The sequence below is a fragment of the Passer domesticus genome, chromosome Z (assembly GCF_036417665.1).
Source record: "Passer domesticus isolate bPasDom1 chromosome Z, bPasDom1.hap1, whole genome shotgun sequence".
Lineage (NCBI taxonomy): Eukaryota > Metazoa > Chordata > Aves > Passeriformes > Passeridae > Passer > Passer domesticus.
The window spans coordinates 56,266,607-56,388,914 of record NC_087512.1 but is presented as its reverse complement, the minus strand read 5'-3'; the positions used below and the strand labels follow the sequence as shown (position 1 = coordinate 56,388,914).

The 122,308-nt window shown below is 37.3% G+C and overlaps 4 protein-coding genes across 29 annotated transcripts in view; 2 read left to right on the top strand and 2 right to left on the bottom strand.

Moving 5' to 3' along the window:
* Positions 1-5,449: 5,449 nt before the first annotated feature.
* Positions 5,450-15,878, bottom strand: GIN1 (gypsy retrotransposon integrase 1). Of its 9 annotated transcripts, none has more exons than XM_064404360.1 (10): positions 15,740-15,878; positions 13,623-13,667; positions 13,327-13,401; positions 12,129-12,274; positions 11,042-11,235; positions 9,880-10,185; positions 8,999-9,187; positions 8,736-8,903; positions 8,023-8,311; positions 5,450-6,274 (listed from the first exon to the last, which is right to left on the bottom strand). In XM_064404360.1, the coding sequence occupies exons 4-10, from the start codon at positions 12,265-12,267 to the stop codon at positions 6,021-6,023; spliced, it is 1,539 nt and encodes a 512-aa protein (XP_064260430.1). In that variant the 5' UTR covers positions 12,268-12,274; positions 13,327-13,401; positions 13,623-13,667; positions 15,740-15,878; the 3' UTR covers positions 5,450-6,020. The 9 variants fall into 9 exon arrangements, with proteins under 9 accessions (XP_064260430.1, XP_064260428.1, XP_064260432.1 ...); XM_064404358.1 differs by having other exon boundaries at positions 13,327-13,396; XM_064404362.1 differs by lacking the exon at positions 15,740-15,878 and adding an exon at positions 15,364-15,517.
* On the top strand, positions 15,616-65,723 carry PPIP5K2 (diphosphoinositol pentakisphosphate kinase 2). Of its 15 annotated transcripts, none has more exons than XM_064404345.1 (32): positions 15,616-15,753; positions 27,312-27,714; positions 29,814-30,009; positions 30,370-30,460; positions 31,347-31,432; positions 32,713-32,867; positions 33,223-33,324; positions 35,102-35,263; positions 36,366-36,487; positions 37,869-37,970; positions 38,530-38,616; positions 39,556-39,631; positions 39,715-39,824; positions 40,899-40,984; positions 41,614-41,739; positions 41,854-41,975; positions 43,422-43,604; positions 45,504-45,645; positions 46,208-46,431; positions 47,929-48,056; positions 48,248-48,362; positions 49,606-49,713; positions 49,795-49,911; positions 50,560-50,733; positions 53,084-53,257; positions 54,149-54,172; positions 54,469-54,538; positions 56,579-56,698; positions 57,556-57,618; positions 61,321-61,452; positions 63,001-63,129; positions 63,736-65,723. In XM_064404345.1, the coding sequence occupies exons 2-32, from the start codon at positions 27,571-27,573 to the stop codon at positions 63,837-63,839; spliced, it is 3,774 nt and encodes a 1,257-aa protein (XP_064260415.1). In that variant the 5' UTR covers positions 15,616-15,753; positions 27,312-27,570; the 3' UTR covers positions 63,840-65,723. The 15 variants fall into 15 exon arrangements, 14 of the variants coding, with proteins under 14 accessions (XP_064260415.1, XP_064260413.1, XP_064260417.1 ...); XM_064404343.1 differs by lacking the exon at positions 15,616-15,753 and adding an exon at positions 15,865-15,982; XM_064404347.1 differs by lacking the exon at positions 15,616-15,753 and adding an exon at positions 15,865-15,982 and having other exon boundaries at positions 39,556-39,635; positions 39,719-39,824.
* Positions 65,724-65,865: 142 nt separating this feature from the next.
* Positions 65,866-85,622, top strand: MACIR (macrophage immunometabolism regulator). 4 transcript variants are annotated; one of them, XM_064404368.1, is made up of 2 exons: positions 65,866-67,399; positions 83,311-85,622. In XM_064404368.1, the coding sequence occupies exon 2, from the start codon at positions 83,332-83,334 to the stop codon at positions 83,953-83,955; it is 624 nt and encodes a 207-aa protein (XP_064260438.1). In that variant the 5' UTR covers positions 65,866-67,399; positions 83,311-83,331; the 3' UTR covers positions 83,956-85,622. The 4 variants fall into 4 exon arrangements, with proteins under 4 accessions (XP_064260438.1, XP_064260436.1, XP_064260439.1 ...); XM_064404366.1 differs by lacking the exon at positions 65,866-67,399 and adding an exon at positions 73,669-74,215; XM_064404369.1 differs by lacking the exon at positions 65,866-67,399 and adding an exon at positions 74,303-75,164.
* Positions 85,623-118,208: 32,586 nt separating this feature from the next.
* Positions 118,209-122,308, bottom strand: part of LOC135291150 (uncharacterized) — a 19,606-nt gene continuing 15,506 nt past the window's right edge. The window contains exons 5-7 of the mRNA XM_064405162.1: positions 121,625-121,811; positions 119,693-119,828; positions 118,209-118,946 (exon numbers count right to left, since the gene is read on the bottom strand). Coding sequence (XP_064261232.1) covers positions 118,847-118,946; positions 119,693-119,828; positions 121,625-121,811 — 423 coding nt within the window. The 3' untranslated portion in view covers positions 118,209-118,846. The remainder of the gene's footprint in view (positions 118,947-119,692; positions 119,829-121,624; positions 121,812-122,308) is intronic.

Here is a 122,308-nt window from a genome sequence, read left to right as displayed (position 1 = left end):
GGTGAGGAACTGGCACAGGCTGCCCAGAGAAACTGTAGATGCCTCATCCCTGGAACTGTTCAAGACCAGGTTGGATGGAGCTCTGAGCAACCAGGTCCAGCGGGAAGTGTCCATGGCCATGGCAGAGGGGTTGGATTAGATGATCTTTAAGGTCAATTTCAACACAAGCTATTTTGTCATTTTTAATAACTGCACCGAAAGGCCACCAACTACTTTCCAGCACCGATCAAATTTCAGCACCTCATGTTTCATGCTCCTAATTTTGTACAGGTGCAATGGCAGAATTGGAACATCTGAACCTGCTTGAAGGCACTGAATGTTCTTTGTCTCTTATTAAAGCTGCATCTTATGAAAACAATGTACCATAAACTCCATACTGCAATAGAAAAATTAATGTAAAAAGGAAGATACAAGCTTTCTGAATCAGTTCTCATTTTAATAAGCCAGCAGACCATCCTCCATCCTTACAGGTTCTGTATGCTAATATTATTTATTGTATTAAAAGTTCAAATCTGGTTGTTCAGGCTAAACTTTAGAGAGCAGGTTTAAATTAGTTTTCAGTAGTTGCTCCAGATAAAATTATGCTTTAATGAACAACATATAATGGCACATTTTAAGATTTACAAGATATGGTACCACCTTCCATGTGTTGTTGATTGATCATTTCTTAAGCCTTTTTAAGAAGGAAGAATCTTGGCTATTGTAGGGGCTGAATATTTTCATTAAAATTAGGCTGACCAAGTAGCTAAGCACCTTTCTGTAGTATTAAGCATCTCCCTGTTTTAAATAGTGTGACCCATGGAAATTCTTACAGGGTTATGGGAAGGTGGTTGTGATCCACTGGCAAGTGGCATTGGGTAATTTTGGGTACCTTCTGTGAACCTGTGGTAAGTGAGGGCAAACTGGGGCAACTGCAAGGTGCCATGAGGAGGATGCACTGACCTGTAACACACAGGTTGCCACCCACATCAGCTGAAGGTGCCCCAATTAACTGAAATGACAATCCCAATTAAGCATCTGTCCTTGCCACCAAGTATCATTAGGTGTAAATTGATTCCTTGGGAAGCATCTTGATTAAGTAGATTTCTAGTCAAGCAGTACACTGTAGAATTAATGAGGATTTATAGATCATTGTGGTGAATTATAAAAGCTTCTTCCTTACCAAAACTAGATTTATTTAAGTTTTACAGAGTCTTTAGGTCAGTAATGGCTGTCACACTACAGTGGATTAGGATTAAGCATGTGTCATGCTACAGAGAAGGGGCTTGGTGATTTTTAGGTTGCCATTCAAATACACATGTGAAAAATTATTTGAAAGACATTGTATGTATTAGCAGTAAAAGTTGTGGGGACCATCACTGCTGAGCAATTCAAGATCAACCTTATTATTTAATTACTTAATTGCACATTAGGAAATCCTTTAAAATTTTAAAGACTATGTCATATAATTCACAGTTTGTGTGGAATCCTGTATTATCCAGTCAAAAAATGCAAAAACAGAATCAAATACTCAAGTAAATTAAAAATATTTCTATGTAAAACAGATGCTAGTGAACCCTACAGTTTTAGCACCCTGATTTGCCTTTACCTGTTGGGGTTTTTTAATTCTTAAATGTGAAAATATTTTTATTTTTTATTTGAATTATCAAAATTTGTTAGTAGAATTTGCATTGTAACTGCTCCTTAGACTCTTCTCCAGTAATGGGGAAAAAAAATTAGATTTGTCGGTATAGCTAAGTATTACTGGCAGAAGAAAAGAGGGGAGCTGACAGTGTAGAGGAAAATTTAAGATCTATAGTGATAGCTACTTATCCAAGCAAAACCTGCAAACTTCTTGCTGTTTCTAGACATGGTGGCTAAAAAACCTAAAAGAAATTCAGCTGGCATTGTTAGACACGTATTTTGGAGAGATACTGCGTCGTAGTCAATCTGGAGGCTGCGCTAGATTTTTTCTAAATATTACAGGTCATGAAAGCAGTTTATTTTACTGTTTCTTCATCTCCATTCCACTTGTATTTCTTATTAATGGGTTGCATGTGAAGCATGACATCCTGTGAGTAAAGCTCTGTCTGATTTCATTGTATAGCTTTTAGAAAATATACAGATAATGTATGGGCAGTATTCTTGTAGGGCACTGTGCCAAAGTACTGGTTTGAAGATGCAGTAATTTTTTTCTTTTTTCCTAGAAAATAGTCAGTGGTAACAGTTCAGCAAACTAGGGAAATTATTACAGACTATACTTCTTATTCTTCTACGACATATGAGAAACCTAAATTTTCTACACTTTTTAATTAGAATTGAAGAATTTTTTCAGAATGTATTTTTGGCAACCGCCAAAGTGGCTGAAGTTGGTACTAATTCAGGGTTTCAGGGGCAGAACCGTGCCCTGGCCACTGCAATCCTCAGTGCTCTGAGTACCCTCTCCCCTCTGTTATTGCTTCCTTCAGCCATGACACATCCTAAAACAGCTGCTCAAGAGAAAATGGCTTTCAGGAAAAAGGACTGAATTTCACAATTCTGCCATGTTTCCTCGGGTCGGCTCTCGGGTCACACACACTGCCACACATAAGGAAGTGGAGGAATGGTGTTATTCAAGGCACTTGCATGGGAGATCCTGCTCACAGCAACCAAGGTGTAACGAGTACTGAAAGGTGCTTGGAAGGTGTAAAGCTGTACTGAAAATTTACCACAGTTGGTAGCTGTGGTATAAAACCACCTAAAGCACAAGTAAAATATTTTTGTACTCTGGCTCACATGACAGGTCAGTCACGCAGCCTTCACACAATGCGGGTCATGTTGCTCTCAAAAATGTACTCGTGTTCCCGTCATTATTGACAATTCAATGTAAAAATTACAGAAAATTCTGCTGCGAACGTCGTTTCAGAAAGAAGCCCGAGGAAAGGCAGGGCGGGCAGCAGTTCCTGCGAGCCCTAGGCACCCCGTGGGCGGTGGCTCCCGCGGATCCAGGCTGCCACCTTCCGACATACCCTGAACGTCTCCCGCTGGAGACGAACACACGAAAGCTCATACACTAAAAAAATTGCTTGCCGGTATGACACCGTAACTATGCGCTCTACTTTCCTTCCTGGTCTTTATTCTATGGGAGTGGTGGATGATGTTTCTGATTAGGTTAAGACTCAGAATCAATCTGGTGGGGTAGCACAGGTATTATATACTGCATATCACTGAAACGCTGCATAAAACAGAAATAATTTTCTTAAGGGCTTTTCTGTTGGGGCTTTTATACTATGTCTGCCAGCTTTGTGAAGAGTAATGAGTATTTTTTGCAGTTTGTCTGGAATCTGATATGGTGTTATTCTGTACAGAAGGATGAAGTGAGGCATAAGGAAATTAAAGGCATCAATTGCCAAGAATAATCAACTAATTTTAGGTACTGAATTCATAAAATCTGATTTATTCCCTTTTAACCCACTTAACTGGGATATCACTTTACATATTCAAGGCACCAATTCTTGCAACCAGCTACAGCTCTGAATGCTCCAGTTCTGCTTATGAGTTTTGAGATGCCTCTCCAGGACCCAAAAAAGGGCTCACCAATGTGAGTAATAAGTAGTACGTGGTAATACAGAATTATAGAAACTTGTATCCAAGTGATCTGCTCATCATTGCACTAGTAGCCTGTAACAGGGCAGCACTGCACCTAGCAGTGGGAACATGCTATATCCCCTACAATAGTTATTGTTTACTGGCACACCTGCTTCTGTTACCAGTGCAGCAAGGATGCTGCAGGTCCCTTCATCTACACACAAGCTGGAAGGAGAAATGACCAGGGAATGCATCTCTCAGGATTAACTGCTCCAGAATCAAATGCTTTAAAATTCAGTTTACTGTCTGGTTACTTCTGTCTGGAAGAGCCTTCTTCTTCAAAATGAAGCTTCTGGTGTGCCGCTTCTCATTCAAAATTTCTACATAGTTTTGTTACCAAGATATAAACAGCAAGCCAATAGGTCTTCTAATAGGTGCAAAAGAGTATAGTACCCATTTCTTGAAGACACTGCTAAATCTTGCTTCCTTGTGTCAGTTTTGGTCAAACAGTGCTTCTTTTCCATTTTCCAGTATGTCCTTCGTGTCAATAGTTTGAAAATCCTGTATTTTATTTCAATGAATCTCTCCCCTCCACAGAAGGCCACATTTCAGTGCACTGGTAAGTCACTACTTGGTAATACAATAGATCAAAATTACCAGGAAGCCTGAGCAATCAGCAATATCTTAAATGTACACAGTATGTTAAATGCTTCTGTGTTTTCCCCATTACTCTCTCACTGCAGCATTTTCTTTCTTTTCAGTGTAGCTCTAACTCTATAGCACTTGCATTATTCCAGAGCTACCACAGAAAACAGCTCTGCTGTACTGTGCACAATTCAGGAACTGATCATTTGGAGTAAGAAAAAAAATAAGAGAGGCTGGTTCTCTTTTGCAGCTACTAAAGCAGAAATTAGTCTTACAAACAATGCCTTACTCTCCAGTTTTATCCCCAACAGTAATATTTTCTTCAAAAGGATGATATATAAAAATAAATATTTATTCCATGTGTGCATACACACAATGTACTCAGAATAACTCAATGAAGTCTTGGGAGAGAAAAACTGTATCTGTAGACTGCATTTTCAGAAGACACAAAATAGTTTGAGTATTAATTATTTTTCATTTGAAGTTTAAGATAGGATTCTGTCATGGTGCTGAGCTCTTTTCTCACACAGATGCATCCCATGATATTAAAGTCATACTGTACTGTACATGTCTATTTCTGTAGGAGGTAGGAACCTAACCAGCCTTGATAACCACATCTAATTGCCTATAATTAACTGAAAACTTCTAATAAATTGTACTTTCCTCACCTGTGTTATAAGTCACATGACATTCAGGAGCAGAAATGAGAGGGAATACACAAATTCAGAGAGCAAGATAAGCAAATCTTACACAGCATCACCCATAAGTTGCTGAATTCCTCATTTAGTTTTCTTCTAGTTTTCTTCATGTCAATCCCCTACAAAAAAAAACCAACCAACCAAACAAACAAAAAACCCCAAAAAACAAAAAACACCAAAACCAAAACAACAACAAAAATTAACTTCCACTCTCAAGTTTTCTACATGAAAAACTTCCTGTGCTGCTGACTTTGAGAAAGTCTTCTCAGCAGGAAGTCCAGACCAGTAACAGCTACTCAAGGAAATCAGAGAATAAGTTCATACCACTGCTTCACCTTTCATAGCCCACTGTCCATGGAAAATCTCCCAACAGGCACAGGCTCAATGAAAAGGTAACTGTAATGGAGAAAACTGTAATGTTTGTGGAAAAAGCACATATAATATTAAATGCTTCTAAGATTTTTTCACATGCCTGAAATATTAAAACTGCCTACACTAGCAGACTTTTGATGAGCGGGGAACAGCTGAAGCCCTCATTGTTCCATGAACAGAACACTACATGTATTTGATTTTGGCAGTTTTATTGTTTTGTGAGATCTTAAATGGATTAAACTAGAAATTAAAAGTTGTACAAGTCAGATGCTGCAGCTTCCCAGAATGAACAGAGAACTGTTATATAACAGGAAAAGGAAGACATGAGCTTCTCTGTAGTGGAGAGAAAATTTACACCAACTTGCTTAGGTTTAATTCATCTCACAGTGCACATTAGGAATAAGTCATCCAAGGATTAAATGGAAAAGGTTGTTACAGTGAAATGATGCATTGCGTCCTGAGAGGATAACAGTAAGGCATGGCCACATTGCAATTCTACAAAAAAAAATTTGTAATTTAAATGCATGATGAGAATATTTGCTTTCACTCATGCTTTTCCTTAACACCGAGACAAATTAGATACCTGAAGCACTATTAGATTCATAAAGGAGTAAAATGGAATGAGCTAAGGAAGTTGGAGCTATTAATTTTTTTTTTCAGTTTGCCACAGTAGTTCCAAACTGCTTAGCAATGAAATGTGATAGAAGACTATGCTTAAGTATCCTCTGTCTTTGTCTGAAGGGTCCAACAAGGTGAAGGTCATTGCTCTGGCTTTGCAGTATTTGGTTCAATGCAACGATCTTCTCTCAGCTCAGACCCATGTTTATCATCTGCTGATTCTTGGTCTTTGCAGGCTGCAGGTGGAATCTGTACAGCAGATATGATATCTTTTTTGTAGGCATTTATTTCTTTTTCAGCAACCGAGTCTGCTTGGCTTGAATTATTAGATCTTTCAGATAAGCCAATATAGTCATGGTCAAAAACTACTGCACCTTGTAGAATGTAATGGTTGCCTGTAAAAGGAAAGTAGCCATTAGTTCAGATCTCTGAAGCCATACTTGAAATGTTAGTGAGGTGCTAACTTACTTTTCAAAACAGTTTCCAAAAGAGGACAAGAATGTTTGAGTGACAGTAAACTGATTATGTGAATTTCCCAATTTCACTGAGGAACAAATGTTTGTTATCTTGTTACATCCACAAAATAATCTCTGTGATTATCCACATTTAGAGCTTTTCTTAGCTAAGTCAATGATTATCTTGATGTCTATCTTAGTCACCTACTGAACTAATGCTTGAATACAACTACTAGCTTGAATAAATGGACATGTATATTCTTTCATTTTGTACATGCACATGGATAAATGTGGTTTATTCATGCTCTCGCTGGAAAATCTTAGTTCAACACACAACAAGCTTCCTTAAACCATAAAAAGTTTAAAAAGTAAGTAAAGTAGGTAAGTTAAAGAAAAAAAACAACACACCAAAATCTATCCCAGCCAAGACCAAGACTGTCACTTCCTGAAAAAGGGAATTCTATGTTTACACACTGCTTCTGCAGTACTCAGCAGTAAACATATTAGGCTCTAATACTACAAAAACCACTACTTTCAGCTTTTTATACAGTGACACAATTTACTAGAAGTTTGTAATAGCTGTTCATTATCTATATGCTTGATATGCATGTCACTTCCTCCTCATGCATCAGCAATATAATGAGGAACCAGAAGGCACAGACTGATCGTCTAAAAAAAGTAGAGCCCTCGTGACATGCCATAAAATCAGTATCTTAGTTACAAAATCCATAACTGATGACTGATGTAAATATTTCAGCTTGTTACATGAAATTCCAGAATTAGTTTCAGCTTTGCAAATCTCTTAGCTTTAAGAGGTGATGGAAGAAATTACCATCTCAATGTAGTTTATCTATTTACAAGAACCAAAGTTTGACCACATGTGCCACTAGTGTGGGAATTGTTCTCCTCTTCAAGAACTCTGAAGTATAAAACAGCTTGTTCTGTGAAAGAAATCTTCTGTATACCAAGTATTTAATTTTTTATTGAAAAGGCCTCTGGTGACTCAAAGACAGCATGAGCAGAAAAGAAACACTGTTTGATTTGCGAAAGGGCATGCTGACTATGTAAGATGAAGAGCGGAAGTTGGTTATCCAAATCTTTGGAAATTTCTAGCAATCCTACCACAGAGCATGACAATTCTCTTTACTCCTGTAAGAGAAACGCTGACTTTAATAGGACAATTTAAAATAAACTATTCCAAAATAAGTTCCCTGATGTAGTCTTTCTATTTAAGGTTTTAGAAGACACTCCAATGTTGTAAAGAAAAAAAAAGTTTCTGTTGCACTAGCAAAATTAATGTGAATCCTGCCTACACCAAAAGAGTCAGAAAATGCTCCTTGAATATACGTCAACCTGCTTATATTTCTAGCATGTTCTTATACCAGCACAAATCGATCCAAGCCAGTGATTAGAAGCAACTTTAATAGTGGCTATTTTTAAAAAGGCTTTGAGCGTTATTCATGATCTCTGTTCCATGCTCTGCATAGTCTGATATCGCTCACACTCACTATTCTCCTTACTTAGCTATTACACTATTGTACGTGCTAATATAATTCCCACTGGTTAGTGAATGACACTTTTTCATTCTAATAACCTAACACCAAAACAGAGAAGTTAAAAAACCAAAACAAAAAACCCAAGTCTTTTTACATACACAAAAATATAAACTTAAAAACAATTATATACACCTTTTTCACTGGACCCTCTTACATATGGCTTGAGGTGCGACATCTTGATGGGTCTTTTCAGCCTGGATCCTGTGGAATCTCTTAATATTGCACAGCCATTTTCTGTGATGTAATCTATGATACAAGGACCAATCCATTCCGACTGGAAACGACCATCTTTCCACCAGTTTTTTCTTTGCCTGAGGACTTCATGACCAACTTTAAGTTGAAGGGTATTTAGTTGTTTTGACTTCCTTTTAACTGTGATTTTGGTTATGATTTTTTGTTCATCTGAAGTTTTTTTATCTGCCTATGGAAAGATAAACGTGAATTACTTTTTTTTTTTTATCCCAAAAGTAACAATGCAATTTTGTAGCATTGAGCAACAGCATGACATTGAGTGGTTTTAGATGTGTGTGGTTCGTAATTATGTGGGACTGAAGTGTTGAAGAAATTGCTTTTATCTTCATAAATCACTACTCCATAGGCAACAGTTTTCAACTTCTCTATTCTGCCCTCTAAGTCAAACATAGTAAACTTCTGACAACAGGTCTCTTTTAAGGTTACTCCCTCCAAATACATGTGTTACACTGAAATTAAGGGATCACAGGGGAAGAAAAACAAACTAAAAACCACTACATTATTTTAAAAGTTTAGTTTTACTTTATGCCTCAGACTTTTTCATCTTTATCTTCAGCCTTCTTACTAGTAAAATTTAAATACATAACATTTACCTGGCAATCTGAGGTTTTGTCTTCTTCCAGTGCTTGACTGAGTTTTTTAGTTGCTTCAAATATTTTGGCAAAACTACTGTATTCTCCTTCCACACATATATTCATGGTCTCAACAACACGTGGGTTACGGTTGAACATTTGGAAATATGGGGTGTTTTGATCTGGCTCCTATTTATATGGGGACCAAAAGCAAGTAAATTTAGCACACAGCTTTGCCAACATTTTGGAGGACTTCAGTCAAAAGAAGAAGAATCTTCACATACCAAATTTGTCAAATTGAAAGCATAGGCTATAGCAGACAAATGTTCATCCCAATCATTTGGATGGTCTATGCAATACTTGTTAAGGAAAGTTTTGATTGTCTTGGACATTCTTTCATTTACATCATGTGTCTGAGGATAAGACAATACAATTTGCTTCATTCCAAACAATGCAAACAGTTCTTCATTTATCTTCAAAATAAGAAGAACACAATCAGTGAACATTTCTCCTATTCTGTATCCCATTTCAAGTAAAAAACCTCAGATTTTTACCCCTTTGGTTGATATGATGGTGACTGGGAGAAATCTTGCATACATATTGGCACATAACACACCAGGACTGTGAATGAGCACTAAACCATTAAGTAGGGCTTAGTGATTGATGGTTCCTAACCACATTTTTGCTACTTAACTCGATCTATCATTATGTCCATGTCACAATCTGATGCCTTCATTGTTTCTTAGAGGAACAGAGTATGGTTAAGTCCTTCATAATCACTAGAAGGCAACTTCCAAAATTCCCTTAGCTATTGCTATACTGGGCAATATGGATGAATGACATACATCAGAATGCAGTGTACAAATTTATGCCAATTCAAATGAGTGACAAAACCTGCATTATGATTGCCAGGAAATAATTTTACTTTGCTCTTTTTACAAAGAATAAAGTCCTAGGAAACATTGCATAGCATTACAATTGCAAATAATTGGTTTGACATTTTTTTGAATTGTACAAATGTCTTTACTTTTTCAATTAAAGAAAAAAAATACTGAAGTCTTTCTGAAAAAAAATTTCTAAAATTCAAATCTAAGGGAAAATGTATTTTTCTTGAGGGGAAAAATCAACAACAAAAAAGCAATTAACCAGCCATGTAAATAATTACCTGATAAACAAGCTCCTTCCCCTGATCAATAGGCATCTTTTGAGGTGGCCCATATATGAAAAACACATTTATGATTGCTTTAGCAATTTCAGCTGCTGAAGTGTCATGCAGTGGTAAGATAACAGTCCATCTTGTAAACAAATCTGTCATAATTATGATGTACTTGTGACTTCTGTTGGTAACATTGAAAGGTCCCATTAGCTGTATAGTGACTGATGTCCATGGGTCCTCTGCTTTGATAGGGTGTATTTTGGGCACTCTGGTGGTTATGTTCTTTGCCACCTGGCAATGCTGGCAAGCATGCACCTAGAGAGGGAAGGTGTTACCAATGAAAAGTGACAGTGAGGTGATGACAACATCAGAATCACACATCTCAACTATTTCTCTGTAAATCAGCAAACCAGGCAATGCAAAATAAATTTATCACTTTTCTTACCATTTTTTATCCTTAGATTTTTCAGAAATAGCATAAAACCAAAATAAAACCAAACAATACTGAAGGCCAGAAGAGGGACATATAAAAGAACTCAAAGCTGAATTCTCTCCATTCTGAAAGCACTGTGCTCTTTCGAGTCCACAGTGCAAAGTTTAAAATCCATTACTATCTGTAAATAATAAAGGAAGTAGGAAGCAACTGGGAGTGAAAGGAAGCCCTAATCATTCCCCTTTTGGCTCATCTCTATATGCTGTGGCTGAAAAACACTGGAAGTATACATTATCTTCCATGCAAAACAACATAATCTATGGGACAGAGCATCTCTGTCCAATCTAAATTGAAAGGAATGACTCTTTTTCATTTAATGTAACAGTTGCCCATGAACTCAAAGTATTCACATGATGCAGTAAGCCGACAGGAACAGTAATTTGGCCTTAAACTATTTACATAGTTTCTTGAACTATCAAATTCTGCTAGGGGTTCCTACCTCTGTATCTTTGAGTGGAGGAGAAGGTGGTGTGCAAGCCAGTAGTAAAAGAGTAAAAAGTAGTATAAAAGTAAAACGAAACACTGTGCCAAGATGACAAGTGTGATTGCAAGTTTACGTTCCCTCCTTGTGAAACAGCCTGGGTATTTGCTGTACCAAAGTTCATAGGATTACCAAACATTTGTAACAGACTACATAAAGTATCCTGTAGCTGAAAGTATCCTGTAGAGAAGCCATACCCACTGCTTGACATCATTTGTTACAGAGGTCCAGTAGTAATTAGACTCCACTAAAGTCAGTGTCCTTGATATACCATGATGAGTGCCAGCAGCATTTTTGTGGCATTTCTCAAGGACCTTTTTCTTCTCTTCATCTGCAACAATTACCAGGCGCATTTGTTTTCTGTCTTTTCCAACATAGAACAACTTGTTTTCTGAAAAAAGTACCAGCAAATTATAAGCAAGTGCTTTGTCTTCTGTTTAGTTTACTAAACTACTGATCATGACTCAGAATAGATTTTATTGCAATAAGTTCACTTTTGTAATCATAGCTTTTTGTTTACAAACATTTCAATTATGTCCTCCAAAGACCCATTAGTTCAGCCATGCTTATTATTTGGACACAATGAATACAAGTGCAAGTCAGAATGCAAACAGCATTCCCACAAGAAATCTGACTGAAACCCAGACTAACACTGGGGTTGGAAAGGGGAGATAGTGTTGAAACTGTTGTTTGTGAAGCTGTTGGGTGCCTGCCAGCAACCCTGACACTGATAGTCAAAGACTTAACTCCTCCCTGCCTTCTCTCTACACAACACTAGCAGTTTTAGAGGGATCGAGACAGTACAGCAGACTACAATGGCTCATAAAGGCTCATGTATCTCCCAGGGCTGCAATAAAGTCGGGAAGAGCCTGCAGGCTCTCAGGTGACTGATGGCAAAATTGATGTCCTTGTACTTCCGCCAGCTATCCCCCAGACTGGATGGAACATTCCTTGTCTTTTGCTGCAGATCTATTTCCTTTTCTGTAATCCTTTCAATTATGGACTGCAGTGACTACAGATTTCTACAGTATAAAAAAAAATATAAAATGAGGTTTGGCTTTTATATAGATAAATAAAACTGTCCTGTACTGGACTAAAGCAGACTGAGCTTCTATTTCTACAAACATCCTGTTATATATTAACCAGAGATTTGCAGAGCATTTTTCTCATGGAGAATGCTTATTAAAATCACAGAATGCTGCAAAGCGAGATCTCATTTTTTTCATATTAGCAAATCTTTACCTTAATATCTATTTTTAGCATAACTTGAGAGAAAAGTTTTACCCTTGAAAACAAATTTTTTGGCAGCTCTCCTGATTCCACTTCTTTCACTTGATAATGTTGTGGGATGATATTCCCCTGTTCGCTTGTAGTATGCAATCTGCTTCAGGTGAAGCCCACCATTTTTTCCATTACGAACCATTGCCAATCTGAACAAAATGGACAGAATTTATTAGATAAATTGTCAGAGAAGCACATTGTCAAGTTTTTACTGATTTCTTTGTAGCTCAGAAGCATCCTGGTCACGTAGCCCCTAAGAAGAGGTTACACCATCCACTATATACGTTAGCATTTAGCAACAAGGAGCGCTGCTTGAAACACTAATTTTGTCCTAAGCAGAGCTGGTTTTCTCAAACTATATTTTAAAATTTCCACACAATGGAAGCTTCTACTAAACTCATTGAACAGGGAAAGGAAATAGTATCAGAGAGAAAGAAATTGTTCTTCTCATTCTTGGATACCTCTTAAATTCAGTTGTGCTTGAGACAGTCCAAAGATCCAACCTAGCTGAGAAAAATCTACACAGGCAAATAGGAAAAAAAAAAAAACTTCCCAGAGAGAAACTAATGGAAATGTATTTTTTCACTAATTAATCAATTAGATTTTGAAATTGCAAACCAGACTCTGCATAAGAGGTAACAATTCATTCCTTGACACAAGCTGACTTCCCTGATAACATTAATAAGCAATGTCATTAGTAAAATGGGCCACTGATACTGAACCTGTTTGGGTTTAGAAAATAGCACCAAAATAATTATGTAATAATGAAAATTTAAATATTCACAGACAGGATTATTGATGCAGCCTCTAAATCATTTGAGTGGTTTGCTTTTTTTCCAAATCTTTTCCAGCAGCATAGACGAAGCAGCAATTTAATCATGCTCTCACTAATGTCTGCAGGAGCAGGATCTGCCTGGGGTCTGCCATATCATAATTTTATAGTGAATACTGGTTATCCACAGCATTAAGTAAATTTATTTCTTATCCTGCCACTGTTCCAGTGCCAGACTGTGACATTATGTACCTGCTAAAAAGAGTAATTAGTTTGTCTGCCATATGTGCTCAGTGGCTTATAATTATGAGGAAGTGACAGTATCCAGTCACTCTGGAATGCACATCATCTCATTATGTGATGATGTTATTTGAAAACAAAATGTGTAGGACAAGACATCTATTTTTCAATTTATAGATTCTGACTTACCTTTACTATGCTGGTGGTGGGAAGGAGGTAAAGACCTCTTAAGGGTGATTATGTCTGCTTTCATTTCATCCTTTCCTCCAAGAAAATAAAATGCTGTATGTTATTTTTGGAACCTGCACCCTGAGCTAAGCACTGCTGTTAGCAATGGCAAATGCATGACAGGAACTTCCCATTCAAAATGTGACAAGACTTTTGCCTCACTGAATACTTCATTTTATGCACCCTAGAGCTGGTTTTCAAAACAAGCCATGTCTCTTGTCATACAGCATTAATGTTTTAAAGCAAAATTTTCATACCTGGAAGAACTAACACAGATGTACTTCCCAACACCACGATCTCACCTGTGAAGAAAGATGGAAGTTTCAGAACAGGGAAGGAGAGGAGCCAGAACACAGGACTGTTCTGACACAGCAGTTTCCTGTAAGTTTATATCCCACACATGCTAACCAACCACTGAGCTGGTAAATTGGATAACTAACAGCAGAAAAGGAGGTGAGGTTGCCATGAAATAAATTCATGCTTCTCTGTTGTTGAAAAGAAGTCAATTAACCAGTATTTCTGTCAGTAAAAGAACATTGGTAAAGGGCAATTAAAATATCCCATCTGCCAGGGGCACACATTCAAGTTTTACTCAGGGGCTTTCTCAAGGCCAGTCCTGCACTTTCAAAACTGGCCCAGTATGACCTGTCACTTAACCACAGGGATGATGGATTCTTTTGGCTTGACACAGACTTTTACACATGGGAAGAAAAGATCTTACAGAACAATCTTTATTCTTCCAGTACTTTTGAAACTTGCCTGAAACAGCAAATACTCTCTATGGTGACCAAAATTGTCCATTTCAATAAAATGAGGTTTTAATTCATTTTAATTCACAGCAACAAAATACTTCTAAGCAGGACCATAGCATACACTTCTGCTAAGCGGACATGCTATCCACATTTCAGCAATGGCAGTTTCTGTTATAAGCATTTTGAAGAGCTTAGGTAAACCAATGAAGAAAGAATGTGCTATGTAGCACCCACATATATTAATTTAGAAGGATCCTGATCCAGAAAACTGCTAAATACTTAAGTCTGCTGGATTGCTGCCTAATATGAGCTTCCTTCCTGGATATTTAATTTCTTGTGCCCCTACTAATCTTTTCCCCCATTACCTAATTTACTTTGTTTGGCCTACTCCTAAAAAATGCCAAATAAAAGAGTCCTGAAAAGAACAATTCATAAAATCTTCTGTTTTTCTTATTTATTCAGATAATTCATATGCCATGTCTCAATACTCATAATGCATCTGGTAGTCTAAAAATCGAAGACATAAAATCAGCTATGCATTTTTAGTACCTTAGAAGCTCAAAAAGTATACACTAGAAAGTTTTTTAGCAAGGAGAATGAAACTTCCATATAACCAGTGGTCTTTTAGCTTTAATGGTTTAGCCAAAACAGTCACACCTGCTAAAACAAAGCGATTTCATCCTTTAATGCACATTTTCTCCTACAGACAAACACAATCCTCACTGCAAAACTATTCTTTTGGTCCAGCTTTTGGCCAATTCCTCTACTTCTGACTCCTGCTCATACAAGAAACAGGAATTGCCTGTGGAGCCCTGAAACACGGTCACTGCATGCTTTGGGATGGACTTTAAAGATTATCAACTTCCAAACTGCTGCCAGGTTCAGGCAGCACTTCCTAGGCAGCACAACCTTCCACTAGATGAGATTCCTCAGAGCCCCAAACCCACTTGGGTTCGAACACTTCCAGGAATAGGACTGACACAGATTTTCTGGACAACCTGTTCTAGTGCCTCACCATCCTCTCAGTAAAGATTTTTTTTTTCCTAATATCCGGTCTAAACTTGCTCTCTTTCTTTGAATGCATCCCCCCCCTTGTCATATCATGTATGTTATGTTCAAGTATATGTTCATGTAAGAAGTCCCCCTCCTGTTCCTGGTACAGGCTGTCTCCCGTACACAGCTTCAAAACACCGCTTTTCTAACCCAGGTGCTTTCAAAAATGTGTAAATCAGACTGACAGACTTGCCTACACTCCTTCCTGGTTTTGCAAGTGGACAGAGGGCTGGGGAGGGCGCCTATGAGGCTGAGTGGGTAGGCACGCGAAGTCGCGTCTCGCCGTCCGCGGTAGCGTCAGCCACCATCCAGAATTCCACTAATTTCTCTCGGGAAGGTGCCTCCGCATCCTCCCTCCCGCCTACAGCACTACACATCCCAGCGTGCAGCGCGCCCGCGCAGGGTATGCCGGGAACGGCGGTGGTGAGTGACTGTCCGCTGGGCCTCGCACCCCGCGCATGCACGAGGCGACGCCAACGCGAACTTTTTGCTTCCCGCCACCGCCCCCGCGCCGCTCTCTCGGCCCGGTGGGCACACCCATGAACATCCGGCGTGTCCCGGGCACACACCTGCTCCGGCAGAGGTACCGGCAAGGCCCGTCGCGGGGGGCCACAGTTTTCTGGTCAGACCAACCACAGCCACGGCCCCAGCGGCGCCCCGAGACTTTTGTGGCGCCCCCGGAAGTGGCGGGAGGGAGGGGAGGGGCCAGGACAGCGGCGGCGCCGCCTCCTAGGGGGATTGCGGGCCCGCCGCGGGCAGGTGTGGTGGCCGTTCCTTCCTTTCTTCCCGTTCCCGGCCCGGCCGGAAGGCAGGTGGGCAGCGCGGTGGCTGAGGCGAGCGGGAGTTCCCGTGAGAAGCGGTGTCGCAGTGGGCGGGCAGCGCAGGAGGTGCGGCCGGCGCCGGCCTCGCACTGGAGCGCGCGGTGGGCAGAGCCCCGCGCGTTCCGCCGCCTATTCCTCGGGCACGCCCGAGGCTGCTGCGTCGGGCACGGCCCATGTGCACGGTCAGCGCTTTGTCTCTGGGTTGTTCTCTCGGACAGAAGCAGCGGCGGTGCGGGTGTGTGAGGTTGCAGTGTTCGGTGCTGTCAGTGTCAGGTGAAGCGTTTTGGTACAGATGAACACGGGTTGAAAGGTGTTGTGTGCCTAAACGGGGATGGAGCTCTGTGTTTGGAGCACTCTATTAGCATCCCAAAAACTTACGATAAATTCAGTATAAAAAAAGCTGGAGCAAGGGAGAAGGCTGTCTGTAATCAAAATGGGGGGTGAGGGGGCGGGGCGGGAAGCATCAGAAGAAGCCGCAAAGTTGAGAATTAAGTGTCAGGAGCAGAGATGAGAGAGGCGTAAAGACTGCATGTCGTCTGTTACCTTTATTTTTGTTTTCGTGGTGTTTTCCAGAACGTGGGAACTTTATAGAATATTGGTTAGTTTGAAAATGCTGGGGGTTTGTCACTTCTGTTGTTTTCCTGTAGTTAGTCGCAAGCAGGAAGACTGGGGGATAGCTGTATCATAAGCACAGGGAAATAAGTAGTTTTCTTTCTCATACTAGCTACTTCTGCTACTGGTGTACCTTTACAGCTGTTTGTAACAGTGTTTCTGCATTGTGGTATCACTCTTTTAGGTGCTGTTTCCCTCTGTCTGTTTAGCCTGTATCTTTCCAACTTTTCTGCAACCCTTATGTATTATCTTTGTGCTCAAAGTAACAAGCCAAGGCGGTTGTTTTTTTCCTTGGAGTATCAAAGTTCTTATTGAATCAATCTTTGTCTTGGTGAACAAGGTTTGATTCAATCAGTAACAAAACTATTCTTGCAATGTAAAACTTTTTGTGGTATATGGTCATGTAATATGTCTCTTGTAGTTCAATATGTGAGAAATTCAAATTTCTATACTTACTGGCTTGTTTTGGTTGTCTTATTCTTTCTTTTGAAGAAAGTTTCACCCTTCTAGCAGTTGTGATTAGAACAGATCAAGCCTCCAGAGGCTGAGCCAAATGAACTTGGGTACAGGATTTTTTTTATTGATTTTTTTTTTTTTTGCAAATCCTCTCATCTCTACAAAGTTGAATTCAAGTTCTTTGTGAGAATCTGGAGAAGCTGTTTTGACATCTCTGAGTGGGATTTTTAAAATTTTGGAAGCCAGCCTTCCTGAAACATTCAAACTTGTCTCAAATATAAATTACTTTATGTGATATGTTTGACAGAATTTAATTTAGAAAGGAACTTGAAGGTTAATGAATGTGAAGGTTGTCTATTCTGTGGCTATGCAGGAGATAGTTAAAACACATGCCAGATACCAGTTTGTGTAGTTTGCCAGTTTTAAAATAACACTGCCTTTCTGTGTGGAAGATAAGAGAATGATATTTACTAGATGCGTTTTTCTAGACTTCTAAGGCTTTTTTAACACTTCTGTGTTAAAAATGTATTGATTTCTTTTGCGGTTTCAACTGGAGAGTTGAAATATGCCTGTGATACTGCAATATTTGAAGATAAAACTCAGAGTTTACTTGTGCTGAAAAATTACTCTTCTGCTGGTGAGCTGTTAGGGAAAAATAAGTTCTGCAAGCAAAGAACTTAGTCAGGAAAAGACCCATTGAAGTTATTTCACTTTAGGTTTGGTAATTAAAAATTGCTGAAAATACTTTGCCTAACTAACTACATAATTACTGGGAGAAAAGGCAGACATGGGGAAATCAGCCAGGTAGTTACGGTTTTTACTGTTTGAAAACTGGAATAGTTGTGCTTTGAGACTAGAAATCTTATTTTTGAACAAACGAGAAGGCTTGTATTTCCTTGCTGCAAAGCCTCTTAACAGGCTCCTGGCTTACATGGCTGTTCTCAGTTTTCTGTCACTAAGATACTGTTATACAGAGGATCAGACTGAATATTACTTTTGGTACAAACATCCAGTACTCTTGGAAAATAATAAGGGTCCCTGGAAAAAGACTTAGGCAACTGAAGCTTGTTAGCCAGCCTACCTATACAGAGTTTTGAGCAATGTTAGATATTCTTGAGCAGAGTTGTTTCCAGTAGGAAATGCCAATAATGTGGGTATTTCTAGATTCCTGATGCATAAGAACGGGTGCTTGAAAGTTTCTCATTGGTAGGATTTGGCAGACTAAGGACATGTCTTCTGCTTGGAATACTCAATCTGCAATGCTGATTCCCTGTCCTGTAAAAAGCAATCCAGAGGCCACCTTAACAACACCAAAAAAAAAACCCAACAGCACAACAAACAAACAAAACATAGAAACCCACTTAATGGTGAAGAGAGAAAGTGAAAGGTTTATAGTAGCCTAGTGGTTAGAACAGTTGAATGGAACAGGACAAATATTATCTCTGTGCTCTCCTGTATCAGAGGTTTCAACTCCCTGTTTTCTGTTAATCAGAAGTGTGTCCTAACCACCAAGCTGAAAAGTGTGTAGGTAAAAACATCTGCATGTGGACATTACTGCTGAAGATGGAGTATGAGTAACAGTGCATAGTTTTTTCCCCCAGAAAACACCTTCATTGGCCACCAGGTATTTACTAAGCAGAATCATGAAGCAGATCCTCCTGGGGCACTTGGAAGATAAGAAGGTGATGGATGACAGCCAATGTGATTTCACTAAAGCAAATTTGACAAATTTAGTGGCCTTCTATGAGCACCTTCCAGTAAGTAAAAGGAGGCTGACTACAAGAAGACTGGAGAGGGACTATTTAAAAAGGTCTGTAGTGATAGGACCAGGGGGAATTACTTTCAGGATGAGGAATGAGATTTAGATTAAATATTTTGAAATTCTTTGCTGAGTGGGTGGTGAGGTACTGGCACAGGTTATTCAGAGAAGTGGATGCCCCATCCCTGGATTTCTTCAAGGCCAGGTTGGATCAAGCTTGGAGCAGTTTGGTCTAGTGGAAAGCTCCCTGCCCGTAGGGAGCTTTGGGGTTTGGAACCAAGTGATCTTTGGGGATCCTTCGAACCAAAACCATTCTATGATGCTTTAATATACAATGACACATTTTTTACATAACTTCTCTAATATATTCATTTATTCATCCATAAAAAACACTTGAGCGCTTAATATGATCCCCAAAGTAAAAGAGGGCTCCATCCTGGAACAGCAGTCCTGTCCATGTGTCTGCTCCATGGGCCACAGCTCCTGCAAGGTGCTCCAGCACAGACTGTCTGTGGGCTACATCTACCACCTCCAATGTGGGGTTTGCTATGGCCTGCAGGTAGATCTCTCCTGCACTGTGGACCTCCACAGGCCAACAGGGGCACAGCCTGCTTTACAGTGGTCTGTGGGGGAATTTCAAGTGCCTGGAGCACTTCCTACGTGTCCTTTCTGAATGACTTTGGGGTCTGCAGTGTTGTTTCTCTCAGTTATTGTCACCCCTCTCAGCTGTTGTGCAGTGTTCTTCACCCTTTCCTAATTACATTATAGCAGAGGCATCACCAGCATGGCCAAGTGGCTCAACTTTTGGCAGCAGCAGGTCCATCTTGGGGCTGACTGGAACTGGCTCTGTCTGACATGGGGACAGCTTCTGGTGTCTTTCGCAGAAACCACCCCTGCAGGCCACTCACCACCAGAACTTTACCAGGGAATCCCAGTGCAGGCACTCACCTGGCGAGGAAGACTCCTTTTATTCTTAAGAAGGTTTTTTTCAGGTTTTGGTACAGTGAAACTGGAAGGTGGATAGTCTCTTTTGACATGGCAGTTGCTGTAATTTTTCTGGTTGAGTAGCGTATAAACTGGTATATAGTAATGTTTCTCGAGCATTGCAAAAAGTATCTGCAGTGCTCCCACAGACAGAAAGAATTTAACATGTTTACAGTTGTCATTTGCATAGATTTTTTTTCATGTGGCAGTCTGACAGCTGTGATTGGCTTGTAGGCAGTATCAGTGTCTGGCTAAAAGCAACAAATAAAGGCTACTTTTCATCTTTTCTTGAGATTCTTGTAATGATTAGGGAATATATTAGCATATTGTGAAATCTAGAGCTCAGTGTTTGTTTGATGCAAGATTGGAGCAGGTGACTTAGTTCTTTAAAGCTGTGTGATGTAGTCTTTATAATTCTCTTTTTTTCTTTGTTACCTTTTTTTAGCCTATTTCTTGTCTATTATTTTGCATATCAGTGAAGTTTCCTGCAGTAATGTTACTGAGAAGAGCTGAGTTACTGAAGGTGATGATAAACTTCGCAAGGCTATTGAAGTTAGTATTTGCTCGAGAGAGACAGAGGTTTTTCTCAGCTTCATATACTGTACTTGGACCTTATAAATTCCAGTACTTATTTGAATCCCTTATATCCCCTTGAATTTTCGTGATTATTGTTTGATTATTTATTGTTTGATTTGTTTCTTTGTGGGTTTTTCTTTGTTGGGGTTTGGTTTTTTGGTCTGTTTAGGTTTTGTTATGTGTAAAAATTATCAGGCAGTAACTATAACATTCTTTGTGTTTAAGAGATACTGGGATAGCGCTGTTCAATAAATATTTTTCAGATTTAGTCCATCTCAGTAATGTGCTGACAGGTACTACTCAGCAGCTCACAGGATGCATGCGGGGAACAGAACAACATCTGTATGTAAATGTTAATTTTTTTATAATTTCATGACACAGGAGAAATTTTGTGTTTGAATTCTGTTGAGTTTTAATTTGGAGAATATGTATCTTTTGCTGTGTAAGTTACAGCAATAAACAAGTCACATATTTACTGTCAGCATTGTCTTCAGCAGCTTTTGTGTTTGCCATCCTTTTCCTCCTTTTCTGCTTTTTGACTGTCCTTTCTCTTCTCTCTTCCTGGTTGTTTGTCAGACTTGAAAATATGCTGTTGTTGAGTATGGGTTAGTAGTTCTAAAAAAGTCTCACATTTAAGTTTGAAGTATTATCAACTTTTTTTGAATCATCTGTAGAAAGGTGTCACACATGCAGAGAGAGCTCTTGGGATTGCAGTGCTCAGTGCCCTCAGCTGTCAGACTCCAGTGGTCCTGTTTTCTTTCTGTCTGTCCTCAGCTTCCATCTTGTTTCCTCCTTATGCTTTCTTTCTTGCATCACCAGCAACCCAACAAACTGTCTGTCTTTGGTGGTTTCTTACACCATAAATCATATTGCAGACTTTCGAGTTTTGAAACTGGTAAAAAGCCTCAGCAGGAGTCAGGCAAACATTTTTGCTGCTAAATGTACTGTTAATGAAAATATTAGCTATAGTGGTTCTAGCAGGAAGATATTGAAAAACTTTTGTCAACTTGAGACTATTTGAAAAATTGCTATTAACATTATTTGTGGTTTAATGATGTAAGTTAAATTGCTGGAAGCTGATAAGGGATGCAGTTGGAATATGCCTACAACGTGAAAAAAGTAAAACTTTAAAAGTGTCCTGGGATGACTTTATGATGCTCATTTTCCCATTTGTCTGTTTAGCCCAGAAAAAAGTTTTGCACCTTTAAGACTGGTTCTGAGAGCGAAAGGGGAAAAAGAAGTGTGCAGTTTGTTTTTAGACACTGAACTCATTCCTCCACATTCCTGCTCCTGGACTGTGTTGTCTGTGGATGGACAGACAGTGGGACAGAGCACTCCTTTGCTTTTTAGTTAGTTTTTGCTAGCTGAGGCAGAGAAGTTCCCTGGAATGTGGTTTTTCTTTTTCTTTGGAGCTGTTTAAACCTGCTCTGGACTGAAAGCCCAGAAGAGCACCAGGAACTCCCACCTGTGGCCCACTGAGCTGGGTCTGGGCTGCACCATTTCCAGTGGAGAACTGATAAGGGACTCAGTAAGCCGAGCTACAGCCTATCAAGGAACTTTCTAAGTTTGTCATCTCTTCAGAGTGGCAAGAGGTTTTATTGTTTAATATTCTATTTTTTGTGTGTGTGTGATGGTGAATGCTTTGCCTATTAAATAAACAGTTTTTTCTACTTTTCTCCAAAGAAAGCTTTTCCTGAACCAGTTTGGGGAAGGGCCACTTGAATTTGCTTTCTAGAGGAGCCCCTTTGGAGGTTTTCTCCCAAATTTGTCCTAAACCAGGACAAAAAGGAGCAGTATGGAGGTAGAGCACAGGGCAGTGGTCTGTTTTGTTACTGTTATGAATATATATGTGCATATAAAATCATGTAACAGATGAACACTACTTTTGATTCTTTGTTACTTGTTTGTAAATTCCACAATGTAAACTGTTTTGATATAATGGCATTTTAAAAAGTTGTTTTCCTCGGTGGTTAGTAATTTTAAAATATTTTGTAACTATTTAATGTACGACGTGTTGTCTTTTTTCCTTGAGATAACAGATAAGAAGCACTTTTACTATAGTTTTGTTCCATTAGTGTGCAGTATAGAAATTGTATATTTATTCTTCTGATGGCTGCAGAGACACAGAAGACAATCTGGTGAAATCCTTCTGTTTGTACAGGAGTTGTATATGTTCTTATTAGTATTCAAAATGTGAGTGTCAAAACTTTGATCCCCTTTTTCATGACTGCTCAGACCACTCTTGCTGCATTGAGCTGATTTGTTGCTGAAAGTTACTGGAATGATAATATTTATTGTGGTCTAAGTAAATATAAGAAACACCAGAGCTGGATTCCTGAGCTCCTGTAGAATGGGGTAGAATGGGGTCAGGAAAACTGGATATATCTGTTAACACAGTGAGGACTAGGTTTTGGCTTATTCTTTCAGAACATTCTGTGGAATTCCGTTGACAAGAATATTCTTAGGGAAATTGAGAGATGTGCCATTAGAAGAAAAATTGTAGAGCACCACTGGAGTTAACACAGAACTTGGAATACAGGGCACAGGCTATCAAAGTCTCTGATTTTATATATTTAGAATTGTTTCTTATCCCTTTTGGGATTTTATTTTTTGGTTGGTTTTTTTTGTGGTTTTGGCCATAGACATATCATGTTGCAGACAGGCCACACATTTGGTTGAAAGTCTTTTTAAGAACATCAGTACATTTGTCAAAAAAATGAACATTTTTCAATTTATAAGCTGTGAAAGAGAAGCCTCGTGTAACAGGTGAGGTTTAAACAGAACATAGTGCAGTTAATTTGACCTGGAGATGTCATAGCATAGTGGGAGATGGTTGTCTGGATGTTACTGATGTTACTCTTTGGGAATAGGTCAGTGTATATTCCAACACAAAGCTTTGGGTTTTGTCTTGCTTACAGTGCAGTTGTTCATGGCTGAGATGAGTACATAATTGTCTAACATTCACTGTTTAATGAGGCTAATGAAGATATAACATAAAGTATCTTTGCCCTTATATTGCTGCTGCTGCTCACTTCTTAATATAGAAGAATGGTGCTGGGAAGACTCTTACATGCTCAAGGGGCGGTAAAATGGAATTCTGCATAGGGTACCAGGTACTTGAAGCTTCTTCGGTCAGCACTAATAGTATTTCTGAAGCAGGAAGACAGTTCCACCTTCTTGCTCTGCCATTTATTATTTCTCCTTGGCATACAGCTAGAGAACCATGAGTTAACTCAAGCTTGGTGTTACTGCATTTTTTATGTCAGGTCTACAACACTGTAGATGGTGTTTGGGAGACTTGTGTAAGTTGTTCACTGTAGTTGCAGTCACTTAGTAGTTCTCTTTGCTTGTTCCTTTTCTTTATTTATTTTTATTTCAAATACCACAAGAAAGAAGGGGATACCTCAATTTTTATTGTAGGATATGGGGGGAAAGAATTTTAATTCCCATCTCTGAAAGCATTAATTTTAAAAAATAGATAATTTATTAAATATATCCTGGCACAAATTTATGGTAATGACAGTAGCTTACAGTATCTGTTGTCAGGGAGCTAAACTGGCAACCATCAGCAGTTGGAATGCCAGTTTATATGCGATTCAGTGAGTTCATAAGCCTGAAAAATGTCAGTATCCTTTTCTGATCTGTAGCCTTCAATGTTACTTTTACAAACGGTGTGAAAACTCTGGGGCCTAGTGACAGTAGCATGGAGTGACAATCTAGTTCTTCATTTGTGTTCAATGGGTGAGCAATGTTAATCTTGGAGAAAATAATCTGTTAAATCCAAGAGAACCGTGTGGCTGTTCAAAGTCTGTTTTTTGCACATGAAACCCTACTGCAATGTACTTGCCACCCATAACACCAACATTCTTTAATGAGGAAGGTAGCAGAACAGTGAGTTTTGAGATGGGATTGTTGGGAAAGTAAGTGTTTCAGATAGTATCTTTGTAGACAAATATGTTGCTCTTTCCCTTCAGTCTATTTGTGTCAGTTTTACTTGCTTTGAGAAGTAATCCTTCTGGGCTAGAGAGATTTGGTTAGTGTCAGATATTCCCATGTAATAACCAGTCATCAATTGTACACAAACTTCATAAGTTCTGCTGCTCTCACAAGGTGTGCTACAGGAATAGGTAGGGGAAAAAAGGCCTAAAAATCTTAAGACCTTTGACTTAGTTTTTTCAAGTCATTGTTCTTCCCTCATTTTCCTGAATTTTAGAAATCCGTTAGGAAACGGTAACCAATATACAGATTTTGGGTAGTAGGATGGAAGATGATACAGGAGGAACTTCATTTTTTGGCTTCATCAGTGGTTTTTTGGGGGCATCTTTTTTGGTTTAATACTTTTGTAAAATTCTGTGTTAGTTGCCAGTACATGTTGGCAATAACCTCTGCCTTTCTGATGCTTGCTAGAAATAGGATTTGGAAAGGTCTCTTTCTTTACCATGTCATAAATAGGATTAATTTACATGAACGCCCAATTTCTAATTCCTGTGACAGTCAGATGAATTAGGGATTTGAAATTCTTCTTGTTCTTATTGCTTGAAAGGCAAACAGCTACAGTTCCACATTCTAAGGGAAAGTAATTTTGGTAGCAGAATTGAAGAAAAACAGATACATAGCAAATGCATTTAAGAACTAAATCTTTTTAATCCTCTTCTGTGAGCCCAGGTTCCTTATGCTCAGAGCTCAGTTTCCATTCTGGGTCTGAAGTTTTTGTATTTGTCTTCGGGTGATTTTATGATGATACTTTATTCCTTGATCATCTGTATTATGCCCAGAAATGTCTGCAGTATCTTTAAGATGAATGAGGGGACAGGGCTAGAGCCTGGGAACACTAAGCATGGACTCTGTTCAGTCTCTCTCTCTTTCTCTCTCTCTCTCTCTCTCTCTCTCTCTCTCTCTCTCCAGTGTATTCTGGACAGTTGGGTGGACCGGGGACATTGCATTGTTCTTTTGTTGGATTAGGTTTTTAGGGTTTTTTGCTGGTTTGAAGCAAGAAGGCCCTCCCCTTCCCGGAACTTCCCTCCCCTTCCCGGAACTTCCCTCCCCTTCCCGGAACTTCCCTCCCCTTCCCGGAACTTCCCTTCCCGGAACTTCCCTTCCCGGAACTTCCCTTCCCGGAACTTCCCTTCCCGGAACTTCCCTTCCCATAGCCTGGAGGCTGTACTGTGAATCCTCTCAGCTGCCTTTTTGGCTTTTTTTCCCTTGAACTGTTTTTAGCTTGACATGTTTTTCCTTTTGGCCTGTCTGGGGAGCCAGCAGGACCACCCTGAACCTGAGAGCTCAGAAGAGCGGAACCAAAATGAGAAAGGACATTAAAATCCACCAACTTTGGCTGCTGCAAGGAAGAGACCCATGCCAGAAATTCAACAGTTTTCCCATCTGCTCTGCTCCAGGCTGCCATGTGATCTTCTCTTCCCCTTCACAGAGGAAAAAGGGATCAACTGCCATTTTATTCTGGGGCACACAATCAGCCTCTGTATTTTTTTTCCCTGGGTATTTTTCTGAGCTTTTTTGTTCTGCTCTTGGTTGGTGCCTGGGTGTGTGGAGGATAGGTTTCTGGGAATTAGTTTTTAGCATTTATTCAATACTTTTCTATGCCTTAGGGCACCCCAATGCCTTTTTTATTTGTTTGCTTGTTTTTAATTTGGTTCTTTTGTTGTTGTTAGTAAGTGGGTCTTTTAAGGTTTTTTCACTGGTATCAATTTCTCTCCTTGGCAGAAGAAAAGGGAGTTCTTGAAGGACTTTCTCTCTTTAGAGGAAATGCTCATTCCAGGACATTTTCTCCTGAAACTTGTCTGCAAAACTGAGACAGCATTGTTCACCCACACCTAGCCTGTGAATTAGGACAGATTCTTTCTGGCCAACTTTTGCTTTGCTTGCCATCCCCCTTCATGTTTGACCACTAGTGGGAATTTACTATTGCTTCACTTAGTTCATAGGACAGCCAAAGTAATTTTCACAATTTAAAAACAAATTCAGTTCTGCTGAGACATCACTATGGAATGGCACTTATGCAATGCTGTACAGGTGAACAACCTAACCCATTGGATCAAATGAGCTTCTAAACTGCTTGTAAAGTAACTGCTTGTTAATTTTGCAAGTAGTAGTGATGCATTATAAATAATCTTATAAAGCCATATGCATCTCACAGCATCACTTACCTTGTTAAAATAACAGATGCCTAATCTGTGGGTCTGTTTCTTTATACAAGTTATTTTGCCAATATTTTATTTTCACATGACGGGTTAAAAGGGTATAATGTGTATTCACTGCTACATTAGTGGTTAGAAGTCCTTTTGTCAGAAGGCAGTGCTAGTGTCCATCTCGGTAATTTTTAATTTTTCACAGTGAAAATAAGGCAGTATTTTGCTGCAAGCTGTCACATTCTGTTTGCACAGAAAAGGTTCACTTGAGTTTTAAGACTAGGCTTTTTTTAAAATAGTCCTAATGTCAGGTTTATGTTTTTCACTAGCACAGCAGTAGCAGACAGAGAGTAGTCTGTTTGCCATTGTCATTTGATCACAAAATTTCTGTGGAAAAAACAGCTAATGCCATGGATAGTGAGTTAAATATTGTAAATATTGGAGAATAGTTTTGTTGTGTGTTTCATGTAACATATATACTTTCCATTTAAGCCTTCTGAAGTTAGGAAAAAAAATGCATTTGCCAGCTTTTACTTCTGTGAGTTATATTTTCTGTTTCTAAAATTTATGCATCAGCAGTTTGATAGTGATGTTGAAACTGTATGCTCTAAACATACATCTAAAAGTGTAGACTGTGTGTGGTGCACACTGTTTTTTTTCTGATGCTTTGCTCAGAGGTACATAATTGTCCAAACACTTTTTCTAAGTAGAAAGAATTTATTTTATCTGCCCTTATCAAGTGTGTCTTTTTTGTTTTGTTTTGTTTTGTTTTTTTGTCTATTTCTTGTAGGTTAAAAATCTACAATACCATCTCAGGGAAGCAGCCGTGCACTGTGGGTTTCTTGGAGCTGCAACTTTGATTAGTAATGACCAGATGATAACGAGTTAAACAGTGCCTGGTAAATATCGCAATCACAGTGGCAACTCTGCACAAGCAACATCAAAGAGCAGGGGACTTTGGTGTTCCCGTGTCAGTAGAAAACATGCCCAGGATCTCAGCTGCCAGCGTGCCTGCAATTTTTACATAGATTTCTATAGGTCTTGCAACCATGTCTGTTAATGCAACAGAAAATGATCCTCCCAGATTCTTTGTGGGTGGAGAAGATGGAGAAGGATTATTGGATTCAGCCCGATCTACAGATTATGAACACTTCTATGATCATGGGGAAGAAGAGGAGGAAGAGTATGATTCTGTAAGTAGTGTAGGGGCATTTGTTTACTATTCTTTGTTCTCAAGCATTATTTTTGATTTCAAAATTTTTTTTCAAAAATTGTTTATAAAAAAATACTTTTTCAAAATATTTTTCAGTATTTAATTATTTTTCAAAAATGGCATTAGCTCACATAAGTCTAGTACTGAAATGGTGTTCTAAATTGAGAAATTGTTCATAGTCAGATAATGATGTGTCAGTAATGTTTGGAAAAGAAGAATACTGAAAAATTAAGTATACCTTGAACTGTGAAGTAGATGTGCTTTATTTTACAGAGTTTCAGGGCAACTGAGGTTGATGTGCATGATTTGGAGCCTTGATCTGGATTCTGGAAATAAACCTCATGGTGGCATAAGCCTCTGTTTCATTTATTTGGATAGTTGGAAGCAAAATAAATTATTGAGAATTTTTCCTTGGCTGCTGTCAACTGCTTCAGAGTTAACTTTTGATTTTTTTTTTCCTTCCTTGTCTTGGTGTATTGAAAGAGCATACAAAGTTCATCTTAATTATACTTTAGTTTATTGTATCTGTAAAGTGTTCTGAATTGTATTTTGAGCACCGAGCTCACCAATTTTTAGCTTGCTTAAGACAAACTCTTAATGGTATTATGCATGAGTGTTTGTGTCTTTTTTTTAACTCTTTGTTGTTTGTTCTTTTTGCAACATTCATTTTCTGGAATAGATTAAATTTTCACTAATTGTGAATTAGTCTACAAAGTTTAAATGCAAGACAGCATTGCTAAAGCACTTCCCATGATTAAAAGTAACTGGAAATGCAGAGTAGCAGTGCAAAATTAGCAGCTCAGGTAGCTCAATTCAGTGAGTCTGTTTTGGCAAGGGAAGTTAGCTGGCTAGGTTTTCAAACAGCAGTAAGTTGAATTGAAGGATTGCTCTGTGGGTTTTTTGTTTGTTTCCTTTATAAAGCAGAGTAGGTTGGCCGTTACCTTTAGAAATATCACTGATGGAAAAAAAATATTGAAAGTTTAACATGAAAGTAAACATAGAGTATGCAAAAAAAGTGAAACTGTTTATGCACTAAATAGTTGAGAAATTCAGAAAAGTAGTTTCTTGTTTTCTGATTTTCCTTTTCATAATTCACTTGTAATATTAGGTGATGAGAGGCCTTTTGACTGTTAATTATGTGGGAATCCAAAAAATCAGAGGGTTTTGGGAAAGCTGCAAAAGGCAGGCCTCAGAGACAGCAGAACTGTGATTAAGCAGTACCCATAAGATTTGTCAGCAGAAAAATTATGTAAGAAGTAGAAAAATAAGGACAAATAGAGCAATGGTGTGTGTATTAATGCTTGTCTAGAATAACTCCCTAAGCTGAAGAAAAGTATATCTAGTGATATATTAAGAAGTTCTAAGTTTAATAATGGAGCTCTGTGCATTGTGTTTTAAGGCTTACAAATGAGTATTGTATTTGAAATAAGCAAACATTGTTTTAACCAAATGTATGTGTGCTTAGAGTTGTTAGATAAAACTACTGTCAATATGCTTTTGCTTTGTGTAATTAGTCAAAAAACTTATAAGTTGTAACATTAAGTTCTTAGTCTGCTACCTAAGATGTGAGCTGCTGGCATCTTCCCATTGTCATAACCATGTAATGAGACTAATGCTGGAAAATAAAACAGCTCAAGATGCCTTGCTCAGCAGTCCCGTCCTGTTCGTGATTTGTACATAGCTCCTGGACAGCAATAAATTAGGCATAAAAAAATGACATAATTGAAAAGTCGATTACTAGTTAATTCCAGAGTAAGCCATAAATATGATTTTGTAGATTTGAAACTCCTGACTTACCCTTTGATCGTGTCTGTTTGTTCCTGGTAACAATACCTGAAAAAATAATATAGAGCTGTTAAACAGTTTCATTCTTGAGGCATTTTTTGTGAGGATGCAGTGTGATATGCTGCTATGCTGCATTTTGTTATCTGGTAACAATTTACCTGACTAAAAACTAAATTAATTGTAGCATGTGAATTTCAAGAGAAAATACCTGCTCTACTATTGTGCTGCTAAAACCCTGTTGTGTTTTGAGAACACATAAAAATTACTTTTCCCTTCCCCCTACCTCCTTTCCAGCCACCAGAAAGACAAATTGCAGTTGGAATATGTTCAATGGCTAAGAAATCAAAGTCCAAACCAATGAAAGAAATTCTTGAACGCCTCTCCATGTTTAAGTATATAACTGTGGTGATATTTGAAGAGGATGTTATTTTGAACGAGCCAGTAGAAAATTGGCCTTTATGTGACTGTCTCATTTCTTTTCACTCTAAAGGTAAATCTTGTAATAATACCATAAATACTTGTGATCTAAAATTATTTTATCTAAAATCTAAATTATTTAAGCTCTTTGAAAGTCCTCTTAGTTTTTTTGTCAAAGTTTTATTGGATTTTCCTAGGAAGTGAATCTTTTTTCTTCTTTAATATAATACAACTGACTTCTAAAGTGCAAGATTTTTAAAAGATACTGTTTACATTGCTTGCGAAAGTCTTGTCTGACACAATATAAGAATAGCTGTCCCACTGGTTAATACGTTTAAAGCCAGTGGAAATAGTGATGTAATGCAAGGTTCCAACCTATTTACTGGTAATGTGTCTTGTAATTTTAATTTGTTTTTCTTAATAAACCTTTTAGGGTTTCCACTGGACAAAGCAGTAGCTTATGCAAAACTCAGGAATCCTTTCATAATCAATGACCTGAATATGCAGTATCACATACAAGACAGGTAAATAACACTAATCATCTTCTAAAGCAAGCCATTTTTTTGAGACTATAAAAATTTGTTGTCATTGCATAGCAACAGTTCCAGTGTATTGTCCCTGCCCATGGTGGAGGGTTTGTACTTTAAATAAAATTACTGTGAATTTTACACTTTATTAATGTATGCATACTTTTCTGGAATGTGTCTTCAGGTGTGTTTTTTCTTTAGTTGTTTTTACATTGATGTATCTGAAGATTTACCAAGTTAGAAATTTGCTGATACATTTTTCCAAAGCTTAGCAAATAAAAAAAGTTTAAACTCTTAAAATACATATAGGAGAGGTATGTATAGCAGCTGTACAAGTTTAGATAATTGTAGAATTAATGTGATTTACAGTATTTTTTTCTGTAAGGATGATACTTAACAGAAGTTGTTGGTACTCAAAGGCTGTGTGGTTATTGAAAGCAAATTTTCTTTTGGAGCTGAGATCATGCATAGCAAACATTAATAAAACAACAGTAAGCAACATAGATGAACACTGAAACCTTCTCAACAGTGAGCAGACTTGCTATTTCGGATGCCTTCAGTTCAGTTCTGTATAAAGTTGAACAGTTGAAAATCCCCTTTAACAAGACAATTGTTGTGTGCATATGTCTGATGCACTGCCAGATAGGAAAGGACTGGCATTGCAAAATGCTTTTTTATTGATGTTGAAGAGATCACTGCAAAGGTACAGCTGTGTCGGTGACCTTTAAAGCATTATATTAGTAAATAGGGTATATATGTAACCTTACCCTGTGTGATTTGAAAAAAAAATTGTTTTTATTTTTCTCCTCCTTTACTTATAGATTGTAAAATGCAAATATTTGCAGGATTTGCTGGCTCATTTCTTCATGTTATTTTCTTCTAGAAGAGAAGTCTATGGTATTCTTAAAGCTGAAGGAATTTTACTTCCTCGCTATGCAGTTTTGAACCGTGATCCAAACAATCCCCAAGGTAAAAAGAACAGAGAGAAAATACCAACCATTAGTATCTCAGTGTTTCCACTGGAGAACAATATGGACATAATGAATAGCTAAATATCACTGGCTAGACAATTAATTTTTGCATTCAGTTTGATTTCTATGCCGGCATTTAAAGTGTTGTTGTGGATTGACCTCTACTGGCTATGGGGTGCAGTATGTGAAAAAAAACCAAAGAGATTGAGGCTGTGTAAGCACTGTTCAGAATTAACAAAAACATCAAGACTTTTTTTGTCACAAGTTCAAAACATAGCACCATACCAGCTGCTGTGAATAAAATGAACTCCATCCTAGCCAAAGGCAGTGCAAGTATGGAACTGAGAAGTATGATTCTGACACCATACATCTTACAGACATAATAGAATAGCTAGAATATAAGGGGCTCCTTACTCAAACTGAGCTTCTAATTGTGTCACTAAACAGAGCAGCATTCAGGATATAATATTAACCACAATTATTAGTAATTTTCCTTTAGAAAGTGATATTGACAGAAACAAGTCAGGCTATTGAATTTTCCTCTTCTGAGTATAAGCAGCCATATATTTGAAGTCTGTTCTAGATATGCCTGCAGATGCGGTACTGTGACTATAAATTGGAATTAATTTTTTGTGTACCTCCAAAAAACTGAAACTTCTTCTACTAAAATGAAGACTTTAAGCGACAGTAAGAGATTGCAATGACAGATCAAAGGAATTTTGCATTAAAATGTCTGTGTGAAAAAAGGACACTTTTATGCTTCAAAAGTGAAATTAAAGCTGCTGCTTGCAGTTAACCAGTATTGAATACCATATTCCTGATAGCAGAGGACCTAATTTTGTGTTCAGGGGCATCTATCACACAGTATGAGACAGTTCTAACCCTGTGGCATCTGACACCACACTGTGTGTACTGTTCATCTGCCAGCTCCCTGATATTTCAGAGAAAGGCACTGAAAAAAAACCAAACAAATAGCACTTTCCTCTCTTCAAAACACTTCAAATATACCATCTTATGCACCTGCAGGAGACAATTTCCTATCTGATAGTGAGGGAATCATCAGTAATTCCAGAACATAGTATTTAAATAACTTAATATAGACATGGTACAGCAAAAATATACTGCATGTGATCATCAGTCATTGTGCAGTCAGTAAAAATCAGAGAAACAAAGATGTATTAGAATATTATTATTTCAACCTGCAAATTATTGTAGATCTCTTCATAACTGTATGCATTAGTATACTGTTACAGCTCTATTCTTTGCACTGTTCTTCAGAATGCAACTTGATTGAAGGAGAAGATCATGTGGAAGTGAATGGAGAAATCTTCCAGAAGCCCTTTGTAGAAAAGCCAGTTAGTGCTGAAGACCACAATGTTTACATTTATTATCCAACATCTGCTGGGGGTGGAAGCCAGAGGCTCTTTCGAAAGGTGAGGTTGTGGTACTAAAGCTATTGAAAAGCTTTAGGTGTCTAATAGGATTGCAGAGTAATTCTGTCATGTCCTGCTTGCTTAGGAATAGTGGCAGATCAGAGAAATTTCAGGAGAACACACAGATTGAATGAAGGCCTATGTTTCTTGCAGTAGATTGTTAGCTACTGCAGATTCTTAGCACACACCATGAATGTACTTCTAGAATCTTAGAAAAATCTTTTGGCAATGGTCAAAAATTTGCTTCATTTGGTACATGAAGTTTTTTCTCAGCACAAGTGTGTTATTTTAGGTAGTTTCGAAGTTTCTCAAGCAGTATTCTTTGAGTTTTTTAATGGAAAAATACATCTTTCAGATTGGCAGTAGAAGCAGTGTTTATTCTCCTGAAAGCAGTGTGAGGAAAACAGGCTCCTATATCTATGAGGAATTCATGCCTACAGATGGAACTGATGTGAAGGTATGACAACTGCGCATTCTTATTTATATTTAGAATGATCAAGTGCTCAAAGAGCTTGTCAGTTTTAAATCTCGGTCAAGGATTAATTTGAATTGCGTTTTACTACAGTTCATAAGTAAAAAATGCAATTTTGATTCTAGCTAAACATAGTACTTGTAGTGTAGAGTAGCTGTGCTTGCATTGTTAGAATCAAGTGCTGGAGACTTGCTACCAATATATTGTCTTTCTTTTTCTGTGTTGTATTAGTGCCAGAACAGCATCTTCTTTCCCATGCTAACAGGTGATGCCTAGCTATTTTATCTGAAGGTTAAAGATTACAAAGAAATCTAACAGAAGTAGATCTTAGTATGCTAATTAATAAGCAAAAGTTTCTTGCTAAAATTTTATGATAGAGTCAAAGAAAATAACTTTTGTGGACCATATCTGTAATAATTTTCATTCTTTTGTTCATTTAGGTTTTTAACAGAGGTATTAGGTAGAGAATGCTAAAACAGAGTAATAACAAAGTAGGTGTTAAACTACTTGTGAAGATTACTTCCTTTCCCTTTCTCTTCATTTTGGCTATTTTAAACCCATTTCAAAACTTGTGGAACCAGTGTTTTACAATATGCATAACAGATCACCATATTTAGACAAAAAAAGTGCAGGTGTAGAGAGTGTGAGGTCTAATCCAAAAAGCCCTTTTATTAACTGCAGTCAACTTCTTGATATCACTTGATGGTGCATGCGGGGAATATTCTTCTCTTGTTCTCAGAAAAATGTCCTCTTCTGTGTGCTCTTCTGAAGGTTATTCTGTGCAAGAGTTTGCAACAGATTAATTTGTGTTTACAGATGTTTGTGTAAGAGCTTTAGAAACTTTTTGCAAAGATTCTTGCAACCAGAGGAGATGCAAATGGCTTTATGATTAGGGACTATTTTGGCTAGTTGCCATGTAGTCATCAAGCAGAAGTAGACTTTTAATACTCCAAATAAGTAGTGGATTTTTTAACAAGACTATCAACATTCTATTAGGCAGTTTCACTAAACTTACCCTCTTACCTGAATTCACTGTATTGGCGCTCATCTGCTTTAGCTGAATACTTTTTTAATCAATGCTTGGAGTTTGTTTTTTAATTAAAGAAACTGTAGCCTGTTTTAGAGAGCTGCTGACAAATCTCTTCTAGCATATGCCCCAAACCCTTCAGTGAGCATCAAAACTGCAGTAGAGATAACACAATTGTTCTCTCAAGCTCCTGCTTGGAGTTATTCTCTTAATTTAAAAAGTATGTCTGCATTTTAGACAGGACTAAACAAGGCAAGGATCTGCCCAGCTTTAAGGTTGTCATCTTAAAGCTGAGCAGATCCTTGTTTTGTTTAGTCCTGTCTAAAATGTAAATGTGCTTTTTAAATTAAGAAAATAACTTAATCCTGCAGCCAGATTTCCATAAGTAAACTGAACTAATTCTCAAGTTAACCTGTTTTCCAGGTTCTGCAGATGCTTTGGAGAAGAAAACTTTTACATCTTTGTACCATCATAACTGAGAAATTCATTTTTATTAATTGAGTTTTTATAATTACTCTTTTTCTTGTTTTATCCCAGGCTGTCAATAAATGATGTGTGTTCTCTGAAGGCAGAGAATGCCACTGATGAAGATACTTTAGTGTGACCTTTTCAATGATGGAAGCAGCTAGTATCTTTTGATGTTGTTTTCATGTTTGAGTTATATGCATACATTTTGCAAATTTATGCAACATCATTTAAATACCCTGGATCAAGACCTCCTGTTTTTCAATACAGGTGTACACAGTAGGTCCAGACTATGCTCATGCTGAGGCCCGGAAGTCTCCAGCTCTGGATGGCAAAGTAGAACGAGACAGCGAAGGAAAAGAAGTGAGATATCCAGTCATCCTGAATGCAAGAGAGAAGTTAATTGCTTGGAAAGTATGCCTTGCCTTTAAGGTACGTTGATTGCTTTCCTATCGCATCAAACATTTAGTGTTAATTGTTTGTTACATTCAATTTCCATAGGGTTTTAGTGCATGAGCCAGCAGTGGTAATTAGTGCAGAATTCCTAGGAAGGTGGAAAGTTAAACTTCCATATGACATCTTTTCTTAATCAAGAAGGATTTTTCCTTTAATGTATTGAAAAGTTCTGGATAAATTGCTTGCGTTGCATTAGTTCCCTAAATTTACATGTTGCTAATGTGCTTTGCTAGCCAACAGTTGTATCTATTTTGTGTATAACATTTTCACACATTTTGATAATAGTTTCTAAGTTAGCAAAACACAGTTTCACTCAAGTTTTTGTAACTTCTGTTACATAGTATTTTCATCAGGTACAGATTTATTGTTAATTTGGTACTTATATGATTAAGTACTACTTGAATAAATTGGTATTAATTTCATCGTTTCGACTTTTGTATAATTTTAAGATTGCTGTATAGTTACAAGGATTCTTTTGTTCAAAATGTCATTCGGTCTCTTACCCTCCTTTCACCTCTTTTATAAGAAGGCTTTCAGTCTGTCTCCTTTATCTGTATGTGACTGTGATGGCATTCTGTAGGGTGTGGGCCTCTATCACAGAGGAGCTTTGAGATCTTAAAAAGTAATCTGTTGAAATAGCTTCCAATATCCTCTACTAATGATGTAAATGGTATGTTAATATCAAAACTATCTTGTAAAATTTTAACAAAAACTGGTTGTTCAATTTTCTTGAACTGCCATCTTAAAAACTATATGTAGTGGAAAACGACTGTCAGAAAGGGAGACTTGTAGGCCCATAGTTGCTGTAAGTCTTGAAGTTTGTGCTTCTGTGAACTTGACTTTAATACTAATACTGTTAGGAATATGCAGGAAGCATAAAATCAAGTTGGGGATAGAAAGTTAAAAACAGGAAGATGTTTGCATGATGTGTGTGAACCTAACATGGAACTGACATAAGGTAGTAAGTGTAAAGTGTGACATGTTTTGGTCATGTTTTCCAGTGAATACCTGATTAAAATACAAAATTTGTTTAGAATAAGCAATCCTAAATCACTTGAACTTTCATTCTTTAAAACAGCAAACAGTTTGTGGCTTTGATTTGCTGCGTGCTAATGGACAGTCCTATGTCTGTGATGTGAATGGCTTCAGTTTTGTGAAAAACTCCATGAAATACTATGATGATTGTGCTAAGATATTGGGGTAAGAGTTTACTGATTTCTTTCAGTTTTGCTTATTAACTCCCTTGCATATTATTGTAGTGTATGTACTGCCAAATTTCTTATTATTTACTTATTACTATGAATTATTTCTTATTACTATTAATAATATTTCTCATTAGTATTAATTATGACTTATTTATTAAAATTAAATAGAACATTAAAAGTCATTAACATAGACAATTTAAAAATCCTTAAAGAAAATCCTAAGTCAATTAAAAAATACTAACTAAATTCCTTATTCCTAAAATTATCCCAAACATCTGAGTTTTTAAAAGTGCTTATAGCTAACTGAATAAGTATTTTGAAATCAAGATTAAGTTCTTAAAGGTAGCTGAGATCTTTTCAAGTTGTGAAGCACTGCTGCATGGTTGTAATTGCTGCTGTTTAATGTGTCCAAATTGCTGTACATTGTCCTTGATCTGAAGCTGGTGTATACTTGTATATTCATGGATTACATACCTGTAAAACCAACTGAAATAGAATCATGGCGCCTTCTATCGTACCATCTTATCTCTGCCACTGGAGGCAAAAAAAAGTATAATGAGGGATCATAGAGAATTGGGTATAGAACTCTATGCAAAAGAGTCCTCAAAGTAGGCTAAAACACATTGTGACTGGCTTTATAGTAAGATTACACTGATGAGATACAGCCAGAATTTTGTGTAATCTAATGGTCTGGGATCTTACTATTTGAAGGATTTTGCAAATTTTTTCAAGATTTTTAGCAATTATATTTTGGCTTATTCTTCTTTAAGATGGACCTTTTTTTCCCGTCCACGTTACTGCTTCTTATGTAGCTATTAGTCTGAAGTTCAGTGTATTTTGATGAAATACTTGTGAAACAGAACATTATATGTACCATCCTTCTTGAGGTGGAGACTGCATTGTCATTTTATAGTTACAATGAGAGACTGTGCCTATTTTTCCAGTTTTATCACAGAAACTTTTGAGAAATTACTGGTGAAAGATAGCAGTTAACTCTTTGATGAGAATGGCTTGGTGATTATTAGGCACTTCTACTTAGACAGCAAAGACAATTGTCTGCATATATAAATGAACATGAATAATTCCTATCCAAGGAACTCTTTTAGGAACTGGAGTTGAAAAGCTGAAGTTTGTTACAAATACAGGGCCAGTAGTCTAATGCTCCTGTAGCAGTTGTAATAGCTCTAAATTATTAAGTGGTCTTTATTATGCAATTAAAAGAAAAATATGTGTCTATACATTCATGGCTGCTAGTACTCTAAAACTACCTTAATAAAAATGCATATATATATAATCTGTTTGGAGTTTGCATGGGTTGTATAAGCTGTGCTTTAAACTTACTTGATTTGGTTTTTTATTTTTAACTCCTATTTTAGAAATATCATAATGAGAGAACTTGCTCCCCAATTTCAAATACCATGGTCAATTCCTTTGGAAGCTGAAGACATTCCTATTGTGCCAACCACCTCTGGAACAATGTAAGAAAATAGTAGCTACACCTGAATTGTGCAAACTCCCAATGTAACTTTTGTGAGAATCTTTTTTTCTCTTTGCAAGGTGTGCCCACATTGGTCTGTGAATGCTTGTTTTGTGTGCTGAAAACAAGGAAGGAATCACAATTGCTGTATCAGCAGTCAGAGTTTCTCACCCTTAGTCAAGCTGAGTATAGAAGAGCAGATGTTATAGTTTAGCGTCTTTTATGCATAGCTTCCACTGCTAATCATTGTTCCAGCACCAACTTAATATGTGCTTCTAATAAACATGCTCTCTCATTTAATGATCCTCAAAATCATTATTTTAAAAACTACTTAAAATAGATATTCTATAGTTACTTAAGTCTTAAAATCAGTATTTATATTTTATATAAACCTTACATCATTTTGAGTTAACCTTATATTCTTGCATATGCTTCCATCACTTCTGTAGTTATGTCAGATGACTACAACTTTGTCAATTGTCTTGATTGTAGTTAGTTTAATATTGAATAAAAGACACACTTGTGTACAGACTTGTGAAATGCAACCCTTGAAATTTCAGGATGGAGCTTAGATGTGTTATAGCTGTAATACGCCATGGGGATCGAACACCAAAGCAAAAAATGAAAATGGAAGTAAAACATCAGAGGTAAATAGAATCTTGGTAAAAGCTATTTCCCATATTTTAGAGTATAGGATTTTGGGGCTCAGCAGTGAATTAACTAGGAATTGCAAAATTGCAAGTTGCTTTTTGTTTTGTTTTCTTCTAAATCTAACAGTTTTAGATACTGCAAATAATTACAGTCATGCACCTCTCTTTCTAACAGGACTGTCAACTTACTTGTGCAGATTTCCTTCAATACATGCTGTGCCTTGTGAACTGTCCTGTTTGATTTTATGGAAAATGCATTCGTGTCTATAAATGTCTTTATTAAAAATAACGCAGCAGAGAATATTTCTGGTTCTCCATTAGACCATGACTTCTGCCTTCTGCTTTTTATCATAACTGTTCTTGTGTGCCATGTCATATGAATTTTTCTAGTTATTTTTGTCAAAGTTTAATGACTCTGAATTTCTGGTAGATACCATCTTTATGTTGGCATTCATAAGAAAACATACATTATTGACCTGGAACTATGTTCAGTTTCAGTAAAAAGGAATTATTTATTCTGGGACTAGATTCCTGCATTCAGAACATGCTGAAGAAGAGTAGGACTGCTCACTTGGTGTTTTTGGTCCCTACTTCTGTTCAAGATGATTCTTGAAGACTACGAATTGATATACCTGCATATTCAAATAGTATATAATTCAAATATATAGAATATAATCTATTTTTTAAATACTTAGCAAGTTAGTAAGAGACTGACTAAGTTATTTTCAGTACTCTTATTTCCCTAATACATTGGGAAAACTTTCTGGGGTGATGGGATATGAATAAAATTTGGTTTGACCTCTGTGCTGCAGATTTTAACCTGACTTTCAAATACTGTAAAGATACTAATTTTAGATCACTATAAGAGCCTCCTGTTCAAGTAGTAGTAATTTAATTTATTAATGGAATTTTAAAATTATTTTTTTTATCTTAAAGATTTTTTGATCTCTTTGAAAAATGTGATGGATATAAATCTGGAAAACTGAAACTGAAAAAACCAAAACAGTTGCAGGCAAGTTTCTTTATTTTTTTACTGTAATATTTTGAAAGTAGAAATCTATTTATTTAATTAAATCCTATGTTTCCTTCTTTTAGGAAGTACTTGATATAGCAAGGCAGCTCCTTGTAGAACTTGGGCAAAACAATGATTCTGAAATTGAAGAAAGTAAAGCAAAACTTGAACAGCTGAAGACTGTGTTAGAAATGTAAGTGTCTAATTTTCAGGCTTCATAGCAATGAAGTTATATCTGTTCCATTAGTTACTGTGTTGTTGAGTCCACTAGTTACTGTGTGGATTGCAATGTTATCAAATACATAATAATATAATAATTGAAGCATAATGTTTTTGAAGAGAAGGATGTCATGTTTGAAATGAGCCATCACTCTGGTATTTTTCTTCTTAACTTTTTAATTTAACTTACTGCTGTATCTAGTGTCTCAGTATATGTTCAAAAAGAGAAGGTTACTTTTATTGATGTCAAATTTTGTCTTCTTGCATGTTTTTAAAATGAAAATGCTTGTAAGCAGGGTCTGCTTCTTGCAGTGTGACCTAATGACATCTGATAAAACCAGTAAGAACTATCACCATACTTCCTTGACTACTTAACTACTTACAGCAAACTTCGAGGATTGAATATAAATAAGTCTTTGTATACTAAGCCTGAAATATTTAGTAAAAAGCCCCAAACCTTCAAATACCCAACAAAACAAAGAAAACAACAGAAAAAACGGCTTCAAGGTTTATTAAACATCTGGGATCTTAGACTGTAAAATGTTAATAGGAATTTTTAATTTAAAAAAATTAGGGAACACACAATTATTATTGAAATTTATAATAACTGTTTTAAATACTTAGTTTTGCTTGAGAAGTTAATGGGCTATAAAACCAGTAGCCATCTACACTGTGAGACCAGTTTCTGGATACTAGTAGCCACTGTAGTTTTGGATCTGAATAGATAAATTACTTGTGCCATGTCCAATACTGCTTATTGTTGTGGGGGATGGGGGGTTCCAGTTTTATGTTCATTGTTGTAAAAGGTAGAATTAGATAGTATTTTAAGATGTTTCATTATAGCATAGTTTTTATTTCTGCTAATTCTGTGTTTGTTGAGTTAATGTTTGTTCTAAGGACTGCCTCAATAAATGTTGGTCAAATACTCAAATCATTGACGAACAGAGATTTATTATATCTTGTTACAGGATTTTAGCAGTTTTGGAGGAAGATATTTAAAATGTTTCTCTCCCTCTTCCCCTCTCATTTTTCCCTGTTCCTGCTTAAGGTATGGACATTTTTCAGGCATAAATCGCAAAGTTCAGTTAACATATCTTCCTCATGGCTGCCCTAAGACTTCCAGTGAAGAGGAAGGTATTGTATTACTTCTCTACCTAATTGCTTAATATTATGTGTATATAAATAGTCACGGACTACTGGTATAACGTGTCTTGATGTTAAAAAGAGTGAATATTCTGTTTTGAAAATATGTATAGTTAGCACATATTCACAGTATTTTAATCTGCTGAATTGTACACCTAAAACTCTAGTAAGTTTGTCTTCTAACCCTGCTCTTGTGCAACAGAAGAGTAACATGGAAAGAAACTTCAGTGATTCACCAAAGTGGTGTTTTGAGCCAGTGTAAGAAAATCTGACTCAACAATTTAAAAACATTTACAAATTGGAAATTTAAAACATTTACAAATTGTAGGGTGTTTAGCATCCAATTTGTTTTAATTTTTCTGTCTTGATTTACTGTTTGCTTCAGATTCGTGCTAAATATTTTTCACGTATATTCTCTTTATAGTTTTATTACTTCTGTTTTCTCTGTCATCTTTAGTTCATCAGGTCAATATGTCCTTAATGTTAGAATACTGTTAAAGACTCATAATGTTGAAGAGGTCCTTTGATGAAGCTTCTCATAGACCAAATACTTTTTGTTCATTTGGAAAAAAATTTAACAATATACTTAATTACTAAGGTTTTCTCCTGTGTAAAATTAGATAATAGAAGAAATGAGCCATCCCTGCTTCTCGTTCTAAAATGGGGAGGAGAGTTGACCCCTGCAGGCAGGGTTCAAGCAGAGGAGCTTGGAAGAGCTTTCAGGTGTATGTATCCAGGCGGACAAGGTAAAAAGAAAATTTTCATAATAATTAAAAAAAAAAATCAGTCCAGTGTCATAAATCACTTTTGAAGATAATCAAGTGCAAGATGAGAGTTTGAGCAAAATGTTTATTTGGTAGGAGATTATGCTGGATTTCCTGGATGTGGATTACTTAGATTACATAGCACTTACCGACATGATCTCAAAATCTATGCTTCTGATGAGGGACGAGTTCAGATGACTGCAGCAGCTTTTGCAAAGGTACAATGTGAAATGGTATTTTCATTTCTAAAATTCTGATATTCTCAGGTTTGTGTTTTCTTTTGAAGTCTGGGAGAGATTTGCAATTTATTAGAAAAAGGTATTTTCAAAGAGTAGTTCAATGTGAAAAAGTATCCAAATAATGTGCCAAACATTTGAAGTTCTTTGAGCAAATGAAGACAGTTTTTAATTAAACAGCCCTGTCTGAGGCACTTTTGTCCTCTTCTCCATAAGATTCTGTGAACAATCTGCTCTGACAAGTGAACTGTCTGCTTACTTGAAATACTGGCCTCTACTGCAAGTATTTGTCTTCTTTACTTCTCCATGGATAATATCAAATTTCAATTACCGAGACTGCTGTCTACCTTTACTTTCCTGACACTTGTGAGTAACAGGTCCAGGGCAATGCCTGTGCTCAACAGTTCATCAGTAACCTCTGTGAAAGAATTGTCCTAGGCATTTTCTAGAGATCTTGGTTCCTTGTTCCCTGCTATATTGCCATAGACGTATCCAGTGCCAAGAGTACTCATGGAAACAAGGCCTGCAATTAGGTGGCTTTCTCCACTTGTGTTAACAATGTTTCATCTGTTTCCCCTCTTAAATTGGGGCATCCGTAATAGAGGCCTACCATGATACTGTAATATCTAACTGGCTTCCAAAAGGTCCTACATCTAGTTACAGCAAAAGTCCATTCATGTGAGCTATTCTACAGTATCTCTCTAATGTGAATTAACTTAAAGCTTTACAAGTCTTCAGACTTCCTGTTTCTTCTATTTGTTTCTATGCTGCATGTGTTTGTACAGAAACATTTCAGCCATCTGACCTGCTTTCCCTTGGTCAGCAGGCTTGAAGAGACACCGCACCATTTCCTTCTTTATTCCAGAGCCCTTCTATTGCCACACAGGCCACAAAAGTTTCCAGCCTTCTTCATTTTGGAATTCTCCATTCAGCTCTTGTTCAAGGCCTTTGATTGTCCTGTGACTCACATGGCTTGGGTTTTTTTCCTCTGTAGAGTTTCTGGAGGACCCTACCTATCTACTGTTTATCCTGCCAGATGCTATTTAGTTTTAAACCCTTCCCATAGCTCCTCTCTGGTAACACAAGTCCTTGAGGAAAGCATGTCACCCACAAGTCAGGCAGCTGTTGCTTCCAGCCTCAGGTAGAGGGCACCTGCACTCCCTACAATCCAAGACCTGAACAGCTGATGTTGTGGAACATTTCTCTGTGGCATGTCACCATCACTGTTGCACCATCTTTATCAATCCTGCAAGCTAGAGGTGTATAGGGACCCATTTCTGTAAGTATATCCATTGTGCCCCTGTTTATCTAACCTATAGCCAGGTGATACCATCTTGAATTTAAATTAGTGTTTTGGGCTTTTTTTTTTAAGATATTAATTTTTTCATCTTCATCTATTTGCCTGAATAATGATATTGTTTGCTTCAGGGACTACTGGCCTTAGAGGGAGAGCTGACTCCTATTCTTGTCCAGATGGTAAAAAGTGCTAATATGAATGGTCTGTTGGACAGTGACAGTGATTCTTTAAGCAGCTGTCAACATCGTGTTAAAGCAAGGCTCCATGAAATTCTCCAGAGAGACAGAGAATTTACTGCTGATGACTATGATAAGGTTAGCATGTGATTAGTTTCCCTTTAAATAAAAGAAATAACTATGAAAATGAAAATTCCTATGCAAAAGTAGTGAGCAGTGATTTTATGTGTCTGTTTTGCAAAATTATTTGCGTGCTTGCAAATAGTTTGAAGTGTAAAGGTGGCTGTACCAATTGTGGCTGTAGATATTTCATCCCGCAATTTCGGTAATTAGAATAGCTACAAACTTTGAAGTAGGAGTGGACAGGGATCTCGTTTGTAAACTTTTTTCACTGTTCCATTAAAATATTTTAATTATTCAAGAAATGACATAATATTGTTTGAATTTTTTATAATCTTTACTTTGACATTGTATGGTGTAACAAAACGTTTTCCTACCTACTGCAGTTTCAATCGTTAATCTGCTACAAGGCCTTTTTTTTTACTTAGAATACGAAGATACTGAAAACCAGTAGAATACTTTCAGTGAAATGAAATATCTCATTAACATGCTAAATTAGCACATAGTAATATAGTTTATGTTGACTTAGTACTGATCATGTCATTGTTCCTCGTTTTAAATGTATTGTTTGTTATAGTTAAGAAACTTCTTTCTCTTTCAATTGCTCATACTCTGTCTTGTGTAACGACTAAATATAAATCCTCAAATGAGGTTTAAGCTTAAACTGTTATTTTTGAAAAAGCATTGAGAGCAAATTATTTAAGAATAATATACCCTGCATGTATATACCCTGTGTGGATTCATTTAAATACATAAAATATCATGCAAACCACTCCTAGCAGTGGATTCAACAGTAATTGGAAAATGCAAGGATTTATTGATGTTTGTTATATAGATATAATAAGGTTTGAAATTAGCTAGAACTAATAGAGTGCTCTTCAATCACTGAGTTACTGGCCTTTGGGATTATAAAGCAATAAAAACTTGGGGGGTTCATTTATTTGTGGAGGTTTTTTAATTTACTTGTGATTTGGGAAAACTGTATGGGGTTTATTCCTGTGCCTTCCTCTCATTACGTATTTCTTGATTTACATCGTAATAGGGAGATAGGAACTGTTTAGTGTCAGGTAGACAGCAGAAGTTTTCCACATCCAAATTACTCTAGTCATTTCAGGAAACTGAGGAAAGTGCAAATAATTGTGTGGTTTTTGTATAAATTAATGTTTCATATCATTGTTCACTTTGAATTCTGCAGACTTTTCTGAAAAAAAATGAGGCTAAGCCTCATATATACATTGAATGTATTGTTTTAGTGACACTCACCTTGATGGTGATCATTTGTAGCTTTTACCATTTCAATAATTTATCCCATTCTGAAGAACATCTCATATGTTGTTCCTATATGTGCATTTAAAGGCTTTCTTTTTGTGCCTGTGTCCTGCAGTCCTGTAGAAACAAAAACCTATGACAGGAACAGGCAAACCTTTTTAAAGGTACCAGTTACTCTGGCAAATCTGGTTCCTATAGAGAAAAAAATATTTTGTGAGGCATGTAGCTTAGCGACAACATTTCTAACAGAATTTACTTTTGTAAGCTTTTGAATACAGAAGTTACTTGAAAGGAAGATATGGAAGCTTGCTAAGTATATATATGAAATTTTAAGCGTCTTCCCAATTTTCCTGTCTTGGAATAAAATAAATGGTTTTATTAATTCTTGTAGATATTCACATTTACTGTATAGAATTAGTTGCTCTATGAATTTCTTATTACCTTTGAATCTCTAGTAAATGGTACTATGTTTTGATGTATTTTCCTAATGCCTCAAAGGTATAGATAATTGATAAATTATTAAAAATATTCATAGCAACCTGCTTGAGTACTTTTTCTCCAGTACTTGGTATCTTTGACATGTTCCATCTTACCAGGTTTTTCAAATCTAGTCTGTTCAGTTAATTTTGTGTTTATCTCAAATTGCAGCTCACTCCATCTGGGAGCATCTCACTGATAAAATCAATGCAGATTATTAAAAATCCTGTAAAGACATGTGACAAGGTCTATTACTTGATACAGAGTTTGACTTCTCAGATCAGGCAGAGAATGGAAGATCCAAAGTCTGCAGGTACTGAAACATTTTTGTACTTGTATTAGTTTCTCTAGTTAATATACATGAAAGAGAATTGTAATGTAACTTCTTCACTAAACTCACTTTTAGCAGAACATTGGTCAACCAATAATGGATTAAGTACTTTCACTGTCTGATTTCATATGCATAGTTTTGAAGTAAAAAGTGTGAGGAACATGTGGTTGTATTGCAGGTAAGGGCTCTTTGATGCTGAGAAATTCCAATGTTTGCAGACATTCTTGTCTTAATTATTTGAAACTCAGCATGCAACAAAGGAGTAGTAGGAAAAATTGATGGTACTAAAGCTAATTTATATAGGTACATATTATATTTAAGGGCCAGTGGTACATTTCTGCCGCAATGTGTTTTACTATCATAATGGAGCTATGTAATTGTGATGCTTTCTGCATTAAAATAATTTTATGCCCCGTTGTCCCTTCTTCTTAATGGTAATTTATTTTAATCCCTCTGTAATTCAGTTGTTGCTACTATGTAATTAAAATGTCCTTTTGTTACTTGAATGGCCTTAATTATTTATAAGAGATACATGTCTATCCAGATATTCAGCTGTACCACAGTGAAACTCTAGAACTGATGTTGCGCAGGTGGGCCAAGTTGGAAAAGGACTTCAAAACAAAAAATGGAAGATATGATATTAGCAAAATTCCTGATATTTATGACTGTATAAAATATGATGTACAACACAATGGATCCTTAAAATTAGAAAACACGATGGAATTATATAGGCTTTCAAAGGCTTTAGCTGACATTGTGATTCCTCAGGTAAGCATTCTCAGTTATTAAATAAAAGAAAGTGTAAAATAAATACATTTTTAAATTTTTGTGAAAATGTCTACTTTGCATTTTCTTTTGAAGCCCCCACATTTTGCAATAGTAGAAGCTTTTAACATTATCTCTTATTTTTCAGTAGTAAACTGATTTGGATTTTTTCAGAAAAATTTGATTCAGAATTAATTAAGCTGTGTTCAGGATGAATTTTTTTAGAGATTTAGGGTGCAAACATGCCTCCTTCCTTTACAGCAGTGTATTAAAATAAAATGGTTCATCTTCACCATTCATCATAGATTTAACAGTTGCCTTTGTGGATAACTATGTTTTCTTAATTACTTTTAATTTAATTTCTACAGCTTATAGAAATTTCATTTTTGGGCTCTTTCCAAATGACAATGTTCATCCTAATCTATGCAATTTAACTAATTTTAAACAATTTTAATTTATAAAGACCTTTCTGCTTTTTCAAAATGCTAAGACTCCATGATGTCAATCTAGACATTAAATTTCATAGAATTTCAGGCCAGAAGTGGACAAGTTTAAGTTACATGCTCTGTGGGCTGTTAAACTTTGTTTAGCTCTAAAATTTTGGAGGTGGCAGGTCATGAAATTGAGTTGTGATAACAGGACAGAACAGACTAAAGCTTTCCCCAAGCATCTCTGCAGTTACATAATAGTGTTGTAACAGAGGTGTTTACCCATACTGTATGCAGCATGTGAGGGAAGTTCTTCCTCTCCCTGTCTCTCAAACTCCTTGACGTGGAAGAAAAAAATAGTAGTGATGCTTAGAATGCATTGTTGTGTGTGGGTCTGTTAAGCTGTAATTTTGAACAGAAAGTTAGAGAAGAGCAGGTCAAACTGAGGACACATACTGGAGGGAGAAGAACAAAGAAAACTTGATAGCCTACATAATGCAAAGGAAGAGTGCTTGTGTTGCTCTCTAGGGTAACAAGAAGATTCATTATTACAACATCTAATATCACCAGTAATTTTCCAGTTGTATATAAATACCATTTGTGTTATCATTTGACATAAATGGAAGATCTTCTCTGGGGTGGCTTACTCCAAACTAAGGCAGACATCTCAAATACATCTCTTTAGTGACTGTTAAAAGAAAGGGAAAAAAAGAAATAAAAATCCACAACATTTTGGGGGCAGGATAGGAGATGGAGATGGTACAAGAAGGCAGAATGATTCCATAGATGTTACAGTTAAGAAAAAGAGCTTTATCCTACCAGAAGGTAAATCCGCTTCTTTGCTTTAACTAATGAAGGAAAACTTTTTGTCGGTATCAAGTCAAACAGCAAAAAGGCAAACTTCTTGTTAGTTGAAGCTACATCACTAATCATATGTAGTAAAAATGTTTAAAAAATTGTTTGTAGCCAGAGCAAACTAATAGATGACTAATTTGCTTTCATATAGAAGCTTTGAATTAGAAGGCATATTAATCTCTAACTGAATTTTGAAAGTCAGTTTGTTTTTACACAGGAATATGGTATTTCTAAAGCTGAGAAGTTGGAGATTGCCAAAGGTTACTGCACTCCTCTAGTCAGAAAAATTCGTTCTGACCTTCAGAGAACTCAAGATGATGACACTGTAAATAAGCTTCACCCTCTGTAAGCCAGTCACTTTTTTACATGGTTACACTAATTACCTTAAAAATTAGAGCTATTCTGTAGGTTTCAAATTTGAAATACCTTTTTGGCTTATAGCAGTTAGAAAGTATAATTTATTTATTTATTTACAGCTATTTTAAAAATAAGGGCACATCTTATCATGGTCTAATAACATTTTTCTTTTTTTTAAGCTACTCCAGGGGTGTCATGTCCCCAGAACGCCATGTTCGTACCCGGCTGTATTTCACCAGTGAGAGTCACGTCCACTCTCTGTTATCCACCCTTCGTTATGGTGCCTTATGTGATGTAAGTTTCTCTGTTGAAGCCCTGATATTTTTGAGAGGAGCCTGACTATCAATTGAAACATTAAGTGACTTTGAAATTTATCACATTTTTTCAAACACTTTATTTTCTATTGCTTATGCAGAAACATATTGCAAATTGCACATTAATTAGCATGCTAATTTCCATCAAAGTAATGCTGTGTTCCATTGGCTGTATGTGTTAGAACCACAAACAGATGTGGAAAGGCCAGTTATTCTTTTTCGTCTTCTGTTGTCACCAATAGTTCTTCCACCTTTTATTCTCAAGTTATGATTCAGTGTTCTCCTGAATTTACTTTTGCACTGGCTTACTTTTTTTGACCATTGACATATTGTCAAGATGCCCCTACCTAATTTCAAGTCTGCTCATAGAGTACAAAGTTCCTCCTGTACAGTGAATTTTCTTACTTTCCTGTACTGTTACAGAATACTACAAAGGTGGTGTATTGTTCTCCATCTGATAGTGTTTGATATTGAAAAACACAAAGTCTCCAGGTTCAGAAAATTACTTAAACTGAGGTCTTGGAGTAGATACATGCAGCACTACAAACTTATCTGCTTGTAAGATACCGTTTGACTTACTGTCTTATTGAGATACTTGCTTCCAGTAATGGATGACTAAACTCAGTGATGGCAAAAGCATTTATAAACCTCTTGACATGCTAGAACAGGTACACTCCAATTTTAAGTCTGATAAACTCTTGATTTTTCTTTATGGTGGATTACTAAATGGTTTCTTTCCTACAGCATGAAAAAGGTGACTATTCATTTAAGTAGTTTGGGATGTGACAGTTGTACCTCCTCTATATACTAGAAAGCTTCGTTTACTCAGTTTGGCTGATATCTCTGTTAGTGTGATATCTAAAAACATTTTTCACAATATACTATCTGAAATTAATTTATTGCAATATTAGCAGTTCTCATCAGGAGAATTGAACACAATGCCTCTGTCTATATATCATTGTTGGCGAAAAAACATGAAAGACACACTGAAATAACATATGAAAAGTTTGCTCTTCACTTTTCAGTCATTTGATAAGCAATTTTAAGTCACTCATGGAGGTTCATAATTAGGTTTTTTTTGTTGTACCTCTGCATTTTCCCCAACTATGATGAGCTTTGCACTTTTACTATGAAAACCTGTGTAAATGGGAGAAAAGTGAAGTCATCAGTCTTTTTAAAGAAAACAGCTGAGTTTTACTTGTTGATTTCTTTTTCTCCATAAGGAATCAAAAGATGAACAATGGAAACGAGCTATGGATTACTTAAATGTGGTCAATGAACTCAATTACATGACACAGATTGTTATCATGCTCTATGAGGATCCAAATAAGGTATTTAAAATGGGTAAATATCTTCAGAAATTAGTAGTGCTGAGCTATTTTTTAAAGTATAAACCTATTATTTTACTTCAGGAACTTTCTTCAGAAGAACGTTTTCACGTAGAGCTGCACTTCAGTCCAGGAGCTAAAGGCTGTGAGGAAGATAAAAATTTACCATCTGGATATGGATACAGACCTGCCTCCAGAGAGGTAATAATTATGCCTTTCTGTAAAGCAAAACTTAGGTTTTTTGGATATGGATGTACCTAAAATAAACACTTTAAAGTTGTTATGTAAAAAATACAAGTGTGGGTTTTTCTTTTGGTAGAAAAACATGCAGTAAAAGATAAGTAGTCCCAGTATTTTCTGTTTTGAATGGGCACTGAGGTGAAGGACACAGATAATTTGGATGTTCTGAATCTTTGCCAGAATTTTTACTATAAATACAACATACTCTAAGTGATGTCAACATCAGAGTGTCACATGAATAATATTCTGGGAACTGGAAGACACATTTAAGAAAGTAGTTTGGCATGTTTATGAATACATATTGTTGAGGAAGGATTGATATTTTCCAAGATATATGGTCAGGTAAGTGTAGTTATGATTGCGTTCTGAGAAAGGAATGAGAACAAAGCTTGGCTGGAATTCTTCTAAATAGAAGAAAAAAGAAGAAACAGATTATTATTTAGATAATTAAAGTCTAGAACAGTTTTTCCAGTAATATGTGATTTACATCTTGTATTTTTAAAATCAGCTTGTTTTGTCTTTTTGCGGAATATTTATTTAAGAGACACTTCTGTCTACATGTTAGAAGGTGTGCAGACAAATTGATAATGAATTATGTATTTTCTGTAGAATGAAGGCTCAAAAAAAACCTCTCATAGAAATGATAGTGATGAGGAGGTGCACGCTCCTAAACGAGATGAAACCGATCGATCAGTAGTGATGTTCAAGCCAATGGTATCAGACCCAATTCACATACACAGAAAGTCACCCCTTCCAAGATCCAGGAAGATTGGTTCTGTGGAAGTAAGTGTTTGTGTTCCAGATAATTTCTGTCAAAGACATTAATTTTTGCTTGCTTTAAAGAAAACAAAACCAAATGAAATTCTGCTTTTGATTATACAAAACCAGCATGATATGACTCACAGAACCTCAGTGGGAAATCTTCCATAACAATAATTTCTCCGAAGAGCTATATTTTTAATAATTATTACTATTCTGTGATAAGACTTACTTCCTTTTATTTAAGCCATTTTAGAATAGTTGATATTTGAAAATGAAGACTCTTTCAGTCTAAACCTACATCTACAAACTAACATACATTGCTTTTCTATTCATCCTTACAAGAGAGCTACTACTGGGAATTGAGCAAACTTTCAGGGTGATTGTGCTGAAAGGGAGCAGAGGGATTAGGGTGGATGGGGAGGGGCAGACGTGAGACATCTCTACTGTATTTACTTTCATGTGGAGTGAAAGTGACTCTACTTGTCAAGATTTTGAAGGTAAGAAAGATAAAGTGGAAGCTTTCTTTTTAAGTGGCTGGTGTTTCTTTCATGAATTCTGTAGGTAACATCTTGAACAATCTAGTTCGCTGTCTTGAAAGCCATGACATCTAGTTGTGCTTCACAGATATGGCTTAATGTCACAGAGGTGAGGGGATGCACAGCTGTACACTGATACCATTGGGATGGTTGAGTGGGAATTCAGATGGTGCATAGAAGCACTTCTGTGATATTAATGCTAGAAGCAGACTAACAGCTTCTTATTGCCTCATTTTCAGTTGCTTAAAACCATCAGAAATGAAGATTCACAGCAAAAGCTTTTTCTTTTATATCTGTGTTGGGAATGAGTTGTTTGTATGCAGTAAAAGTATTACAGATTTGGAAATCACTTGGTTATTGGCAGTATGGAGAGAAAAGGATGCATGATTCCCTTCTGTAAGGATATGTGTATAACTTCACATGACTTCCATAAATTAACAGACATAATAAATGTTAATGTCTTACATTTTCTATTTCAAAGTTTTTTCATAAACAAATGCTCACAACATCAATATTTTTTATTTTTAGAAGCTGTTTTTGCGATGATCATGCAAATTCCCCTCCTAGCTATGAGTTCACTTATGCACAGCTTAATAGTCTATTACTTCAACTTTCAACCATTTTCATAAATTATATGGAAGTTAACTTTCCCAAGATATCACAAGCACAACTTGCCAAATTCTGACTGTGCAGATAATATATGTTAAAATGGGATGTGTTTCAGCATTCAGAGCTTGCTTTTTTGATGGAAAGAAATAGCAAATTTAGAGAAAACATACACTGTAAAACACATTTTTGTTATAAGTAAAATAGGAAGTTCCATCTGGCCTACTGAAATCTGCAAAACTAGTGTTTGGAATATATAAACTAAACAGTATTTTGGAGCAATTTTAAAAAGTCACTGCAACTTAAACTGCAACTGCCTTGAACATTTTTTTTCTTTTTTTTTTTTCCTTCCCCCCCCCCCCTTTTTTTTTTATCCTCCTGTAAGGTAATTCTGTTTTCATCTATGTCACGTTAATTTGAAAGGGCACTGTCAGGTGTGAGTTTATATGTAAATTTTAATCTGGGTTAGTCAGTAGTATTTACAGAAGGAATGCAACTGTGACTGAGTCATGAAAGGAAAACAAAGCTGAGTTATAGTGGTAAAACCAGAATATAAAGCTCATTGACAATGGGAAGCAAACTGTATTACAAAGAATGTTATTGCTAATGATATATAATGATGTAGATATGGGGGGATACTTAGCCTGACACTCCCTTGAAATCCTCAGAAGTTGTCCAGCATCAGTTAACTTTTAGTACATTTTTAAGTTTGGAAAACTACTACCAGTCAATTTAGTGCTACTATCAGTGAGTCAGCTGTAAAGTCTCAAAGGAAATTTTAAAATTTAAAAATAGCATTCAGATAAGCTTATAGACTAGAAATGGAAACTATTAAGTAATAAATAGGAAAGTTTAATGTACTTAGGAAGGGAAAAACTATTAAACAGTATGTCAAGGGTAACAGAAGTTCTGTCTCCAACATATGAAAAATTCTTAAAATTATGAATCAATTATTGATAACAAATGTTTTCTCTCATATCTAATATTAGTCTACTAGAAATTTGATTGAAGTGTTGTAGTAAAAGGTATCATTGGCTGAAGAGATAAAAGTGAAACTGATAACTTTCTAATGTTGGATTATTACACTTTTCTCTTGCTGTTTAATAGTTTTTAAAGGTAGTATGTAAAAGGATGCAAACAGATTGGGTTTTTTTCTTTTCTGTTCATTTGGCTCTGTTGAATCTAACTTTGCATGCTTTGCTGTTTTTTGCCCCCTTTCTCACTTCCAGGAAGAGAGCCCCCTGAGTGTGTCTAGCCCAGAGTGTATTGGTACCTGGCTGCATTACACCAGTGGTGTGGGTACTGGGCGTCGAAGACGCAGATCAGGGGAACAAATCACTTCTTCCCCTGTCTCCCCTAAATCACTGGCTTTCACATCCAGTATTTTTGGCTCATGGCAACAGGTTTTTAAACTTTACTTCATTAAACATTTTATGCATTCCAAGCAACAACTGTCTTTAAGGACATCTAATCCCTTGTTACGGATTATGTTTCAAGCAATACTTTCCACTTTTTAAAATTATGTGCCAAGAATGTTTGGGGGAAAAAGACCAAGTGCATGTTTTTCCACTGAATGTGTTACACACTTTCATAGACATTTGGTTTCTTTATAGGAATTGCAAATGTTACCACAGTAAAAAAGATTTAGTGTGCTGCCTCATGGAAGAGAATTATGTTTTGGTTTAGTTGTCCTTTAAGACTTTAAAACCAGCATTGCTTAATTTGGTGGTAGGTAAATTAAAAAAAAATTGCAACTGATTCAATTTAAAATAATTTATTTGGTACTTCATGTTGCTACTCAAAACTTGTTTTGCATATATAATATTTTCAGTGGCCTGGTATTAACTATTGCAGGGAAAAATCTCTAGCACTAATAATTCTTGCCATCTATATCTGGAGGTATCTGAAACTCCCAACACAGTACATCATCCATTGACTCATACAATATTTTGAAGATTGCTCCATGTAATGGGGGAAGAGGGAAAAGCAGGGGAAAACAGAAACAGTAAATGTTTTTGAAGTACCAGTGAAGATCTAAAGCTGTTCAGAATATCAAGATATTGTTTATATGTAGGACAATGGATGGTGTTCTGTAACCATATACTTTTAGTTAGAAAATTTTCATAATTTATTGTAGAAAATTCTAAAATTATATACATTGGAAAAGTTTATATCAGCAAAGGCTGTGAGCATCTGGAGATTGTACTGATTGAGCCTGTGCATGGTCAGTGATCGTATGGTGTCCTCAATAGCTTGTCTGTCTTTCCTTCCCTCCCCTCCTTTTTTCAATACAGGCGCAGTTTAGGAAAGTGCATTTGGTAAAATGAAATAAAATGTCTCAAATATTTGTTCTCATATCAGTCTTGGTCTGTGTCCTTTCTCATTCTGAATGCTTGCTTTGCACCACTTCATTGCAAGGAACTCATATGTGAAATGGACTCCCTTCAGAAGGGGATATTGCATGATCTCTCATGTTTCCTTTACATATTTTTACTAACACTTACCATACAGCTTATTAACACCTGTCTGTCTGAAACAGGCTGCTGTATCAAGTTAAATGGATGTTTCATGCTGCTGTTCTACTTTCCCTTATTTTTCTGTTTCTTACATCCAGGTCCTATCAGAAAGCAATAGTAACTTACGAACACCAAGAACTATTCTGGAACAAAAGCAGAGTGGTCTAGGTATGTGCCTACAGTTGAAATTTTGTTTGATGTTATCAGCTTTTCATCTGCCTGCTGTTCTTTATTGTATATTCTTTGAATAGCTTTTTTGTTAACAGGACCCAATAGTACATGTTGTCAGTAACATATGCTGAGTGTCCGCCTATGGACTGGACAATTCTTTTTGCAAAAAAATTTTTGAAATAAATTATAAATGAAAAGAGCAAACTGTTTGAGACCCTTCATACTACTGATTTTGTACTGCTCACAACAGGTACATAGGATTATTTTTTAACATAAAGCAGATTTTTAAGATAATGTCTTTTTTGTTTGAGCTTTTGGATTTTGCAAGAATATTTTGCATTAAAACAGCCTGTTCTTTAAAATTTCTCTTTCCTGTTATGGGCAATTGATGAAAGTGAAGACGTTTTTCTGAGGGCTGGGGCATGGAGAACAAACATAAAGTTTCTTGATAGTATCAGGGGTTTTGCACATACTCCTCTCCTAAAATTAATTTCTTCTTTTCAGCATTAGTATGAATCATGCTATAATTCAAAGGCTTCTTTAAAATTCTCTTAATTGAAGAGGTGCTTTTCTGTTGCTTTATTAAAACAGGCATACATATGACTCACATGTAAAAAAAAAATGAAATCATGCACTGCTGTAAATCAATATTGCTTTTTTTTCTGTGTGTCTTTTTATGGGAAATAAGAAGTATAAATAACTGCATCACCTAGATGCATAAACTTAGAAGTAGCTTTTACTTTATTTGCAAAGATACATGTTTTTGTATGTCTAATCTTTCTATGATACTTTTCTTCCCATTATATTTTTCCCATAGCAAAATGTATACAATCAGGTGCTCTTGTTTACTGAAGTCTTGGATTTTATTATGTGCTTGCTAAAGTTAAATGAATATTCTATTGTGTGATACAATATGGCTTGTAGAAGTTGATGTATTTCCATGTAGATTAAGGTATTACATTTGGTATGAAAGGCTTTTGCCACAGACCAGGCACCAATTTATTTTGGCTGATTGGTCACATGTGCTAGTAATGTTTCCCCTCACTGGACTATTATAAATAATGATCATATTGCTGATTTTCATAAAAACATCTGCTGTTACTTATCTAAAATGTGAAAGATAAGTTCTGAGTGAAAAATTGCTTCTCCTTTCAACTAGTAGTAAAATGTAAAGGAAAAAACTTGCAACTTTTTTCCCATTTTGTTCATTGTTATATGTAAGTTTCATTAATGGTTGTTGATTACAAAAGTTATTTTTATATTTTTATCTGTGGCTGTCAGTGATTTCTTTAAATTCCCATTCTAGTGGCAGGAATGCATGAGTTGTAACAAAGTACTGTCACTTGCATGGAACTGTGCAAAAGTCTTTTCAGTAAAGGAAGTCAAGTTAAACTTGACAAAACTTTTGGGTTTTTTTCAATTTGTAACATTGTTAGTAATGGTAGCTGAAATCTGAATAAAGTGTTTCCAATTTGTTTAAGATTTTGTTGGGGTTAGAATTATTTCCACATTCTAAGTCTGTGGAACTGCATGAGTACTTCATAGCAGCCTGTCATCTCCAAGGTTGATTTGGATGAAAGCAATGAGCAGCATTTTTCCAATTTATATTTATTTCAGGAATACAGGTATTCAAAGACACAACTTTCACATCATCATCAATCATTATCACCATCAATCATTATCATCATCATCATCTTCATTTTGTTTTGTTGTTTTGTTTATGTTTACATTGATGCTAACTGGTAACTTTTTTTTACCGAAAGTGAAAACAGGACAAGAACTCACTTTGTTAAAGCCAGTCCTCTCTTGGCACATATAACAGAGTGTGCCGTTTCATGAGTAGAAGCACAATAAATTACAATAGTTTCAGCCTACAAGTCCCACTCTGACATTACAAGCATATTGTGAACCTGTCCAAGGCACTGCCAAAAGCTGCCTTTTGTGTGGTAAGAGCCATGTGCTTGCATGCTGCATGCATCCCCAATGTGAATGGACGAACACCTGGTTGTTGTATGTATTTTCTCTAACTCCCATCAGGGTCTCACTGTGCGGGCCTGTTTAGCACCTCAGTGCTCGGGGGTTCTTCAAGTGCACCTAACCTACAGGATTATGCTCGTACGCATCGTAAAAAGCTGACTTCTTCTGGCTTCATAGATGGTATGTGCACACTCTAGCACATGCACGCACGACCCATGTGCCACATTGAACTTCTAAAGATTTTAATGGAATCCTAGAATCTTTGGCCTTAGTATTAATTTTATGAGTTTCTATTGCTTCTTTATTGCCCATAGCTTGCTTATGTTTAACTTAATACCACAGTTAATTCTTGTTTGTCTTGAATTGAAAACCAGATCACAGACTTGTAATGTGTGCCAGGAGATTCTAGCAAGTGCATTTTTTAAGTAAACTGAAAGTTTTGTTTTTAAATTCTTTAATCATTTTAAACTCTGTTTTTTATCACTGCTACTTGATCTTGAAATTAAATAAATTATATTGAGCATACACAAGGAATGAAATTATAAAGTAATAAGTTAAATACTGATGGTGAAAATTTTAGGATTCCTGACCTTTTTTTTTCATGGGGTTTGGATTGCAAAGGAGCAGGAGATTCTCAGTTTTGGATAATCTGGCATAGAGAAGAAACTCACTCACTAGATTTCAGAATGTAAAGATACCAAAGCACAACTTCATAACTGAGGTGAAACAGTATTCATGCTGTTTTCCCCCCCACTTCACTTCTCAGTATTCGACTCTAACCTGAATAGCCTTGTATGCCAGAATCACCAGCTCATTCTGCTTGTTTTCATACATGTCATTACACATCTTGTAGTTACCAACAATCCAAATTTTCTTTTTAACATCTACTTAGATTTTAGCCCTTTTCCTTGGTCCCTTCTGCATGCAACTCACTTCTCTCATGTTTTTTTTTTCCTTTCTTCTTCCTTTTCTATTTTAAAATCTCCCACTTTTGGTAGCTGTTACAAATTTCAGGTACCTGTTTTTCTCTTTCTCAGACACCACACGCGGTTCTGCTGTTAAAAGGTTTTCTATCTCATTTGCTCGACACCCAACCAATGGTACGTTTTGCTTTTATTTTAAAAACAAAATCAAAACCAAAAGGTTTCTTGCTTCATCCCTTTTATTTTTTTTTTCAAATACGGGGTGTACAGTATCATCCAGCTGTCTGTCGTTCCTAACTTCAAGCACAATTCCAAATATATTTGTAATCATTAGATATCGTAAATACTTTCTTTACCATTCATTAGTATAAATACAACATCAAAATTCATTACTTAGAAAAATCTGCAAAAAAATTTAAGTACTACTGTTAATCATGATGTCTCATAAATTATGCTCCAGAAGTTCTTGTGTGATCAGACTGTATGGTAGGAGATACAGATAATAAAATCTGATCTTATTGGACATACACTTCTTGATAGCTGCTGTTTCTTCTTTGTCCTTCTCTGCTAATCTGATTCTCTGCCCATTCTAAAATAAATTGACAGCTGGAGTTTATGACTATCTTCTTGAAGTGATGCCAAATTACAAAAACTAAAGCAGAAACTTTGGTTCTATTCCTGCTAAATTGCTATATTTTTTATGGAACAAAAATTTATTTTACCTTATCATACTTTTCTGTTCATCAGATGTGCAAATTACTTAAATATTGCACTAAAAATCACAGCAAGAGAGCTGTGACTTCTTGAGCACCATTGACCTCTTGAGCTTCAAGAGTGAGAGTTAACTGTCTTCATTTTGCAAAATTTCTCATTTAACACAAAGGACAGAGGTATGTCTTTTTCTTCCTCAGCAAAATACTTTGCACCTCCCTTTCTGCAAGATTGAATAGGCCGCAAATATACTCGGGACCAACTGGACCTGAATGTAGAATGTGCATGACTGCTGGCTGAGTTCAGTGATAGTGATATTGAAATTGCAGTGGAAATCATCAGTATTTTTATGTTAGATTCAAAATATATTTGCTTTAAAAGAAACTTTTAAAAAGACATCAATTTTTGTTTAGCCTTGCTTAGAAGCAGAGTAGTATTTTGTTACATTCATTTCAAATCCATAGTGGCTAATTTGCAGTGCTTTATGAAGGAAAACTGTAGTAAGGATAAATTTATTTTTAAGACCTGTTTGATCTAAAATGCCCAATCTAATGTTTTATCTCAAATAGAAAAGTCAGGAGTCCATTTTTTTATATTATGATTCAAACCAAACAATATTCCCAAAACATACAAGGTCAGAAAATAAGAACTGCATTTGAGAATCTGTAGCTAATAATAGAATTACTTTTTGTTCCATTTAGTCACTTTTTGTGATTCCATTCTTTAAAAAATGGATCTAAATGGCTTTTAATGATCACACTGATTGCTCTGATTCATTTAATGCACAAGTTTTGCCACACATCTTTGACAAGATTAATGTATGCGGTATGAACTCCTATGAACCCTAAGTATATTCCAGGTTTCCAGGGGTTCTCTACTAACATAATGCCATACTGATGTTGTTTTGTCTATCCTCTGGACTATCATTTTAATTATCCTTGTCCCTTTCACTCTGTTTTTTTCTTACTTTTATGTTGTTATCACACCCTCCCAACTCATTTCAGACTACCCCCCCATCTTTAGTTCAAGGAACATGGTGAAACAAGTATCTTCTGAAAGTGCTATACTTTATTTTCTGGGCCTCTGCAGAACACCCACACCTCTTTAGGTGCTGGTCCACTTCCTCTGTGGAATTTCTAGGCTCCAGTGGTATGTCTCTACAGTGTTTGAATCTTAAGACAGCAGGGCTTTTTGAGATGCTGCGTTAACCCTTTCATTGGCTTGCCTTTTGATGCTTTAAGAATAAATACAGGCAAAAATCAAAGGCTGTTAGTGTACAGGAAATTGCCTTCTTAAAGGGATACTGTCAGGCTTCTTCCTGATAAAATTTGAAATTTATTTCTTATACCATCTAAAATATTTATCAGAAAACTATCAGATAAAACACTACACATAGATTTCCAGATTATGTTTTAAGCCATATCCCTTAGAAATAAAGTTACTACAATGACATGCTGGAATATGACTAGCTGACAGCAGAATTGTCAAAACTCAACAAAAAAATCTGGAGGGGAAATTCCTAAAACAAGAACATTTTATTTCTTCTCTTTTTTCTTTTAAAGGGCAGTAGTGCATTTTGGAATTCCCCTCTGGTTCTCTATAACATGCAGTATAACAATAATAGTTACTAAAAAATTAACCTGACATTGTCCCACTTATTTGCGAAATTAGAAAAAATAATTCTCATTCAAGTGATAGTAAATTTTTCAGGGAAAAGAGAAATCTTACACTTTACTGTAAGGCAATGAAAGGGTTTGCGTTTTACATGCATGCATGTAGTTATTTAGGATATTAATATGTATGATAAGCATCTTAGTGCTAAAACTGAAGGCTAGCTACTGAATTTATAAGAGAAGAGAAATTAATAGTACGGCGGTATTTCTTTTGTACACAAAACCCACATTTTCATAAAATGCAACATTTTGTTTATAATTTAAGTGAAGCTGACATAAGTGTACCTCAGTTGGTTGAATATTGTAGCAATGGTCCCCAAACTTCGAATATGGCCAAGGTGGGTCTAAATATAAGTATAGACATTTGGGGGTTTGAATCTTGCTGAATTTCTTTTTTATGGAAAGTGCTGATGGGGAGTGAATGGACAACACTGGATATCACAGGAATATCATTGCTTATTATTTTATGGGAAAGAACAGTTCCCATTTATAATACTATCTCTAATAAATGTGCCTTAAACTGAAATTCTAAACATTACTTCATTCACTATTGCTTCTTAATTGTCTTAGAAGAAATTTACAGTATTGAATTGCAAAGTTGTAATGTTACAGCTGTATGTTGAAAACACTAATGGACATGTTTTCCTCTTCTGAAATGCAACTGGATGAAATGCTGTTTATTGAGTTACCAAACTTGAATCACTTTAGAGGACTCCAAATTTTTTTAGCCAACATGTTTAAATGCTTTAGTCTATTAGTAATATGGATGTGCATGGTTAGTGTATGATCAATACTAACATAGAAAAGCAAAGTCCAATAAATTTTTAGATTTTTGGGTTGCTTTACTTACCTGTTCCAATATATGAAACTTCTAGTCTTTCAATACTGTTTTTAAATGCATAAGGTAGGTGTATATCTGTCTCACAACGTAAAAGCATGTAACTTCAAGGTGTAAAAATGCTAACAGTGGTTTTCCTTTGATATTTAAAGGCAACAGTTTGTTTTCACAGAATATTGAAGATGATAGAGCATGAATTCTGCAAATTTATTTCTTGGAAGATACAGCATTTTTAGCTCTTGTCTGCTAACAAAATAGCTGTCCTACTTTCTTGCATGAACGAGTTGCTTTTTTAGTATTGTGCCAGGTATCAGAATGAATAGGAGAAATACTACCTTTTCCTGACTTTTTTGTTTTAGTGATCTGCTAAGTTTGTCTTAAAGGGAAATCATCTTTCATGAACTGATTTGGGAGTAGAGCACAGTCTCTCATGGGTACTTCATGTGTACATGGGACTTCTATCGCACATATTGTATCTTTAGCTGGAAACTGGGTCATCTTGTTCCAACTCCTATAATATTTAATTTCCATGATTTCCAAGAGACTTATGCCTGCACAAGCTCATGTAAACTAGGCATTTTTATCATGCATTACTGCAGTACCTTATATCCTGTCTTATGTTTGGAAATATCTTTTTTTATTATTTTTTTCTTTTAGGCTTTGAACTGTATTCAATGGTGCCTTCTATTTGCCCTTTGGAAACTCTACACAACTCCTTGTCTCTGAAGCAGGTGGATGAATTTCTTGCTTCTGTTGCTGCTCCATCAAGGGAAAATCTGCAGGATACATGTACTGGTTATAGTTTGTAATTATGTTACTTAATTTTAAGTTCTGAACTGTTGTCTAGTTAATCTTTGCAGTGTTTGCAACTAACTAGTAAACAAAGGATACAGCTTTTGAAGAAAATGAAAATGTACATAAACCATAATTTTACATTTTGCACTATCCTTTTGTGGGTGTGGACATTTATAATTCATTGCAGTAATGTCTCTGTTGGCTGAGGTAGTAAATTAAGGATTTAATGAAATTATAATTAGTTTATTTCCTTTATTATTACATTGACTTCTCTGTACTGTCCACAGTCAGCTGAATTACAGGTAATACTTTTCAGGGAGCATGCAGTATTCCCAGCTTTATACTGTAATGTTGTACTGTCAGTAACCTCAGCAGAATAGTGTTGTATTTACACTTAAAACTTCATTATTTCCTGTTTCTTTCAGTATTACTTGGGGTTTCACCTGTACAGTGCTTTGCAGTTACTTAGGTTTTTAGCAGTTTGTGCTGCATGTTTGAAGTTCAGGTGGTCTTGAAAGGTAATACAGGTGAATTCTATCCATGTGCATATGTGTCTGGGAAATGATTTCCCATTGTGATTCTACTGCTGTGTCTTTGAAAATAGTTTCAGTTAGGTCAGATTTAGCACATAATAGGATGTGTCAGGTGATTGAAAATCATTCTTCCTAAGGAAGTGTCTAAAGATTTATGCTTTGATCAGGAAACTTGTACTGTTTCCTGATCAAAGTACTGATACAACAGTATATATGTTTGGACTTACCCCTTTTTTCTACTACAGGATTTTTCAAGTTTTCCCCCATTATTTTATACAGTTTAGATTTTAATTTAGTTTATTTGATAGGGTAGGCCTCCTGTATTCAAGAAGGAATATAAGCAATTTAGGAAAATTGATGTTACTGACAAAGAGCTCAGAGAGGCTTGTAAGTATATGAAAATTCTCAGCTACTTAAAATGTCTTTTTATACTGGTTTGGAAGTTTGTGTGTCTTCAAAATCAGTTCAGAATTGAGAGTATACAAGATGAAGAAATACTGAAAAACAAAATGTGTCATACTCCTAGCATATGGTTGTCACCTTTCTACCAAGGAGTGATTGGAAAATAGACCTGATACAATTAAAGTCATAGCTGTTTAGTTCTCCTGCTTTCCTGTACTATTTGGAGGTTGTATAGAGATTAATGCATTGTGTGCACTTTTTATAGACATATCAGACTTAAAGCCTATTCAGGTGCAATCTTCATAACCTATGAGAAATAGCACAAATGCTTTTGCCAGTATTCTGGCAAGGCACTTGTTACTGAAATTCTGCCTTACCAGCATGAACTTGTGTGGCTTTCTGTGGTGAAAAAGAGATTTTAAGACTAGTCTTTCATATTGTAAGGTTCTGACACTAGACTCAAAAATTGGTAGCTGAGCAGCTAGTTGTGTAAATGTGGTATCTGTTTTGCTGGATGGTTACACAGTCCTGTGGCTACAGTTTTTGACATCTGGTTTAGGTCAGAATATTTTTATTATTAATGATTCTTTTTCCCCCATCACTTCAGCTTCTCCAACTTACATGATGCCCCTTTCAGGAAGAAAAATTTCTTTAAATACATTTACCCCCGCAAAAATTCAACCAACTGCACTTGAAACTTTGCCTGAAAGGCTAGTGGTGGAAAAACTAACCTTATGTAAGTAAATTCTGTCAAAGGCATAATGACTAACTTGATTATTTCCAGCAGTATAATTCTTCCTTATATATTACATGATTTCATAGGGCAGCTTTTTCTTAACATTCCCTACATAAGTAGAATAATTTTGTGGGTCAGTGAGAACTCAATAGCATTGCACAAAAAGCTTTAACAGTAAAACTGTGTTAATAGTTACTTTCTCTTATCCTCTGAATTGTTTCATTTTTTATGGCCTGGAGTTCATGAGCTTTTGTGTTAAAGTATGACAGCTATCTCCAAGTAAGACAAAGTAAATTTATTTATTTAAATGGCTAAATTTTTAAGATGTTTTCTGAATGCTCTATCTGATGTAGAGCTCTGTGACTTTGTTCTGCCAGTAACATGATTATGCATTCAGTCATTAGTATGTTCAACAGTCTGAACTGTTGGCCCTCTAGACTGTCTGCCCTTGGATGGGGGGCAAATTTCACTTGGATTTTTGATTTCATTAGATAGTGTAGCTTATTTGTTTCTGTGCTAGATAACATGCTTTTTTCTTGCCATTGATGCTTTTTAGCATGGATATTAAGTGTAAACCTAATATATCTTTCCTCTCTATCTGTGCAGCTACCCTTGGATGTCCTGTTACGGTATCTAATATTAAACCATCTCTTGAAGAGGCCTCTCTAGATGCAGAACTATGTGGTGAAACTCTTTCTGAAAAGAAATGATCAGACAAAACTGGAAACAACTTCTTAAATGGTTCTTTAATGTGCATTCAAGCAAGTTATGGAGCTGTCAAAAGCCATTCATGTCTGCATCTGCAATTCATAGTGCACTTAAAAATCTTTATAAATAGTTAACTAGTGTGCACAGTATTTAGGTCAAGCATCTTTTCTCATTTTCTAAAACATAGTATTTGAGGAATGTCACAGCTTTTAATGGAAAAGCTGCACATGAACCTTTTCTGTGTCTTCAAATATCTACTGTAAACGTGTACAAAAACAAGATGGTATGTATTACAGTGGGTCTGTTGTCGTCACTGTAATGAGAGCATTGTCCGTTGTCATCATAAACGTCTATTTCCGGGAGTTTATAATCTCCCTGTGAATTTCTTCTGTGTGCTGAAACAGAACATGCATCTTGACTTTTTTTAAATTTAACTACATTCCCAAAGAGATCTCTTTTCCCTGGTTTGGAGATAAGCAGATATTTTCTGTATTTGAATTACATTATATTATATATGCTGCAATAATTAGGCATGCTGGGATGAGTTCATGTATCAGCACTTTTGACTACTCTTTTTGTTTTTCCCTGTGTTTACATGTAACATTCAAATCTACCTTCTTTTATTGTTTAGTACACATGCTTGTATACAGATACTTGTATATCATCCAGCAGATAAAACTGTCTTTTATATGTTTTTATCAAAAACTTCTTTTGCTTACTAGAAAAGACAGTTTTATTTCCTTGCCATGTGTTTCTAGAAAAAGGTGATACTAAAAAGCAGGTTTTGTAGAATGAAAAATGGTTACAGCTCATCTGCAAATAGGTTTATTCTAAAAATTGTAAATATTCCACCTATGCTTTATTGTCATCCTTTCAGCACAGAGACTGTGGAGTACCAGAACTCAGTGCATACTGTTCCAAAATACTCAGGATTCTCATGGCCTGGGAATTCTCATACCTCCCTACTTCCAATCTACTGGTTGACAGCAACTGTCAAAAAAAAACCCCACAAAACAAAACAAAACAAAAACCAAAACAAACAAACAAAAAAACCAAATCCAAAACACCAACAAAAAAATCCCACACAAACCAACCAAAAAAACACCAACAAACAAACAACCAAACCAACCAAAAAAACACCAACAAACAAACAACCAAACCAACCAAACAAAAACAAACAAACAAAAAACTTTACACAAAAAAGCCAGGAAAAAACTCACAAAACAAAAGGAAAAAAAATTAAACATTTTATGAGATGTAAGAAGCATATCTAAATTGGTGTAACATGGAGTTATGGTATTATTTAGAAGAATTATCCAATCTAAGTAAATTTTATAATTTTTGTCTGTGGCATGACAAAACTACTGGGTTATGAGTACCCCAAATGTATGAAAATATAGACTACTTCTTTAAGTTCAAGTGGCTGAGTAGTAAGAATGGACTTCATAACTACAAGTTAGGCAATTCCTTTCACGTTTAAGCTGCAGAAGACAGCTTATGAGTAAAATGTTTAAGCAGGGCTCTTGTCTCCAGAGCCCAGTGCAAGTTGCACTAATTACATTCACTAGTTACTAGTTACAGTCACTTTGTCAGAGGGTCTTTTTTTGGTGTTTACCATATAGGAAATGGCTTCAGCAGACGATTTCTAACAATGCTGATTAAATACCAAAAATAGGAAGGGTTTCACAGCTATATACTTCAAGTATTTCAATTTTCATACTGTAATTGTGTTATTTACAATGTTGGTCTTGCATACAACTGAATGTACCCCTGTTTACCATTTAAAAAGAAAACCTAAAAATTCAAGTATTCATATCATTCCAGTCAACCAAAGCTGTGGCATAAGTTTTTTATGTGCTCCTAAATAAAATCAAGGTCACTGGCAATTTCTCTCTTTTGTATTTTCTTTTAAAAGCACTGTGAAGTATAGTGAGTAGCTGACAAAATCATCTCAGTGGAAAACAATTTACATTATTATAAGCCAGTAATTTACAAATAAGCCAAAATTACTCTTGGTGGTAAGGATGTGGCATAAAAGAAATGACGTTATCATTTTATACTGAAATCACTCCTCAAAAAAATAAGTGGCAGTCACACTGTAGTGCTTTGTGGTGTTCCAGAGTGGTAACATCAAATACAGGACCACTGTAAGTGCTCTTCTACTTGCCATTGAGACTGACAATAGGACACAAGGTGGACTGTATAGGTTTGAACCTATTTTTAATTTAATTTTTTATGCAATAGTACTCTTCTCACATTAAACTTTTTTGAACTATACATCCTATTCCAACCAGATTTGGCAGAGGTCAAAGGATATGTTCACACAAAATCAGTGGTCAAAATATGACAATGACTCTGTGACTCCCAAAATATTATCACCCTGCAATGTAGTTTAAGTAATTATGTAGCTTAGCATTTCTTCAAAAATGAAGCATCATTAAAAAACAGACCAAGGCTCAAAAATGTGTGAAAACTCCTAAAATTAATTTAAATCCTGTTTTATGTTTCTTTATTATAATCAATAAATTTCAGTTATGTAATTATCCAAGAATGCACAGGCTGTTAAGGGAAAACAGATGTGCTCCCAAAGTTCAGTTTTGTAGAAATCCATATAAACACTAGGGAGGCATGCATACAAGAAATAATTATACATATTATCATATATTTCAAAAATAATGATCACACATGGAGCAACAGCATCCATGCCGCTGCAAAAACAGTTGAAAGTATAACGGCAGAAGACATGTAACAAAGATTTTTAAAAGCCATTTCAGTGCAATAGACAAATGGCAGAATGTAGGGATTTAAGACTACTTTCTGTCATCTAACAGAGAGAGAAGCATAATTTTCCTTTATTTTGCCTGCATTTCTTCCTCATCAATTGACAGCAACTGTATTTTTGACAGTCCCATAAGTAACTTGCTAAAGAAAAAATAGCAAAAACTTTTCCAGAAAGTCAATTCTACAAGAAGCAGTAGTGTACTTTCTAGAAAGTGTACTTTCTAGAAGTGTACTTTCTAGTAGTAGCAGTAGTTCATATTTCTTTTATTTTTCTTTTTAAATAATGGTTTTAATTTTGCTTGCTTTTGTGAGGACAAATTTCATTGAGTATTTTTAAATGCTAATTTTTTTATTCTCTCACTTAGTCTTAAAAACAACCATCTTGTACTCTGAAATACAGAAACTGGTGTAACACCAAAGCAGTCCAGAGTGTATTACTGTGAAAAACAGATGTTGAATAAAAAATAGGCCAAATATTTTATCTATAAAAAAGAGAATGTGTGAGTGTGTGAATGGCATCAAATATGGGCTTAGGAGGAGGAAAATGCAATAAACACAGAGAACATCCGCATCATAAAAGGTAGAAGCTAGTGTAGAAACAATCCTACGGAAGCTTAAATTCTGCATTGATGCAACCAGTTCTAAAGTGGACTTGCTTTAAAAAAAAAACAACCAAACAACAGACTTGATTGAAAAGTTGTCACTGTGCCATGCAAATCAGACTTTACAGATCTCCATCCTGTTCAGTCAAAGAGATAAGTCACTGACAAGAGAAAACAAGGTAATTGGGTGACATGCATTTTGCAACAGATCCAGAATACTTCTAATATAATGGCAGTGTCTTTGCTTCCAACAAAGCTCGTTTGGTCTAAGTGTACCTGTCTTACCAGATCTCCTATTTCATCTCTCCAGAAGAAGGAATAACTGCTCCTTTATTTAATAAGATTATTATTTGTTGTACACTAATATAAGTACTAAAAATTTGTGAATCTTTTAAAGTCTGAGTATAAATCCATTCGGACTCCCTGTGTTATTTGTTGTCAGGCTCTTGTTAGCTTTTTCATTTCTCTTTTGGGAGATGGCTGGGAATAGATTTAGACTTAAATTATTATATGTAAAACTTACATAAATTATTTTAAAAGGCTACTCTGGAAAGCATTTTGAACTCTATGAATTTAAACTAAGTCTGTAGACATTTTAAAGAGCACTCACATACAGCATGTATAGTTACAAATACTAAAAAGTAAAAATGAAAAGAGAAAATCCAACTAAGAGAATTCAAAAGACTGAAATGACATTGGATTTTAAATAGAATGGAATGAAAAAAAAAACCCAAATACTGGAGGTTCCTGTCTTTTCTAGTTTCAATATTAGTTACAAGTAAACATGGACTAAAACTCTGTGCAGATCTAGACCACAAAAATTAAGAACAATGCTAAGTCACCTGAATACATCCAGAAGAAGACAACCCAGCACGTAGAAGGGTTGGAAGGTCTGTCCTACAAGGAGGGGTGGGGTTTGGAGAGAAGGAGGCTGAGGGGCAACATCACTGCTGTGTTCAGCTTCCAGAGGAGGGGAAGTGGGGAAAGACATGCTGAGCTCTTCTCCTTGCAATTTAGCAATAGAGTGTGTGGGAATGGTTCAAAGCTGCATCAGGGGAGGTTCTGACTTGACATTAGGAAGCTTTTTTTTTTTTTGCTGAGAGGATGGTTAAACCCTGGCACAGGCTTTCTAGAGAGGTGGTTGATACCCTGAGCCTGTCAGTGCCTCAAAAATAGGAATCTGGATAATGTCCTTTGCTGCAGTATGGCAGGGTGCTAGAAATGCTGCAGCCTTCTTTGAAATGTCTCCTTCAGAATCCGCTCAGAGTAAGGGCACAAGAACAGCCATTTCAAGTCCGTGCACACACACATACCACAGATAGCACAGCAGAGGAAAGACAGGAAGGGTCTGTAATAAATAGGTGTGATTCATGCTGATAAAATTGAAACAATAATCAATATTGATACAGTAATTAATATTTGGAAATAATAATTTCCAAAATATAATTATATATTAAATATAATTATTAAAAGTTAAAGGTGTAATGCCAAGAAAGAAAGGGAGAGGAGGGGCTCCCCCTCTCCCTTCCCCTGCAGATCTTCAGAACAGGAAGAAGCAAGAGATAACTATTACTAAATTTAGTTGGAAGAGAGGAAAATTTGCTTGGACATCCAGGAAAATGTTAATTATATGAGATTTATTGCTTTAATGTTAGAACATAATATTGGCTTATATTATATTAGCTTTGGCTTACATTATACCAGCTTGGTGCGCATGTGTAATCCAAAAGGACATCAAAGAAGAGGAGAGGCCTTCATCAAAGGCAACCCCAAAGAATGGTGTGACCAGCTAAAAAATGGTGGAGCATGTGTAGTAAAGGTGATAATGAGGGTGGAGATACAAAGTGTGACAAATCGAAAATGGGAGGAGATGGTAATGACATACATTATAAAAAGGGAAATTTTAGCTTGGCAAGCTTGTACGTGAGGTGACGGGGGTCAAGCCCTGCCCTCTGTACCCCATGCATACCCTGCGCAGTTATTTTTGCTTATGCGCTATTATCAGAGCCAAAATTATCCCTTATTTTAACCAAATTATATTGTCAATAATTCAAGTGTATGCAATTAAGTTTAATTTAAATTAATTAAAATTGCTGCTACATTTAATTTTGTTGGGTTTCTTTTATGATGGGATAATTGGGCGAATATAACAGGTCTTTGTGTGATATATTGCAGAGAGGGTTTATTGCACCCACTACACCAAAGGGACCACAGACAAAAGACAAAACCATGCGGTCTGCACAACTTGACTATGGGGTCAGTGACAAATGACCAGAGGGCACAGGGCGGGCAGAAGGCAGGAATCTGTAGGGAGAATGAGGGTGGGCAGTGTCAACTGACCAGTGAGGGAGGCAATCTAAGGTAAACAGGCAGTAGTGCTGCAGAGCATCATGGGTTAAGTTTTCTCTATCAGCTTAGGTGGGGAAAACTCTATGATACGGTCTTCCAAGGCAAGGCTTTGGGGATTTCCCTGAGGGGAGGAGTCAGAGGATTCCACAGTCTTTCATAATGGGCTTTAAATTTGGTCAGCCCTGAAGTGGTCAGGCAGTTAAACTAGATGATCACTGTAGGTCCCTTCCAACTATTCTATTCTATTCTATTCTATTCTATTCTATTCTATTCTATTCTATTCTATTCTATTCTATTCTATTCTATTCTATTCTATTCTATTCTATTCTATTCTGTTCTGTTCTGTTCTGTTCTGTTCTGTTCCGTTCCGTTCCGTTCCATTCCATTCCATTCCATTCTTTCTGTTATTAATTGCCATACATTTTATACTCAACACAGGTATGCATTCAATCCAAAAGCAATAAGGTTAAACAAGGATCATAGGAGCACACAGTAACTCAGGATAAAAATGGCTTCAGGAAGACTGTGGTCCAATGTCTTGCTCAATTCAGGGTCATCTGTGGGACCAAACAATATCACTTAATCCAGCTTGCACTTGAGAGCCTTGAAGGATGGAGACTACACCAACTCTGTGAGCTACCAGGTCCTCTCACAGACATGTCTTCATCACTTCTCTTGCTCCTGAACAATGCACAGTTTGATTTGATAAACTTACTTATGTAGCCTACAGCAACATTGGCAAGTATTTTCTTTTGCCTCTCCCTATACATGTGCACACTAAGTACAGATTTTGCTAATGACTGGTCCAAAATTTCACTTTCCTTTCCCAATAACTTTTAGATCTCAAGGTGGAGGACAGAGTGTGTCTTTTCACATTGAATTGTTCTGTTTATAGCTTTGAAATGCTCTGAATCAGAGCTGGTACTAACTGAAGATCTGCAAAATGCACAAAACTCTAAACTCACCATTTTTTTTCATATTCTTTCCTGTGTTTGTGTCCATCGGACAAAATTCACCTTGCTTAAATAGCTGTTATCCCAGGTGAAATCAGCTTAATTAGGCAAAAAAGTCAATTTGGCCCAGTAAGTAAATCAAGGAATGCTTTTCACACTTTAAACTTAATTTTTAAACCGTTATATTTAAAAAATTAAGATGGTATTTTAATAAATGCTTTAAAAAATTTTTTTTAGGTTTTAAGCTGATTTTCACTGTATTTACTGGTGTGCTAAGTTTTTAACTTAGCCAAATAATCCTTTAAGAAATTACCAAACTTTTGAATTTGGATGGCAAAAGTTGCAAGTTATATGGCAATATACAATATTTCTTTCTTTGTCTTTTAATATAAAAGTACTACTTCCGTGCCACCCACACATCCCCTACACCCCCCAATATAACGTTCTTCTGCCACATCAGCCACACCCTCCTCAGAGTTGCTTTTCTCTTTCCTGCCCCCTCTCAAACTGGTGCCTTGTTTTGTATCCTGAATGTGGCTCTAGATTTCCAGCAAAAAATGTGTTTTCAAAATAATTGCTACAATCCTTCAAAAGGAAAAGTGAGTATTTAATAGAAATATTTGTCTCATTAGGCTTTGTGATTAAATCCACGTACAGAGAGCCAAAGAAACACAATGAGTAAATATTCTATAAATTGGTCAGCTTTCAGCTGTTGAATTACGTAACTAATGCTCAAAATACCACAGCAGTTTCCACTGTACAAATACAGAGTGCAGGAATAGCAAGAAAAACAAGCCTTTTGATAAAAGGACTCTAGGGATAATAAAACAGGAAGAGCTTGAAGCAAATAATAGAAATTGAGCTGTTTCCTGTGTATTTTACCTATTATATTGTGTTTACTTACAAATTGTCTTGTATTGTCATTCTAATTGACTGTTATTGATATGGAAACTACTGATGAGCACAGACAGTCTAAGATATTGGTATTTAATATTCTGGCCAGGATGATGCAGAGAAAGTGGGTTGAAATGGTCTCTTTCTGTGTTGCAGTAGGACTACAGAGTTAATCAAATCTTATGTGGGAAAACAAAGCCCAAGTTTTCTAAAGTATCTTTATTTTCCATGTAAAATCTTAGATGCCTTGATAAACATTGCAAAAAAACAATGAAAGACAGTAGTTTATCTTAAAATCTTAACAGCATGATTACATTGAAAACACAAAATTTTGAAAATTATGGGGATTTATGAAACTAGGTTCATTTTCAAATATTTGGTTTGGAGTTTGAATACTAGCTTTAAGAGAAGTTTTCAGGATCTGCCTTTCTTTTGGTGCCTGGGAATTTAAAAGTTTTGCACCATGTTAATTCTGTCAGTGTGATAAAATGTTAATAAATTTTACAGCTAATTAAATACTAAAATGTTCTGCTGCTGCCTGCCCTCTCCTCCTTAGAACTCCATTTCAGAGTGTGACTGAAAACTCAGTTGACAGTGAGAGCAGGAAGTTGTTGGGAGGAAGTTTGTTGGAAGAAAGTTGTGATATACTAATGTACATGATCTTACAGCCTCATTTATACTTCAGGACAATAGGAAGATGGGATTTCCCAGCCAGTCCAGTGTAGCAGGCACAGGACCTGCAAGGCCTTGGCGATCAGAAGCCTGAGCTAGGAAATGCCAAAGTCAGCATGACTAAGGCTTTAGAAGCCCCTCTCTTCCATCTTTCGGACCCTGCTATCTCCCTGCAAATCCATAGGTCACTTTCCCCTGACCCTTACTATTGGACAGTTTTCAAAACCCCTGTAGGGTATAAAAACCCCTCACTCTGCCCGGTTCAGGAGAGAAGAGCTGTCACTGGACCCTTCGCGGAGACCGCGGAGACCCGAATAAAAGAACCCTGCAGAACCCATACAGCGCTTCTCCCTCTCTCTCTGCGTCTGCTGCGCGGCACATAGGGCGATGGCACCTGGCAAGCTGAAAGAGCTGAAATCACTAAAGAGCTAGCTGCAAATTACTATAGCTTGCCCGGGTTGCCTGAGCCCCCCCGCTGAGCTATCCGGGCCGGCCGGCATTCCCCGCTGGGCTTCTGCCCTGAGGGTAATAGCCAGGCCATAGCTGGCGCTCCGAACATAGTCCAGTATTGCAGGTGTCAACATGAACCAAAGGAGTTTGTGTACTGTGAGCAACATGGAGCATCATAATGCCCCTGAACTACACACCAGGTTCCTTTTCTTAGACTTCTGCTCGACCAGATACATTTCCCATGTTGTGTGCTAAATTTACTAATTTAGTTCTTAGAGTGCTTTTGTGATCTTGTAAACCCCATGACTCTTAAGGACTTGCAGGGTCTGTAATTAAAAATCCTTACAAAAATATTGGGGTTTATTTCCCTGTTGTTTTTTCTAGCTGAGAATTCCAAGGAACACAAATTCCAGGAGCATTTGGGTGCACAGTGGTTAGTCTGGATGCATATGGAATACCAACATCCTTCAGTGCAATTCAAGACCAGAGCACCTGCAACTTTCTTGGCAGGACCATTGGGACTAGAGGGAGAACAGAACATGGCCTTTGTATGGGGGTCATCCACGCCTTCCCAATCAGACTAATAATCTTCAACTGTGTATTAAAGAATTGATAGTATAGGGATAAAATGTTTCTAAAATTGTGGGATATTCTGGGAGGTTGGAAAGAAAGGTCTAGCCTGGTAGGCCCTGGAAAATGTTAGGCTTTACTTTAGGATCCTGCAAAACTGCACCTGTATAATCATTTAATGACTATGATAAATTATATGATTGTTAGATGTGATTATTGTTTAGTAATTGGATATAATTATTGTTTAATTTTAACAAGAATCATAATAAACTATGTTGGGAGAGTTTAACCATTAATATGTAATAATTAATATGTGTAAGTTTAATAATTAATATGTAGTTATAGAATCATAAGGGTATAAAAACGTGTTCATCCCAAACCCAGATTGGAGTCAGATTTGGGTCTGTACCTCTGACACCCAGAGCTCTTCAATAGAAGCACCTGTGTATAATCGTTCTGTGATTATGGGTTCCCGAACGCTAACCGAATGAGTCTTTAAAGACTCAGTTTCAGAAACAAAACTAGCTTAAGTCCACCCCTAGGCGTTTAAGAGCTCATAACTATTATTAAAAGGGAAAAACAGGACTATGACATCAAACTTTTTCTTCCCCTTCCTTTTTATTTTACTGGCCAAAGCCAAATTAAGCAATTGTTTGCAAGATCTGCTGCCGCAATATCATCTTTGCTTGCGCAGCAAAATGCAATAGGGAAACGATGCAATTGGTTGTTGGCAAAACCCGTTACTGAAGGTTTGGTATCTAGTCGGCGTTCAAACTTTGTAGGCTGCTTGGAAATACTACAGAAGTGGGTGGTATTCCCGTGATGAGAAAGTCAACAAGAGATGGTTGCTTGATCCATTCTTACAGCAATATAGGACAGAAAATGGCATGGGGGTCTTACTCTTATCAAACCAGGCTGAAGACAGCTGAAGACACCGAGGTTCATGCCGGGGAGGGAGGCGGAGCTCGGAATGGCCTGGATGCACGGCACGGAGCCGCCGCCGCGCTCCGCCCTCAGCCCGGCGCCGGGCGGCCCGGGGAGCGGGAGCTCGCTGCACACAGCCGCTGGCAGCTGCTACCGCGTGGGCCCCGCCGCGCAGGGCCGCAGGTAAGAGCGAACAAGAACTGAGCCCAGGCTCTGTGGGCTCTGGCCCTGCTCTCGGAGCTGGGTGGGCCCAGGGAGGGGCCGTAGGGCGGGAGCCTTTCGGGGGTGGGCGGTGGTGCCGCCGGCGGGGAGGCCCAGGGAGCCGGACGGTGTAGATCGCACCTCCGGAGGGCGCCGGCTCATCTGCGCGCTTCCGGCGACGGTGGGGCCCGCGGACTCGGGGCCGGTTGGCCGTACCCGTGCGGCGCTAGGTCGTTCTTTCAGGCCCCGAAGCCTGCCCTGCGGCCTCGACTGTGGCCGGTCTGAGTTGCTCCCCACTGAGGGGAGAGCAAGGCAGGAGCTGCCCGGCAGCCCTAGGAGAGCAGGACGCTTGGTGGTGATTCCCATATGTACAGGGAAGCCGGGGAGTTGCCATGCGGGGCCTGCAGCCTGCGCTGAGACTGCTCCTGTGAGCTCTCCGTGCCACCCGATGGGTGATAGTGTAAGCGGTGGAGAAGCCCAGAACATACTTGTTGCAGATATATCTAGTATTAGTGTATGTATGCATTTAGTATGCATAACCGTCTCTTCAGTTGCAGTTTAAAGCACACTGGCAGCCCCATTATCAGACAAGCCATAAACTTGAATGTGACCTTACTATTGAATCTGACAATGACAACGTGCACTGTTTCCCAGCCTTCTGTGGGTAACTTTGTTACTTCTTTGTAATAAATTTTGCATTGTGACAAGTAGGCAGACTCAGAGTTATGTCTTAATATTTACTGTATGGTCTGTGAAGCTCACTCACTGCTCTTGTGCACTCAAAGGTGTATTAAAGTGTTACTTCAGAGTATTAAACTTGCTGAGGTGCTTTCGCTCATAAGCAGGCATGTTTTTCCGGTTCTCTCTCTGCACATTTACTGGAAAAGTGTCTTTGAGCAGTTGCAGTGCTATTTTGAGTAGTATGCAGAATGTAGGAAAACAATCTCAGATCTTAATTCTCTGTGTACATTACTTATATGCTGGTTTATATATATTTTGCCTAGCATAAATGTATTCTTTATTACAAAGAAAATAAAAAATTATGAACACTAACAAATGCTTCTTATGAACATGTCTTTGTTACTGTATTCTCTAGAGTGGGCCAGGATGTCATACATGTGTGCTTGCATAGCTGCATACAGAAATGGATCAATGTCAGAAAGCTGCTCCTCCCACCATCTTTCTGCTTTTTGTATATTTTGAACCATATTCCAGCTAAGAGGGTGTGCTTGCTTCAGTTGTCTCTTTTCCCCCTTGAGAGATAATGAAGATAGAGGAGCATTGTTCTCACAGTGGCTTTGAAGCAGAGGGAAATGAGGCAGTGGCAGTGCAATCACTGAAATTAAGCTCTTTTGTCAGAGTACTAACATTATAGTGTAGCTTTCTGTGCAGTCTCTTTTTTTTATCAGCCTTATGCTGGTGGCTTGGCCACTAGCAGTGTATAATCATATGCAAATGTGGTATGATATTGCCAAGTCAGATGAGTCAGAACTGAGTGTTCCAGGAGGAAGATTTCTGTTTACACTAGTTGTAAGTTTAATAGAAATTTACTGTGAATGCATGTACTGTCGGGCTTTTATTAATTGTTGCTCTATACTTGCATTACACTTGTTTTAAAACAGCATTTAAGTGAGGGAAGGAGCATTTGAGAACCAGGCAAACAACAAAACTTATAAGCCTTTATGTATATTACTCTAGTGAGCTTGAGAAAGTGAGCTCTATAGTTTGGATGGTATAAGTGAACTTGAAACTGATGCCTTAAGTTTTAAGTTTCATGTTTTCCAGATGCTGTACTGCATTACTATATAACTCTGAACTTCATATAAAGTGTTGGCAAGTTCTCTTCACACTTTAGTTAGACAAAACAATCCTTTTCCAGCCTGAGAACCAAGGACACCATTGCTTGAGCTTCAGGCTCAAAAAGTATTAACAACAGTGAATTGAAGAGAGCATTCTGGGAGAATGGTACTTCATAACCTGAAGCTGTAATTGGACAATTAACCCCAATATGTCAATGGCACAAAAATTGCAAAAGTGTGAAACCTTGTGACCAGTTGTTCATCTTGGGTGTAACCACAGCTGGGTTCTTGTACTGCCCAAGGTGTATCCTTTGAAGGCCTTTTTAATAAATACCTACTTTATTATTCCTTTAACACTGTCTAGTCTCTGTTTCTAGGTAGCCTCTCAAGGCATCAAAACCTTTCCACCAAATATCTAAATATCTGCTGCAGATTGTAGCAAGGTAAGACAAAGAACAAGTGACTTAAAGTGCTTCCATTAAAAAAACTGAAAAAAAACTAAATTGCATTGGTTGAATATATTTTTTATAGTATGAGTAGTTCTATTTTTAAAGTTTCTTTCCTTGAATAGCTGTTCCTAGTCAAAGGCTGAATATTGTATGATTTAGACCGATCATTTAAAAATAATGCCACCAGACCTGCACTAACTTGTAAGTATAGAATACTACCCAGCCTTAATTTCTTTTGTAACACAAAAACATTGGAGACCCATAGTCCCATTAGAACTCTGTTTTTTAAAGAAAAGAAATCAGTATCTATTTAGTGAAAACTGGAATACTTTAAGCACTCTCAGTTTGTTTGTTTGTTTGTTTCTGTCTCTTTCTTTTTAAAAGGCGGCTTAGTTTTTTGTTGACAATTCAGGCTTTTTGGTGTCTTCCCAAGTGGGCTAACCTGAAAATAAGAACTTCAAAAATTAAACTTAGAATTTAGTTGATGAAAATATGGAAGATCAAAAATACAGAGAAGTAAAAAGGAAATTACAAGGGAAATTCTACTTAACTAATCCACTAAAGAATAAAAATCATTTGTGTTACAATATGCATCAGCTACTTTGCATGTATCTCACTTGTTTCATTTTTTGATGAGTCAGCAGAGTAAACAAACACCTTTGTGCTGTCCAGGAGAATAATTTTACTGACCAAGTGAAGTTTTTGTCTGTGATTCAGTCCAACAGGGGAGTCTCACTGTTCATGTGGAAGGCTCTAAATATTTTAGAGAAGTTATTGTTTGTTAAACACTTCTCTCTACTATTGCATGGCAGAAAGACGTTAAATGGCCTTCTTTCCCACCATTTTGTCTCACTTCTCCTGCTTGCTAAGTCTGCTCATACAAAATTCATTAGTCTGGTCAGACTCTTTACATTACATGTGTGTTTTTTCTTTGTAAATCATATTCTCTGTCATGCTGATCTGGTCTGAGGTAGTCAATTGTGTTGCTAGCTGTAGTTTCTCAGTAGTGCACTTATGAGGTCTTCGATTTTAAAAGGTAGTTTTCTGGATCATAATAGTTTTCTGTTCAAAACTGTTCATAACAAAAATTAAAAAAACCTGGTTCCTGCTACTTGGAGTAGGAGCATATTAGTAGAAATCGATGTAATCATCTTTTAAAAAAGAACACTGTAAATGGTAGTTTTATGTAAGCCATGTGATATTTATTGCTTGGTATACCAGGTAGCTGAATGGCTTACTTTTTTACCTGTTGACAAGAGCACACTCTCCCCAATACACACACAAACTTTACTACTTGTTTTATAGGCTGTTGTTTTACATTACATTCTGAAGTTACTGCACTGACGTTATTAATTCAGTAATATCAACTCATGTTTCCTTAAGGTCTGTAGGATTATTGTGTATGTCTTATGCATAATTTTCTTGCATGTAATTTTGAGGAAGTAAATCTGTGCTACACTTAGTTGTTATTCTATTTGAATGTTGTCTTATGTGGTGCAAAAATTTCATATTGCCCCCATTCTCTTTTGCTTAGAGTAGTATGGAATTTCTTGTAAGGAGCAGCAAACATTTTTTTCCCTTCAGACTGCAGAGGGAATGATGTAGACTGTATATTTTACTCTTCACAAAGAGACAATTTAAATAATTAATGGTGTCCTGGCTTCACACATGGTGGGCTATTTCACTCACTCCTGATGTTTAACAGATAAACATTTTGTCTTTTAAGTGCATTGTATATATCAAATAATGGCGGCACAGAGAAGGGAAAGTATCAAAACTGGCTTGATATCTCTGTTCATTATGTTTGACACTTTTACCATTGGTATCACCACTGCTATCTCCATTCTACTTTTTCCTGTTACAATTACTGTCATTTTATCAATGTGACATATCTTAGTGATTCTTAGCTAAAACTATTGCCTACAGGCTTGGCATCTAGGAGGAAGAATCAGTTCTGAAGAAGAAAACATTTATTGAATGGACAGAAATGTAATGCTTATCTAAAAGGAAAAAGAAAGGCATGTTGTAAAATCACTTCAGATTCTAGCTGAGGAGATAAGTAACAATAGAAATGCCAAATTATAGAGAACCTGTTATTTTGTTAGGAGAAACTTACAGTAGTTCCAAAATAATGTGGACTTTCTACAAAGCATAAGGATATCAAGGAAAAAAGCTCTTCATTTTTCTTTTTTTTTTTAAATACTGAGTATTTAAAGTTTGTATTTTGTAAGTCACATTTCCTTCCTCAGAAAGACAGTAAGTAATACATGTAACAGAAGAAATAACATTTTATCAGAACAAAAAAACCCCAAGATTTTGAGTGCACATGGCAAGAAGCAATGGCAAGAAGTAATTTCAACAATAAATGATTTACAGTGCATATATTGTGATATCAGGCCCTAGTGTGTCATGCATGTCTGTTTTTCATTTGTCCCATGTTATGAGATGGATATGAATGGTATCTGACAACTTTGTGGAGGATTCAATAACCAGGAAATACTTATATTTGCAAAATGTGGAAATTTTGATGGTTTATACTGAAAGAGCTATCCCAAGAATATGAATGTATTCTTTGAGGTCATACAGTGATTTTTAATAGTTAATCTAGTATTTATCTTCATTATTTCTGTGCTCTGTGTTTTAGATAATTTTCTCAGGATTTATTGGGGTTGGGTCTGGTTGCTTTATATGCAGAGCTTGCTTTAAATATACAGAGAATTGATAAAATCTTGTAAAATCACATTGAATTCTGTTTTGAAGGCCATTCTGGTAGGTATTGATCAATTGGATTTTCTTGGTAACTGCTACTTTCAGTTACTTTGCATATGTTTTTGATATGTGGACCAGCAGCAAAGGATATGCCATCTTGTTCTTAGTCTCCTTGCTTAGATTCAATTATAATCTTTAATTATAAATTGTCTTGAATTGGTATCACGCTGTTGTCATTCTGTTTGAGAGGCAAGAAGACAAACCAGCAGTGATCTGAAGAAGCAATCTTTAAACTGAAGTACTGTTTTTTTCCAGTGTTATAACTGATGCTAGGAATTACTGATGAGTTTATACTTGTAAACAGCAGTGAACATAACCGAAGTTATCGAATGCTTTATAACCACAGAAATGTCCTAAAGATATTGTCAAAAAGTTTTAAATATCTATTTATAGGTAATGGTACAGACACTCACTGTGAATCTCAAATTAGTTTATTTTTTTTTATAGGAGTCTTCTAAATAATGTCTTTATGTCTTTTCTGGCTTTTTTCTCAGATAAGGATACAAATAATTTTGAAGCCATATGGCAGCTTGAATAACTGGCATTAAAAATCTTGGGAAAGAAGAGCTGAACACATACATGCTGAGTTTTGGTCCTTTGCTTATGGAACTGGCCAGTCATTCCTGTCACTGTCTGGTAGTCCCCTAGCTCAGTCCCTTCAGGTTTTGATGTTTGTGACACCAGCTTCTAATGCTGCTGTTGCTTTCAAATGTTTGACAGATTTCTTCGTTTTGATACTGTTCTTCACACTGCAGCACAGAATGGGAGTTCTGTAGTTTCAGAACCTTGAGTACTTCGGCTGGACCTTGCTGTCTTGAAGACTTTCTGCTCTGATATTGCTTTGTACTGGTTTACAGTGAGGGTAATTATTGTGCAGTGAACTGCTGACTCCTTCCCTTCTGCATGGTTACTTTTCCTGGTCAATTGCTTTTGGTTACCAGAGCACATGCCCATGTTTCAAACAAAATAAATTAATTTTAAAAATTGTGTCCTAAGAAGAGCAGCCTTTGTGTTACTTTCAGATTTTGAATGCCAAAAGTGCATTAAGATATCTTCCTCCTTCCTCTTCTTTAGGGCACATACTGCTGTGACAAATGATTTGTTTATTCTGGATTTGTTTGTTTATTTGTTTGTTTTGTTGGTTTTGCTGTTTATAGATAATATTATTAATTTCCAACCTTGCAGTTCATCCATTTTATTTATAGATTTTCTAGGGTCACTTCAGTTTCTTTTAACAGAACAAATTGAGTCTTTCTGAAAGGTTCCAGGAGAGATTTCCAAACTGCAGGATAAATCTTGGGAATTAAGAGCAAGAACAGATACTTAGGTTTCTTGCCTAAAATCACAGGGTAGCTAAAGTTGTAATGCAGAATTTCTGTGTACTGTGGTTCCTGGTGGTACATAATTTCAACTTCAGAAGCTGTCATTAATATCTTTGTCTCAGCAGCCTAAGACTCATCAAATTTACTGTTTCACTGCTTGGTATGGTGTTAAAGTAGGAAACAACTGCTTCTGCTATTCTAAAACTGGTAATTGAGTGCATAAATAGATATTGAATTCTGTTAAATGTAATGGGAAGCATTATTGAATTGTGTGGACTTTCTGCAGTGAAAAATTTTGGTGTCTGGTTTGCTTCAGTATTTTAATTCTTTACTTAACTCTTTTACCTGTATTGATTGATTTACAGAATTGTTAGGAAAGGATTTCTGGAGATCATTTAGTCCAACCCCAGAGTGCTTAAAAGCACACTGGATGAAGTGTATCTGCAAAAGTTACAGTACACAAAACTGGTAATGAAGAATCCTAAGTATACCATAACTGGGAATGAAAAGAGACCATATAAGACTAAAGGAACATTAAAAATAGTCTCTCCATAATGTAAGTTTGTTAATGGCAAATAAAATCCACTTTAGCAGAACTGTGGACATTTTGTTTACTCCTAATTTATTAGCATAGGGAGCAGGAGGTTGACTGGGGACTAAGCAGGGAAGGAGAGATAGGAACATCAGACCCCAGTCACTTAAATCCAGGGTAAACCAAGATTCTTTTGGTCTTGGTAGGTGCAAAGGAGAAATACCAACCAGATATCTTCAAGAGGTAAAAAAATCACAAAGTTTACTAGTGAATTACAGAAGGTGAGGAACATTGTCAAATGATTTAGTACAACATGAAACACCACAGCACAGACATAGCCCACTGAACATAGAAATCCTTTAAACCCATTTGATATTATCTTCTGTGAAAAGAAAGTTAGAAGGAGAAAGGGAGAAAGACAGGAAAGATGTAGAAAAACAGACATAGCTACCACCTCCAGGGTTCCAGTGATGTAAAGCTCCAAGATGAAGGCAGGGTTAAAGAGCAACATGACTGCCTCATGGTCAGCCTTCTTAAAAACCCTTCCTCCCAGGTGGGTCTTTTGGTTGCTCGGCCATTTAGAGTGCTGGGTTAGGCAGCACTGGCGGGCTGCTTTCATTGTGCCATGAGTGACAGACACTGTGGGGCTGGGTCAGGGTACCACCTCACCAACCCCCTACCACATATTCCAAGCCCCCAAGATGTATCAAAACAGATTTTCCACTGTCTGACAGAACATTGTTTGAAACTACTCTTTCCCAGTCCCTTCACAGAAACAAAGTAATCTTATATTTTGCATAAGGCTAGTATTTTTGTTCTCACACATTTAATTGCACACACCCTCTCTTATTTAAAACAAATTAATAAAGATTGGTCTTAGTGGGATTTTGGGGGGTGTCTAATTGCAAAAGATGGAATAAAGTATTTCCTTGTTTGTTGCGTTGTTGCTACTTGACCTCTGATGTTCTAAGCCTCAAAATGGCAGCAAGTAGTAGCTTCAAAAGTTTGCAAATTCCTGGAAGTGTGTTTTAAGTTAGCCTTATTTGTGAAAGATTATTGAGCTTTTGAATGTAGTTTATGATTACATATAATGAATTTCAGTATTTTTTCAGCTTAACACTTGGATACTAAATTTCCTTCCTTTGTTGCCTTTAAACGTGATATAGTTATGCTGATTTTTTTTGGTGAAGTATATTGACTGCAGAGCCACTAGCTATACTAGCTGACCTTTAGAGCAAAGGTGAGTCTGACAATGAAGAAAGCATGGGTTTGCAGGAAGAAAACAGATCACAAATATGACCTGTTTTGTGAAGTGGCTGCCACTGAAATGGTTCAGATGATGCTGAAAATAGAAATGAAAAGGAGGCTATCTGGTGTTCTGGCATCTGCTGGTATATACTGGCTATGATGGTGACCATATTTTTCCATGTTAGAGGTGATGGTAGCTTACAGTGAGCACTTTTGTTTATTTTTAAGATACTTATAAGAATCTAATGCTATATTCATTAAACACAGTATACTTTGTTAGAAATACATTAGAATCCTATTAGAATAAAAGAGTGTGTGTTTGATTAATTGTGAATAAGATGATAGGTGAATTTTCTTGGGGAGTGTTTGAAGATTGCTGATGACCTAATCAGACAAATGTGCAACAGCTAGGATGCCAGTCTTTGCATTTAAAGCAAGCTGTCTGCACATCTGGAAGATGGAAGCATTGCAGTACACTCAGATCAAGTTTGGTCCATGGTCATATCTGAATGAGATCGTACTTTTTAGGCATGTTTTTAGAAAGTTTTGTTTAATAATATTGTCAGTAGACAAATTGCAAAGTAAAGATGGGGGAAGGTGTTGTGGATCTGCTAATGGATGTAGATGCTCCAAGAGGTGAGGGACTACAAAGAATCAAATGCGCCAAAAGGCTGAAAAAATTATCCAGGAAGATGCTCCATTTTTGTGTATGATAGTATTCAAGTGTGGTTTTAGCTATTTAGAATTATCAGTATCTTCATGATATCATTTATTTGAAAAACCCACCCACGATAATTTTGAAAGACAGATGTTGGTGATAGGTCTGTTATGTGACACTGTGCAGAGCTGAATAGGGAGGTACTGGTTATGACTGCTGGGTGATACAAAATTCCTTTTATGTGATCCTCTCTCAGCACCTTGTGTTGAATTTTCTGATCAAGCTCTGTTTTATTTTTAGGAACTAAGCTTTGTATTCATAATGGAAGTTGATGTGGCTGGAGAGTCCAGAACTGCCCTCTCCACCCTCTCTGTGCCCCTTGCAGAGGTGAGTTCTGCTGCCAGGATGGAAGGAGAAAAGCCACGCTGTTCCAGCACCCCTTGCTCACCATTGAGGCAGGCAGTTGCAGGATATCAAGTCCTTCACATGGATTCTAACTACCTGGTTGGCTTCACAACTGGAAAGGAGCTGCTAAAATTATCCCATAAGTGTATTGGAAATGAAGAGAATAAAAGAGATTCTTGTCCTAACTTGGTCTCCAAACATCTTGATTCAGGATTTTCACGTTCCTTGCATTTGTACAAAACTAGAAGTAGGTACTACCAGCCATATGAGATCCCAGCAGTAAATGGAAGGAGGAGGACACGGATGCCCAGCTCAGGGGATAAATACAATAAAGCTTTACCATATGAACCTTTCAAGGCACTTCATGGTCCCCTGTCTTTCTGCGTTTTGAAAGGTAAAAGAGCTAATTCAAAATCCCTAGACTACCTCAATTTAGACAAAATGAGCATTAAGGAACCTGCTGACACAGAAGTGCTACAATACCAGCTCCAACACCTTACTCTTAGAGGGGATCGTATGTTTGCAAGGAATAGCACATGAGCTATCATCTCAAATTTAGAAATGGTTTCTGATCTTTTGTTTGTTGCTGCAGAAATCCACTGTTGTACTGTATACATAACTGTCCACATTGTAGGTAGTTTTATCAGCTCAGTGTTACCAGGAAGTAATTTATTTGAATAGTCTTGGCAATGCAGTGTTCTACAAATACTTGGAGAGAGAAATCTTTTCTGATCAAGCAGCTTCTGATGCAGATTTGACTGAACTACTGGGTATTTCTTTGGATACATTTTAACAAAATAAAAAGCTTTTGATTTTTGGGATTTTTTTTCTGTACTGCAACATCTAGTGTTTACAGCAATTCAACACTGAAAAATTTATGATGTCTGCTTGGTTGTTGCTAATTTTGGCTTGATATTAGAAACTGCTCTTGGATAAGTACCCAAGGAGGTTTTTTGGGTTTACTTTTTGTTTCTCTAGTAAAATGTATGTGTTTTTCTTACAGCATGGATAGGAAAGTGAGCTTGACTGGATGAATCACTTGCTATTTAAACAATCCAGTTCATACATTTTGAGACTGCGCTTGTACTGGTGATGTGGGTGAGATTTGTTCGTAAAAGAAACATTTGCTACTTGAATCTTATTAAATTATTTTTTTAGTTTCTGCATTGAAGTAATTGCTTTGTCCTTTTTATTCTATAAAACGTGTTCAGAATAAATCTTTGAGTTATTTAAAGCAAATCTTTCAGGAGGTTGTGGTTTGTTTTTTTTTTTGCTTGGGTTTTTTTGGGTTTCTGGGGTTTTTTTGTTAGATTTTGTTTTTAAATTGTCTAGAGACAGAAAATGGAATGTCTGTACTGGTATATTGGTAATGGTTTTGATTTTAATTTGTGATTTTAATTTCATCTGTAGTAGAAGAAGGTATCAACTTCAGCATTGCTTTGGAAATTTTGTTGACTTGAAGCACTGAACATGAGCTCTGGGGAGCAGATATTTTTCTTGACAAGGGTGCAAGTGAAATATTTCTTGTCTGCGTTGAAGAGATGATCTTGAATTTTGCAGCGAGATAATGCACTGGGTTACTTTTGTTAATAAATTTGTATCCAAATATGACATCAAATGCCACCCTAATTTTACTTCGGTTTAAAAATGAAAAATAGTTTTCATACTCTTTATTTTTTTAGGTGCAGTCTTGTACTGAAGCAGTGCATAACTTGATTTTGCCTCATGACCTTGGAAGAAGTTAAAAATAATTTCATATTGCTTTGAAACATAAATTATTTGATCAGTTGTTTCTGATAGAGTCAAGATTTTTGTTTGTTTGTTGTTTATTACTCAGAAGTACTAGAAAGCACTAGTTAGTGCATGAGCTCTGGGAAATGAAGAGTTCTTACGCTGTCACTCCACAGTTTAAATGAAGGCAGCCCACTAGTGAGCATTTTGTAGTTTGGGGTTTTTTTAGGTTTATTAGAAAATTAAAAAAAAAACACCAATGTGTATTTTTCAAAGTTAACTACACTGGTGTAAATTTAATGTATTGAACAATGATCTTGAAAGTAAAGTCTTCCTATTAGTCTTTAGGTTGGAAAAGACAATATGGTCAGATGCCAAAGAGATAGTAGCATTTTATTCCTTAAATAAACTCCCTATTTATTGAAATATCAAATTAATTTGTATTTCTGGCTGAAAAATAAAAAGGGTATTATAAACAGCTGTTGTTGTGAATTCATTTGCTACGTAGGAGAATAAGAGGACATTTAAAAAAATACAACTTTAGACCAGGGAACATTTAAAAACAACTTGAAAGTTAGGGTCCTAGATTTCTGTGAAATAGTTGCTTAGCTCTGTTCCTTTGTTTTGGGAAAAGGACCACGCATTTACCTTATGTGCCTCTTTCTGATATTGTCCAGCGCTATAATTGTATGGCTACACTGGGAGACTGGTTGTTGGCTATATAGTTGAGTTCAGACATAACAAATGCATTGGTATTTTATCTTTGGTGATTTGTTTGTTAATGTGCTCAGGCACAGTCATGGTGTTCGCTTAACTCACACATGCTCGCAGCCCACATAACATGGGAAATACTATTTACATTACATGTAATACAGACTAAGCAAGGAATTGTTAATAGATAACTTATTTTTTTTCTAACTTTTAATACCAAGGTATTAAAGGAATCAAACATATTTTCCAACGTAATCAATTTTTAGAAGTTCTGTAGTGTGGTCTGGTTGAAGCTAGTTATTTTTCACCTTTAAAGCTTTACATGCTAAATGGACACAATTGGAAGAGCTCATGCTTAGTCAGGATATAGTCAGCAAAAACTAGAAAAAATGCTTTGAATAAGACTAATTTTATAGTGGAGCTACAGTAGAGTAAAGAAGTATAAATAAGTTGTTAAGTTGTTATAGGAAAATGTAGATTAAAACTGAAAAATGTAGATTTATTACAATGCTAATAGGTTTAAAGACAATGTCAAGCTTGGCAACCAACAGTAAAATGGACACACCTTTGCATGTTGTAGCGGGCAAGTGTGGGTTTATTGGTGATTCTGAACATGACTTTTTGCATGAATTGTTTGCTGTTTGTTAATCTCTTAATTGGGACATCGGTTTCCATATTGGGTGATTACACTGAACACTGTAAGTGTGGCATAAACATGTGCCAGATACACAGATCCTTAGAACAACACAATAATGTTTGAATTACCAATTTTTTTTTCCTGTGTCTCACAATACATTGTTTTAGCCAGAACATACTGCTAACTTTCCAAGTCTTCGAAAACCTTCTGACAGATTAGATGGGGTTTTTCCCCAGTGATTTTTCCAGGGTAATTTTTTTTTTCTCTTTATTCCATCACAAAAGCATTCAGGGAAGATCAAACTACCTTCAGGTCTACAGAATGTGGAAGGCTTCCTTTCCACATTGAAAAAATCCTGACTGATAAACTGGCAGAAGTTTAAATTTCTTGCAGAGGGAGGGTTAGTAATGCTGCTTGCTGCAGCAATTTCTACACAGCAAGTAATCATTCTGATTCAAAAACCCTTTTAGACTGAATATTTTCTCTGATTGGAAGACTAAATCTTTCTTTAATCATCCAGGTAAGATGACATCATCAGGATGCTATAAACTGGCTGAAGGATTAAATGCCCAGTATTAAAATGCCAGCCTAATTCTGAGGTTGGAAAAGGCTGCCTTTTAATTCCTTGATCAGCATTAGTTAATATGAACCCTAACTACACGCTATAGCTGAATAAAAATATCTTTATTTTTATTTATATATAGGGAGATTTTTTTATTTATTTAGCAGACAGCTGCTCTCTCAAAGAATTTTTCTTGGCCAATTGGAAGAAACTTTTCAGTCCTTTAAAACTAAGGTGATGCCAAGCTTGGTTGGCTTGCAGTGTCCCTTTGACCTCTTAGTTAGGAATGTGTTTAAGAATTCTACAGATGGAGCAACAGCTGGTAAAGCTCATCTGGACAGTGCATAAATACCTGTCTGCAGCCACCACCCTTGTAGAATATATCTGTGCTTGCTCTGTATTCTGACTCGCTTGACTAAAGTCATCCTCGCTTCTTGCTAACAGAGGGAAGAAGGGGCAAGAGGAGCCAGTTTCACAGAATCACAGAATAATGAGGTTGGAAGAGACTTCTAAGATTGTCAAGTCCAACCTATGTCCTAACACCTCAACTCAGAATCTAGACTATAGCACTAAGTGCCATGTCCAGCCTTTTTTAAAACACATTCAGAGATGGTGATTCTACCACCTCTCTGGGAAGAGCATTCCAGTACTTTATTCTTTCAGTGAAGAATTTTTTCCTAATATCCAACCTGTATCTTCCCTGACATAGCTTGAGACTGTGTCCTCTGGTTCTGTCAGTTGCTGCCCGGTGGAAGAGACCGACCCCCACCTGTCTGCAACCTCCCTTCAAGAAGTTGTAGAGAACAATGAGGTCACCTCTAAGCCTCCTCTTCTCCAGGCTAAACAACACCAGCTCCTTCAAACATTCTTCACAGGGCTTGTGTTCCAAGCCCCTCACCAGCCTTGTTGCTCTCCTCTGGACACGTTCAAGCATCTCAACATCCTTCCTAAACTGAGGGCCCCGGAACTGGACACAGTACTCAAGATGTAGTCTCACCAGCACTGAGTACAGGGGTACTCAGTACCTCCCTGCTCCTGCAGGCCACACAATTCCTAATGCAGGCCAGCTTGATTTAAAGGAAACAGATACAAATGTTGAACCCCATGGAAATGCAGAGCAAATAAGCTGCCTGGGCTATGGCATCACCCGAGGAACCTGAGCACACATGGGAAGTGTGGGCTGTTGGGATAGCATGGCTTCTCTCTGAAAGGAAACCCCATTGGACTAAACTTGGTATGTGTTCCCTGAGTGAGTCAGAAAGGTTACAGGTATAACTGTCTAGAGAATGTTCAGAAAGCCTTTGATGAGGGTGTTCAGCTGAGATTATTAAAACATGAATCTCAGCTGGGGTTGGAGGAGAGATGGCCAGTGCACAGGAGGCAGTAGTGGTCCTTGGAAAGGGAAGAAGGTTTTGAAAGCTGGTTGGGTTTTGGTTGGTACTCTCAGGACAAAATGCAGTACGGAAACATTCTTCCTTTGTGTAGTGGATTATAAAAGGAAGCCCCATTTTTTCATAAGTGTTTGTTAAAACTAAAAATAGACTTGTTATAAGAAATCTATAAGTAATCAGTAGCCTAGATAAGCTATAGTTTGGCAGTTCTCACATACTGAGGCTTGTTACCCTTATGGATGTCTGTTTTTAAATGTAATTTTTTTAAACTTAAAAATTAATTTTTCTCATAAATTGCTATCATATTATTAATGTCAGGTGTAATCTTCTTTGGAGATTATGATGGAACATGACAAATTAAACTAATTACACTGTATCTGTTTTCTTATATGAGACTTAACAGCTCAAATTATTTGCAGCATCCTAAGACTTCAGTAGTTACTGCCTTGAACTGTGGTAATGGATGAAGATGAAGGAAATATTCTCGAGAGAGCAGTTAATAACTATTATTACACACTGTCCTGGATTGCCAAGCAAATTGTATTTTATTTGCCATCTGCATGGCAGTTAGGTGTTCTGTTAGGTGGGGAGTTTTCCTGATCTCTTCCACACCCAATCCTTCCTTCCGGGGAGGGACATCTGCTGATAACAGGCTACTGAATGTCACTGCATGACTGATAAGAGCTATAGCATGCCATTGTGAGATGCTCTGCCCAGAGGGAGGAGCCAAGCATTCCTAACTGGATATAATCTTGAGATTCTGGAGCACCTGCACAGCTTCTCTACTGGATTTCCCAGAGGAGCAGCTGCCTCTTCCATTGGACCTCCAGAGGAAGACTGCATCCTTCTACAGGACCACTGCTTCAGCAGAACCACACCTGACAGTCCAGGAGGACTGCAGCCGCAATTCAAATTGGACTGCTACCAGCACCCTGACCAACAGGGTGTCAGGTTGTATTCTGACTCTCTCAGTTTGTTTTGGTCTACTGCTTTGTTTATTCTCTCTTTTTATTTTCTTCCTTAATAAAGAACTGTTATTCCTGCTCCCATGTTTTTGCCTGAGAGCCCCTTAATTTCAAATTTATAACAATCCAAAGGGAGGGGTTTTACATTTTTCCATTTAAGGGGAGATTCCTGCCTTCCTTAGCAGACACATGTCCGTCTAAACTAAGACACACACAGTGGATGAATCATCTTTACTCAAACACCCACCTCTGTTGAAAATTTGTCCATAATTCATAATGGTTTGTAATGTTCTCGATTGCCTTTTAAGAGATGTTTGTGGGTTGAAATGTTTCTCCTGAACCTTGGATTGGTGAAACTCTCTTACTAGAGATTGAATTTCTATATTCTTTTCCTTCCTTCCATCCTTGCCTAAAGCTGAAAGAGTTGAGACTGGGAGTGTGTTATTATAGTGTTTTATAATACTGGGAGTGTTACATTACAGTGTTCAGCCTGATCTTAATAAAACATTCAGTATATCCATGTAAGATCCATAGTTTCTGGTTGGAACTGCATGTTCAACTGAACAGCACCTTTAGCCATTATGCCCTTATGCCTTCTTATTTCACTTCATTGTCACTAGGCACATTACAACAGACATTTTGAAATTATTTTAATTAGCAATTGAAAATTCTGTTTTTATTTAAAATATTAGTTTGCTTTTTATAATAGAAAAATCTAAAATTCACAGTTGCCAGAGCTTCTCTAGACAGCAGTGCAGAAGAGTTTAGGCTTCTCTGAACAAAGATTGGCTGTACCAGGCCCAGGGCCTGCAAGGCCTCCTTGGAGGTCAGAAGCCTGAAGTAGGAAATGCCAAGTCATCATGACTGGACCTTAGAAGCCCCTCTCTTCCGCCTTTCAGACCCTGCTTATCTCTCTGTAAGCCTGTAGGTCACTTTCCCTTGACCCTTACTATTGGACAATTTCCAAAACCCCTGTAAGGTATATAAATCTCTAATTCTGCCTGGTTTGGCAGAAGAGCCGTCACTGAGAACCTTTGTGGAGGACACCAATAAAGAATCCTGTGGAACCTTATACAGCTTTTTCTCCTCTCTCTCCCTGCATCTGCTGCAGCAGCACCAGCAAGCTAAAGAGCTGATAATCACTAAGAGCCAGAAATCACTTAAGCTTGCTTAGGGTGCCTGCAGCTGGGAACCGCTTGGGAATTCTGCCACTGTGCTGAGCCTATCTGAGCTATCCTGGCCACGGCAGCCCACCGGGCATAGCCCGGCTGGAAATTGCCACGGTAATTGGCTTGCATTAAAGTCTTCCAGTCTTTTTCAAGACCCATGCTGCAGCCATAGACTGAACATGGTTGAACATGGTCTGGTTTACTTAAAAACTTTTTCTTTGAGTTACTGTGCTTGTGTCTATGTAGAAAAGCACAACATAGCCAAGAGTTTGCTACATGGTAGTGCAGTCTGCAACATTAAAACGGTAGGAGCAGGCTTCTGTATCACCCATGTTCAAAAACTCCCTGTTCCTATTATGTAAAAGTTACTGTCACAGCATAGTTAAAGACAAAGTTCTGACCAATTCTTGTGTAATAATTACTTCCAGGCTCATATTTCCCTATTGTTGACAAGCAGCTGTATTTTAATGAACATTTCTTTTGTGAAATAATTTCCTAGGCTATTCTGTGCTAATCTAAATTTGGACCAAATAGCTGCTGGAATGCATGAAATTGAAGCCTCTCTGAGTCCCTCAGAGAGAGAAAAGAATGCAGAATTTGAATTAGAGCCTCTAGAGCAGCTGAAATACATTAAGCTACACAGATATAAAATAGAAGTGTAAGTCTTAGTTTTAAGTAAATAGAAATATATCTTAAGTGCGTTAAGAGACTGTGTTAGCTAGTAAAAGCCCTAAAGCCTAGTTTAACTTACTCCAGACATAACAAAAACATAGCAGAACATTGCTTGTGTTTCTAGATAGAATAGATATAACTACTCACGTAAATTGATAAAATTATATACATAAATTTTAGGTAAGAAAACAGATAGTATATTTGTGTAAATAGATAAAATAATGTATGTAAATTTTGGGTAAGAATTGAGAGTACTTTCACAAATTAGAGTTAAGTTCAGGTTGGTGTTTTAGAATTGTGATTTTAGCTGATTGGATGATTTATGACTAAAAATTGTATTGAGGTGCAAAAAAAAGAAGAAGAGTGAAGAAGAAAGGTGGGAGCTGCTGCTGCTTCTGCTTGGGACTTTATGCCAGAAGGCTTTTAGCACGGACTTTTAATACTCTGAATTCCTTGCCTTTAAGACTGATGCATTCATGCAATAAACAACTTTACTACAATCAACAACTGCTCTTGTCTCTGAAGACCCAAGACCCATGAAAACCTTGACAAACAACTACAGATGAAAGCCAACATCTGACATGTTGACTGTAATGATGCAAAAAGGTGGTTTTTTGTTAACATAATCTTCTTTAAAAAAAAGAAATGGTAAAACAAAAAAGTGGTGGTGTTCGATGCTGTAGCAGCATGTGGCTACAGTGACAATCGTAGCCAGGGAAGCCACAACCCGACAGCAGGAAAAACAGATGAGACAAGTCTCTTTGTTGTTAAGCATGAGAGTCCATTTTGTTTCCCCCCCCAGCATCCTGTGCCAGGGGGCAGGCAGGAGGCAGAGGCCCAGGAGCCTGAGCAAAGCCTGGAGAGCCAGAAAGCAGAGAGAGGGCAGACCCAGGGCTGTGGGGTTTTACCAGGTGTCCCATCTTAAGATCAGATTACAGCTTCCTCAGAAGGGGAAGGCTCCACACTATGCTGCCAAAAATCTGAAAATTGACAGGTGTGCTATTTATTTTGGCTTAGTATGTCTCATGAACTAAGATTTTAATTCAGTCCCCCTTCCATTATGTTCCCACTCCTCACTTTGTGTTTGCAGTCACAGTGCACTACCATCTATGTGTTGCTTTATCTTTCTAGAATTATACAAAATAGATAAATTCTTCTGAAACATGTGGCACACTCATATACCTGTGCTCTGCAATTACCCTGTGCATATTATCCACATCGTTTATTTTGAATTCTTGTTTCCCCCTTGCCCCAGTGGTCCCAATTAGTGCTATTTTTCTCTACATCACAAAGCTAACTTCATCTCAAATAAAGTGTTTAAAAATTATGCAATCAACTCTCCAACAGGGTTTCAGAACTAAGTAGTAAAATTAGAAAGTACACAAAACATTACTCAGAAACATAAATGCATTTCTTGCTTGGGTATTGACCCTCTGGAGGGTACATGTGCCTGTATTGTTCATGTGTAAACATGAACTATTTCTCAAGACCAAAACCTAGTAAATTTCTGTTAATATGCTGTGGAGACTGGGGGCAAACTGAATCCCATGGGATGTGGCAGCTGCTAGGGTAACAAGCATTATTTGTGACTTCTAATTATAAGAACTTCTCTTTGTGAGAGGTCTTTTTCCTTCTTTCCTCCCTTTTTTATTATCTTCTTGTCTAAAAAAGGGATGAGAAATGGCATTTCATTTCCACACATTTTTTACAGCAAAACATGATAAGTGTTTGATGTCTAGTTTAATTAATAGAAAGAGGCTTTCACAGATAAGGCCTCATTTATATCTGCAAGATATGTTGAATTTTAGAAGAGCACATTTGACTTTTCCAAGCTTTTTTGTGGCAATAAATTTTATTGCTGCTGACAGCACAAATGCTTTAAGCAGAATAAAAGTAGTTAGGATATATTGAGTGCTGTTGTCTTGCTTCTTATTGTAATTCAGTCTGAATTCATAGGAATCCAAAGCAAAGATAGAGCAGTATTTGCAAAAAGAGAATGTTGGTTTAACACAGCGTCGCTTTTTGATGGGGGCAGCAGAAGCGACAGAGGCAGCTTCTGAGAGAAGTTGCTCAAAGCTTCTACTATGTCTGGAAGAGCCAGTCCCTGATGGCTCTGAAGATGGATGAATTAGAAAAGTTGGTCACACCTCTGTGAAAACACATTTAAGAAAGAAAAAGAAATTGTCCACAGTCCCCCTTCTGAGTGATGGGGAGGCATGCAGCTGGGGCTGGCACTGTGAGTGGCCATGCGGCTACTGCCATCTTGACACAGCCAGCGGTGGACTTAGCCTGCCTGGCTGCTTTTAGCCAGATGTGCTGAGGACAGAAGGGCAGGGGTGGTGGCAGCAGCTTCTCCTTTTCAGCACCCTACATGAAGAGAGGTGCTGTGGCAGCTGGCGCCACCTGTGCTGTGCCAGTGGGGACCATGTGGCCAACATGAGCAATACCCCGATGCAGAGCCTGGACAGAATCAACCTTTCAGCACTGCTAAACCCTGTAAGAATTTTTCGACTGACAAAACTTGAGAAGAAAAGAACCTATGGACACCAATTCTCTCCCAAGTCAGAGAAAAGGTGTCTTAGGTTGCAAATGCAAGATGTCAGTGGGGATGTGTATTCTATTGTCACCTGTTAAAACTTGGTGGGGCATTTTTCTCTATCTCTTCCATGACCCTTCCTCCCTCCAGGGAGATGTCTTCTGTTAATGGGCCATTGAGTGTCACAGCATGACGGATAAATTTACATCATCCCGTTATGAGATGTTCTGCCCAGGGCGAAAAGCCAAGCATTCCTACCTGGATATAATCTGAGATTTAGAGCACCATAGTCAGCCTTTTTCAACTGGACTCCCAGGCCCATCTACACCACCACTGGACCTTCACAGGAAAGCTACATCCTTTCTACAGGCTCATTGTTTCAACAGAACTACATCTGTCACTCTAGGAAGACTGCAGCCACCATTTAATCAGGCTGCTACCAAGACCCTGACCACAGAGTGTCAGGTCGTATTCTGACTCTGTCAGTGTTGTTTTGTATTACTGCTTTTATTTTTTTTATTTTATTTTTATTTTTATTTTTATTTTTATTTTTATTTTTATTTTTATTTTTATTTTTTCCTAATAAATAACTGTTATTTCTACTCCCATATCTTTGCCTGAGAGCCCCTTAATTTCAAAATTATAACAATAAAGAGGGAGGGAGTTTACATTTTCTGTTTCAGGAGAGGCTCCTGCGTTCCTTAGCAGACACACATCTTTTCAAACTGAGACAAAAGGAAAAGGTGAGGACACCAGAGGAAAACAACATGGTGACACTAAGATCAGTGAAAGAAGGGAGGGGCAGGAGGTGCTCTGAACATTGGAGCTGAGATTCTTCTGCAAGCCATGATGAGGACTATAATGTAACAAACTGTTTCCCTGTAATTCACTAAGTGTTTGGGCAGATGCAGAGGTCCACTCTCTGGCTGTGAGAAAATGTGTTCACGCTGGAGCTCATGGATGCTGAAAATGTGTAATCTAGTGGGAAACTCAAAGAGAGAGATAGAAGACCCTCACTTCCAGAAATAGAGAAAGAGAGCTGTTACTTCCAAACTAAATCAGCTTATCCTTAAAAGATTACACCCCATGAACTAAAATGTCCCACACATTTTTGAGAAGATGTTTGAGAAGACTATTTTGCCCATGGGAGGGACTCATGTTACAGCAGGTCAGGTGGGACTGCTACTCATGAAAATTAGAACCATGTTGGAAAAGTTCACGAAGAACTGTCTCCCATGGAGGGAACCCCATGGCATAGCAGAAGAAAATCTCCCTAAGCAAACTGAACATTCTGAGTGAAAAACTGATCAAAACTCCCACGCCCTGTCTGATTGCACTTTGGTGGAAGGGAGGGAGGGGCTGGAGGGGAAAAAGGGTGATCTAATGGTTTATTTTAGTTTTCATTATCCTCTTTTAATTCTGTTAACAATTTCTTTCCTTTTTACCTTTTAAGTTTGGGTCTGTTTTTCCTTAATTATTTTCTCCTAATCCTTAACTCATGAACCCTTCAATTTTTTCTTACTCCCTGCTCTACTCAACTATATCAGAGAAGAATGAGTGAATGTTCGTTTGTATTTTTTGTGGGTGCCTGGCTTTTAGCCAGTGTCAAACCATGGCAAAGACATAAACATTTCATGGATTTTATTTTTTTTTCAATTTGACATATTTTTATTTTTAATTTTAAAGACATTTGCAAGTGTATTCTACTTAAAAGTGAAACATCTATTTCCAATCCTTTTCATAAAAATTGTGCTCTCTAAAGCCTTTTTTTAAAAAGACCAACAACAACAATATGTTTTTTACTTTGAAACTGATAGAAATGAGCACATTTGATACTATTTTATTGCCAAATAATCTTTTTTTCTTTGTGTGTGTTTTTTGGATGAAAATAAATTGAATGTTGAAAAAGCTTACTATTTTCAGTTGCAACCTTAGCAACCAAACCTACTTGGTTTCAGAAGATACTGCAATTTGTAATACTTATATGAAAATTAAGTGTCACAGTGATTTCTTTAAATAATTTGAAAAAATAACTACTTTGCTTTTGGTCATTTTCCTCATATGCTATGGAAAAACAAATGTGTTTGAAACCACGTACCAGCACTTAAAATGCTATTTAGAATTTTAGCCATTAGTTCTGAATGTGAATGATTTTTTATTAGGGATGCTGCTCTTTTAGTTTTATTTGCTGTTCTTACTGAAACAAGCAAGTCTGAATATAAAACGTGGGTGCAAATTAGGGGATTTTAGGAACTCGTGTTTGTAAATGGTAATTTACTTAAGCTGAAAAGATGATCCCAAACCCACTCAGTTGAGTTATAATTTCTATTGCTTTTAGGCATGGTAGTTGATGCCTGTAAGAACACAAAAAAATGGTTTTTAGCAGTCTGAAAAAAGTGGTAATTTTCTTTAGCCATTCCCCAAACTATTTACAAGCTCATTCTGAATTTTCTAAACAGTTTTTAATGAATCATAGAATAAAAAAATATGCTGAGTTGGAAGGGACCCACCAGGATAATGGAAAACACCTCCTGGGCCTGCACAGGGTCCTCTCAAGAATCACACTATGGGCCTGAGAATATTGTCCAAACACTTCTTGAACTCAGGCTTGGTGCTGTGAGTACTTTCCTGGGGAGCCTGTTCCAGTGTTCAGCCACGTTCTGGGGGACGAACCATTTTCTAATATTCAACCTAAACCTCCCCTGATACAACTTCAAATCATCCCCTTGGGTCCTGTCTCTGGTCACAAAGAAGACATTGCTGAAAGTGATATCTTAGAAAAATGGAATGATACGTTTTCTGTTTTCACCCAGGAACAAGTTCCTGAAGAGTAGCAGGGTTTGCAAGTACAGGTTATTTTACAAGATTAGAATCTAAACTCTTCATGACTGAACATGATTCTCAATGCTATATTTAAGTGGCACTGGTAAGTAATCCTGTAAATAAAAAAAAATAAACTGGTGTCACAGTACCAAAGAGAATTGAAATGTGTATAAAAGGCACATTGGGCTTTTTGTATGGTAGAGTTTATGAGAAAACAGAGTTATGATGACATTTCCTTTCCTGGTTTTTGAATTCACAAACTAGAAAATTCTAGTTGCCTCAATAACTTTGTAAAGTAATTTACATTAAGATCAAACAATGCCTAGAGAAAACTACAAAAACTGTAAGCTGATGCTGGTATCATTTTTACTAATTGGAATACTGTTGGATAATTTCCCTGTTTTAATGGTAAGAAACTTGCCTCTCTTCTAGATGCTATCATTGCTCTCTGACATCTGCAATAATACAGGCTAAAATACATTTTGTTGTGAAAGATCCTTTTTCTGTGTCAAGATACTTCATAGCTTTTGTTAGGCTTATTAAGTATGGCACAAAAAGGCTCTGTTACTTTTAACTGATGTTTCCTTATGTATCCTAAATCAGTGAGAAGTAGATGAGCAAGTTTTAAAATGGGGCTTAGAGAGATTAATTGCCAACACAAGAAAAAGGAAGCTTTCAATGAAGAAAGGTAATAATAAGTTTTCTTTAACAGTTCGCCAAAAAGGTGATCTGACATGAATGGGACTGTTTGGATTTCTAGCAATAACTAGGAATGATTTTAGAAGCATACTGCAAAGCTACGGGTTTTTGCACCTATGACTGTGTTACCTGTGTAGTCTTGCAAAAATCATAAAACTTTGCAGAAGAGTTGTGAAGAAGCATCGTGGAGAGATTGCTACACTATCTACAGCAAATGTGGGGGTCAACTTAATTGCACTATTGCAGATCAGAGCTTGAAATAACATGTCCTCCTAAGACAACTGCTTAAACTTAATACAGGTAGACTCTTGTTCTGGATGTGAGTGAGATCACATATAGTTATGTGTTTATTATTAATCTAGTCCATGCAAAACTGGGCAGAGTCAATTCACTTCTCTTGTCACCTGCCAGCACAATCTGTCTTTCTTGCTCCTTTACTTTTTGCTCTTTTTCACTTAAGTTATAACTTCATTTTGGTTAAAGAGCTTATCTTTTGGACATCTTTGTCCAACATCACTTCAGCTGCAGGCTTCTAGATATTGTGACCCTTAGAGATGGTAATAGTATTTAGAATAAAAGAAATATAGAATCGTGGAATGGTGTGTGTTGGAAGGGAGGTTAAAGATCATCTAGTTCCAACCCACTCCCATGGGCAGGGACACCTTCCACTATCCCAGGATGTTCCAAGCCCCGTCCAACGCTTCCAGGGATGGGACATCCACAGCTTCTCTGGGCAGTTTTTTCCTAATATAATTTTCACTCTCAGTTTGAAGCCATTCCCCTTAGTTCTGTCATTACATGCTCCTTTAAAATAGACCCTTTCCATCTTTCTTGTGGCTTCCCTTCAGGTAATGAAAGGCCACAATTAGGTAGTAGATTATAGGATCCATTCTCAGCTCATGCTGGTTCTAGGTTTTTCCAGGTTCATCTCATCTTCAACCATGATGACATTCTTTCTTTAAATTATTAGTACGAATATGGAAAGATTATTTTTAATTCTTGAACTCTAAAATAAGTTATTTACTGAAGATGAAATGCCAAATAACTACAGACAGGAGTTGTGCAATGGTGAAATTAGCTTCAAATAAATTATACCAGTTGAGGGGAGTGGGAAAAAGGACTTTGAAATTTTACTGGTTTCATGCTAGGATTTAGAGAAATTTATAAGAACTGCCCTTTCCTGTAGAAAGTGAACATTATTTTTTTTAAGTAAACTCTTGCTGGTTTTTCAGTAGTAGGAATTTTTAATTGTGGACTTTAGGAAAGCAGTGAGGTGCCATTAAGTTTGATAAGGTATTCCATTCCACATCTGTACTTGAATAAAAGGGGTTTTGGTGTCTGAACTCGTGCTCTAAAAAAATAATGTCTAAATGGCAGAATAAAGTATAGGATTAGAAATTTGTTAAAAAAACCCAAAAACCTTCTGTCAGAAATGTCTCTTGTAGTAATATTTAGCTTTATTATCAGTCCATGTCAGTATAATTCACAGAATTCACAGAATTACTAGGCTGGAAGAGACCTTCAAGATCATCAAGTCCAACCCATGCCCTAACACCTCAACTAGACCATGGCACTGAGTGCCACATCCAGTCTTTTCTTAAATACATCCAGGGATGGTGACTCCACCACCTCCCCAGGCAGACCATTTCAGAACTTTATCACCCCCTTTGTGTAGAAAACTTCTTCCTAATATCCAACTTATATTTCCCTTGATGAAGCTTGAGACTGTGACCTCTGGTTCTGCCAGTTGCTGCGTGGAGAGAGACCAACCCCACCTAACTACAACCACCTTTCAGGAAGTTGTAGAGAGTGATAAGATCACCCCTGAGTCTCCTTTTCTCCAGGCTAAACAACCCCAGCTCCGTCAGCTGTTCCTCACAGGGCTTGTGTTCAAAGCCCCTCACCAGCCTTCTTGCCCTCCTCTGGATGCATTTAAGCGTCTTGAGGTCCTTCCTAAACTTAGGGGTCCAGAACTGGACACAGCACTCAAGCCTCACCAGTGCTGAGTACAGGGGTAGGATGGCCTTCCTGCTCCTGCTGGTCACACTATTCCGGATACAGGCCAGGATGCCATTGGCCTTTTTAGCCACCAGGGCATACTGCTGGCTCATGTTCAGCTGGTTGTCGAGCAGTACCCCAGGTCCTTTTCCACCTGGGCACTCTCCAGCCACACCATGCCCAGCCTGTAATGCTGCAGGGGGTTATTGTGGCCAAAATGCAGGACTTGGACTTATTAAACTTCATCCTATTGGACTCTGCCCATCCATCCAACTGTTCCAAGTCTCTCTGCAGAGCCCTCCTACACTCCAACAGATCAATACACAAGCCCACCTTAGTGTCATCCACAAATTTACTAATGAAAGACTCAATCCCCTCATCCATGTCATCAATGAAAATATTAAACAGAACTGGCCCCAGCACAGAGCCCTGAGGGACACCACTGGTGACTGGCTGCTAGCTGGATGCAGCACCATTCACTACTTCTCTCCGGGCCCGGCCATCCAGCCAGTTCTGAACCAGCAAAGAGTGCTCCTGTCCAAGCTGTGGGCTGCCAGCTTTTCCAGGAGTGTGCTGTGGGAGACAGTGTCAAAGGCCTTACTGGAGTCCAAACAGATAACATCCACAGCGTTTCCTGCATCCTTGTCATAGAAGATCTGGTTGGTCAAACATGACCTACCCCTTCTAAACCCTTGCTGGCTGGGTTGAATATCCTGGCCATCCTGTAAGCTTTGTGTGATGAGAGTCAATATAAACTGTTCCATAATCTTACCTGATACTGAGGTCAGAGGTTGTTTTCTTTCATCACTTAAATAGAATGAAATAAACTAATATGGGTTGTCATTTGCCTCATTGAAATAAACACCATGATTTTTAAAGAATGCTAACTGGAAATGAGTCTGTAAGGTAGATTAATTATTTAATATGAACTGTGTGTTATCATGAAGCATACGCTAAGTATTGTGGATTTATTAATAAGAGGAGAAAACTGAAGTAACTAGGAAGAAGTAAAGTAATGCAGTGGTACATATTAATGATATGTTTTAATTTTTAATAACCAAATATGAGTTTTCTGTGGTTGGCCTGTATTTTCACATGTACAGCTAATTAATAGGCAAGATTTTTAAGGAGCATTTTTTTAAACTGCAACAAACAAGGGTAGTATAAAATCAGTGTTTCTGTCATTGTTTGGGGGTTTTCTTGAATATGATTGAGACCAGAAGCTGAAATACATTTTTACAGTGTTTTCAGGCCTTCTCAGGAAATGAGTTCAAACATTCCAGTTCATGCTTTCTATCTTCATTTTCAGAGTCAAAGCAGGAACCACGCTTGTGCTGTTTTAGGTGCATGGTTTCTTTGTGTGTGCACACAGGTGAACAGTTTCACGCCTCTAGCATTTGTATCTTCTCTCAAATCCAGCCCAAGAAAGATGAAGTTGGTTATTTGTTATGGTAGTGATTTCTGCCTCTGTTACCCCAGCAGGAATCTCATGAGAGTAATCTCATTCCTCTCTTTTTAAATGTTGCTTCAAGTAAGATGAGGCAGTTTAAAATCACATTGCTTTAGAATATCTAAAATACAGAGAAAATTCAGTCACCACTTGGGAGCAATGAAATGTGAAGGAGTTGTCAGACGTGAGCTGAAATGTTTTTCCTGGGAACTGAATACAGTGTAGTAAAGGCTTAACAGTTCCTGGTACAAATGTTTTTCTTTTCTTAAAACAATGGAGGGATGGATGGGGAACCAAATGCTATGGCCTGGCTGGGCAGTAGGAAGTCAACTGTCGTGACATATTACTGTCAGAGGTGAATACTCAACCTTCTCTTTTATCTGTTCAGACTAACAGGCAGGATCATTTGGGAAACAGAAGTGAGCCGAATTTTATTTTGATGTGAAGAAAAGTTGTTTCTGTAGTGGTGCCTAAATTATTTTGGCATGAGAAAATGGAATGGTTTTTTTAACAATAATTGCTTCTCATCTCAGTTGTAGCATCTCTCTTTTAATTTCTTTTTTGAGACAAGCAGAATTTATATGCACAATAGAATTAAAATCCTCGTATGGTAAGAATTGAGTTAAAAATTTTTCATCTTATAACCCATGGCAGTCTCCAATATCACACTGAGTTTTTAGATTATTGCCCTGATAAATCATTATTTGACTGTTGTGCAATTATCTACTTACTGTGCTATAGTGCCTTTGTGGGTGCATTGCATAAAATGGCATATTCAAACTACTCCTTCTTTCACAACCAATCATCTGCAAAACCACTGCTCATTTGGCTGCTTCAATCTAGCCTTTATTCCAGCCTAAATATCACCATTATATTTGGGCCAATTATGTCTCCAAAGCTAGACTTCTCTGTATAACTTGCATTTCTTACTAAATAACTAATAATTGTATCTTTCCTGAATAATAAATACCTTAGGATTAAGACTGAAAGTTTAGGGGTTTTTTTGATCAGGATGTAGTTGTTCCTGATCACCAGGGAAAAGGTCATATTGAAAAATTGGTTTGCTGCAGCCTCTGTAATAAAAAAACCCTCACCTTATTATTATTCGATGATGATCTTTAATTTAGTCCTTCTACTATCCACTAATGCACAAAATATCAGCTGCCACATTCTGGTTGGTGGTCAAATGCTGAGGACCTACAGCACAGTCAGTTTCATGTCTTCTGGCTGTTTGTGAGTGTGCCACATGGCAGGAGACTGGATGAGCCTGAAGACTTCGCCAGGAATCAGAAAACAGAACGGGCGTTGCAATGTGCCTGATGAGCCCACGTGCTCCATTCCAGTTGTTGTTGATACTGTCCTGGAAAACTGGCACCACCATGGGTTTTGATTTCATCCAGGTAGGAAAATGAAGTGTAAAATAGGAAGCAGGAAATCTGCCAGAGGGAAGTGTGTTTTCCTTGGACAAGGGAGTCCTCACTCAGGCAGGAGCCAAATCAATGGCAACAGTGAGGAAGGAGGTGTAGGAGAAAATTGCACTTTTGTGATGGAATTAAGTATATAATGCAAGGACATCTGGAACATATGTGTGAATAACTGTTCATAAGGGACTGTTAGGAAGGGAAGGAGGGCAGAAGTGGGTAATGCCTAACAGGAGAAGCATGCAGAGTTCATGGCATGTGAATAAGTATTAACTAGAGGACAGCAGAGCAACTTGAGTCCCTGCTTTGAGCCCTGGCAGAGGACTTGCCATTTGGTAACAGCAGAAGATTTCTAAAAACAGAAGAAAGTGTTTGAAGAATTTATAGAAAATATGGAAGAGGGAAAAAAGGATAAAACATAAAAATATCTCTTCTGGAGATATTTGGTGAACCTGAGTTTGAGATGAGCACAGAGCACATAGGTCCCTGGTTTGCATCACTTCTGGGCAAGGGAGACGTGGGTGTGGGCGGCAGGCAGAACTACAGCCTATTATTTATTTATATAAAATAAATAATAATTAATGCCATCTAAATAGCTAAGTTCAGACATGCAGTGGTTTTACGTAGAAAGCCAGGAACTTCTTAAATTAGTACCTTCAGAAATTTTGTGTGTTTGTATCAAAAAATCTTGAACATCCACTATGATTTGGGATAAGGCATTAAACCAACACAAAGCTTTTTAATAGACACTCCTTAATGCTTGTAAATGTTTAGATAGGGATTCTCTTGTTCCATTAGGATTCTAAGAACAGTGGTTTTCCCATCTGATTTAAGTCAAAGTCCAGTGGAGCAGCTAATGAGTTGAAGAGTTGAAATATAATCTTAAGGGCATATTCTCATATTTTAAACAGAAACATGAGTGTGAGATTCATTAAGTACTGCGTATTCTGGATATAAGTCACTTCCTGTAGCATACAGTTAGAGGGCTGATCTTTATTTAACTTTCACAGCCCAGAAAAAAATAAAGTCTTGCTTGAATTAAATATTAACCTTGCATAATTTTGCTTAAATATTTTTAATATCATTTAAATATTTTATATATTAAATACTGAACTTCAAACTGAAAAGTTGAATTGTAAGGTCTTTTTTTCAATTTCACTTTTGAATGAAAACAACTGAAAGACATTTTTGTTCTTTTAAAGTTAAATTAATGAACTTTGTAATTTAGAAGTTTGGTTGAAAAATCTTTCTGCAGGCCAGCTGCAAAAAATCCTATGCACTAGGATTCTCTTCACTAATCTGTTAATAAACTGATCTGTGGTCATACACCTTTCTGTTCTCAGATTATTACTGTTTCCTGTGTTATTTCTGTTATATACATTAAAAATAGATAAAAATAATGAAAAGCGGAAATAGTCAAATAAATATGTTTCCTTTGGACTTACATAATTTTTCTTTTCCTCTTGATAGGGGTATGCACTTAAACCCCTTTAAACACACATGAAATGACTGGGATGAGACTTGAAGAGTGTGGAGCCCACAGATATTTGTATCATCTTTTTATTGCTTCAAACTGACATCATTTGGATCTCAGAAGCGATAGCAGTGGAGAAGGATTTGGCAAAGATCACTCTCTATCTGGGTGTAATGCATGACGTAGCCTGCCTGGGAAGGAAAATTGTAACCTGTCCAGATTCCTGACTGGAATTTTTTCACAAAGTATTTGAGAATTAAATGTGAATACATTGTGAAAGATATATTTTATATACATTCCCAAAATAATACCTACAAAGCCCAAGGATATATCCATAAGAAATACTGATTTCCTCAGAACATAATCCCTTTTACAGTCAGATTTAATTACTGTCTATTCAGCTTGTACTAATCCACTCTGCCTTCAGCTATTCAAGCAATTAATAAGATAGATTTCACGCAAACATATGGTCTTGTATGTATCCTTCAGTTATAACAATAAACAGAAAAAGAAAGACGAAATAAAATTTCTGCAAAGAGGTATGAAAGGCTTTATGAAACCTGCAGTATCTAACTCATAGTACCTGAGTAATAGGTAAATGTCAGGGCTATAAGGTGTGCAATTATGGTCTTCATAACTGAAATATTTTCTCTTTTGGTCAAAAATAGAAAAGATACTAAGCAATGGATTTAACATCTCATTCGTCCTTTGGAGATTTGTATTGCTCCTTACTGAATTCGGATTCAGTATTGCTTACTGTCCTTATTGTCTGCATAAGTAGCTGATACCCATCCACTGCAATAACAAATTCACATTGCATTTTAGTATCTCTGTTCCCTCAGGTATGAATATATTTGTTCATGGCATTTTTACTTCTGTTTCTCCACAAAGAGCAACATTTCACTAGTGAGAGAGGTCTGTCAAACTGGCTATAGTGACTAACAGTAGCATTTCTCAAGTCGCTATTCAGAATTCATAACTACAAGGGTAACCATTCGGAATACTGCTAGTTTAGCCGTGGTCAGGATCTATGTTTAATTTATTTCTGTTTCCTATATTTCCTGAGAATAAACAAAGCTTTGGGTATATGATTATTAAACTTTTCATGAGGCATATTTGTATTCCAACAGGGTTGCTAATATTTATAGTCCTTTTTCATTATTTTGTGTATATATAAAAATATATATATAAACACTCTCTATGTTTATAGAGTTTACATTCTTTATATTCTCATTTATATTCTTTATATTAACTGCAGCAAATTCATCTTATTGGAAAACACATATACCATGCCAAACCAGAAAATAACATACAATAATAGAAAATAGCTTACAATGTAGTAGAAATTGTGACCTTTTTTTATCTTGTTAAAGTAGTACTATGGGAAAATTATTAAAGTTTATAGATCTGCTTGTTAGAGAGCCAAATGTCTGCATGTCCTGTTGATTCCTGCTGGTGTGGATATTCATCGCTCCTGTAAACCTGACTGTTAAGTGCTTGCCACAGATATCTTTAAAAAAGTCATTGCTTATTTGGCAAGAACATGAATATGAGAAAAGTTATAGTCATCAGCTCAGTATATTCCAGAAGCAAATTGTTATGAATAAAAAAAGTTATCAATTTTTTTAAGGTTGCAAAGTTAAAAAAAGTTGAACCAATTGCTGTTAAATTGAAGGTTACCTGCATGTTGCAGCCACCTATTGTTAAGAGCTCTTCTTCAATTACCTGTTAATGGTTGGTGATTAGCCATTGTCCCCTCTAATGCTTGCCAGGGGTGATACCAGACCCCGCAGGCAGCAGGGGAAGGGGAGTGACATCAGAGCTAGAATGCAGATGAGAGAATGCATTTCACCTGTAAGTTTCAGGGAAAAAACCCTAAAAACAACGAGCCAACATGGAATTAAGAGACCTAAGTGACGTCTAAGGACAAGGAACTTAATCCAGTATCTGCTAAGATCCTTTTACTTCTCACCCTAACTTAAAAAGGTCTTAACTAGAAAGAGGACCTGGAATGTTAGACTGAAAAAAGGGGGAATTTCCTAAACCCCATATGAGGACGGAAGCCCCAGCTCTGCCTGCAGACCAGTGGACACAGCTGCATCATCCTTCTCCCCTGGGAGCACCGGTGGCGTGGGCATCGATTTCTCCCTACCTGAGCTGATCCTCTTTAATAAAGGCATTTAAAAGGAGAAAGATCTCCTGCCCCATTTATTTCACAAATGATCTCTTAGGTATTGTCCTCCTGTGGTTCTGCAAGAGCTGTTAATAAACAAACACTACTCCTTCCAAACCTCTTCTGTTATTGTTGATGATGATGTTGTACAAATATGTTGAGATGTGATAAGGAGATATTAAATTGAAGATCTTTCTTGAAATAGGAGGTGTTTAGTCACTTCCTGTTTCAATTTTGGTTTTGTATATGATGCTTGCCTCACACATTCAAGAAAAAATTAATATAAACATTTAAATTATGTGTATATGGCTAGTAAAGCAAAGTTGTAAAGGAAATACTGCCTGAAAGTTTTTATCAGAATGTATTAAAAGTATGTTAATTTAAGTATATATTGTGTCTGATTTGAAGATGGATTTGAAGACCAGAAAATCTATTATATATTTCTGGGCTATGTGTACAAGATATACTGCCTTATCTTACCCCTTGCTTCAGTGGAAAGGAAATTTTAGATTTGCTATCACAATATTGACATCGGGAAACCTCCAGAGTGTTATGTCTATACAAATGGCTACAAATCCAAATTTAAGGTGAGGCACCAGCTAAGCCAGACAGAACTCATTACATTTTCAGGTAAAGAGGGTGAAATTTGAAAGGGACATTAACAGAGGCCTGACTTCAGTACACTGTGGAAGAGGCTCACTGCTTTGTGTTATGAGTAGAAAAGTTGTCCGGTTTTTTTTAAGTTGCAGAGTTAACAAGTTAAACCAATTGCTGTTGTTAATAACTTAATGTTGTAATCACCTCTTGTTAATAGTTTTTCTTCAATTACCTGTTAATGGTTAGAAATCAGCTCAGTTGTCCCCCTGCTGCTTCCTGGAGGATGACACCTGAGGCTGTGGGTAGTGGTGGGGGGAAAAGTGATGTCAGAGCTGGTATGCAGATGAGGAAGCCCCTCACCAAATCTTGCAAGAAAAACCCCTAAAACAATGTGCCAACATGGAATTAAGAGATCTAAGTGATGTCTAAAAGCGAGGAACTTAATCCCATATCTGATAAGATCCTTTTTACCTCTCACCATAACCTCAAGGATGTCAGCTAGAAAGAGGACCTTGAATGCCAGACTGAAAAGGCAGAATCTCCTACTTCTCTCCTGAGGATGGAAACCCCAGCTCTGCCTGCATACCAGCGGACACAGCTGCATTCATCCTCCTCCCCCGTGCCACTCCTGGGAGCAGTGGTGGCGTGGGCGCGACTCGTGGGCGCGACCACCCGAGCTGATTTTTAATAAAGGTATTAAAAAAGGAGAAAGATCTCCTGCCTTATTTTATTTCACTTTCCTTGTTTGGGTTATGATTACAGAGATTTTTTTAACATATTTCTGATAATTACATATGTAGTTGCCAGCATTGTAAGTGGAATCTACAATCAAACTTTACTCTGGAAAGTGTACAGGAATATCGTAGCCCTATAGTAAGAGGTCAGATCTTATATTTTGTGGTTACTAGTATGATACACATAATATATAAGAAAAAAAATTCACAGCTCAAGACTGTGGCAGATAAAAATAGAAAAATATTTTATGTCATTGCTACATGGACCTGAAAATAATATTGTTCTGTAAAAAAGTCTTACAATACTATATCTGCTTCATTCTAACAAGTAAAACTCAAGAAATTAGGAGAAAGGCTAATGGCATGGAAACATGGCTTTTAAAATTCTGTTCTTTATCCTTTGCCTCTGATCTGACGTCTCTGAAGCTGGAGCTGTGCTCCTGAGAGATCTCAGTAGCTGATAACAAGTATTAAGATTCATCTCCATACCTGATGTCAAATAAGTTCCCTATGAAAGCTGCATAGCACCCTGTAACAAAGAGTGTATAGCTGCTATTAATCTGTATGCTGCTCTGAATGTCAGAATATGCTTTTAAAAGTCTTCAAGAGTAGCCTTTTCTTCTCATTGGTTTTAGCAACCAATTGTTATCTCAGCAAATCAGCACTTAGAGCTCTCTGTAAGGGTTCTTAATGCACTACCTCTTTTGTCATTCCTGCATTACATGCAGATGTGGAATTCGGTAGCGATGAAAAAGGTTGAGCCGTAGACTCCATCGGCAATGAAGAATGGGGTTTCATAATATTCTATGGCCTGGAGAGCAGTGAAGTAGAATCCCAGGAGGACTGTTAGGGAGAAGGCTTGGATTGCCTGTTTTTGTTTGGCTCCTGTGATGCTGTGGTGAGCTCATGTAACGGTGACTCCTGAGGTTAGGAGGAAAGTGGTATTTAGGAGTGGGACTTCTATGGGGTTTAGGGGTTTAATTCCAACGGGTGGTCACTGTCCACCTAGTTCTGGGGTGGGGGCTAGTCTTGAGTGGAAGAAAGCCCAGAAGAAACCTAGAAAGAAGAAGGCTTCTGATGTAATGAATAGGGCTATTCCGTATCGTAGTCCTTTTTGTACGGTGCGGGTGTGGTGGTCTTGGAATGTTCTTTCTCGTACAATGCCACGTCATCATTGGAATATGACTAGGATGGTGGTGATGAGGCCGAGAATGAGGTGCCGAGAGGAGTTGTAGTGGAATCATATTGTTAGTCCTGAGGTAGTTAATAATGTGGTGGCTGCTCCAAGAATAGGTTATGGGCTTGGGTCTACTATGTGGTAAGAGTGTGTTTGGTGAGCCATTGTGGTGTTAGATGTTTTCTTGTAGGTAAAGGCTTAGTAGTAAAACAAAGATGTAGGCTTGGATTGTTTCTGCTGCTACTTCTAGGAGGGTCAGTAAGAAGAGGACTAGTAAGGTTAGTAGGGAAACTGCTGGTATTGTTGAAAATAGGGCTGTTGTGGCTGTGGAGATGAATTGAACAAGCAGGTGTCCTGCTGTTAGGTTAGCTGTTAGTCATATTCCTAGGGCTAGTGGGTGAATGAGTAGGCTTGTTGTTTCGATTAAAATTAGGGATTAGTGGGGTTGGAGTGCCTTCTGGGAGGAGGTGGCCTAGGGAAGTGGATGGTTGGTTTCATAGACCTGTTAGGAGGGTGGCAAGTCATAGTGGGATGCTAGGGCTAAGTTTATAGACAGTTGAGTGGCTGGGGTGAATGAGTAGGGTAGTAAGCCTAGGAGGTTAATTAGTCGGAGGAAGATTATAAGGGATGTCAGGATTAGGGCTCATTTGTGTCCCTTTTTGTCTAAGGGTATTATTAGTTATTTTGTAACTAGGTTGATGAATCAAAGTTGGAGTGTTGAAAGCCAATTAGTGATCCATAGGTTGTCTAGGGAGGGCAGGAGTAGGGCTGGGAATGTTATTGAGATGAGGATTAGTGGAATTCCTAGGATGGGATTGAGAATTGGTTGAAGAAACTTAAGTTCATGGTCAGTGTCATGGTTTGACCCTGGCACAATGCCAGGGCACCCATGAAGGGTATATTTCCAAAATGGTTGCTGTGAGATGTGACCCGGGAACAGAACAAAGCAGGCTCCCATTCGGGAATGGAGGGAAAAACACAACACTTTATTCATTACAAATCTAGAAAGGAACACATACAAAGCTAAGAATGAAAACCTTCCAAATACATTCCTCCTCCCCCCTCCCCGTCCTCCACAGATTCACCACCCCTCAAATAATCAACTCTCAAATCCACCAGGGAGAGGGAGGAGTCCTCCCTTGCCTCATAGGCTTCCCCCGGAAGCACAATTAAAACCTCCTGTGCTTCCGTGTCACCCATGGCCCCACCCAGAGAACATCGGCCCTCGTGACTTCTCTCCCCTCCATGTCCAATGCTCTCACCACTGGACATGGGCCAGGACTGCTTTTAGGGTTCTCTGTTTAAAGATGCTCCACCCACTTCCAGAAGCAGCAGCCTCTCAACTTCAGGACACCAGTCCCCCCCAAATTTCACCCCCTGGGGCCAAGTGGCCTCGTGAACAGAGATCTCAAGCCCTCTCTGAGGACAGAGGGTATCTCACACCCTTCTCACCCATCTCTGTTCTCTCCATTACTTCACCTCTCAACTTTGGGACACCAGTCCCCCCCAGATTTCACCCCCTGGGGCTGAGGGACCTCATGAACAGAGATCGTCCTTTCCGTGGAGACAGAGGGCATCCCACACCCTCCTCAGCTGTCTCTGTTCACGCCACTGGTTCACTCTTGACTCCCAGGTGTTGCCTCCCCCTAAATACAGTCTCTGGGTCACAGTAAAAAACACGGGTCTGTCCATGGCTATACAAGAAAGAGTCCAGCCCAAGGCCACTCCATCATCTCTTCCACCTAGGATTCTTCTCGCCTCTTCCAGCTTTCCTCACGCTTGCCCATTTCATCTCTCATCTCTCTCTCCTCATTCTGATTCAGGAGGATTCAGTATTTGTAAGGTTTCCATTATTCTACACTACAAAGGGGTTAAAATCTTCCCTTCTGCCTGCCCAGGACTCCCACAGCTGCCAGGCACCTTCTCTCGCCGCATCCCCCGCTTCTGGCCGGCTGTGCTGCCAGCACAGTCTCTATCTCTCTCTCCGGGGGGGGGGGGGGAGGCTGCCCAGACATCTCAAGTCTCTTCCACCCCTGCACCCTTTGGGGCTCCCGGCCTCCTCCCCCACCCAGATGCAGCTGGGCAGGGGAGAGGTCAGACTCCACTCACCAACACCAGATTCCCAAAGAGGAAGTTCTCTGGGAATCTCCTGCTTTTAACCCCTGTGTGTTCTCAGAGGCGTATCTAAATCCTCAGTGACCACACCAGATACCAATTTCGAATTTGGCCACTGATTGGTCTGACTTAGATTCTTCCAGAAACACACTTCTGGGCCAAACCACGACAGTCAGGTTCAAGGGGTGGTGCTTGGAGTGACAGTGGATTTCTGTGATGGAGGGTTATTGACATGAACGATAAGAGCTTAGGTTGGATGATTAAGGAAAAAGTAAGTAATGAAGTAAGCATGATAAAAAAAATCAGGGTTTGGGATTTAGTTGAGGCACATCATTAAGGAGGGGGAAGCCCTCTCTCTTTAGCTTAAAAGGCTAATGCTGGGCCATAGCTTCTTAATGATTAGGATGATATTAGAGAAGATCAGTTTTCAAAGTTAGTGAGAGGGGTGGATTCTACTACGATCGGTATGAAGCTGTGATTGGCTCTGCAGATTTCTGAGCATTGTCTGTAGAATAGCCCAGGTCAGGAAACACAGTTTGTGTGTCTGTGAGGAGGAGGGCGTCTTGCTGACATCCATTTGTTGAAATTTCTTGATTGAAATCGAGATACTTGATCCATCATCCTGCTTGATGGAGAAAGATGACTGTTCTTACTCTTTTTTAAGCACTGAATATATCCCGTGGGATTACCTTGTTTATACTGCCATGATGTGAGTGGAACTCCTTCAAATCTACACTTGCAATCAGCTCAAGGCAACAGTCCTGTCCTATTTGCAGCCTACATTTCTTCCCACAGATTGTCCTTGGAATGGTTTTTTAAAGCATCTGGCTATATTCTCTACTCTGTTGTTACAACTTGTTGATCATGTTGGGATTATGCTGTAGTTGTTTTGCAATCATAATGAAATTGGCAATTACCTAGTGATGGAACAGATTAACTGCAGATGAACAAGCTTTTCAGCAATGAACATACCCTGAGTGCATGGCACAGAGTGACTGTTGCATACCATAGGTAAACTTTTGTTTTGCTAGCACAGGTATTTACCATCATGAAGGCATAGCAGACTTAAACTCAGTTTCACTGGGATTATGTTTATTTCTTTTTATTTCCAACCAGTTCCATCTTGTATCATGTCTAAGATACAAAGCTAGGATTAGATTTCCCTGCCCCTACTATATCTAGCATGATTTACTCTGAGAATCCCCTTTTCCCATGGGATTGTCACTCACTGTGTATACTGCTGCTCTTCATTTAGTTACTGGTGACTACTTATGTTAATTTTTTTCTTCTACTGTTGCACAATAGCTCTTACTAATATTATTTTAGCTTTCATCTTGTCTCCTTGACAGTGTATTTTAACAAGTGTACTGTTGACTAAGGCTGTTTCTTGAGTTCTTGCAGACTGAGCTTGAAAATTTACTTCCTGGTGGTTCTCACTGCTTCAATCCTTTTCTTCATCAGATGACTTTGCTAATTATGTAGAGAGAAGTCTGTATTATTGGTAAATTTTCACACTTGTTTGTGAATCATAACTTGTAGTCTCTCTGTCTCACATAGGAACACAGGTTGGCGTGCTGGCTCTTTCCTATGGTACTGCACAAGGGCACGCTGGATCTTGCTTCCAGCACTCAAACAAACTGCTCTGGGCCACCAGCAAATGGTCTTTTCACTCTGAGTGATTTGACCAACTCATGCATGATGCCAAATTTCCTTACAGGAAAAAAAAAAAAAATTAAAGAAGGATATATAGCTAAAGAGCTCATAGTGTTCCTAAATAAAGTTGCATGTTGTCTTATTTCAGAATGTGGAATGATGGTGTTATTTACAGAAAAATCCAGACCAAAATCCAACAAAAGATTAAAAGAAAAAAAAAAAAAACCAAAAAACCCTGTAATTTATTGTATATTGTATGTCCTTTAATATTGACTCAATATTATTAAGTTTACTTCTCACTAATCACATTTTGAATTCTGTTTTTCATTCCCAACTGGGACAAGTGAAAGTACATTTTAAAATTCTTGCAGGATGTCTTCCTTCCATCCAAGTATTTTCATTTAGAAAGGTAGAAAATAATTTTTATTTGCATATTTTATTATTTTTGAGTGTAACAACCTCTTACCATTTATTTTTTATTGACATATATAATCTCCTACTTAATGTTTAATATATTTTTCCTAATCACAGTAACTGCAGCTTGCTGTAATAAAAACAACGTTTTTCAGATGGTGCTAGACAACAGATGTTCTCAGCAATGTAAAATTAGGAAAGAACTGTTACAAATGATAAATATAGATATGACATTATACATTACTACCGCTAATCTAATCTAACATGCAGATGAACCCCCCATGAAATATAACCTTCAAAACTTTTAGCTGTCCTATAGTACTGAGAAATTACTTTAGGTCTTTTTGCTTGTGTATTTTCATTAACAGGGCACTTTCTCCAAAATGATGAAGCAATTAGATGAAAGTAGTATCTTTTCCCCAGAAAAATGAATGTTATTCCTGGATCTGTCAGCATGTTTTTTGTTAGTAAATATCTGGCTTGGTTGGCATAAATTGCCCTTGAGATCATCTTGAATAAGTTGTCACATTCTACATAGTGCTGAAGTCCTTTCCCTTCATTTAGATAAAATTAGCGTGTCATCTTGTGAGTGGCTGTGGTGCTGACAGAGGAAATGGTCATGTGCTCATGAATCAGCAAAGTCTGGGTATTAGTCAGATTTCTATCCCAGAGTGCTGCAGTGTTTCAGCTTTTGCTAATGTGTATCTCACAACTGGTGTGTTTGAAAAATGGACTGACTGTGAAAAATTAAAAATTATTTCCTACTAAAATGACTTTCAGCTCCTAATGGTTCAGGTTCCAGAGTCCGGAAGAAAGAAGTTAGAAAAACCTAACCCTAGTGCCTTTATCCTTCAAAAACCAACGACAAAAGGGAGTTATGCACTTCCCAAAAATATTTTTGTGGATTCAAACTCTTTCCAGCTAAATAACTCATCCCTTTGAAGAATGCCTTGGTGACCTTCTGTATCTTTCCTACTACAGAAGCTTGTACATGTTTTCTGCTGAACAGGGCAGAAAAATACTTCAATTTGGGGGGCAAAAAACTGTCTGAATAAACCATGCTTCAGGAACACAACTCTATTTCTTCTCAGTACAATATCATACTCTGTTAGTGGAAGCATTCTGGTTTCAATACAGTTGCCTTGTTCCTGGTAGTAGAAAGAAAACCTTGTAAGCAGATATACCTCGTAATAATTATAAAGTCTTCTTTGCAAACAAACGAGCCATAAGCAGGATACCAACAATACAGTGATTTGCATAGCTTTGCTGACCTCTGAGAAAACAGAGAAGTGACTCACCTCAGTTTCACTTCTTTTGAAGGAATTGCAACAAAAGCTTAGAATGAAAACTTAAATTCCAAACGCGAATTTCAAATCAAGTTTTAAATCCAAACTTCCACAGCCTTTGGAGAAATCTGGATTTGGATTGACTATTGTGGCAAACTCAGAATTCTGTTCTGTCTCATATTAAAATATATACACTGGTGGGGTTTTATTATGGTTTTTTATTAATTCTTTTTCGTGTTGGTTGGTTTGGATTTTTTTTGTCTTTTTGTTTTTGGTTTTGTTTTGTTTCTTCAGTTGTATTATCTAAGATGTGTCTAGTTTCTGGGGGCTTTCTTTTCCTGGTTCTTCAAAAAGATTTCCAATCTACTTTCTTGAGTTTCCATTTAAAGCATTCTAAGTATTAAGACAACAGAAATCTATTTACATTACTGAAATAATTGAAGACTGGAAAAATTAGTATTTTACTTCATGTTCTTTCAGGCAAGGAGTGTATTTCTTTCTCAGTTCAGTAGGAAGGCCTAAAAAGACTTCATTTTCCCAGGATGGAGGCAGGGTTTTTGCTGTGATCAGATTTTTCTCACTGTTCTCCAATATTTTTTCATATAAAGGTAAAGCTGTCAGTAGTCATTTATACTGTTTCAGGTGACTTTTCATTAGAGAAAATGAAGAATTATTGCACAATTCCAATGGCTCATAAAATGTGGCATTTTCATGTGTATCTGTCCTTCAGGTGAGGATGGTAACAAACATCTGGGGGTAAAAACAGCTCAGCAGTTTTTGCCAGTTATTGCTGCAACTGGAGATAGAATGCATAAAAAACAAACTGACATTGTGGTGCAAGACTAGTGTTTGGACATTTTTTATTAACAAAACACTGATGCTCTTTAAGTTCACAAATTCACATATATTCTGTTTGTGGTATAGGTATTACAGAAAGTGTTTCAGGTTTTTGGGTTTTTTTTTAAACAACCAAGCACTTTTGTTTATGATTTTAGTGTTATTAAGGTAATAAAAGATTTATTACAGGATAACTGCTATATATATATATAAGAAAATAGAGAACTTTGATGCTGAAAAATTACTAAATATTACAATTTCTTAAAATATCTTTTATAAACTACAGATAAAATAATAAGAAAACTGTTTTATTTGTTTGCATCCAGGATAATTTCTAACCCATTTTAAACCCAAACATTTTTATTATTTGTTTCAACCCCTAATTAATTGTGCTCTAGCCCACTGTGGATTAAAGTTACAGATGTAATCAACAGGATGTTAACTATGACCACAGATATGGTCTTTAAAGTGCTAAACACCACAGGCATGCTCTTAACTTGTAATCACATGTTTAATTTTAAACAGAGAGAGGAATGAAACAATCTATTTGACTGTCAGGATTGGATTTGGAGTATTTTGCAGATTTCATCTCACCCCTCAGACTGCATGCACTATGTTACAAAAACTAGATGAAAAGTATTTTTTCTGGTAAAATGTGCACATTGCATTGTGCTTTATGCTGTGGCGCAGTTACCCAGGAAGGGAATGGATGTGACAGTTCTGCTTATGGCTTTACCCTGTCTTGTCAATAGAGCACGTTGTTAATTTATTTGGCCTTAAAACTTTCCATTTTAAAGATCTCAAATAACTAAACATAGACTGCATATGTCCTGGGTTACTATATGATGCTTTTATCCCCAGTCGTCTTGTTCTGTTTATACTGAATAATAAGTTTTACACCTTTAAGACTCTCTTCCAGACAGTGAAGAGGGGAGGGAAGAAGCGCGCAGTTTGTTTTCCGACTGCACTCACTCCTCCACATTCCTACTCCTTGCTCCTGGACTGTGTTGGATGGGGAGACAGCAGGACAGAGCTCTTTTTTTGCTTTTAGTTAGTTTTAGCTAGGTGAGGCAAAGAAGTTCCCTGGACTGTGGTTTTTCTTTTTCTTGGACCTGTTTAAGCCTGCTCTGGACTGAACACCCAGAAGAGTACCAACAGCTCCACCTCTGGCCCACTGGGCTGGGCCTGGGCCACAGCGTTTCCAACGCCGGAGAGACTGATCAGACTGAGTGAGCCGAGCTGCAGCCTGGGGAAGGGACTATTCTGAGTTTGCCATCTCTTTTTGGAGCAGCAAGAGGTTTTATTGTTTAATATTGTTTGGGTTCTATTGTTTAATAAACAGGTTTTTTTCCACTTTTTCTGCAAGGAGATATTTTTTCCCGAACCGGTTGTGGTGGGGAGGGGCCAATTGAATCTGCTTTTGTCGAGAAACCCCTTTGGGGATTACCTCCCAAACTTGCCCTGAACCAGGACAGCATAGTACTGAAATCGTGCATGCTGAAGGTTACTTGTGTAAAAAATATCAAACCTGTTAAAAGAATTAGAAATGAATTCTATATTCCACCACACATGCCACCTAGTAACTTCAGTTCTGGTTACAGGTAGCATGTTTGCCCTTGAATAAGTGGAAAGGTCTTTTTTGGTATTGAAGAGCTGCAATTTCTCCTTCAAACTACCTCATCCCTCAGCTTTTTCCTGCCTAAGAGATCCAGGTTCTTGTGGTTTTTTACTTTCTTCAACTTACCCATAACCTCTTCATCATTTCTATTTGCACTTGGAGCATGGTAATAACATATCCTCTGAAATGTATGTGGATTAAATGTTTAGGCTAGTGAAGGGTAATGTGAGCAGTCTGGGTACTCTTTTGCTACTCTCTTTCCTACCTTAAAGAGATATTTTTGGGAAGGGCCATTCACTAACAACATGAGATGCATGCATTACTGTTTCATTACAATAAATAACATCTGGATGTGTTGTGGAAAGAATGCAGAATTAACCTCCACTTTAGTTTTTTTTTAAAAGGCATGGCTGACATTTGTCCTGTAGTTCATACATAAGCCAAGCTAAGTGAGCTATAATTCCTGCTAGAAATATTGCCTAAAAAGTGGTGTGAATACCTGGTGAAAATCACAGTAAAATCAGCTATGGTCAATAAGCTTGAGAATTTGCAAATTTCCCTGGTGATAATTTTCATCTTATGTTGAGAAAAATTTCAGTATACTTTTCAGAATGCCTTTTGTTCTCCCACCAAGAAAAGGAGATGAATTGGTACAAGAAGGAGTGGATGGCAGCCCAACTACCAGGATCTGTAGCTACCTCCCAGGAAAAAAAAAAACAACAGCCATGTGTTACTCTGATCTCTTGTCAAGCAGACAGAAGGGAACAAGCCTTGACTCCAAGAAATGTAGAAAGACTGCATTGGTTCCTCCTCAAATTCCCTTGGTTAAAAACTAAATGTTCTAAAGCTTGATAGTTTTGGTTTTCTTTTTCAATAAATTTTCAAAGTTTATGGTCATTTGAGAAATCCAAAGTTTACTCAGTACACTGAAATTTTTAAATCATACACTCATTAAGGCCCTCCTCACCCTCCTTTTCTCCAGGCTAAACACCCCCAGCTCCCTCAGCTGCTCCTTATAGGATTTGTACTCCACACTCTTCTACAGTTACATGCTCTTCTCAGGACTTGCTACTGTTTCTAACAGAAAACACGTTTATTGTATTTAATTTTGGTCGCACTTGTTTTAGGTGTTTTTTTTCTTTTTTTTTTCTTTTTTTTTTTTTTTTCTTTTCTGCTTCCTAGCTCTGAACTGTCACTCTGAATTGGACAGCTGTTCCCCAGGGAAAGTTACTAGCCTCAAGTAAACAGCATTTGTAATTGACCCAAAAGTGTTATTTTCTTCATTGTGAAAAATGAGTAAAAAAAGAAGTAATTCATAGCTATTTCATTTTTTATTCTTGGAGTTGTAGCAGAAATGCAAACTGCATTTCTGAACACAGAACTTTTAAAATACTGTAGAATACTGCTGTGATGACTGCTTTTTTTTTCAAATACAGTTGTGCATTCTACCTCAAACACAGATTTATACAAAGCAAACATGGTAACATATCTAGGGCTGGGTGCCTGTTTTAAAAAAATTTCTTATACTGTTTAACTAACCATTCTTATTTCTGCAATAAATCAAATCAATGTAGCAAATAATTTGAACAGTTTAGCAGCATTATTTGAAGTACTATTGCTTCAAGCATGTAAAGCTAATGTATTTGTCTCCTAAAAAAATACATTTGTAGTAGCTGGGGGAGCACCACTTGCTTTTTTTAAAACTTTTTTCTGCATTGCAATTGATATTTTCCAAGCTAATAGTAACAGCAAGTGAGTAGCTGAGTTTCTAGTGTGTTCCAACAATCTTAAGGTCTAAAGATCATAAGAAAAGCAAGTATCACAGCTTTTATAATTACAATTTCACAGATGGGCTCTTTTTTTTTTTTTGTATTGGGTGCATCTTTGAACTAACCTTTGTGACTTTACTTGAATTAGTGTTTTGATAAGCTTGGAAACTGAATATCCAGATTTATTCATAGGAAGAGTTATGCTGCTGTTCTTTACGGCTAACTTTGGAGGAAACAGCATCCTTTGATTCTTGAATTGATTTCTGTTCACAAATGTGCTGTGATGTGATGGCAGATGACCAAATCAAAATCATCATAAAATTAAGACAGAATGTACAATAGCACAACAAAAATGTACAGATTTCTTACATGTAATAGTATGTCGCTGCTAACCCTTCAGTAAACCAGCTCGTCTCAAGCTCCACAACACCTAGAAACATATTGGCAAACCTACATATGAACCATCTGGATGAAAAAACAGAACACTTCGTAAAGAGTGCATTTGCAGAAAATCCCCAAAAACCCAATAAACCCAGAAAAAACCCCCAGCAATGACTACAAAATGTATCTGGCATGTATGTCACATCACAGCTGTAAAGTAGACTCTGCGTGTGGTCTGAATTGAAGTAGAAAGACAAAATACAGTGACAAAGAAGGCAACATTGCTTTGCATTAAATTTTTAATGCTTACAAAGGTTCTGAATATATAGCAATCCTAAAGATAAGTTGCTGCTGGAGTATCTCTTGAGATGACTCAAAAGATGTAGCATGGAATTTTAAATGCAAAACAGAGAACAAAGGAAAACCTGAGCTTTTTTCTCACATCCTTGTCTCCTCCAGGGGTCTGTTCATGAAATCTTGGATTGCCTGGTGTAGGGGTAACCATTTATTAATGGAAGCTTTCAAAGCTGTAATCCACCTAGAAGAAATGAAAGACCAACAATTGTCCCTGATCAAGTGTTATGTATACATTTCTCTGCCCTTTGAGATACACCTTTAATAAGTGGAATTCAATTCTGTTACTATGTGTACTCATAATCAGTGGATTGGAGAGATGCAGAAGGTGGAAGAGTTAGCTACAAAAATAATATAGTTTAACAGCAATTTTACAACATCCTGAAAAGCTTTGTCTTCTGTTCATTAAATTAAAGCCTAGCTAGTGTAATTAATAGGCTTTAGGTAAAAACAGATGTGGGAATTTGACTGGATTATGGTGAGGGAAATTGCGTTCAGAATATGTTTCCATTGTCCCATTTGCTTAAATTAATTAAATTACAATGGTCATTGACAGAAGTCAATAATTCTAGGGAATGAGAAGGATATACACTCTACTTTTCCTAATGAGAAGTGCCATAGCTTTTGTGTTCGGTATAATCACCCACACATAATTGTGAAAGACACCTTATCCGGGTTTATTTCCAAACCTCTGCAAGGTGGCCTTGCTGTTGTTCCAGCATTGAGAAGAACAGAACTAATGACTCGCATGTTACAGGGTATGTTTTACTGCAGTTTGACTAAAACTACTGCTAAACGGAAATCTAGGGGGAAAATTAAAAAGAGACTGCAAAGTTGTCACTAGATCTTCTCAAGCTACAGAGTTCCTTGTCTCCTAAAGTCTAGTAAATAAACTGGAAAAAAAAGACAAATTAAAAATGTTTGGTTTACCTTTTGTTTTCATTTACATTCTCTGCACATAAGTAAAAAGTTTTAAATTCTTCAGATGGAGGTTTGAGTTCAATGACAGATCTCTTGGAGCCCAAGGACTGTTCACTCACAATATAGCCCTGCAGGTAAAGGCCACCTGGATAGAATAAAATAGTATGCATTATGTATATTGCAGATATACCATTTACAGAAATACTGCTGATTACAAGCATACCAACAAATCTGGCAAATTGGATTTTCAGATTGGTGTTTTCACAGAGTTTTATATACTTTAAAAAGCTAAAAGTTCTGTTTCTTTTATGAAAATTTATTTCAACAGTGTTAAGCAGGCTTTCTATGTATCAAATGATGAGCAATAAAGATTTATTTAGTTTTTTATTAAATAAGACATGGCAAAATATCTTTCCTTGTTTTTGACTACCATTAATGAGGCTGCCTCTAGCTACTGTAAAGTTCTTTGTTAGGGGGGGCTCTTGTTCCTGCTACTTGCTTTTTAATTCCTTTAAAAACTAAAGGGATATGAACTTCAACATGAAAAAAAATCCCTAAAATCAGATTTGGTTACTGCTGCTGCCATTAGTAACTGAGGTGTCATTGCAGACCACATTAGCCAGCTGTGAAGGAGAGTCATTAGACAGAACTTGATCTTCTGGACATTTTCATTTTAACTGTTTTTTGTTTTGTTCTTCATATTTTTTTCCTTCAGACTTTGCTTCAGTGCAACTTAAGGTGTAAATTCACTTTTTATACATATATAGTGAATAGTCAGAAAGACCAGCAGAGTCTTTATTTTTGGGAGTCTCACACTTAGGCACAACAGAACCAAATTAATCTTCTAGCATTGAGAATGATAATACAGAATGAGAATATGTGATGAAAATGGAAAAGAAATGCAATACAAGAAAAAAATTCTACCATATAGAAGAATCTTTATGTAGTAGGATATTTAAACACAAAAAAAAAAAAAATTGGCAGTAGGAACATAAGCTTCAGGGTCATAAATGCATCAAATTTAATTTCTGGATTTCTGATAATTCATTATTTTTCTCTGCGAAAACCTTTGCTTTGGTTTAATGTAAAGAGGAAATCCTTAGCCATTTTGTAAGTATGGCCTTTGGCAGATGAAGAGTGTTATGCAAATGATAGAAAATTGAGTACCTTCTGCCTGATCATAACAGCATAAGTACTAAGAAAAGTTTTTCCCTTTTGGTCCTAAGACTGGCTAGCAAGTAAAAAGAGAAGTATTTTCTTTCTGGTTCTTCTGACTTCCGGGTCCCTTAGAACAAGGAGGAAGCACTTGCAGGTCCTCACCCATCCCCTCTCTGTGTGTGAAGTGAGCTCTAATTGCAACTGACCCCAGTAGCATAATTTTGCTGCTCCGAGTATGGGCAGCCACCCTCTCCTGCTGTGACAGGACACATGGCAGCTTTAGCTGCAAATGACTGTGGCCACAACCTGGACCACAGGCTCTCCAGCAGCAGGAAACTTCTGCACACTGAGGGATGGAATAGCTTTAACAAGGTCATGTGAAAACCTGGTAGTTTCAGGGCAGCCAGTCAGAGTTCATGATATCTGTGGATACTTCCTAACATGCAGGATTTGACAGTCAGGAGACTGCCATCAGTGGGACTGATGTGCTTTAGAAGGGTAGATCTTGTTTCTGATAACTGCTCCTAAGGTAATGTGTGCAGCATAACTCCATTTCAGAAAGAAAAAATAAAAATGCAGGAGGAAAAGGAAAAAAGACTAGGGTCAGGAATTAGGTTGCTAGAGAATAAATAGAGACTGAGTCTGGTTTTCCTTCATTCATTTTCATGGAACAGCATGAATTTCCTGATAATAAACTCCCATTAATGGTAAAAGTTCTACTTGGAAACTGCAGTGAAACATTTCTACTTCAATAATAAATTGAAATCTAGCAGCCATTGCTACCTTGGGCAGGTGTAGACCGGAGAGTGGCATAAAAGTACAAACAACCATCCTTCAGAATGCAGTAGTGCTGAATCCAGACATCTTTGCTCTTGTCCAGCTGATGGAGAAGCCCCAAGCACTCAGGGTTCTTGATAGCCAGTGGTGGGAGTGTAGTGTTATGCAGTGTGACATCTACCCACACGTGATTCTGTAAAGTAAGTATGTAATGAAATGTTCTAGTAAAAAATTAAAGAGGACGTGCCAGTATGAAAAGACACAAGCTCTAGTCTTTGGCTAAGAAATTGGCTTCTGAAAAGTTGTGCTGGCTTTGGCTGGAATAGAGTTAATTTTCTTCACAGTAGCTAGTATGGGGCTGTGTTTGTGTTTTGTGCCAAAAAAAGTGTTGACAACACAGGGATGTTTTAGTTATTGCTAAGGAGGGTTTGAACTCAGCCAAGGGCTTTCTGCTCTTCAAACCACCAATGAGTAGGCTGGGGATACACAAGGAGTTGGAAGGAACTCAGCCAGGACAGGTGACCCTAATCAACCAAAAGCATATCCCAAAACATACAACATGCTCAGCATATGAAACTTGGGGAAGAAGAAAGAAGTGGGGGAAAGTTTGGAGCAGTGGTGTTTTTATTCCTGAGTACCCATTACATGTGATGAGACCCTACTCTCCTGGGCATGGCTGAACACCTGCCC

Excerpts from the sequence above, each read along its gene's own strand:
- GIN1 (XM_064404360.1), bottom strand. The coding sequence starts at position 12,267 with ATGGTTCGTAATGGAAAAAATGGTGGGCTTCACCTGAAGCAGATTGCA. Across the intron at positions 9,188-9,879 it reads GGAAGGAGCTTGTTTATCAG|ATAAATGAAGAACTGTTTGC; the intron begins GTAATTATTTAC and ends CTTATTTTGAAG. Across the intron at positions 8,904-8,998 it reads CTTTCAATTTGACAAATTTG|GAGCCAGATCAAAACACCCC; the intron begins GTATGTGAAGAT and ends CCATATAAATAG.
- PPIP5K2 (XM_064404345.1), top strand. The coding sequence starts at position 27,571 with ATGTCTGTTAATGCAACAGAAAATGATCCTCCCAGATTCTTTGTGGGT. Across the intron at positions 46,432-47,928 it reads CTGACATTGTGATTCCTCAG|GAATATGGTATTTCTAAAGC; the intron begins GTAAGCATTCTC and ends GTTTTTACACAG. Across the intron at positions 49,714-49,794 it reads TCTATGAGGATCCAAATAAG|GAACTTTCTTCAGAAGAACG; the intron begins GTATTTAAAATG and ends ATTTTACTTCAG.
- MACIR (XM_064404366.1), top strand. The coding sequence starts at position 73,931 with ATGAGAAAGTCAACAAGAGATGGTTGCTTGATCCATTCTTACAGCAAT. Across the intron at positions 74,216-83,310 it reads CCCGCCGCGCAGGGCCGCAG|GAACTAAGCTTTGTATTCAT; the intron begins GTAAGAGCGAAC and ends TTTTATTTTTAG.